A 144179-nucleotide genomic window follows, 5' to 3' on the forward strand; every position below is an offset into this window, starting at 1 on the left:
ATGGGGGTAGAAAAAGGGCTGAAAAGATTTGTACTGTAAACATTTTGTAAAGGAATGTTCCTGGAAACAAAATATGCCAAAATCAGCTGGATGTTTTTAAATGTGAACAGTTAATATTAGAACATTAAAATGATTAAAAAGACTATCAAAATATAATTCAGTGGACTCCTTCTCTCAGACAGGAAGAAAGTACTGGAGCACAGGAATCACAGAAGGCAACGCACTGCGTCTTCAAACGCACCAATAGGAGGAAGACGCAGTGCATTATTCTTTGCACATAAATACATTTTCCTTAAATGGATCTTGGGCTCCAGTATACTCTCTTTGGATCCTGTCTGAGAGAAGGAGTCCATTGAGGTATATTTTGAATGTCTAAAATCCATCTGAGAGCACAGACCTGTGGAGCTCAAAGAGCTTTCTCTCTAGTTTGATACATTTTTTTTTTTAAATGTTAACAGCTGTAAACGACTGTACAGTAAATGTGCAATTTCTAATAAGGCTGTGATAAGCTCTGAACTAGTAGTGAGTAAGGTCTTTTTACCTGCTCTTTTATAAAGTGTCTCCAGACAACATTTTTTATGAATTGGCACTATTACAAATACAGATGGATTGATTAATATACACCAGGGGTTACCAAACATTTCAGTTCAGGACCCCAAAATAAACTGTGCTAGAGACTGGGGACCCCCAGTGTCCCTGTTTTAGTAATTTATTGTAAGAAAGTCTAAAGGCAGAACACAAGTAATCTGCATGGATAAACTGGATTGTATTCTTGGGGAGCGACAGACACCTGCATTATTTCAGTACGTGCAAACTTCCATTTAAAATATTTATTTTACTTTTATTTCAGCATAAATCTTACTGAACGACTATAGCCATATTTTAAATTCAACTACTTTTTGTATGTAGTTTCACAATGATGGGTAAAATGTGCAATTTTTTCAAAATTGTAGTTTGTTATGGAAGGCATCTCCATTTATAGGCTTACAGAAGTTAAATGTAGCTCCTGTTTTGTTGTTGCAGAAATCAGCTGTTGCAGGGTGAGCATTCAAAGTGAACGAAAACAGTCAAGTTTGGGATCAGAAACTCAAAACAAGGAGGTTAAAGTTGTATCTTGTATCGGAAGGGAAGCACAGAGCCAACTGATAATTCTAAGTGGACTTGAGCTTGTAAAACACTTTTCTAGTCTTCTGATGACTCAAAGCACTTTTACACTGCAGGTCACACCTACACATTCACACACTGGTGGTAGAGGTTACTATGTAAAGTGTCCATCAGAAGTAACTTATCACATTCATAAGCAACTTGGGGTCTTATCTAAGGACACATCCCATGCATTTACTTTTCTCAGAAGGTCCAAACATAAAAAGACTGATGAGGCAAGGGGCTTGATACTGATGCTGTCACTATCAGACCTGTGCATGTCTGTGCTAAGTAACAGACATATCTGATAAAGGGGCTCAACTCACAAAACAAATTTAGTTTCTTTTGATAAAGTAATGAACTGGTAAATAATCAGATGTTGGGTTGGAGTGAGCTCATTAAAGCGACTGAGGGACTACTGAAGCGAGGCACATACAGCATATGTGGACAAATTATTTTCTGATCATGTTTTTAAAATGCCAAAGAAGTAATTGCGGATCATAAAATGTCATCTTACTTCCCTTTTAACAGTCAAACCTACGAATAACTCCCTGAGAGTCTGCTGTGAAAAATGTGCAACCTTGTAGGCAGATTCTCCCCGCCTCCTCTGGTGCCCACCAGGTGGCAGCAGTTAGCAGATATTACAAATGACTTTCTAGAAATAATCAGTTGTTGCTGGTGATCATGTTCTCTTTTGCCGGTCACATAGAGGCATCCGTGTTGATTTGACGAAACACAGGGAAGAAACTAACAGTGCAGCAGCTTTTTACTTCAGGATGTATAAAGAGAGACTGAACTGACCATCAGGGATGATGTGAGATCTGTTAAGGAGAAAGCTGGAGAAACTTCAGTAGCTCGATATTCTTATGTTTGGATAGTATGAGGCAATCAGAGAGGTCATGTTTCCCTTTGATGCCTTGCCTATGTTTACATGCGCATACATGCTGACTCATCGTCTGTGCATTACCAGTGGTAGAGCTAAGTGTGACATGCACACACACACACACACACTCAGACAAAGTGGCTCAGACAGACTCAGAGGGCAGAACAAACACCTAGCTGTGAGAGTGTCAACTACCTGGGGGAGGGGTTACTGCCCTTTGTGATGTCATGAAGAGAAGACAGTATTAGTGTTAAAGTGTATTTTGCATAATATGTTACCTTTAAATATTGTAGAGATGTCATATTCCTGTGTCTATTATATACTTTTCAATTAACAGTGAATGGCAAACTTCAGCTCAAACTAACAATTTAATGTAAAAGAAAATGTGTCACATTGAAATTCAAAGAAAGCTACCATCAGTCTGTAAAGGGTGGGGTGGGGTGGGGTGGGGGGGTGCAGATGAGGTCCTGTGAGCGTCATTAGTCAGAGCTTGCACTTAGTTCATTAAGTCCTTCTTAATAAGCCATGTACAACGGGGAGATAACATAACTGAGTGCTATTATTCAGCCCTGCAGAATAAATCAATAAAAACAAATCAACACTGTAATGAATATCACTTTTCTGTTCTCATCAGAGAGTAAGAGCAGGCTTTGTTGAGCTTTGTGTTTTAGTGAATGAAGATGAACGCACAGAAGTTAGAAATTACTGCCTACATTTAAGATTTGATTTCTTGTTTAAACACAGAAAAGTGAAGGAACATCACTTTGTCCCATGATGCAATGCACAGAGAAAATGAAGGACTTGGACACAGTTCAAACCAAAGTTGTGTCCAGTGGTTTAAAGTCTTCAGATAATAACAAATTTATCTAAAGACTTTACTGTATGTTGCATTCTTCCATGTTTTTACCTCTTTTTTTCACCTGCTGAAGTTTCGGGGTTGCAGTTTATTCGTTGACTGTGACCTCACTTCGTCCTAATTTAACAACAATCATTTCCAGTGAAAACCACATGCATGAAGGAGCATAGGGGCCGTACTGCTTTATAGTCAAATGAGCTGCTATTATATGAGTAATATCTTGTTTCTTGTGTGAAGAAAATCAAATTTCTGTGCTCCTTTCAGTAAGTCTCCTGACAGGTTGAGAGAACTCCAAACACACCAGGAGCCTTTCTCTTGTTCTACAATCAGAACCTAAAGAGATATCATAATTCATCCCGCCTAATCATTAGATAAGGACTTAATGAACCCTTATTTGTAATGACAGTTTCTGCCTCAAGGTGCTGCTATTGAGTCCATAAGTTAAAGAACTGAAGACACACTGCAGAGAGAAACTGAGCAAACCTTTCTGCCATATAAACTTGTCGAGTGCTCGTTATTCTCCACAACATATAAAACCTGAATTATGCTTTTCATTCATCCAACCCTCCCTCTCAGTCACAAAGTGAAAAACACTTAAGCTGGAGTATCACAGTGTTTATATGTGGCTGTTTTATGACGCCTGCGTTCACATCTGTATATGTGCTCTGTATGTGTGTCCCAGTGAGCTCCCTGCAGACACACCCAGTCTCAGTTAAACCCAGTATTAGGACTCCTTCTAAACCCTCCACATTTAACTCTACCCCTAACCACAAGCACACATTTCCCCCCTCTGGTGGATGGTGGGGAAGGGGGGGGGGGGGGGGGGGGGGGGGGGGGGGGGGGGAGAGACGACGACACCTTACCCTGTAACATAATTACCCAGAGGCCCTTGGGGTGTGCTTTAGTGTACTGGCAACATGCCCACTATCATGGCAGAGCACCCCCACTCACAGAGCTCGTACTGTACGCTTCCACATCAGCACATGTTAGGTGTGGTCTGTGCAGACTGCAGGCCGGACCCCTGTGACCACATAAAGCCAGGACAGGGGGCTGTGGAGATATGTCTGGATTTGTCTTTAACCCTAATTCAGACCATGCACCAGTTTTTAACACTTTGATGTTTTATGAATTAAAAAGACGAGTTACTGTCGGATAGGTGAAACGTTGTCCTTTTTTAATCAGGAGCGATCATTAGGGATATTAGGAAACTCAACCAGTGGGCAGAACAGGGTGAAATTTATATTTAATCTGTAAAACATTCTAATGGACTACACAGCAACAAATCACACTCAACCGGGCAATGACAAAAATATCTTAACAACGACCGACTTAATTTGACCTGTCTTCCCGTCACTCACTGTACTGTATTTATACCAGGAGCAACTTAAGAAACAATGTTATTGTGAGTTGTCAGGCATCAGTTTAATTTACTACCCTCTTAACTCACTGAGGACAAAAATGTCAAATATTGAATAATTATCAGGAATTTAACCCTTTAAATGCCAAAATCATGTAATCAAACTGGCATTTAAAGGGTTAAATTCCTAAAAATTGAATTGAATGTTTGATAGTTTTGAGGAGGGCTGAAGTTGTTTAAGAGATGTATGCAGAAAAAAGTAGAAAAAAATCAATGTTCTATTTTTCTAGCAGTTTTTTGGAAGTGGACATTTTTGTCCTTAGTGACTTAAGAGGGTAGTAAAAATGTTTCACAATGTTCTATTGATCTATTAAAAAAATTAAAATGAGCATTCCAAAATTTTTCAAGAGAGAGACTTTCTTACAAAAAAATGGTGCCATATGCACTAACACAGACAAAATGATGGCCAGATGAAGAGGAAACATTTGCCCAAATGGACAAAAATGTCCATAGTGATGCAAGAGGGTTTTAAGACAATTTGTAGCTTTTTGTTCGATATGTCAGTGATGCATGCAAACGTGGCTGGAATATCACTCTGACCGTGCACAGTGCATGGGAAAAAGTGATCAAATTGACAAAGCCCCAGACTTGTTCCTGAACAATTTCAACGTGATCATTCTGCTGCTCTGATTCTTGTGATGTAATGTGCTGTAAATGTGAGAATACTTACCGTCCACAGTGGAAACAAAGGAAATGCTGTATAGTCCTGGGAAAAGAATATGCTCCATACATCAGAGTCCTGTAACTTTCTGGTGTCTCTGCTGGATGCCCGGCAGGAAGTCTCAGCCAAGAATGAGTCCAGCACATTATAGCAGCCAGGAAGAAACTCCAAATCTGGATTTCTACTCATTATTCAAACAAGAAATACATGTTAATAAGAAAGTGCTAACAAATGAGCTGTTAGCAAGATGATTTTCTTTTTGTCTTACACCTAACAGCCACGTGAGCTGTTTCCCTGTACTTCAGGCAAAGTTTAACAAACAGTGCAGACCACAGGGGGTTCGATCCCCAGCTCCTGCAGCCACATGTCTAATGTGTTTTTGGGTAAGACTCTTAACCCCAAGATACTACTGCTGTTTTGCTAGGGGCATGTGAATGTGTATGAATGTATGAGTTAATACTGATGGACTCTTTACTCAGCAGCCTCTACCATCAGTGTGTGAATGTGTATGAATGTATGAATGTATGAGTTAATGCTGATGGACTCTTTACTCAGCAGCCTCTACCATCAGTGTGTGAATGTGTCTGAGTGGATGAGTTAATACTGATGGACTCTTTACTCAGCAGCCTCTACCATCAGTGTGTGAATGTGTAGGTGTGACCTGTAAAAGTGTTTTGAGTAGTCAGAAGGCTAGAAAAGCACTATACAAGCTCAAGTCCATTTACCACACTTACAATCAGCTTACCAGGAACATTTGGGACATTTTTTGGAGTTTTGTGTAATTATGAAGATACCAATAAAGGCAAATACTTGTCTCACCATTTTTTTAAAATCTTGCAGTAAATATCATTATTATCACACTATCACTAAAAGACCAGTAAGAATACTACCCCAGAAGTGGTAAAAAATAGAGATAGTCCTGCATAATATACAGTCACTAAGATGACTTAACTAATCACTAAAACAATTACCTTCAGAAACAGACTAGACTGAAGGATGACCTCTTGATTTGTACAAATTAAGGCCGATTTCGGTAAACTTGAGCGTGATAAGAGGACAGTCAAATGTGTTTATCAAGGTGCAGGACTGATCAGGTCACTACTGATCAATTGCAGTAGTAAAAAAAAAACCTCTGGTAACTGTGACTTAAGCTAATTTTAAGAAAATGTGATTCATGTCTCACTTGTTAAAGGTTACATATTTGTCTCCCTTTCAGCCAGTTTAAATAAGTCTCAGAGCTCACTAAAATGTGTGTGAAGTTTCTTGTTCTAAATCCACTCTGATTCTGTATTTGATCATGCCTATAAACCCCTCTATTTCAGCCCTGCTCAGAACAGGCTGTTTCTGTGTCTGTACCTTTAAATAAAAATCAACCAATCATTATCTATATAGTGCCAATTCATAACAAATGTTATCTCCAGATGCTTTACAAAGAGCAGTTAAAGACCTTACTCATTTTTATGTTACAAAATAAAATTGGTATAGGGGGACATGGGATAACCTGCAGGAAGGATTTCTTTGTTTTCCTTGCGTTTCTGTTGTCCACACTTCCTTGCCACTGAGTGGGAGGTCGGAGCAGGCCGTGCATGAATGAGGACGGCGGTGGTTGTAGGGGACGACACAGTCTGATGGTGGAGGCTGGGTGTCCGATGGTAGTAGTGCCCGTTCACCTCACTTGGGGGACCTCCGTCTGCTCGAGATCCCGGCTTCTGCTGCCGGGAAACAAGACCTCCTGGGCTTTGTGTCTGACCACGCCTCTGTCAGTAAGGGCTTGGGTGGCTTGTGTTTTCTTGCACCATTCCCTATTGTTTATGGTGGGAAGGCAGACTCAGAGGGCAGAACAAACACCTAGCTGTGGGAATGTCATCCACCTGGGGGAGGGGTCACTGCCCTTTGTGATGTCATGAAGGGAACATCTCCAATCGACCTGTTTGAGCACACATTTTCTGAAAAGTGGAGCAGGAAAAAGACAGAAAAAAATCGACTTTTCTCAGACAGACTAGACACATATTAGTGTTGACATTGTAAAGTGTATTATTATGCATAATATTTGATCTTTAAGTCTGACAGGTAGCATTAGCATCTTTTGCATACACATTGCTGTGAGTGAGTTGGAGCCAAAAGGGTCTGCTCCTGCAGCTTCACAGAACTATTCTTGTTCCTGCTGCAGGTCTGCTCTACCTGTGTGACCTCCCAGGCTGGCCCACATCCACAGACCTACTTAACAAGAGAAACTCAGGAGGCAGACACATGCATCCAGGACAGCGATCTGCGATGGATCGCTGTTTACAGCGATCCATCCCTTTTGGTAACTGTATCATGCATCAGAAGAAATCAAGAGTTGCTGAAACATCACACATCATTGACTGATTTTGAACCTCCTGTTTTGATTTTTACCTTGGTACCAAGCTGTTATACAACATATGCTTGGTGATGAATGGCCTGGAAATATGAATTAACATATTCAGCCAAAGGTTTGTTGAGATTGTGCAGTTTCTCCTGATGCAATAATACCAATCAGGTGGCTGCCCTGAGCATCCTGACAGCCTGCAGCGAGCAGGGGAATGCTGGGATACAACATCTTCATTGTATCATGATGATTTTTTTCTCTCACATGACTCAGTTTCAGTGGCTTACTGCTTACAAATGTATAATACCACACTTCATCTTGTAGCTGTGTACTGCTTCATGATGCTTAACTGCTTTTATTTTGTCCAACCTTTAGTATCAATCTGTGGCTGTTCACACTGACCACAGAGTTCAGCTATAATGACATTACATGTTAACTGTGAAGCTGAAACTTTAAGCCAACAAAAATCTCCAGTCCAACAGTTTGGGGGATTCTCTGCTGACAGTCGTTACAGACATTCAAAATAACTTTTAAAGAAACAATCAGTCCCTTTTAGTCTTTTTTGCTGTTGTATGTCATTAAGAGGAATCAGTATTAACTTGATTCTGTTTTATTACCAGATACAAACTCCTCACAGGAGCTTTAAAGCTTTCTGTTCATGGCCATACATACATCCCATTCCTGTGAACACAACGAAACAGGAAGTAACATGTTAGATTCCGGAGGTCAAAGATCAAGGTCAATGTGACCTCAGATCTGTCTCATCTCAACACCTGAAGGGACTTCCTCAAGATCTGCCACAAACTTTTACTTAAACTCAAGAACAAAATGATCCGGGGGTTAAAGGTCAAAATCACTGTGACCTCAGGTCTGATCAGTACACATGAACAGAATACGTTTTGTTTAATATTTGGCTAATTTCTTTATCTTCTATTTCCCCTTCTTCTGTACCTGTTGTGCTGCTGTGAGGACTGACATCAGGATTTATGAAGAAACAGAGAGACGAGGGAGATTGTGCTTGGGCACTGTACGGAGTGCTCTTAGAGTTCATCAAAGGAATGTTAAATATGCTTTGTGGGGTTTTCCTGTAAATAATTCAGAATCTAACTGAGTGAATCCACAAGGACTAATAAACATTTCCTTCCTCATTAAAAATGTGCATTGTTCATTTTCTTTTCAATCTTACATTGCTTACACAAGAGTGCATACTTGAATGTGTTTAGTACACAAAGACAATTTACACTAACCTTGGAGACAATTCACCCTTAATCAGCATGAATCAAAAAAATAAGAAGAGGCAGCAGGTATGAAAAAGATAGATTTATTTAATGACAAAGTAAAACATAAAGAGTCAAGGAGTTGAAGGGGAGCAGCGACATCACTGAGACTCCACATGAAGAGACAGGGAGAGATGATTGGCTTGACCTCCCTCCCTCCTCTGGAACAAAAAGAAAAAGAAAGAGACTTACCACACAAACATGAAGACAGAGAGACGAATAGATGAGGAGTAAACAATCCAACTGGGAGAAAAACAAACCTTCAGATGAACGACACAACTTGCTTTTTAACTACAAACACTTTAGTTTTAGCCACAAGTTACAGCCTTTTCATTTTTGTTTTTAAAAGTCATTACAAAAAATGATAATTATGATAATCTCCATTTAATAATAATAACAATAGCAACATTGTAACCATAGAAACTGTCCCTCATTCCTAGTTGGGCGATCAGTCTATCAGTGGTTGAGGCCGACACTGGCAGCAGACAGAGCGCGATGGAGGCAGAGAAGAAATGAAAGAAGAGAAAGGAGGAAGTGAGCAGGCTCTTTGCCACATGTCCATCTCACACACACGCTCACACACATTCATACACACACACAAACATCAGGAGATCTTCACTCTTCTCATACAAAAAACAACTAAAATAATTAAAAAGAAATAACATACTTAAGAAATAAACGCAAATGAAAATGGTGACTCAAACTGAAATGCAGTGTATTTTTTTCCTCGCTCTGAAAAACAAAAACAAAAGCTGAAACTTCTCTGACATACAGTTAATTAATCCTGTGTACACCTGAACACACCGCCTGTAATGCAAAGAACAGGTGTGTGTTTTAGTGTGCAAGACCTTCACCTCTGCTGTTTTATCCACTCCGTGAAAATGAAGATAAAAAAAAACACATCCGGGGCCGACGTCGCTGCGGTCCTTCTTAAATCTATTCAGTATGAGAGTCTGTCCAAAGAACTATCAAAGACAAGGGTCAACTATTTAAAGAGCGTCCGATGCACAATCTTTAGCCTTGAATGAACCGATGTGGACCAGATGTGGGCCGGAATGAATCCAGATGTACGGATGTTCAAAAAAATGTTCAGTTCATTCACCGTTCAGTCATCCTGGACATAACTGGGTGTCTGTGGTTATGTGGATGCTACAGCCGCCCATGCCCGTGGGAGGTGTTTCCATGGCGATCAATAGCCAACATCTGTCAGAGGTGGAGATAAATTTCCTAATCTGCCGATGAACTTCACCAGCTCTTGGTTCCAGTTTGAGCTAGCTAATACATGAAGACACCCACTGTGGAGAAACCAGGCCACAGCCACGTTATGGGGTAGCCCTGCAACTGTTGGCAGAGCGTGAACCTTTTCATTCCAGGAGGTCCGGAGAGGTGGATTACAAGCAGCAGGAATTATTCGGGGTGTGCGCTAGATAACTGGCTAGCTTCCCCCCTACTGACCTGGAGTCCATGTTGAAAAGTAGCTTGAGTGAGCAGCCTCTGTTTCTTTGAGAGAGGGCTGGCGAGCTGTTTGAAAGATTAAACGGCAACAGAGACACTGAAATAAGGAGGGCGGGGGGCAGGGGGGTTTGACCGTTTGTGTCTGTGTTTATGACCAAAAGACGGCGAGGCTGCATGTGCGTGCATGAGTCTCACATAGACGTTTGTGTGTGTTTAAAAGTCTACAGCCATCACTACACAGTAATGTCCTTGTTTATAATTATTCCTCCATTCATCCATCCATCCATTCATCCATCCATCCATCCCACCCCCTGGGTCTCCACGGCTGCCTGATCAGACAGTCCAGTTCCATGTCTCAAAGGGGTGAGGCAGAAAGGGGGGGCGCTGTGAGGTCACAACCAATTTGACCCCCTAAAAGTTGCCCCATGACACAATCAGTAACTCTTTGTCCCTCTTCTGTTGAAAAGTTCTTAGCACATGGATATGGTGACGTTGATGCCCAGGTTGCCGTTCTCTGCAAACAGCTGTGCGATGGACGTGTCGAACACCAGGCAGTCGCTGTTCATGATGGCTGTGGCGATGCCCTCGTGGATGGAGCGCGGCGTGGCCTCCCAGGTCAGGCGGCGCCGGTGCCCATTGAGCTCCAGCCGGTAGGCGAAGTTCTCGGCCTGCTTGCGAGTCCCGATGAGCTGCACGATGGCGAAGAACTGTTGGTGGCCGTCGTATTTCTCCTGCTTCTCTAACACCAGCATGAAGTGGAAGCCGAAGCAGGACTGCATCATCACCCAGTCCACTGCACCCGGCAGGTTGATGTCTGTGGCCAGGAACACGATGTCCTCCCCCTGCACAGAGACACACACACAACAGGTTTATTAAAAGGCTAAACCATCATGAGAAGTCATGAGAGAGTATTCTTTTGGAGCCAATGCAGACATCTACTTTCAGAGGGAAACCTAAATATAGCTTTTTCTCTTTACCAACAACACAACATTATTTAACTTGTAGCATCCACACAGATTTTAACAGCCGTCCATGTGATGATGTCATAGTGCTGCGTGTGAGTCTGATATAAAATACCAACTGTAGTGGTGTCTGGGGAGTCACATATTTATGCTGAACATGCTGAACATGCAGCAGGCAACAGTTGCCTCCTACAAACAGATGATAATATGCAGGAGTCTGTTAGCAACCGAGGCGTCATCATTTAAAGATATATACACTTCTAAAAAGACGAAGCAAATTTAAAACTGGAGATAGTCATTGTTATTTTTTAAAGGCTGGTGCTGTAATGAAACATTCAACTCATTTTTTCCTAAAGGAAGAATGAACGACTTTTTGATCCAGTAGATGTCGCCCTTGAGCACCAGTATGAAACCAAAACAAACTTTGTGGTGACACCTCCTCGATACTGAAGCCTCTGTTCTCCTCCAGAGCCACACCTCCAACCCCCCTCCACTCGAATTCACATGAAAAATGTATCAATTAGAACGCACTATAATTAAGCACCATTAAGCGCAAGCCGCGGATCAAGTTGTCCTTTGCTCGAGCTGCAATTCCCTCTGGCCTGAATTGTTGTTAGCAGCCTAATGTTAGCACACTTTGTTTAACTCGTAGCTTCATTTTGCACATAAATAAGCAGTGAGTAGAATATGTTATTCTTCTTTTCTCTAGTCCTCGACTAAAACAACTTTATTCTGGAGGCCGTCCCGTCAATTGTTAATACGGCGCGACAACAACACCGCCAGGGGGGACTCATGCTTCTCAGGGCACGGTCACACTGGCCATCCGTACCGTGCACGCTTCAATGCTAAAGTCCAGTTCGTTTGACCAGTGTGACCACTCCGTGCCACAATCGTGCTTGGGTACAGCATGGTACAGATGACCAGTGTGACTGTGCCCTCACTCATTGTCGACAGTCATGACTCAGAGAGATTTAAATAGGATATTTCTATGTGTAAAAATGTCGCAAATTCTTCCTCTAAAGAAATCTTTTTTTTCAAGAAGTTTCATAAACATAAAATCAAAACTTTGAATTCTGTGGTTAAACAATTTCTCTATGCTGAACTTAGAAATGTTATTGTAGTCACAAATTATTGATTGTGGGTTTAAGAGCTTCCACTTCCCTGACTTATTTAGCTTAAATTGCAAGATGGGGTAAAAATAAAGTCCCACTAACACTAAAGGTAAAAACAATTCATGGTTTACTCGTTACTTTGAGTAAAGTGAAGGTATCACACAGCAAATTTTCTATTTTAAAAAAATTACAGAAGAAATACAGCGAGCCTGAATGAGGACCAAATTTGGGCCTTGAAATTTTCCCTGATATAAACCCTTAATATTAAGTTTGTCAATTAACCTTTTTCCTCTCTGGTAGACATACTGGTAGCTTTAAGCCACTTAAGGCATGTTGTTAAATTTTAAGCAGTTAGCTGGTTTTACAGTGCTGATTGTTTTTGTTGGATGTGGTTTACCAAGTACGAGACATTGCTTTTTACTCGCTGAGTAAAAAGGTGAGGAGAAGAATTTGTGTCTGACCTGCAGCGTGGTGATGGACTTGTGTTGGTGCATCAGGTGGGGCATGACAGCATCCAGGGAGCCCTGCCACTTGCAGGAGGCTCCTGGGCAGGGGCAGGAGTACGGCCGGAACTCGCACAGCTCTTCGTGTTCCGTCTTGTCGGTGTGAGGCAGGGTGACTTCGCAGCCCGACGAGGCGTACTTGCAGGGGAAGAGGACTGAGTTGGCCACCTTCTCCATGGCCAGATTCCTGATGGAGCCCAGAGGGCCTCGGCAGGTGGGGCAGCAGGTGAGTTTGGGCCGACAGTTGGAGCATACCTGGTAATAAACACAACAATTAGTTTTAGCCCTATAGCGGCCCCAGGACAAACTTCTGAAAGTTTATCGAGCTAAATCAAAGTTTTAGCATTAACCCTTTAATGAATACTAGGGGTGTTCCTATAGCGGCTAATTTCAAATTTGGTTAAGTGCAAATTTAAAGTCTAAAGTAAGAAAACAGTCAAAACTAAGCACAATTTATTCAACACAGAAAAACACGAGCTATCAACATCAGCAGGCAAATTTAGCACCAGTGTTAGCACCGCCAGCCTTCGATCCACCTCGCAGGTTATATGTGGTTATGCACTGCATGGGTCGAGTGGTTATATGCCAGTTTAACCTGATACAGCCTATCAACACTATCTACATTTTTACACTCTGCTGACACCATGCTGCTCCTATGAGACACTATCCGTTCACTGTGCATGTTCACATCTGGGTCGTAGAGCATTACAGGCAGTAACAAATGACTGGAGCTACAGCCCTGGCTTGTGACAGCAGCTGCATTACAGTTTAGTGCTAGCATTTGACTGGCATTGTGGGCCCTGAATTGATCAATAAATATATAAATAATTCGTTTAGGCGACTAGAGATTGTGGTTCTGACTGGTAAGGGTGCTGAATCCGTTTAACTGGCTAATTGCACTCATCCCTAGAAAATACTTCAGGAGAGAAACAGAAATTACAACACTGGTTTCTGAAGGTAAGTAAGAAGTGTCAATGATTTCATCGATATTGCAATTCAGTGTCTGTTTCTTCTCATTAACCAACTGAAAAGGTGTGAAAAACCTCCTACAGCCTCATGTTATATGACTGTACCCTGACCTAGTAAAAAAAAAAGTTTCACAGTTGTTTCACAAAAAAAAAAAAAAAAACGGCAAATGAAACTAACTCATCTATACCAGCACTGCACTGATGAAAACGTCATCACGAACATGAAACCAGCTAAAACCGTCCAAAGGGAAATTATTTTGGAATGTAAAAACCATGCTGACACTTGCACAAAATAAATAACTCTGCTATTCCTGACTTTTTGTAGTTTTATGAATATTACACAAGCTCTGTAATAAAGGCTAGGTTTTTTTTTCAGCAGAGACATTTTGTTTCAGTCACTTCATTGGTTTCCCAAACTTAGGTCTGGGCTTTGAGGTTGTCAAAATAAAATGTTGACATATTAACAAATGTAGTGTGTGTGGGCCTATTCAGTTAGGAATTATCAATGAAATCTGTTATAATTGATAACTTGTTACTTTTGACAGCAATATCTCCCTTTTTCATGTAGATCTTAAGGATGCTCAGCTTTTCTTTGAGACAAGAAAAAAAGTTGGGAACCACTGAGTTAAAAATATATTTGCTTGCCGTATGTGGACATGATTTAGTGAACTTAACATAGAGAGCAATAGGGACCCTTGGTATGATATCTTAAAACACACTGAACACAACAGGCTGCAAGGTACATACCAGGTGTCCGGACTGGCACTGCAGGATGGGGGGTAGGACATAGTCGAAGCAGACAGGACACTCGAACAGGCTGGCCAGGTCGCTGTTGGAGGCTGTGGTGCCTGACAGGGTGGGCACGCGCTGAGAGGGGGGGCACTTGGAGGTTCCTGTGGGCAGCGCGGTGGCAGTCTGGCGACTCATTTCTGAAAGAAGGAGAGAGGTAAAGGGGGGAATGATGAAGCTTTCAGCACACTGTATAGCACTCTGTCAGGGACACAAAGTCTTATTGTTGAAGAGAATGTCCATTTTGTTCAGCTCACCTTGTTCTTACTGACTACACATTTACAGGTAAAAACCTTTCAAGTGTCTGAGTGAACTGCTTACTCCTCTACATCAAAGCTGATGGACACTTCACGACACAGAGAAGGATGATAGACACCCTGATTCTGTCTGGTTGTAACTAATATTTCTGGTCTCAACAATATTGTCTCACACTCAATAACGAACATTGTGAGGAAACTTTCATCATAATCATTTTCATGTAGCTTGTGCTGCTTGCCTGTTTCTCACATGCTCTCACAAGGTCATCTATGCAGTTCAAATGCAGCTATAATGTCTTGAAGACTAAGTAGAATCCTAATTCATTGTTTGTGAGGGTCATCATCAGCAACAACACACAAACACACATTTCAGATCACATCTGGTACCCACAGCCTTTTGGATTTCATGTGGAGCATACAGATATCTTTGTCTGGTCTGATCTGAGGGCTGAACAGCGATCATGTCAGTATTCCGTCTTTCACTGGCTGTCAGTGTCAGTCTGCTGCTCACCATGTTCAATTATCATCGCAGCAACAAATCAATGTGCACATTTTCTGTTTTAAGCATGTAAGAAAAGAATCAGCAGACAGGAAAGTGAACTCAGATGTGGTCGTGGGTCTGTGTATAATCTGTTTCCAATAGCGCTGCCTTGGTAACAGGTGTACGGTTAATTATGGGATGGCCTGTGGTGCGGAGAGAAGAGAGGAGTAAGCCTGACGTGCAGGACAAATGGTATGTGATGAGAAAGGGGGCCAAACAAGGAGGAAGGAAAGAGGAGATGATTCAAAAAAGGAAGGAGGGGAAGAGGGAGAGGAGGAACGAGGGAGCAAAGTTGAGAATTAAGCGGGGCAAATAGAGGAGAGAAAGAGCTGAAAAACTAAATGGGAAAATAGAAAATAAGGATGAGCACAGAGGACAACAGAGGAGGAAAGGAGGAACGAAAAAAAACATGCAACTAGGCAATGTGAGGACACAGCAGCGTGGGTGTAAGGATAAAAAAAGAAAGAAGGAAGGACTGGAGAATAAAGAGGATGTTTCTTATGTTGGGTCTTTTCTGGGTAGTAGAGGGTTGGGGTGGGATGACTGTGCATGCCCGTGTCCCCACACACTTTGCACCCAGGCATTTTTCATCCTTTATATAGCCCTTCCCACAAATGGATGCAGCACTGGGAGACCCAGAACAGAGAGGAGAAGAAGAGGATAGTATGTGTGGGAGGTGATGAGGAAGGGGGGGGGGGAAGTCAGGTGGTGAAACAGTGCAGCAGTATGTATACAGACAGAACAACAGCTGGGAAATGAGCACCCACAAGCAAAATGCTGCCAAAGTCAGCTTTAGTCATGGCTGCACAATTTACTTAACCCAGCAGCTAATTTTACATTTTAAAAAAGGTGTTTAGTAGAAAATACTGCTGGAGTCAGGGAATACCATATGTGGTCTGGAATTTTCCTTGGCTTTTTCACTGTAAATACAGGGTGCATCAGGATCTCTAAAGAGGCTTTATATGAACACTTGATGACATCTATCTATCTGATGAGACGTAACTATTTCCAAACGGCTTCAAAAGTTTAATAATTTTAATTATTTTCTAAACAGCACTAAATCAATACTTGATTCTCTGTTTGAACTGAGAAAACCACCAGACCTAATTTGATGATTTTTCCTACACCTTCACTTCTTCCATAAGCTTCCCTTTCACTTCTTGCGTGGTAGGTGGCAGCAGTGCATGCAGGCCGATCATTTCTGTTAGTGCATCTGTCGGAGTAAAGCTTCTCTGTGCGCACTTGATGCCAACTGCAGAGGCAAAAAAAAACTGGACCTAATGACAGTCAGTATTAGCTGGCTGCAACTGTGGCTGTCAGCTTGTAAACACATCTGCTGTGATGGAGATAATGCCTTTGCGGCTATTAATAGAACTTCTTAGCTGGATAGCATACAGGCGGCAGCAGCACTAACAGCAGAGGGCCAAAATTAGCTGCGGACATTCAGCTTGGCCAAGGCCAGGGTCACAGTCATCTGGCATGCAATGACTGTCAGAGGTTGTTCAGGCAGTCAGTGACTTGGCAGATACAGCTTAAAGACAATACTGGAGTCAGAGCTAGCAGCATAGAGTTTTAATGTAGACGGATAGCTTCATGAACAGTTTATTCAAGTGGTTCTAAGCTTCAAATCTTATTTTTAAATGGTGCATAAATACATCCAGACTGGAAACTTGCACCATGTTTTGTTTCCCAATACCACAAAGCTAAATGGCTAAATTAGATTCAGTGTTTTTGCTCAAATGTAGTACTCCTTTGTGTCATTCAAATTAAATGTTCACTCTGAGTAAGTTGAGGCCCTGTACATGCTGCAGTATGTGTCTGTCCGTGTCTTTGGCTAAGGCTTATACACACTTTTTCTAAACAGGTGAAACACTGCAGTCCCATCTTGTGATATGTACATATACTGCAAATATTAATGGCTGAAAGCCTGAGTGACTTCACTCATTTGTAACTGCAATAAAAAAAGTTACATCTAGCCTGCCTGTCAATCAGGTGAGCTTTAAGAAATCAATTCCCTGTCCATTCCCTGTACGGTGTGTGACGATCGAGACATGAACTAATCGGAGCAATTTTGTTTTTTGAAACAGGCTGTAAACATGTAAAAACCTTTTTTGAATGGTTGTGTATCTGACTTCAGGTGCTTCTGCAGCTAGTTTCAAGCGGATACCCAACTAACTACACCAGAGGTTTACGCTTGGATATGCAACTTCTCGGGATAAAAGTATAAAACCGTAATCTGGAACCATAATAACATCTGTAATGAAAACCATTACTTTACTTCTTTTTCAGTTAAAATTAGCATAGAAACCTCTCATGGCTTACAGTTGATACAACATGAGGAATACTGACTGCAGCTCAGTCAGCAGAATGACTGTATGGCTGCACATACTGTACTGAAATAGATCAACATTGGACCTCAACCAGGGGGCCCAGAAAAGGGGGCAGTTTTTGTAGTCTCAGAGTTGAGAAACTTTTCAGTTACCACACCCAATACCAGATATGTAAAGTATTGTTTCCAGTTGATTATTAGTGTTCAATCTAATTACAGAGAATGTAATAACTTGGACTTTACAATGGCTCATGGAGATATGTGAGAAGCCAGTTGGGTTGTGATGGATGTGATTAACACATTGCTTCTGAGTGGTTGAGTAATACAAACACACACACACACTGTACACACATACTGCCAACCAAAAATTAGGGATGGAATAACATTGCAAACACAACATTACATTTAGATTCACACAAACAAAAAAAGGAAATTTTTCATTGTTTTTTTTCAGTATTCCAAGTATTAAACGGAGTATTTAAAGCACTAATTGAATAATCTGATAAGAATTAATGTTTTAAGCTTGTGGTATACATTCAAAAACACAGCTAGGCTTGTTAATATGGACAGTGGGAAGCTCTCATCATAAAGCTCCCTATACAACAACTACTGAAGGTGTGAAAAATATACCATTTGTATTTGTTTGTAAGTCCTAAATATCAAATCAAGCCAGCTCATTGGACTGGCTCATAATGTGTGTAATTAAGTGTTGCCATACATCTGCTGACAATGCTCACTGTAATAAAACCTGACTGAACATAAGGCTGCTATCTAAAGTGACCATCAGATGTAACTAATCCCATTCATACACATTCATACACCAGAGAGGAAGCAGTGGGAGCAGTTTAAGGTTAAGTGTCTTACCAAAGACACATCGGACATGTAGCTGTAGGAGCTGGGGACCGAACCCTCGACCTTCCAGTTGAGAGACGACCGACTAACAATTGAGCCACAGCTGCCCCGTGTGTGCGTGACAGAAAAGCTCAAGCTATCAAAAATGAATTGCAGTATTTTCTATGGTTCTTATCTTGAGCAGAACTAGCTGGGACATTGATCTAAACCTGAAGGTCGGCTTATTGCTGCTGAGTTGCTATGAATGAGTGAGAGCTGCTGCTTAGTGATAGAAATGCTGAGGTACTGACATTGTATGCTAGTTCAGTGTTTCCCCTAGGTTTACAGCGTTGGGGGGGTGGGGACAAGCTGACATGCCGAAACGGCGACACAAACACTTGAAGGAATCTTGGTGTTCATGTGTTACTTTTAATGACAGCTGTCCTTTTCTATCAGAAAGGTATCTTTAAATGACTTCTTTCCCTGATTTCTGACTCTATCCACTATCCTATCTCTACAATAAAAGCACAAAAAGACCAAAAATAAATCTAAAAAAAAAAAATAATAATAATAATAATATATATTTTTTTTTTTACTTGACCTTCAGGAAAGCATAACTTGTTTATGTGGCACTTGTTATGGGGAGAGAAGTGGCACTACAAAGAACAGACGAGTAAGTCCCAGCTCCCTTTTGTTGTTATTAGCAGGTGGCCTAGCAAAGGCTTTTACAGCCTGCATTTACAGTTTACAAGGATTTTTATTAGGAATGATACTTTTCCAGAGTCCCTTCTGAACAAAATTAAGCATCCAACAAAGAGTGTGAGAACAGAAGGCGAAAAATGACGCACAGAGGGGCTTGGAGGAGAGTAAGAGTGAGTCAGCTAACTAGATAGAGAGAGGGCGATGAGCACATACTGCTCTCTGGCATGAAGGTGGAGGGGAGGAGGATAACAGAGAGAGGAACAGCAGACACAAGCAATGACTATGCACACAGTGTTTGACACTCAGAAGCTGCAACATTAAAGGCAAAGAAGAAAGGAGATGGGGTGTAAACTATTTCTTTCCAACAGAGTCCTGTATGAACAAACAATAGGGCTAAATGAAAAGCTAGCAGCAGACAGATGTTGTGTTTGCCTCTCTGTGTTGCAGAAAGAGTAGACGGAGCTTCAAATTCTTAAACATGAAACAAGTTAATCAACAGCTTGGACTACAAGGAAATTAAAAGCATGTACAGGGCAAGGTTTCAGTTAGCGACTTGGGGTTTTCAGGGCTACAATGGCGGTTCAGTTTTTCCCCAGGTACTTCACAGTGTGCACTGCAAATGGTGAGGGGGAGAGCATTGTGAGTGATGTTCATAATGCTTTTGTTTGTGATCCTACAACATCAGAGAGTGATTGAAGCACAAAGGCCAGGTTCTTGTTGTACTGCTGAACAATATGAGAGTGGCCTTACTTTTTGCTCTGAATTAGGCTCTGCAACATGGCAAAAAAATATCATCATCACCAGAGTTAACAAGCCAAGTCTAGCCGGTCGGAAGATCAAACTGGGCACTGTTTGGTTCCTGGAGAAGGCAGTATAAAATGACTTTAACCTGGACATGAGTGTGTTTGGTTTGCCGACATATATTGAGAGGCAAAAATAAATGGTTAGTGTTAGATCCACAGGAACAAGTTATCCTGCGGTAAGCTCATGTGAGTAATGTGCGGGGAATAATAGGGTTGTTTTGAAGGAGTTAAGACATATCCTGGATATGCTGAAGTCCCAAGAAAAGCAAGAAAATTTCCATACACATGCATTTATTATTTCAGCTGAAAAAAGGCTAGAGAATTTGTTATTAAAGCTTGTGTGAGGAATATTTGGTTTGTTGTGTTTTGGCGACCCTGTGGACAAAACAGTATCTCTTATCTCATTGCTAATTTTGTGTGAGTAGTGCCATCTTGTCTTCTTCTTGTCACTCAGCGTGAATCTGTGCCTCGTAAAATGTAAACAGAGGCTGTTTCTAAAGCATGTTGTCGATTTCCTCGACAACACCAACCCCGCTGCATTGTTTACAGACTTATAAATAACTGTATAGAAACAATACATCTAATTTTTTTTGCGTTTGTAGGTCACATGGACAGGCATTACTATTCATTTCATTCCGTTTCATGACCAGTTAAAAGCTCCTCGCAGGACCTTTAAGTGACTGTAGATGGACTGAGAGACAAATGAAGAAGGGGGAAAGAATGTTGACAGAAACAAAAAATACCAACCTTCGTCCATAAGATTTCCAAATAAGGCTTTCGTCTTCTCTTGAAATGTGGGGACCTCTGAAAGAGAAAAGAAGAAACAGAAGGTAAACATGCTTTTATTGAGTAGCACTGTTAGAAAATACTGTTTGGGAATAACATCAACCGATCACATCACAACAATAAAACAACAACAATGAAGTAACTGACAGCAAGTTATTTCGCAGCACTCTGTGGTACGCCAACATCTTTCACTGACCAGAGCTGTGGCTTGGTGCTCATTACAGAGGGTATTACACACACAGTTCCCCACATGAAATCTGGTTTACATGATAATACACACTCTCCTGCTCACAGCAGCCATCTCTGCTGTGCAAACGTCCAACCAAGAAGAGCACTACCTGAAGAGTGCACTACTACAGACCTGCTACTCTCTGATATTAAGAAGCTGTTTGGACAACTAAAATATCCAAACCTCTTATCATACAACTCTGAGGCAACAATTCAGTGCAAATACACAATCCACCCATAGGAAACTAACAAAGCAACTTAAAACACAGACGGTTAATTGTAAAATTTAAGGAAAAAGAACCTGGCACACTCTTTGGGAACCACTGCCACTGACTAAGCACTAATCATCTAATGCGTTTAAGCCACTTACTGTGCTGCTAATGGAATGTAGATTAGACTAGCAGTTCTGCAGTCATTGATTCCTGCTGCCTCCTCCTAGTTGTCTCCACACTGCTTTCCCAGCACTGTTTATTCATATTTCATAAAGCAGTTAAAGCATTATCAAGTCTGTGTAAGGAGGATCAGAAGGCCCTGGTGCATCAAACACTTTCCAGAAGTGACAGCCTGCTGGCTTAACTGATTACCAACACAGACGAACTCTGAAATTCTTAGCAGGACATAATTGATTTAAGTAGTTTTTTTAGCTAAGATATGCACCTTTACCACAAAGCTGACATTTCTCTAGAAAGATTTAAGCCTGACTTTGGTGTTTTGCAAATCTGCCACTGCGACTACAACTTCCAACAGCTGTGCCAAATTGCCATGCTGGAGCACACTGCCATGTCTTCTGGTGCTCTCTTAATACCAATCACAACTTTTGCAGCCAGTGCAACCTACACCTGCTGCAGACAAGTGGTCCCCCTACTGATGCTGCCACATCACACACTGCTGCAAACACATGGGCAGAACTATGAAAAGCAACACAATCATTGAATGTAATTATACATTTCAATTTAGAATCTGACACTGATAATAGGTGCATTGTGTTTTATAGTGATTAATCACTGAATTTCAATCATTCAGCCTGATTTATCACGCTTTTAATCCTATGTTGATTCAAAACAATGTTTTTAACTGTTTGGCTAAAAAATGATTTTATTTTAAAACAATATATGGGACTTCCGTTAGATTGAATGTTACAACCTTAACTTCTCCCCTGAAAAGGGAACTTGAAAAGTTATGGAAAAAATCATGGAATTTGACGATAAAAAAATTGAATAAACTGTAAAATATGGATTATTGTGGAGTTTGTGTTTAAAAAAAAAAATCTGTGCATAAAGCTCCTTTGCTGTCTGCATGTCGGAGTGTTGCGGGGGAGTTTTGACACACACAAAATACAAACAGGAAAAAATTCAAATGGATTTGAAAGGGACCCACAATATATTATGTGGAAGTGTTTGCAACACCAACATGAGACCACCAGGATCCTCTACACTTGCAACGTTTTTAAACACAACAGTGAAAGCAAACTCAGAAGATTTAACCTCATTTTATAACTTGTGTGTAACTTAAAGTTGTCTAAAATCACGTTGCTGTTAGAAACATTTACATTATTTGACATTCACTAGGACTGACACACAATAAAATATTTTTTAAAATCTTAAAGCATTTTGAAAATGTGAAAGACTAGACACGCATGACGACAAATCATGACAGATTAAAATTTCAGTTCTTTTAGTGTGATGTGTGACGAGACGACCAACCCAGCACACCACACACTAACCGATTCATTCACCAACAACCATAGTGTTGACTATCAAAATGTGTAATCTCACAGTCAAACGCAAATTAAGAGTAAACAAACATGAAGCTAAAAGTGGCTAGCTGTTAGCTTACATAACTTCCATTATGGTAAACTTTTTGGTCCAACTCCTTTCCTTGTCAGTTGGATTGTTGTTTCTTTAACAGGACACAGGCTGGTCCTGAATTTATGACATCCATCTAACTTCATGCTTTGCGTTTGGCTGTCGTTGCCATGATTATGTTAGTTGTGCTTCCTGCTTCAGTCAGCTTCCTGCCTTATTGGCTATTGTTCCGTTCCACATGAGTATTCACAGAGTCTGTGCTCGGCAGTCATCGGTGTTCTCCCCCACAACAGGATTTCTAACATTAAATATAATTGAACATGCTTAACATTTAAGATTTCAAATCGGGACGGCCCTGATTGTCTTCCGAGCAGATCTGAGAGGTTGAAATCACTCTTAACACACCTCACACAACAGGAGAATCTGGCAAGATAATCGGGCCTTTGCCGAGTTTTGTTGGAATGAGGCAATCGGGTCGATTATCTTATAGTGTGTACCCCACTTTAAGGACCACTGATCATCCTTCAAACAGCTACAGCTTCATTATTAAAATTAAAGCTTAAGGTTAACAACTGTGGTGTCTAAGTACACAAGTTGTTGAATCAATGATGGTGGTTATGAGAGAAAGGTGGAGCCTTTGTAAATATTACACTCTCATTAGGTAAAACAAGTATGCTCAGAGTATCAGCATCACAGAGACAGTTATTCTCTGCATTATGTAACACAGATGCCAAACCAACAACTTGCCAACACATATCTCTAAGTAACCTAAGTGCATATAAAACACAGCACTGTGGGCAAGTGACATTTCAAGTGTATTTTGGTGTGCGGATGCCTTTCATATTTTTGGATCTAGCACCCACTTAGGTGTGCGTGTCTTTTTCAATTTTTCGTCTCACTATATCATCAGACATTAAGGAAACTTGCTATGATAAGTGCTGCCCTCTCTGACAACAATGCAGCAACCAGTATGCCCTCCTCCTACATTTTGATTCTGGTCCTGATAGTCTGGATTTGTTTTGTCCAGAAGGTAGGCGGTTTTAAGGCACCCCCACATGACCATTTTGGAGGCTCCATGGATTAATGTGAGACCAGTTATGACTGCAAGCGAAAAAGAATACTGGTTCAGATGTACAGGAAACTAATTCTACCCAACCTAAAAAGCTTCAGCATTTTTCTAATAATCTCCATGAGCAGACACTTGGTGAAAAAACAGGATCAATATTGGAAATACTTTAGAAAAATGGAGAGAGGTTAAACGAAGAAAGGTTTACAGACTGATGCAGTCATGCAGAGCTGGTCAAACACTGAAGCTTCCTTGTCCACAACATGGCAATCCTGTGGGCATTGACTCTAGGGAGGAGGGGGCAAGGGGAGACAGCTCGCTCCAATGTTTTGAAATTAGACTGCAGCAACAACTTTAAACGCCAAGTGTCAGAGTAACACATTGCTCCTTGAACAGATGTTTATTATTTTGGAAGAGGAAATATGAAAATAATCAAAAATATATATTTTTTTATATGCTTTTGTAATTTACAGAAAATGTTCCAGCTCAAAGTGTATATGTTAAGGTTTGAGTCTATTCTAAACAAAACAGAGATCAAATATGCATTAATTTTAATGAAACACTAAATTCATCCTGAGCAAAGTCAATCTGTTGAAAGTACAAACTTGCCTCAGACCAAACATAAGCACATACATACAGACACTATGAGAAGACTGCACATAAAGATGTCTTTAGGACTCCAAACAAATGGAAAATGAATACAAGATGCAAATATTCAGAGAACCTGAGACACTGTAGTGCCAGAAGAAAAGTGAGAAAAGGAACACGGGGGGAAAAAAGACACAGGTAATAAACAATAACTGAGGGAGGGGATGAAGATGCAGAGGAGAGACTATAGACACGCAGGAGATGGAGAGGAGAGAGATGAACAGAGCACGAGTAAAGAGGGAGGCAGAAAACAAGCTCGGCTTGAACGCAAACATGTCATTCTTTGTTCTCAACTCATGGCCCACTCTTTTCCCAGTCACAAACACACATTGTACAGTGCTCGCTCGCACACTCTGCCACATAGATTTTAAAATGCACACAGGCACACTTCCTTAAAGCCTCCTCTGTCCTCACCCACACACAAACATTATTGAGCATGCATTCTGTCACAACATACACTTGAATACTTTTATTAGCCAAGCTCTCTTTACACAGAGTATCAACTGACCAACCTGACACACACACACTCAGCTGGACTGAGCACAGGAATTTATGACGTTCTACAACACATTGGCTGCAGCTGCATGTAACACAAAACAGAGGAGGAATAAGGTGTAAATGTGAATAGAGGCAAGTGTGTGTACATGCATTAGCCTTTAAAGCTCAATCACCTTCCGTCCTCTGAAAGTTCCTTGTGGTTACACACGAGAAGAGTCTGAACAAGGAGTTCCAGGGCGGAGCTTGCAGTGCTTCGCAAGCCGACTTGGATTTCACTTGGACCAGAGACATAGGGCTAGAGCATTCACGCAGCCCCTTGACTCCATTTTTTTTTGGCCTTTTCCATGGAAACCACACACTTCTACTGCTGCCCCAAACACGCCGCAAAACACAGGATCACATTTCTTGCACCTGGTACCCCCCTTAAGGGAGCATGAGCTCATGAGGGTCCAGAGAAAGATGTAATGAAAAAGAATGAGGCCTGTTTAGACTACAGGCAAAAATAAATCTTTCAACGCCTGTAAGAAATAATGCAAAACATAGGATACAATTGGACTTGGGAAAATAAAAAACAAGTAATTTTTGGATTCCCCAAGTGTGCCAAGTAAACCAGGTATCGATCTGACCTGCCTATGAGGCCAAACTAAAATGGAGCACTAGGCTGGTTGCTAGGCGCTAATGCTGCAGCTCAGAGAAACAGACAAATAATGACTACTTTCTGTAACACTGAAAGCAGCCAACAGTCTGTAAGCAGTCTGTCAGTGTGTGGTCAAGCTGCCACTCCCTTACTGCTCCCAATCAGCCAGTAGGAATGAAAAAGCAACATGAGGCAGTTAAGCAAAGTCCCTGTTGATTCACTCTCCAACACTAGTTATCCTTCAAGGAGGTCCACCTTTGTTTTTCCTGGAGTAAGATCCTCGGGGACTGGTTTTCCTGTACTACTGCAGCTTCAAACGGGTACCACAATCGTTTCCAAAATGTCTGGAACAAAGTACAACTTTCAGAGCAAAAGAATGGCTGGTTCTGAAGAGTAATCCTCCGCTGACTGTAGACAAAGTCCTCCTCTTCCCGGTGGAAGAGGAAACGGCCCAACTAAAGAAAAAAAAAAGGGAAAGCCCCAAACATGGATTATCTTCCTTTGCCTTTATCTCCTTTTTTTTCCACCCATGTTCTTTCTGTCCCCTGGAGTGTGGTAGGTGTCACCGCTGCAGGGTGTGTTTGTGTGTGAGACAGAGAGGGGAAAAGCCGGCATCCAATGTCAGTCCAAACAGAGCATGCTCACTCACACCCTTCCTCCCTCTCCCGCTCCCTACACAAACACACAACCCCTTCTTCTCCACAACACGTCATGGCTCTTTCACACACTCACACTTTATTCATGCAATTTTGCTCTGCTGCACTTCACCTTACTATCTCACCCATTTTCCTCTATTCACCAACACTGTGTTGCATGTTTGTACAGCTTCAAGCCTGTATATTTTTCCTCGATGGACATTCTTTCTCTCTCTCACTGCTTCTCTTGTGTTTCTCTCTGCCCCCTCCCTTCGCCATGCTCGCTCTGTGGTTGTGAAGGTCTCAGATTTCAGCCTTGTCTGGCTGCTGTACCAGCAGCTGCCCTCATTGACACCATACCTCACATTCCCACTGCCTTTTCTTTTCTCCCTCAAGTGACTTCCCCCCTCCCATTCAAAAGGAATCTGTATCACATTCATTAACCTGCTTTTTTAAATGTTTGTGAAAACTAGGGGAGTGTGCTGTACATTACAACTGAGTTCAGGCATTTGCAAAATTACAGATTTGCTCAAAAGCCACAAATTCCAGATCTGAAGAAAGTGATGAACAGTCTTTGATCGGGGCACAGCGTCCCTTGTGATCTTTCAAATGTTAACTTGTGACTTTCTTGAATAAGCCTTACTATGTAGGATGTTCCGCTGACCTTCTCTTTAGAGACACCCTCTTCTGCAAACACTGGTCCCTCTGCGGCCAGGAGAAGAAGCTCAAGTTGAACCAAAATATGAATGTGAGCAAGAATCCACCTCTCAGGAGCAGAGCATGTGATGAGATGAGATGAGATGAGATTCAACTTTATTGTCATTACACATATACAAGTATAGAGTAACGACATGAGGTTTGGCATCTCACCAGAAGTGCAAATAAGCAGAAAGTGCAAGAGTCTGTGCTATGTACAGTAATTACAAAATTTACAGATGTAGACAAAAAAAAGTGAATTATTAGGTATATCTGGATGGCTGGATTAATGGGATGCTATAAATATAAATAAATGCTATAAATAAGTAATGCTACAAAATAAGTGTATTCTTAGGATTATAATATACAGATTAAGGTGCAGTGAGCATGCTATACTAATAATATACAGATTAAGATGCAGTGAGCATGCTATACTAGTTTACAGATAATATAAAGAATATGAACATACTATAATACAATAATACAGATGGATGAGAGATGTGTGTGTGTGACCAGGAGGAGTGGTGGGGGGATGATGGGTGTGAGGTGATATGCAGGGGGCGGAGAGAGAGAGGGAGAGAGAGAGACAGAGTTCAGAGTTCGGGGGGTAGAGTTCAGTAGAGAAACAGCTCTGGGGAAAAAGCTGTTCCTCAGTCTGCTGGTTCTGGTCCGGAGGCTTCTGAAGCGCCTGCCGGAGGGCAGGAGGGTAAACAGTCTGTGGGCAGGGTGGGAGGAGTCTTTAAGGATGCCATGAGCTCGCCGCAGACAGCGTGTTCTTTGGACATCCTCAATGGCAGGAAGTGGACACCTTGTGATGCGCTGGGCGGTTTTTACCACCCGCTGTAGCGCCTTACGGTCTGCGACAGAGCAGTTTCCGTACCAGACTGAGACACTGCTGGTCAGGATGCTCTCGATCACACAGCGGTAGAAGTTCATCAGTACAGCTGAAGACAGGTGGTGTCTCTTCAGTGTCCTCAGGAAAAAAGAGGCGTTGATGAGCCTTCTTAACCAGACTGGAGGTGTTAGTGGACCAGGAGAGGTCCTCTGTGATGTGGGTCCCCAGGAACTTGAAGCTGGAGACATGTTCAACAGCCATCCCGTTGATGTGAATGGGGTTGTGCGTGCTTCCTCTTTCTCTCCTGAAGTCCACGATGATCTCCTTCGTCTTGCTGGTGTTGAGGAGCAGGTTGTTGTCAGCACACCAGGCGGCCAGATGCTGTACCTCCTCCCTGTAGGCCGTGTCATCGTTGTTGCTGATGAGGCCAATCACCGCTGTATCGTCCGCAAACTTGATGATGGTGTTGGATCCATGTACAGGTCTGCAGTCGTGGGTGAAGAGGGAGTAGAGGAATGGGCTCAGCACACAGCCCTGTGGTACGCCTGTGTTGAGTGTGATGGTGGTGGAGCAGGTGTGTCCTGACCTAACATACTGGGGTCTGTTGGTCAGAAAGTCCATTATCCAGTGACGGAGGGAGGTGTTGAAGCCCAGGTCTCCGAGTTTAGTGTTTAACTTGGAGGGGATGACAGAGTTGAATGCTGAGCTAAAATCAACAAACAGCATTCGTGCGTATGTGTTGTTATTGTCCAGATGTGTGAGCACAGAGTGCAGCGCAGTGGAGACTGCATCCTCTGTACTCCTATTGCTGCGGTAGGCAAACTGGAATGGGTCCAGTGTGGGTGGGAGGCAGTTTTTCAGGTGTGCTAGGACCAGTCGCTCAAAGCACTTCATTATGATGGGTGTGAGTGCTACAGGGCGGTAGTCGTTCAGGCCTGTCGGGCTGGAGTGTTTCGGCACTGGGACAATGGAGGTGGCTTTGATGCATCCTGGCACAGCTGCTTGGGCGAGGGACAGGTTGAAGATGTCCGTAAAAACCCCAGTGAGCTGCTCCGCACATGCTCTAAGCACGCGCCCGGGGGTGCCGTCTGGACCAGCAGCCTTTCGAGCGTTGATCCGGCTCAGTGCAGCGTGGACGTCTGTGGAGGTGAGTGAGAGGGGCTGGTTGTCTGCAGGAGGTCTGGTCGTGGTCTGCGTCTCTCTGTTGTCTCTATCGAAACGAGCATAAAAGTGATTTAGCTCGTTCAGGAAGGAGACATCTGTGGTTATCGGGGTGGAGTTTCTGGGTTTATAGTCACTGATGGACTGGATGCCCTGCCACATGCGTCTGGGGTCGGAGTTGGAGAAGTGTTCCTCTACCTTCAGCTTGTAGCAGTGCTTGGCCTTGATGATGCCCCTCCTCAGGTTTGCCCTGTATACGCTGTAGGCCATTGCATCATCTGATCTGAAGGCGGTGTTGCGGGCCTTCAGCAGGAGACGCACCTCCTTGTTCATCCATGGCTTCTGATTTGGGTACGTGGTGATCTGCTTCCATGTTGTAACACTGTCGATGGTGGTGTTGATATAATCCAGCACAGAAGTAGTGTAGGTGTCAATGTCTGTGTGAGAGCCCAAGGTAGCCTGAGAAGCAAACATACTCCAGTCTGTGTGATGGAACTTGTCCTGAAGTACAGAGTCTGTCCCCGCTGGCCACACTTTAATCGTTGTTACTGATGGCTTCACACGTTGGATGAGTGGGGAGTACTTGGGGATGAGGAACAAAGAAAGGTGGTCTGACTGTCCCAGGTGGGGGAGGGGGGTCGTGGTGTAGGCTCCTGCGATGTTTGTGTAAACATGGTCCAGAGTTTTGTTTCCTCTTGTATTGCAGGAAACATGCTGGTGAAATTTAGGGAGCATTGTCTTTAAGTTTGAGTGATTAAAATCACTCAAACTATAAATGCAGCCTCCGGGTGAGCAGTCTGTTGTTTACTGATAGCGGTGTAAAGTTCCTTCATAGCAGCTTTTGCATCGGCATCAGGGGGGATGTAGGCTGCAGTTACAATAGTGGAGCTGAGCTCCCTTGGCTGATAGAAAGGTCTACATTTAACAATGAGAAACTCTATGTTAGCTGAGCAGTGTCTCCCAATAATGACAGAGTCTGTGCACCAAGCTTTGTTAATATAAATGCACAGCCCTCCTCCTCTGGTCTTACCGGAGTCCTCTGCTGTTCTGTCTGCTCGGTGTGTGTGGCGACCGGCTAGCTTGATAGCATCGTCCGGTACTCCGTTGTTTAGCCATGTTTCCGTGAAGATCATGACATTACAGTCCATAAGTCTCTTGCTGTGGATGATGCGAAGTCGTAACTCCTCCATTTTGTTCACCAAAGACCGCACATTAGCGAGGAAAATGCAGGGGAACGGGAGACGGTGCGGTGTTAGCTTTAGCTTAGCCCTTATACCTCCGCGCTTCCCCCGCCTTTGTTTACGGTCTCGACGCCGCCTGCGAGCACTTCCGCCCGGCCGGGTAGAGTGCGTAGCCTCGGGTGGTTTGGCGATCTCAGGGATGAGTCGAAGATTGTTGATTAGATCATCAGGGAGGTGTATTCCAATATCCAAAAGTTCCTGTCGGGTGTAGGATGTTAAGGCGAGGCTGTTCCGTACGAACAGACCCAAAATTAACAATAAAATTACTGCAAAATTGCAAATCTGAGAGAGACGCTGGGCCTCGCGATGCGCTCGCGCCGCCATCTTGGCCATAATGGCCGACTTAGTTAACACAAAAAGCGTGACATTTACACATTTCAAACTTGAAACAAAATTGCTTCTTGAGTGATTCAATGACACACTTTTGTTGCTTAATTGTCTAGTAAAGGTGTGATATTTACTCGCATTATGCCGCCTCTGCTATGTGTCAGGCACAGAGGTGGAAAGGTCCGCGTTCTGCCCCTGATCTGCCATTAGAGGTATTAACTAGGAAACTTTGTTAGTTAAGAATGGTAATAAAAAACGAATCCCAATTCCCTTCTTTTAACAGTAAAGGATGCTTTCTACCTTTTTCTACTATTCTTCCAGGTCCTCACGTCTCTTACATCTGTAGCTGAATAGACATGACGTACAGACATGGCTTCAGCAGGGGTCGTTTTTGAAGTGGATGATGCACCGCCATCGTTTCCCCACACAGGCCCAGGTGGCCGGCTACAGTATATTTGCCAACCATTTTTCTATCACCTTTTGATAAACATGTGGATTAGATAACGTTAGAAAATGAGGTGTAGAGGATGTCAATGTATGGAGTTGGAGCGGGTAGAGCAGAACAGGGCTGTGCTTGTGGTTGATATTTATTTTAGGCCTAGTAATTAGACAAGATGAGATAATACTATACAAGTCCCACAACAGGGGGATTTGCATTGTTACAGCAGTAAAGGCAAAAATAAAGACAAAGTTAAAATAAGGTTCAATAAAAGACAATAATAAGTAAAAAAAAAACAACAAAACAAGTTGTCTTTCCAAAAGGGAAACTAAAGCACTAGCAAAGTTGTCCCGCACCATGTTTAAGCACTCACACTGCTCCAGGACTAACTGGGCCTGAGCACGGTTACCTCTTGTACATAAGTTTATAATACAACACATGCATGGCTTTAAGTAATTACGAAGCGTAACGAGTTTACAACTTGAGACAAAAAAAACAAGAAACAAGGGACGTGCTGTCGGGTCTGCGTCCGCACATCTATCGCCATAAATTACTTAATTTAAACGCACAGTACATAAATTTCACCTTCAGAGGGCTCTCATTCAAAACAATAACAAAAGATGATGTTGAGGCTGGCAGGGAATCCTGGGAGTGATTCTCTCTGCTACTCCAAACCCTGATGAAAACTAAATTCGAGTTAACCGTAGTCAAGACCAACGTGCAAAACCAACCTGAGGAATTGTTTACCGACGATGTATCAAAGTATAATTCACAAGATGTTTTTATCAAAGCAACACATAAAGCAACAATATGGCAGCTTTCAGTGTCAGTGCTTCCTTATGCATAATCTTGTATGAGCTTTGAGGTTTTTCAACATGCAACACACATACACATACCGTTCATTTAGCGGATGTGTGTGTGTCTGTGTACCTGAAGGATATGACATGTATGACACACCGCAAAGAACTTTGAGTGTGCATTTGGGAACAATATCGTCAGTTTTTGTATAGAACACAGCTCTCTGTTACAAAGTTTACAGCAACAGACTCCAGCTGGCTGTAACGTCACTAATGTGACGCTACTGATCGTTTCCACACGTTGCCATCAGCTGTTACCTTCACCAGACAGGCAGAGAGTAAGCGCAGAAAGGACGATGGAGCGCTTGAAATATTAAAGCTTTAAGACCCGTTTCTGTGTGGAAGTCAGAGAAAAATATATTTTAAAAGACGATCCGAATGAACCGCGGGTCAAGTGTGATCCTTTTCACTACTAACTAAACCAATTAAAGCAAGTGATTGAGAAAAGAAATATTTGGTGGCAATATTTCTTATCTGATAACTCGATTAATCACCAGATATCTGATAGATTACTAAAATAATTGATTTCTGCAGCCCATCAGTCAATCAACATTTTGATTCATCAATTTATCAGCACAGCCGTTTCACAGTCATTTTATCGTTATCCTCAGCATCAAACAATATCACAGTCTGCTTTTGAACAGGTATTAACATAAACAGTTTTCAGAGGAACTGATGGAAAGAGACTGGTTAAGCCCCTTCACTTTTGTTTGGCTTGAAGAGCAGATTTCAGACACACTGTACTCTCTCCCCTCCCCACCGTTTCACCACATCTGCTCACATTATCGCCGAACAATATAAACATAATGCAGTCAGAAATTCAGCAGCACAAAGAATATGGACACAAAGAGATCCTGCTGTTACACACATGCTCGTGGTGGGCTATAAAACAGCACTGGTGACACTGGCCAATGCCAAAAGTGTGTTATTAAAGGGGCAGGGCAGCAGATTCAACAATGAGCCATCTGGACCGGGTAGCAGTTCACCAACAGGGACCCAAACACTTCATCAGCCACAGCCAGGGGTTCACAAAGGGGAAGAGAGTGGGAGAGAGGGAGGAGGGGAAACACTGATGACTCCTCTTGAACAGCTTATTGAAAAAATTAGCAACAATCAAACACTGGTGAAGGATGAAAGTGGCAGATTTCAGATATACTGTTCAGTGGATTTGAACATGAACATTCATCCGTCAGTGTCTGCAAGATGTTCACATTTAAAAGAAATAATTTTGCACCCTGCTTGACATAGAGGTTGTCAAATACGACTTAAATACAAGCCCATATTTCCATATGAAATGCCTTCTGGCATTTCCATTTAGAGCAGCACTCTAACTAATCTAACGCGAGTCCCTAAGGGTGGTCTAAAACAAAGCACAGAAATATTACTTCATTAATGTTGTATGCTTTTGATTCAGTTACCTCTTTTTACTTTCATTTGACTTGAAGAGATGTTAATGCTTTGGTGATTTAATTATCACACACAGGATTTATCATGACAACACACAGCCTTTGGTTGGTTGTTGATCAGACTCTTGAGAGAAACATAACTCTGTTTGTGACACTGACCGGAGGCTTGGTGAACAAGATGCCGTCTCTCTAACCCCTGTTGCCCTTTGTACAAGCTCAATGAGTAGTGTTTGTGATATTCAGATTAAAAGCAAAAATGGTGGATTACTGGCCATGGATAGCGTCCCACACAAAAGTTTATATATTTGTGTAGCAGCCAGCCTTGGCCTCAAGTTTAATCCCTAAAGAAACAATGACAAGTAAACATGTCCTTTAGCGTGTAATGTAACTTATGCACTCAAACAGACACCAGCAGATTAGTACTCCGAGTTCACCTAACTCAACTCCACAAACCTTGTGGTTTAATATGCAGACATGGACGTGTAGCCTTTGATACACACGACACACACACAGACAGGCAGACACACAGACAGAGATTGATACAGCGAGCGGGGACTCCCTTTGGCATAAGTAACAGATCTAGAATTACCTCACTTTTACAGTCTGTGACTCACTTGCCGTCTCTCACTCACTCCCTGGCGCATGCTCACACTCACATACTCAGACTCCACTCCTACATCAGTTCAGCCGGACCAGCTGCCATTCTTGTGAGGAAGAGCTGAGCTATATTCACTTAACATGTGCTGCAGATATTTTGTCAACACAGTAATCAATCAATCATTCTTTATTTACACAGAACAAATGTTATCTTATTGATGTAAAGCACATTGTAACTTTGGCTCAGAAAGGTGCTAAACACATTTTACTATCATATCTTGAGGCACCTTTAAGAAAAGAGCAGATCTACCCTGTAAACAGGGTAGAGTCTTACTCTGTAAATGTTTACCTTATTTACAGAGGCCCAACATTAATCCACCATGAGCAAAGCACTTGGACACATTTAGCAAGTAACAGTGGCAAGACTCGTGTTGAACAGACATCTGCTGCGACTGTTGGGCTTGCAGAGAGAGAGATGGAACGAGACAAACGGAAACGGCAACAATAGAGCAGATCTATGGCTACAATGCCAGTAATAACAGTAGAAGTATGAGTGGTATTAGCAGTAACAACAGGATATGATAATCGACCGAACAGGCCAATATTAACATTGTTTTTTTTATTTATACTTTATTGATCCTCATCACAACACACTAAGTGTTGCAGGTAGTCATGTGACCGGGAGAGCAGACATACAGGCAGCCTAGACATGAAATTAAGATAAAAGTACGGTAAACCACGCTCTTTGTAGAGTGGAGGGGGTTGAGGAGATGAGCTCCATGATATAAAAAAGTGCCTTTAGTTCTCCAAACATGATTTGATGCGAAGAAAAGAGTTTCAGTAACTGTACGACACCAATTCAGATTCAAATATGACTGCAAGAACAAACTTTTGTCCTACCAGGATGTTTCAGGAGAGATAGCCCTTTTGGACAGTACCATTAAACCTGGAGTATGGGGCGCGCTGGTGGCACAATGGTTAGGGCGCGCGTCCCATGTGTTGAGACTCCCGTCTCGAGCGGTAGGCCCGGGTTCGCTTCCACCCGTGGCCCCTTTCCGCATGTCATTCCCCGCTCTCTCTCCCTGGTTTCCGGCTCTATCCACTGTCCTTTCTCTGCATTAAAAGGCAAGAAAAGCCCAAAAAATAAATCTTAAATAAAAAAAATAAAAAACCTGGAGTATAAGCCTGTTTTGGGAAAGGTTTAAAGTGTCTACCTGCGTAACCTTTTCCTATTATGTTCCGAATAGTCAACAACCTGCAGTTTATAAATGAAGCTAACAAACGAGAAATGGAAGCGACTCACAATGCACATTTGAAGAATGCCAGCCATGAAACCAAAACTGTGAAGCTCTGAGCCAAAAGATCCAACTGTTAAACTTAAATATTAAAAGAAAACTGGCTATTTTTATCTTGCATTTTACTAAGTACGGAGGATTTCGTGAGGGTGACTCGTTCCTCTCCATGACAAAAATCCCTGTCATCTTGGCATCTGTCAACATCAGTCCACATATGAAAACCACCCTGCTGGCTACATGACCAAACGACTTACTAAGCCTCTCTAAAAGCCTCGGAAAACCCTCGGGTCAAAACGAGTTCAGCGCTGTTGCTGCATTAGAGACAGACAGCATTGTACATGGGGGGGGGTCATCAGAAAAACACAAGAGGTCATTACTTGCTCAAGGTTTGCATTGGTGCATTTATGGCCGTTCTTGATTGATGAGCTCTCAAGATAGGCTTATGAGGAAGTTTGCAGATTGACGGTTAGACAACCCTGATTCACCTGTTAGATCTGTTGCACCTGTTAGAACCTGTGTTAACTTGACTCATAAGTTTACATACAAAATAGGGCTGCTTGATTATGGATCCTAATCACGATCACTTTGACTGATATTGAGATCACGATTATTACTCACTGATTTTACAACATCTGCATGGGGCGGCAGTAGCTCAGTCTGTAGGGACTTGGGTTGGAAACCGGAGGGTCACCGGTGCAGACCGTGCAGACCAAATATGGAAGTTGGTCTGGTAGATGGAGAGGTGCCAGATCACCTCCTGAGCACTGCCGAGATGCCCTTGAGCAAGGCACCAAACCCCCTCCCCACCACCAGCTCAGGACGCTGTGGGCCACTCCGTCACTCTCGCTTCTCTCCATTAGTGCATGTCCATAGGATCCTGTTTCTGCATGTGTGTGTTCATGACTTACAGAGTGTACAAGCTGAAATTTCCCCTTGCGGGGATCAATAAAAGTAAAGCTTAATCACATACATTTATCAAACACTTTAACATTCTCAACACTTTGAAAAACAAGCAGTCAGTAAAAAAAATAAGTGAGAATAATTAAATAAAAATAAACAAACTGTTTATTTCAGGCGGGTCCACCCAATCCACTTCCTCGTGACTCCAGCACAGCACAAAACTCTTGACATTTCTCGAAATTGTCGAGGTGAGCTGCAGATGTGAACATAGACAGCCAAATTTCTCACCCCAATTTTGGACTTTTTTCTGCCAGCCTCTTCGTCAAATGCCTAGTGAAGTTGGGGTGAGCCGAGCCAGGAAATATTCAGGAAAATTAACAGCGGATGAGGGCAATAACGCTTATATGACTTACGCAGCGTGATCTTCCTGCATGTAAAAAGCAACTTCATACTCTTTCCTGCTCACCAGTACATTCTTTTCCTCTCTTTTGTTGCTACTGTGATGAAGATCGAGTACATGAAGCAATGATATAAAGACAAAAGCAAGCACTGTAAGCACTTGTTGTAGTCAGAAGACTAGAAAAAAGGCAGTACGCTCAAGTTCATTTACTTGAGCGTACTGCCTACTAAAACCGTCTCTATTTATGCCATGTGGGAAACCCTGTCTGCTTGCCTCTGACAAACTGCTTTGTTGTAAGCACAGCACTGGTGTTGGAGTATTATGCTCAAAGTAAAGCTAACCCACATCATGTGTGTATTTTGCACTGATGAAATGCAAACTTAGTAAGGAAACCCCCCATCCTGATCATTCCCTTATGCCACAATAATAAGTTACATAACCTACCACATGTCTCTTAGTTACCAGCATAACCCAAACAGCATTGACACCTTCAACAGACTCAATTCATGCAAGTTAGCCAAGTATACGGACATCATTAATAAGAATATATGTGTTAAAAAATATGCATACTCACCCGCTTAGTTTAAAGGAAAGTCCTTAACTTGAGAATAATAAAATAATTGAAATTCTATATTCCTGAAGAATTGTCTCCTATCACCAGAGGGAGCAGACCAATGGCAAGAGATTTCAAATTGCCTAACTTATAGCCCTAATTTGTGTCTTACAGTATATACATTTAAAGTTACAGACATCTTAAGCACTGGAATTGATCATGATGCTCCTGCCACTCATTTGAATTGGCTCGAAGTTTGTTATTGCATGTTTTAGCACTGGTAACTATACTGTCATCTTGTTCCTTTGAGATGATTGGGTTTAGTGCTCTAACATTCACCCCAGCACACACCCATCCCCTCTCAACATGAGCAGAGACAAAATCAGCAGGGATGATAAGAAAGAAAAGAGATCATCAATAAGGCTCACTTATCCTATAGGTGACTTAATCATAAGGTCACACAGTGAAACCAACAGAGATGTGTTTCCGATAGCATAGTGTATAACACGTCGAGAGGTGTGAAAACTATGCAGCCGCTACGACAGCAATACAAACGATTTACGTGTGGTACAGGATATCAGAGCCACTCAATGAACAGCAACAAAAAAAGCTGACATTCACTTGTCCTCCCCTTAGAGACAGGTCAAACACAGTTGCACATAGTAACGATGACAGCAGCCACACTCGTTTCTTTGAGTAAACATTAGTCATCACTTCCTTTAGAGCCGTCACCAAACCCGGTTGCGCTAGTTAGGACTCCCACACAAAACAATGCCATGATGGGTTTCTGTTGACCCGAACTAACCTGCTTTGATAGGCAAACGGCCTTGGCTGACAAGGCAGACAACGGCATAGCCTGGCTAGCATCCACTGTTAAAGACACACAGGGCCTTGTCTTGCCGTAAAGCAGTAACCCGTACCATACTAGCTAGCTGAAGCGGGTACTTGTTAGCATTGCAAGTGTGTGAACAAGCCGAGACTCAGATACCGTGACATTTTACGAACATTTCGACTCGCATTGAATGGTAATCGACTGCACACAATAGACAAGCTTGCATTTTAAATCGTCAACATAGGAAACAAGCTGCCGACAACAGTAGCCAGCTTTCTGCCAAGCACAGCTAGCTAACGGGCAGCATTAGCCCCGCGCTAATGAAGGAAGCTAACGTCTGCTACAGCAGTGCTGTTGTTTTTCCAGACACACACACACACACACACTCACACTACGCTCGAAAAGCCGATGTTTCACTCGCCACGGCACACCCGCTTACCTCGGACGAAATATCCTTCAGCTCACTGCAGTTATGTGGGTGTGTGTATGGCGATGTGGTGGTATTTCCTTCGTTAGCTCGGTGTACACATTCGCACTTCTTCTGTAGCAGAGACGAGACGCCAGGCGTTAAGTACCAGCCGCTCGGGAGCGCGCACAGTTGTTGAAGTTTAGCCGCGGGAGCGCGCTCTGCACGAATCCAGAATGAATCTATAGTAGGCTATATAAAATGTGAAGAGAGTTAGACAATTATGCAATAATTGTTGCATACAGCTTATTTGTTGTTTCTATAAAGTTAGAAAATAGTTTATTCCCATGAAATGTTTGGCTACTTAATAAATATTCCTAACCTTCACTAGATTGGCAAAAAAACAGGGCTGTTTAGTTTCAATGGTCTTTTGCTTTCCCTCTTATAATTAATATGATTACTATAGGTGAATTTTCCCATGCCTCTTTGCTGTATTTGAACTAAACTTATGCAGCATTTTGGGGAAAATTAAAAAGCTTTCTAAAACAACTCTGGTTCCATTTATAGTTGTACCTTTGCATATCCTGTGACATCATGTAAAAAAAACTTATCAAAATTTGATGAGCAAAGAAAACGTTCTGAAAATTGGACATCAATACCTTGTCCCATAATGACCCATACTCGTAGAATAAGTTTGTAAACAGCATACCCCAATAAGGTGACAAGTGCAGAGCTGTTTAAAACTATCATGTGATACTCTTTTTTTTTTTTTTTTTTTTACATAAAAGCAGTGGCTCAGGATTGAGAATGAAGACATGTCATTCAGTCTTGATATAGTGAGCATAATGTAACTGGGTGAGATTAAGATTAAGAGGTCATGACACTTCTTCCATAGTAATCTGGATGTAAGGGAGTCCCCTCCACCACCACCACCAGCAGAAGGTCACAGATTGGAGGAGACACAGAGGAGAGACAGACGGGATGGTGGTGGCGGTGGTTGGGAAGGGAGGGGCCACACAGGCTGGGATTACAGAGAGGGATTGGTTATGTAAGTGCATTGTCCCGGCAGGCTAGCCGCCGCCTGAGTGCATGGGAGGGCGAGAGAGCCTCAGACAGCAAGAAAAGTGAGAGAAAGAACAGACTTTTTGTAAATGTAATCCTATTGTCCTGTCCTTAACAATGGCTTAGCCGCTGTAAGTATGCTTTTGAAATAATCACACGGAGAGGAACTGTATTTCTCGCTCCCACTCTACTTGTTACTTAAACCCCATGTAAAGCATGCCATTCACTAATCCTAAATATTTAGTGAGGCTTCAGGGAATGCAGAGTCAGTATGTCTACCACATTGGTCAAGAAATATTTCAACAACTGTCAAAAGGATTTCTATTAAATTTATGTTCACACATTCTTTGTATCCAGGGGATATGATGTAATGCCTTACTGGGTTATTCTTTGGCTTACTATTGAAGACACTATAATGTTTTATGGTAATGTATTGGCAGCTGTTGGAAGTCTACAATTTTAGTGCACAGAAGATTAGTTCTGGTCACTTTGATTCCTCCGACTTTTCCTCCAGTGCCATCATCAAGTCAAAGTTTTTATCTGTTCTGTGATGTTGCTCAACATGTACAGAATGGACCAGCCAAACAGCAGATACAGGTTTTCATTTTCCTTTAAAGCTCCTGTGAGGTTTGTTTGTGAACTGTTTGTTATTGTTGATTTTTGCGCCCCCTGTGGACAAACGTTACGTCTTAAGGCCCTGACACACCAAGGAGATTGTCGGCCGTCTGTCCTAGTTGGACGTTTTGTCAGGGCCTCTGTTTGGTGGTTTCATTTCTCTCCAGCTCTCCTCTCAGGTTCAGGAAAGCTCCTTGAACATGTCACTGTAGTATCCATGCTTTCACCCATTAGTGCGGTTTCTCCTTTTTTGTCTCCTCCGCCTCTTCTTTTCTTTTTCCACTAAAAGACCAAGGGCTGACAACGCCAGCGCCATTTTCACCTTTTTATCAGACATTATTCCCCATTAGTAAACTACATATAATACGAGTGGTTACCGACAGCGATGTGAAAATGGTCTTCTGGTGTCATAACATTGGACTACCGCCGCCTGCTGGAATTTCCTCTCACATATGAGCAGAACGTACGTGGTGGTTGGCCGTCGGCTGTAGTCTTCGGTGTGTTCTAATTCAACTTTTTGGCCAAGACAAACAACGACATGAGGCGTTACAACAGTCAGCCTTCGTCGCCACTAGTTCTTTCTCTTTGCCGTCTGCTTGGTGTGTCAGGGCCTTTAACTCGTTGGAGATTCTGTCCTGTGCATGCAAAAGTTATATTTTCTGATGATAAATCTCCTCCTTCTGTCTTGAACAGTCAACTGTATAACTCAATACTCAGTCTTAGCCTCGAAAAAATGTAAACAAAGGCTCTTTTTTCTGCAATCGCCTTACCCTAGGCTTACCCCATGGCAGCTTTTACAGGGGTTAAAAATAACTATAAAAAAGAATCAATTTAGTAATGGATGCTCTTGCATGCTTTTTTAGGCCATCAGTATTACTGTATTGGTCTGAATACAAGACCACCCTTTTTATAGGACCCCCCCCACACACACACACACACACACACCTTTCCAAGACATATTTCTTTTAGAAAAATACTTTTAAAAAGAAATCGATTTTATTTGAACAATTTGAAATAGCTGTCTTTCCTGTCTGTCAGAAACAGCCCCTGTTTTTAAAAGGTTCACTCACAATTCTGTTGAGCAATTTTCCTTAATGAGAGACTTAATGCAACACACGCCTCTGTCTGATTACCCTCTCCTGCAGAGCATGTGTCCGTATATATATTGTGTTTAAAGGGGACAGTAGGGCCTTATTCTGGATAAAATTTCAGTCTGTTTTATAACCAGCAGACAGACCAAAATTTCCATCTCACTTTGCAGATCTTCTGACTGTTCCCATACAACTAGTAGGAGATCAGTATTTTTAGTCTGAATATAATTTCTATTGTATTAAATTATTCTTGAAATCAAAACATATCAAAGGACTGCAAGAGAGAATTAGAAATGTGTAAATAGATACTATAGAATATTTCCAATCCTTGCATTTTGTCATGCTACGTAGCAACGTTTTAGGGCAGGACCTGCACCTCTTCGAGCATTCTCAAAGCAAAAGCTCTCCTCCTCTTTCTTCTTTTGTCTCTCGTTGTCTTCCTGTCTGTAGGGCCCTGAGGTGGTTCATCATGCCCAGACACTATGTCAGATTCCCAAAGGAGCTGCCCCAATACGACAGCAACACGTTAAAAAACAAAAAGTCCGGAATAATCAGCCCGCATATAATGCATAAATATTTGTTTCAAATTGTTTCCTGTTAATGGTGGAACATGCATTACATCAAGGAAGCACAATGCACATGTTTACCAGGAGAATGATGCGTACAAAGCAGGTTTTTTTACAGTGCAAAATTCTTGATGTCCGAGCAGACCGCTATAATTCTACCAGTATGCCCCATATAAAGGATGTGAGTGTTTTTGTTATTCAGCCAGATAATATTCCTACAGTGGGGAAAACAAAGAAGGAATAAAACTTCAGAGGGAGCAGCGATGAGAAAGTGGGAGAGGGGTTGGGGGAAGGACAGGGGAGGAAGTGAGAGATCCAATCACAAGGGACTGTTAAGCTCTGCTGGTATGCTGTTGGAATTTGAATGTTTGGTTGGATCTAACAGCATAGATATTATGTTACTTTTGTTCTTTTACGGGTAGAACGGGTGAGGACAAAACGCTGAGAGTAGAAAACTTGGAAGTAAACTTGGATGGAGTTTGAGGAGGAGAAGGGGAGGGGAGGCTGGGAGAGGAGTAGGAGAGAAAGGGAGGAAGGAAGTGAAGAGACAGTGGTTATGGGAGTAAGGAAGAGGGGGAAAGTAGTAGAGAGTGTGGGTGGGCCTGGGAGGACAAGTTACAGGAAGAAGAGAGTGAGGGAGAGGAAGGTGACTTGCTAAACTCGCCTGCTAAACTGCACATCAGCAAATTCCAGACATCCTGGAACTAATGCAAATTCTTAACTGTGGGTTTCTCAGACTCTTCACTGAGAGTTGTTTATAGATGAGATTCTTGTGGAAAATTCTGATGGGCCCAAACTGGATTGAACCCCTGTCCTTTAAACTTCAGCTGATGCTGGCTGAGTGTGACAGAGAGAGGTGAAAAGTAGTAAATAGCACAGAATGAGGCAGGCAGCTGGGTGGACTGGGAGGATTCATGGTGGTTTTCCTGAGCAATACTTGATAGAGTTTTCTGCTGCAGCCATAGGCGCACAACAGAAGGGTGATGAGGGTGCTGCAGAACCCCCCTTAAATGAAGTTGGCTTATTAAGGGTTAAAACATGTGTTTACCAGTTTTTGTGTGATATGTAGATGAAGTTCATTGATAAGTGTCATAGTTACTTTTGGTCCGTTTCCTATAGCAGTCTGTATGTTGTTTATGGGACAAAGATGTGTGATCATCCTGTCAGACACAAGAGCAGTTCAGTTCAGATCTTTCTTGTCCCTGGAAGGGAAATTTGATTTGCAGCAGTGGACACAAAAACACAACAGATAAACAGACAAAGGACAGTGCAACACAACCTGATGAGATACAACCAAGAAATATAAAATATAAAAACTCACTGTTCGTTAAGGAATTTCACTCAGATGGTATAAATAAATAAATATAAAGTGCAATAGCTCTGCTTGAACTATGTTTTTCTAGAATTTTGAGTTTGATTTGATCATTCTTTTAGAGAGGACATATTATACCCTTTTTCTACCTTTTCAAACAGTCCCCTGTGGTCTAAATGAAACATCTGTGCTGTGCTTTGGTCAAAATATAACATGAATCAAGCACCAGAGGAGGTTTGTGACCCTGTATAAACCAGCTCTCTCAGAATGCTCCGTTTTGGTGTGTGTGTCTTTTTAAATGTAATGACCCCCCCAAGTTTTCCCCGTAGACATCACTCCTCTGTAGCGAGAATAGAAATGGCTGACCTGAGCAAAATTGTTGTTTTAGGCTGGGGGTGGAGTCATCAGGGGAGGGGAGGTTTTTTTTTTTTTAAACCAGAATCCCACTGTGACATTACAAGGAGAGCACATTTGAAACGAAGCATTTTTCTCTGTGTTGTGAGACTTATGCAGACCACAAACAATAATACTCTAACTATGATTAATCCTGAACATAACATATGAATTTGCATAAAATACAGTATGATGTCATCATACTGAATGACATCTCTAAGCATCCCCAACTATTAGGGCTTTCACACTTCCTGAAAAACTCTGGATATTTCCAGGAAGAGTTCGATGTGTGAACGCAAACAGTCCAAAAACTAAGACCCCTAGTATTTTTTCCAAGTCTGTGAGCTGATGTGAGAATGCAGCAGGATATTCGACCAGTGAATTTAGGACCCAGATGCAGGACACAAACAGAGGGTTGATTGGTAATGAGGCTTATTGTGGCAAATGGAAATGAAGATGGGTTGAAGAATCTGGAGGTTGGCAGAGTGAAGGGGATGATGGCTGACCAGAGCAGAGTTGGGGTGAGAGTGTGGCTGAGCAGTCTTGAGTCCAGAGAGCAGGTTGAGGCAGATGGCTGAGCAGGAAGGTAGGTGGGTGAATGGTGATCCTGAAGCAAAGGAAAAAACAGGATGAAACTCAAAAACAAAACTCGAAATCTTAATTAGCCTGCGATGTAGTCAACCACAGTAATGGACACAACGATCTGGCCATGAGTGGATGGAGAGCCGGGGTATATATACTGCTGAGGTGATGAGGAGATGGAGAGCTGTTGTGCAGGTTTGAGCAGGTGAAAGGAATGAACCTCAATCAGGAGGGAGCCACAGAGTGAGAGAGCCATGACATAGAGCCAATGGGAGCCAACAGTGAGTCAGTGCATTGACTGTCTGACTGACTGAATGCACATAATTAAACGCATACTTAATGTTTTCTGTTTGTCAGTATGTTGTTCTCCGCTCTTTAGTTGACATTGTAATTCTGCTGAACCACACGAAGCATTGATATAAAGTCAAATATTCTCATTGTAGCATCATATAGTGGACTCTGTGGCTCTGTCCGCTACTTCTGCGTCTTTTTTTAACGTGATGTCTTACCTTGGGAGACCCCCGCCCCTCCCCTCTGACAGGGATAGAGCATAATGTGAACAATCAGGTCAGGAGAATCTCCGGAGCAGACCTCCTGAAATTATCTAGATATTTTCAGTCGTGCATAATGTGAAAATGCATTATGACTGACTGCACTCATAATGACTGACTGCATCATGCACAACACTCCTGGTTGCTTCCCCATAATAAAGGCTTCATCATTTGTTTGTTACAAGAGTGCTGGCGAAGACAGCTGCAGGAAAAGTTCCACTCAGTAAGCAGACACGTTCAACAATCGATCAATTAGCAGCTTAATGATCCGTAATCATTAAGTCAGGTGACCCTGAAGCTCAGAGACCAGGATCAGGGGGCAAAAAACATTAAAAGCACCTTAAGCAGAAACAGAGCGAGTTTAAGGAATTACACATGATGGGTCCAATGCGAGATGTGAGATCCATTATGTTCTTTTCAGCAAAGGGGTAGCATGCATATAAAGAACATTGACTTTAACAGCCAAAACTGTTAGAAATGTTTGCTTTTTTTGAGTTTCTTCCTTGCAATTAAAGAAAAACAGCTTTAATATGTTTTAATATTCCATTGATTTTAGTTTAGAGGACATATTATACAACTTTTCTACCTTTGAAAACAGTCCCCTGTGGTCTACATGAAACATGAAACTAAATGTCCCCTTGATCAAAAGACTGATTGTCTTCTCAGAGAAAACCCAGGAAAGAGTACGTTTGGGACACATTTAATCACCCTTTTAGTTGAAGTTATTGTAATTCAATTCAAGAGTAAATGTAGCTGCTCAGCGAGCTTTAGAGGTGCTTGTATGGAGGTTGTTCTTTTTTGGTCAGAGCCAGGCCAGCTGATTTCTCCTGTTTCTCTTTCTCTTTAAGCTAAGCTTGGTCCATGTAGCTGCTGCTCGCTTCATATTAATCACACAGAATCGAGAGCATATCACTTTTATTATCTAAGTCCAAGCAGGTACATTTCCTCAAAAGTTATACTTTTACTTTTGCCTCTGACGGTCTTGAGGCTGCGCTATTGAAACAGCATGCACCAAAGTCTAAAATGGTCACATGAAGTTCCATGTGGGTTCAAGCATGAAGAGCGAAGGATTATGACACACATGAAGATGTTGAAACGTATGAAGATACTCTGTTTCTGTTACATAATGTTTTTTTATCCTCTCACCAGCTCAGCTACAGTCGTCTGGTCACCATAAAACTTTACTCTGGATATGCGTAATTATGTGATTATGCTTTCGGGCTATTAAACTCTGCTCTATAGACAATGATCAAAGCAAAAGAGGAGCAAAACCAGCATTGTTGATGTCTTTATAACCTTAACTGCAGGGTTGTTTATGACACACACAGGACCACAGAGAAACAAGAAAGCAGATTAAGGACACAGTATGACTCAGAAAACTCAGGGAAACAGTGGCACAGACTGGATTTTGGATTTGAGTCGCCTCATTAATTGTGGAAAAAACACAAGTCTTTAACGGACATGCAGCATTTCCTCATTTTCTCATCAAGAAACAGTCAAAGGAGCAACAGCCAAATGTAGTTCCCACAGGCCTGGATGACTCCTGTTTTATCGGACAGATCGCAAGTTTGGCTATAACGTAAAATAGAAAATAGAAAATGCGAACAGAACTCAAACATGATTGTGATGTGTGTGTGTGTGTGTGTGTGTGTGTGTGTGTGTGTGTGTGTGTGTGTGTGTGTGTGTGTGTGTGTGTGTGTGTGTGTGTTATTGCCACCTCATGATGCACTGTTGCTCTGTTAAGTGATTTTAATTATTCAAATGCATTTATCATGTAAGAAAGCACCACTTAACATTAATCAAAGCTTTATCATCATTAGCTTTGATTGTAAGTTTATGAACTAATAAGACCTTGTTTATTATTATTTTAATGATTATAAAGGACTTAAAAATAATTATAAAGGAACTCTGAGCCTAAAAGTAAATGTATAACAGATCCTGTCAATGATTCAACGATGAACTGTTTAGTTTGTCCCAAGATATGAAACCTATTGTTCATCACAAAACCACTCCTAAGCCTCAATTTAAAGCTCCTGTCTCAAGTTTTTAACTGGTTATGAAACAGACTGAACACTGTTGCCTCTTCATGATCTACAAAAGCAAACGAGACCTTCAACGACAAGATTATTCTTTTCTACACTGTCATTACTAATGTTTGAATCTGCTGCCACCGGGTAGGTGTCAGACCAGTCGACAAACAGCACACTGACAAAACAGTCTCTTGAACATTTTCCACAGCAAAGATTCACATTGAGTGATATATTGAACTGTTGAAAAAAAGCTGGGTTGGATATTTCATCACACAACATGTTGAACAGGATAAGCTCAGCAAGGATAAGACGTACAGTTCTTCTTTGTCCAGAGGGGGCACCCAAAATCGACTCAAACCCACAGGAGCTTGTCATAATTCATTTGAAATATTAGCTTGTACTTGTTGGGCTTCCTATTTCAAAAAGAGGAAAGCTAATCTGTCCTAATTTAGTCCACATAGCCTGTAGGGACTTTTCCTTAAGCTATTGTTTTGGCCGAAGTCGGTCTGCTTATGAGAAGTTTAAATATTTACCTGCAGTCGAGGAATAACCAGTGGGAATAACCAGTGGAGACATGCACACTGTCTGTGCTGGAAGTCACTTTGCCTGAATCCTGAGCTACAATCATTTGCATAATGAGAGCCAGGTTGCATGACGCGTGCTGCTTATGTAATGTTGCACCTGATATGTTAGCACACAGGTGTTTGTTGTGTCCCCAGGGCCTGGAAATAATCAAATGAGGGATTAATATGATACTGTGTTACGTTCCCCGGTTTGCTATAGGGATGCGGGGACAACAGCTAATAATGAACCCGGATTGAAAAAGTTGAGGCCAGAATTTTTAACCAAAAAGTGTAAGGATTTAATAACAAAAAGAACACAAACAAGCTCCTCTAAATGCATAACCTGAATACAACAGAAGGCCGTAGGGTACTTGCTAAATATAGGCACAAAGTGTAGAAAAACAAACAACTAACTCTCTACATCATTTCACTTCCAACCCTTTCACTAGAGGAGAAGATTTCACTCCTGCAGCCTGAAGGTCCAGCACATGAGTGAACCCCCCACCCCCACAAACACTGGCCACACTGCATTTATTTCATCCTGCTGCATGCAGGACTTGGTTGCCAAACCAGGCGAGCCAGGTGAGCAAATTTTGCCACTCTACCGGAGGGATGGGCGGAGCACCAAGCTGTAGGCCACACGTGGAAAAGAGAGGGAGGGGAGAGATAACACAAAACAACACCAACCACAGCCCATAACATACACTCATGTAGAAGTCTTTTAGCCACACTGGCCTGATTCTATTTCCTTTTCGGGGATTTGTCTTTTCTTTATCACAGGGCTTTGGAGCTTTACTGTCAGATCTGGAGCCAAAAATGTGACAGAAGTATATGTGCTGCAGTGCAGATATCATCAAAACGAGCAAAATGATGTAAAATGATGCTTTACAGGGCTCAGGCTGAATCTGATCTGCCTGAAACAGACCAAACAGGAACACACATTTGCATGAAGGCAAAGTGAGTGAAGGATTGTTGTGTTCCTTACATAAGCATTTACCTCACTCACGAGTGATCCTCACACCTACCGGGCCTCCCTCTTCAAATCCTCCGATTTCCCCTCACAGGAAGTACGATATTAAGTTTCAGGTTGGCTAGATTGATTTCCTTTTGGCATCTACCTTGTCAACACAGACATAGCATCTGACCCCAGGACTCTGAGCAGACCACACAGTTATAATCAGATGCTGTTTTTCTTTTTTTAATAAACAACTTTAAAAAGGTGTTATATGTTTAAATAGACTCTTCAATATCTTTAAGAATCTTTTGTAAAAACAGCTGGATGCTTTACTTTCACTTTTGTATGACAAAGAGCAAAAAAGGCAGCGGGAGGATTGAAGGGGAGTGCAAGTGTGTCAAATTCCTTACACAACAAAACAGATGTTTTTTCGGTTACCCCGCCTCATTAGACCTCTGCTCAGGTTGAAGTTGGGTGGAGCCGAGAGTTTACTGAGGTCACAAACTAGAAGTGTTAAAAACAAAGGGAAAGATCAAATGGAGGTTGACTGGCCCTGACAGGCGCTACAAACCTAACAGGAGATCCAGGGACATTGTCAAGTACAGCGAAAGCAGAGAAAAGGTTTAGTCAGGAGAAGAGAGTGTTTAATAAATGTGTATGAGCTTTAAAAGATCACGTAGAAAGGGACAAATGTGGACAGAAAGAGCATGAATGAAAGGGTGGATGAATGGGTGGATGAAATAATAAGAAGTTGTTTCTTCCCTCTGCTGGCCAAACTGACTGTTTCAAACTCCAGGATACATTAAAGCCGTGAGGACACATTTGGGACATAAATGAAAAAAAATAAAGCATATGCCAAGGGGAGCAACACAAACCACCCAGTGTCATATTTCACTGACTGTGATACTTTTGAATGGCTAGATTTGGTCAGGATAAGTGATTGTTGATATTATCATTTGGTCTTTGTTGGAGATCCATCAGACAGAAATGTTGTATGATCAAATATATGAACAAAATTATCCCTTTGATGATGTTTTTGAAAAATGAGGTCAGATATGGTTTAAAAACTCTTCCATTACTATAATAAAGTATGTACACTTTCCAGACCCATGGAGGCCCATTCTCTCATAGAGCTCCTGTAGAAAGATTTTAGTTGGTAATGGTAATCAAACATACTTGAATGAAACTGGACTTGCACATGATTGTAAATGATGAATAAGACACATATTGAAGTGCCCTATAAGGACTGTTAGTGCACATAAGAAGGAATGATTTCATGGTTTACAGGTCATATGGGCAGTGATGTAGTGCAGGGTCTACGCAGGTATACCCACTTATTTTTCAGTCTCCATAGAGTACACCCACTTCTCAATCTCCTCTGATTCACACCATTGATTGATTGACAATATTCAGTAATATGCTGCAATTCTTTTCCCCTGATGGTGAAGGGATGACCCTCCTTACTCCGTCTCTAATTGGTTAGTACACACAATCTAAATATGTAGGAGGAGTCTTACATGTCACTGTTTATAACAGAGGCCGTTTATCCTGGACGGGCCACGTGAAAAAAAAAAACATTTTGGGGAAAAAATTAGAGTATACCCAATTCTTGAGGCACCACTACACCTCTGATTGTATTTGATTTAAATGTTCTGCTACTGTTTCTTAAATATCAATGACGGACAAATTGTGAAGCAGGCAACAAGAGGACTGCAGGGTGATATTCTACAATTCATTTAGCAGATGATTTTGTACAAAGCATTGACATTAGAGAGTAAGTACAACACAAGCAAGGATCTAGAGAGGAGGAAACCGTTTAAGTAAGTGCAAATGAACAGCTTAAAGTTAGATCAGACACACAGGTGCTGACAGGCAGTACAAGTTCATATACCATCATCAACAACACAATTGAATGCTGCTCTTGAGAGTTCCAATCAGCATCAAAACCCTCCTAGATATCGTTATCATCAATATCATTAAGTGTGTTCATGAAAGAGCTGGGTCTTTAGCTTTTTCTTAAAGGTGCGGAGGGACTCTGCAGATTGAATGGCGTTTGGTAAGTAGTTCCACCAACAGGGGGCGACAGAGGAGAAGAGTCTAGCTAGAGATTTAGCGCCCTGTTGAGAAGGTTGGATCAGACGCCTGCTATAGGCAGAGAGTAGTGGGTGGGAGGGAGTGTAGACCTGGATTATAAAGTTAAGGTGTTTTGTAAGCAATCAGCAGGGTTTTAAAACTTTATGCGAGCACTTTTTCTGTTTGGGGAAGGTTGAAGACCAGTCACGCTGCAGCATTTTGGATCATCTGCAGACATTTCATCGTGCATGCAGGACGACCTGCCAGGAAGGAGTTGTAAGGAGTAGCTGTGTAGCATGTTCACACAGGTAGGGTTTGATCTTCCTGATGTTTCTCAGGGCAAATCAACATAACGGTGCAATCAAGGCCATCAATCAATTAATCAATTTTTATTTGTATAGCGTCAACTCATAACAAGTGTTATCTCGAGACACTTTACAAAAAGCAGGTAAAATACCTTACTCTTACTACCGATGCAGATCTGGCAAATCACGGAAGCTTCAGTGTCCACTTCATGGCTACACGCATGAGCATCAGCTTTAGGGAGGAGGGGGCTGACAGGTCTAGCAGCAATAGAACAGAGGACTGACCGGCAGCTCTAGCCAAACAGTAGAGCAGTCTCAGGGGAATGGATCAGTATGGAGCCTTAAATATTCATACTTGTGTTCATTTTCTATGTTGAATTGTTAAATAGTAAAAAAAAAAGATGTAGATGTGTCACTTTAAAATCCCTGCTGGGATACGATGGCAGTAGTGACTTCACTTGCTGATGCATTATCTCTCTTGAGCCTCCACAATCTGCTGGATATGTTGTCACAGATGGTATATGACATGTGGTGAAGTCAGAAGACGTAAAGGGAATCAACAAAAACAAAAAAAGTAATCCCTATGCTTTACTTATAATTCCCTCAGGTGGCTGTCTCCTAATGCACACTGACTCCTAGTGAATAATGTGCAGAAGTGTTTCAGACCTGCTTTGGCTTCAAAGCATCTATACACTGTTTTCTCAGGGTGATTACAAATGGGATGCTGAGGCGGTGTGAACAGAAATTAGACAAATAAAGAGCCTTAATGTCAAAAAAAGCCAAAATACAAAAGATGCTTTGAGATGTGAAGGATCATTATGTGTTGAAGGGATGTTAAATTGGTGCTCAGAGACTGACAGGAAGCTATAAACCCACAATGTCATGAAATAAAATAAAATACCGCCTTTATAACAATAACCTTCATATTCATCAATAAAAGTTAAACCCTGAGAGAATCAAACTTCAATCAAACAATCTTTATTTGTATAGCGCCAATTCATAACAAATGTTATTTCCAGACGCTTTGGAAAAAGAGGTAAAAGTTGTTGTGTTACAAAGACCCAACATTAACCCATCAGGAGCACAGCAGTTAGCAACATTTAGCAAAGTTACAGTGGCAAGAAAAGACTTTCTTTTTAATGGCAGAAATCTTGGGCAAAACCAGCCTCATGATGAAGAGCTAAAAAAAAATGGAGACGGGAAAGAGGGAGATGGGATAAGATGGAGAAATAGCTCATGGTAAATGGACTTGAATTTGTAAAGTGCTTTTAGTCTTATGACTTCTCAAAGCGCTTTGACGCCACATGTCACACTTACACATTCACACACTGAGAGGCTGCTAAAGTGACCATCAGAAGTAACTAATCCCATTCATACACATACGCTGCAGACGAAGCAACGGGAGCAATTCAGGGTTAAGAGTCTTGCCCAAGGACACATGGGACATGTTGCTGCAGGAACTGGGGATCAAACCCTCGATCTTTGCAACATTTGAACATTTAATGGCACTGCTGTGATTTAAGGTTTGTAAGCCCTTGGGGGCCCAATACTGACCTGGGGCCCCAAGCAGTTGCCTGCTTTGCAGCTCCTTAATTTGCCAAAACGAGGACTGGATTAGCTACCATTTTCTGATATGCATAAAACAGTTCTGCTATCAGATAAACCTGCAAAAAGATTTGAACCTCAGATAAAAGCACACAAGTCTTCTTTTGGAAACAAACATGGGGACACACGTCACAGAAGTGTTTTCTACTTAGACTTGAACACTGGCCAACGAGCACCTGGAGGCCAAAAAAAAGCATCTTCAGGATCTTCATTAAACTACTTCACATTAAAAGACATTCCTCAGTTTAACAGAAACACACGTGGAAAGAGTTTCCATGAAAGAGCCAAAAGGCTGCAATGCTTCAGCATTAGGATGGACTGTCACTGTGATTTGTCACGAGCACAGGTGCTAACATCAGAAGTACAAATGTTATTATATCTTGTGAGCATTGTGTTTGCAGTTTTTATTTATTTGCTTTGTGAATACAAACAGAAAAAAAAAATCAAAGCAAAATGTGTTGTTAAATTTGAAACACATTTATGAAATCCGTTAAAAATAAAAGCAAACAAAAGTACAGAAGAAACACGAAGAAGATTGGACAGAGTGTACGATTTAAAAACACTAAAAAACAATCTGACAAAAACAACAACTCACATCTGGGAAGCATTTGTCATGACGTTTTATTTCCCTCATGTGTTCTGAAAAATAATTACAATAAAAATATCCATGTGTGTGTGTTTTTTTTCAATGACAAAAATGTACAATCACACGCACACACACACACACACACACACACACACACACGAAGTGATTCAGTTACACGTTTCAGGGAAAGATGAGAGGGCGCCATCTTGTGTAAAGTATTGGAAATGCGTGGAAATGAAGAATGTCATAAATTATCATAATATACAATAACTCCTCTTAATAAATCTTTAGGGGGAACATTCGTTGGATGTTTTTACTAAATCTGTCATGTATAAAAAAAGAACAACATTTTGAACTAAATCAGCTTTCACACATCATCTCTGCAGACAATGTGTTAAAATAATCATTTGCAGGGTTGTAAAATAGAAAAATAGATAACTTTTTTTTTCAGTGTTAATGATGAGTCCATCAAACAATCACAACACATCTTACACCTTTTAAACACTGAGGCCAGGTGCACGTCGTTGTGCAATCAATAGCTTCACCTTCACCTGGGCAGCACAGGAGACAATGGGAGGGGAGAAGGGACAAACAGCACATGAACAACATACATCTGTAGCATGACTTGTGCACACATGTGGATGTAATGGTTTACCTGATGAGGGTTTAGTACTGAAACTGTGAAAATAAATGTTTGTTTGTAAGTTAGACAGTGTGTGGGAGTTTACCTTTAAGTTTCTGATGGACACATTGCTCTCTCCTACGCACCTGTCTTATGAAATTAAGATTTACTTTATTGATTCTGTTTTTACACTCTGTAAATCATGAAAATCACACACATAGGCTGAAATATATACACATGCAGAAACAGGATCCTATGGACATGCACTAATGGAGAGATGTCAGAGTGACGGAGCGGCCCACAGCGGGTGGTGGGGAGGGGGGTTGGTGCCTTGCTCAAGGGCACCTCGGCAGTGTTCAGGAAGTGATCTGGCACCTCTCCAGCTATCAGACCAACTTCCAGATTTGGTCCGCACCGGGACTTGAACCGGCCACCCTCCGGTTCCCAACCCAAGTCCTTACAGACTGCCGCCCTAAATGGATGTGTGAAGGTTTTTTCTATTCTGATAAAATATTAATTTAGTTTTTCTTTTAGAGCAGTGTATACAGCTGTTAGCTTTTTAGAATAAATTCAAGGGAAACATGAGCTAACTTACCTTATTTATGGGTGCATTCACCCTTTGATGCATAAGAGGGTCAAAAATGACCCGGCGAGGTTGTTTTCTTGCAATGTCTGTAATTATAGGGTGCTATCATTTCATATTCCAGGTATTCCTAAAATAAACAAACACTTTTCTGATATTATCTCATTTACATTTTTAACTTTTCTGACCCTAACCCACTTTTCATTTTTGACTCACTTATGGTAGAGTGTAGGGTTCAATCACTTGAAATTAGTAAATAAATGGTAAATAGTAAATGGACTTGAGTTTGTATATTTATTTTCTAGTCTTCTGACTACTCAAAGCTCTTTAACACCGAAGGTCACACATCCACATTCATACACTGATGGTAGAGGTTTGTATGTAAAGAGACCATCAGAAGTAACTAATCTCATTAATACTCATTCATACGCCACCGTTGAAGCAGTGGGAGCAACTTTGGGTTAAGTGTCCTGCCCGAGACACATCAGACATGTATCTGCAGGAGCTGGGGATCGAACCCCTCGATCTTTCAGTTAGGAGACGACCAACTGAGCCACAGCCGCTCGTGTATTGAAGCCAACTGATAATTGATTTTTAGAGTGCTTTACTTTTGTATAAGTCTATATTTCATTTTTCTGGAAGATGCTACCTTTAACATTGGTAAGATGCTTCAATAAAACAAAACAAGTGTGTTTTATTGAAGCATCTTGTTTATTTTATTTAATAAACAACCAACCAAACCTTCACAGACGTAACGAGAAGTTGTTTTTTTTCTGGAGACTGCTGCTTTTATTTTGTTTTTCACATACATAAAACCATATGTGCGCTGTAGCCAAAGATGCTCGTATATACAAAAAAAAAAAAAAACAATATTCACAAAATAATTATAATACAACAAAAGAGAAAAAAAATATATCCTTCAGTAATCCTTACAACGATAACAAAGCAAATCGAAACTAAAGCTAGGTTTGGACACCTCGTAAAGTTTTGTGCAGATGTTTGTTTATTACAAGGAAATAAAGTGTTTGTATTTTACAAAGCTCAGATGCACATCAAATATGCAAGCTGTGGCCCACATCCTCTCCGAGTGTAAACAAAAACAAAAGACACAAGAAGCTTCATCAATGAAACCTTGTTTTAGCCACTGAGTCACTCCTTAGCTTCAGTTCAATGGTCTATTTTACAAGAATGGCAAATGTAACTAATGTAAACCTGTTGATATGGTGATGTTGAAGAAGAGTGTGTCACTTTATAAACAGAGGATATCTTTTAGACTCTTGTAGTGTTTTTGTCCACAAAAAAAGACGGACTAAAATGCATATTGTTTACAGATGGAGGTGTCAAACTCACAACTCATGGCAGAACAAAACGCTGATGACGGCATCCACCTGAAGACACGTGTTGAAAAGTGTTTCTAACTGGAACTGATGAACTAATGTGTGGAACTGACTCAGTAACAGATCTGATCTTTCATCTCAGTTTCAGCAGTTTCAAAGTGATTCCACAGATCTTCCGAGATTGTTGTTAACGAGAAGACTGAGAGGCAACAAAGAACAAAGTGAGGACGTCGATGATAACAGAGAACGTGTTGAAGCGCTCGGACGACCTGATCACATCGGATTATGAAAAACCATTTCTGACCTAACCTTAAAATTCCTTAAAAGTAAAGTTTTTTTTCAATGGTTAAACTATACAAACGGAAAATTTGATCCAAAAAAAAAGAAGAGAAAAATAGATGTTGTAAAACACATCTTAAGTTTGTTTTTTTATAAACTTGAAAAAGAACCGGTGGTGTTTAAAGGCTTCATCTGAATTCAGGCGGGAAATCATTTGGAGCACTGACGGTGAAAAACAGGAAACATATTGAAGGATTAGAGTTGAGCGGTGACAGTTGAAAAAGGGGTTACTAAGGGAGATTCATTTAGTTGGTATATATCGACGCAGAGAGTTTCATCTGAATAATGAGAAAACTTTACTATTCCTGTCACTCCAAACGCAGGCTGCCAAAATGTCCCATACTTTGATCTATTTTAAAAATGATACAATCGATCATTAAAAATCAGAGACTGCATCAAAAAGTACCAAAGTTAAAAAAAATACATTTAAATCTTTAGTCGTATTTTTAACCCAAAGTTTCTGCGAATGAGATGGAGTGGTGGACCCTTTAATTCACAGGTCAACAAACACTCAAGTTTCTTTTTGGAGAAGGATATGTTGACGCGTCTTACAAATACGTTGCTGATGTTTCCTTCTAACTTGTTAGAAAGTTTGGACTGTGTGCAGGAGTTCATTTTGGGTAAATAAAAACAGGAAAATACAAAATATTGGGTTGCTAGGACTTATATTTTTGTTGCCGTGGTTTCAGAACAGGTATCATCGTTTGATTTTCACAAGTATCTTGTTGAAGTTTAAAACTCTGGTATCATCATATCTGCACTCTAAACAGCCTCGGAATATTTTTTGATATATTGAATATAATTTGATTTGATCTTTAGCTGCGATTTAAAATGTGTCTAAGATTCATAAAAGGCGTTTTAGAAGTTCTGTTACTGATAATGAAACTAAAGGTTGAGATCTTATCCTTGTGTGAGATATTTAAACTCTTTGTTGATGTCGAATGACTCCAAACTGCTGAAACTGCTACCTGATATCCGGTTCAATAACAGCGACTTCACTCTGTTCCTGTTCATAAAAACTGTATAACGCTTGTGTTGAAAAAATATCAAACATGCAGAACGGTCAATGTTCCCGACTGTACCCAGAGAAAGCTCAGAGTTTGTGTGTTCAGAGAAGAAACCCGCTGTGTGACCAGTTCACGGCTCTTGGTCTGAAAACATTTTCTCCTGTTGATTGGAGGACCTCTGGACTGCAGGCTCTTATTACCCGCTGGTTAATACAAATGATGCTGCTTGGCAAATGTTGTGTGTTGTTTGCATGTGACACCAGTGTTGTTCACCTTCACCAATTTGAGAGCACAAGAAGAACAAAAAAATATCTATTAAAAAATATCTTCTTTTTTGCCAAAAGCAGCGAGTTTGACGATCAGTCTTTGTGTTAAATAATATCGAAGGACACACGCTCGACTCCTCAAGGCTGGACAACAAGGTAAAATAAATTATCTTTCTGCTGTGTATGTATATCCTTGCACGGTGTGTTCTTTATTTTCTGTGCATCGACCATCTTTTATCCCAGCAGCAGCCCTGACAGGGCGTTCAGGTCTCTCATGTACGGGTTGTCGCTGAGGATCCGGTCGATCCGCTGCTTCTGGTCAGGAAAGATGTCGTACAGCTTCCTCTTCAGCTCCGACGTCTCCCCCGGGGATCGCTGTGGAGGGGGCGAGGGCGAGGGGGAAGGGGAGCGACGAGGCGGGTGCCATTCAGGCGGACCGGAGTGGGGCCAGTGTGTGGTGGGGTGTGGCGTCAGGGAGGGAGGAGGCCGGGGCGTGGAGGCTTGGGACCGGGGAGCAGAGTGGACAGCCTGGACGTAAACCGGCTGCTGATGCTGGGAGGAGGGACGCAGGTCTGGAGGTCTCAGAGGGGGAGGAGTGATGGGAGCCGTCCTGACATGAAGAAACAGAAAATCAATCAGTAACCACAACACCCGCCCAAACAAAAACTCTAACCTCTATTAAACCATCTTAACTTGAAATACTCATATTTTCATGTCATTACGTCAATAAGAAACAGATTTCAGAGGTACAAACCTTAGAACTAACATTAAACTCACCTGCTTTCTTTGAGCAGAAAGAAGTCGAGGTGAGGTCCGTTCTTCCCCAGAGGATCATCAGGGATCATGAAGTGATCCTCCACAAAAGTAAACTGAAGCAGCCTGTGAAGGAAAATGTAATAAAGTCATTAAATATGAAGTAAACAAAGATGGCTCTTCTTTTCCTAAACACTTTTAACAATGACTTTGGTCATAAGGAATAGGATTTATGACATTTGATGTATCTCCTATTCTCAACTATTGACCTTCTGCAAACATATTAGTGTCAACATACTTTCACTTACTGGTTACCACCCTACTGTTAATAATACATTTAATTAAATCCCTAAAGAATGAATGCAAAATATAAATGTAACCGAGTCATCTTTGTCTCGGGTGTTTGTATGGTGGTGCAGGCAGAGTATGTGATAGTAAATCAAAATGTGGTTTTATTACTTTATCAATATTAATCCCCCTCATGATGTAGTTTCAGCAAGCACAGGATTTCTTCCCGGGGCAGTCTGTCCTGACTCTTGTGTAACAGCATGTGTTAAAACAGCTCTACAATCACCTCTCCTGAATGATCCTGCGCCACGTGTCCGAGGTGTTGACAAAGTCCCTCAGGTTGTCATTGGTTACAATGATCCCCTCTGTTTTTTCTGCCAGGTGGAGCAGGAACCTGATAGGCCGAGAGAGAGAAAGAAAGAGTGGATTACATACTCAGGAGTTTCCCTGGGTTCAAAGGTCTGCAAACATTTCCAGCAGGGAATCCAACAATAGAGGAGTGCCATGCGTGCTGATCCAGAGTGAGCTTTGACTTGTTATTTTTCAGTAAAACAAAGTAACTTATAAACTGGAGATGTACCGATGTTTATCAGCTCCACCACAATAAGAAAACACAACAGTTAAAGCTTAATCGTGCAAAGTCATAGTTCACCACTTTTTTTACAAGATGGAAGTTGGATCTGTTGTTTTTTAGTGTGAGTGTACTCATCTCTAATAAAGAGGGGCACACAGTGATACTACATGGGAGGAGATGAGTTCATAATGGAACCAAACAATCCCCTAAAATATTTGTTCTTATGTATCAAGGACTAAGAAGACGCGTGTGTGTGTGTGTGTGTGTGTGTGTGTGTGTGTGTGTGTGTGTGTGTGTGTGTGTGTGTGTGTGTGTGTGTGTGTGTGTGTATACCTGTCGTCATGTGAGGATATCCTCTGTCCACAGACCTCTCGGGATGGAGTGAAGGAGAGCAGTCTCAGGTCTTCGAGCTGGTTTAAAAAATGTTGCTCTGTAATTAAAAAAACAACTGTTTTACTGATAATACAATGGAGAACCAGATCCTGCATGGTCAAATGTGCACACAAAAACATTAGTTAATAGGTTGGTTCAATGGATTAACAATGTCACTTTTTATTGTTAAGGGCGCACTGACACTAGGCCCAATTGCCGCGTATCCTGCTGAAGCATGATTGGACCATTTTGGAGCACTCACACTAGTCAAACAAACTGGACTCTGAGGGTGAAGCATACTTGAACAGGTTACAGATTCCTTAGTGTGAGTGCGCCCTAAGAGAGCTGTAATAAAAACTGTAGAAAACAGTTTGTTTTTGGTTCCATATCTGAGGTTGTAGTCAGTTTGACTAGTAACATATGGTGCTAAGACTTTAATCCATGACAAAAATATCAATGACAACAACTTGAAGACTGTCCTGTTTACACCTGAACACATACCTGTCGTGAGGCGGTCTCTCTTCTGACGCCACTGAGGAACAAATACTGTAATCTCCCTGTGGCCCCGCCTCCAAAATGTCTCCACAGCCAGAGCGATTCCTCGACAGGAGAAGAACCGATTAAGGCCATGACTGCAGAAAAGGGTAAGAGGGAGAAGGAGGAACAACATAAAGAAAATTCAGAAATAAGTTTGTGAAAGTTTTGAATATCTAAACCTAAATTACTGAGCCTGTCTCTGGGCCTGTACTGATTCTATACATAATAGTTTAAGCAGTGGTGGACACGAAATGTCAACAAAACAAACAAAACAGAGCTCATATCATCATCAGCTGACTCAGATGGTCTGTGCTGACGTGTGGGGTCTGCACACACTCGTCACACAAATGTGAAACGACAAAATGGTAGCTGGGGCAGAAAACCCACAAAAGTAAACAAACACCAACAGAGGTGAGAAACTCCCTGAGAGCAGCCAGCCTAAGCGAGCAGGAAGCTGGCTGCCGCTGCACGCCGCACACACAAAACACCAGGAAATCCTGTGCAAGGATTGGTTTTCATTTTTTTTTTTTTTTAAAGTATGGCTTTTTCAAATTTGTGCAATCTGGTACTTTGTTTAATGGCCTCGGGTTTGTTTGAAAGGAAATCCTGCATCATAAGCGTTGCTCATTATCCTCCCATTGATAGTCCCATCTATCATCGGATTGAAAGGAGAGACCCGGTTCCCTATGTGACGTTAACAAAGTGGACATTTCTAAATATCATGATTCATGTGGGAGTGTCCTTCAGTCAGAATTTTCTGGGTGCAGATTGCAGACCGACTTTCTTACATACTTGGTTTGAAGATTCTCCACAAGTTATGTAACTGAAGGATAATTCAGGGCCGAACCTTAAATCACCACAGCAAAGAAAGATCACACTCTAACAGAAATAAAACTCCAGGTGCACGGCTGCAAAAAAAACTACATGAAAACAGAAAAATCAGCACACTCAATGTCTTTTAAAGGTATGTATGATCTGAGTAGAGCGGACGCATACAGATCAACAATGGACGCGTTTCAGCACAAAGCTTTCATCAGTGCTGATCACTGACTTTTCTGTTTTTTCTTAAAACCCTATTCGCACCCAAAGACTGCTGTGGTCAATGACATGCATCCAAACAAATGTTAGTTTGTTACTTTGCAGCAACCACATACTCCCTTTCCATACATCCATAGATGACATCTTTAATAGAAGATTGTATCACAGAGCTCGCTGTGTTGAGAATAAACCAAACAGGCCAGGTAATGATTGAAAAAAGGATTGGAAGCACTCAACACTGCCAGAGCCATAATATAAATAGTATTTTTCTTTCATTCCTTACTTCTCGTATTATTTAAGATTTATATTTATTTTTTCCTGACCTCCCGTTCATTAGTATAATGAACTAAGCTCCTGCAACCACATGTCCGATGTGTCTTTGGGCAAGACAACTAACCCTGAGTTGATCCAGCTGCTTTGTCTGTGGTGTGTGACTTAGTGTGAACAGTATTAAGCCGTTTTCACATATGCACTCTGGATAATATCTAGATATTTACAGGAGGACTTCTCCGGAGATTCTCCCGACCTAGACATTCACATATGCTCCTCACAGCGGGGGACTTTCCCTGTCAGAGGGGAGGGGGGGGGGGGGATTTCCTGAGGTAAGACGTGACGTAAAAAAACGCGGAAGTAGCGGCCGTAGCAACAGAGTCCGCTACACAACATTATAATGAGAATATTTGACTTTCTATCAATGCTATGTGTAATCCAATGGAATGACAACATCCACAAAAGAGAGGAGAACAACATACTGATGAACAGAAAACATAATGCAACCGTTTAATTAGAGCACGGAGATCTCGCGTGCAGACACTTTAGCCGGTCACTGTATAAACGTCACTCAGGTCCCATTGGCTCGAATTGAAAATCTCCGGAGTATATTCGGCCGCATTCAGACGTCAGCTCACTCGGATATTCTGTGGATAAAATACTAGGGGTCTGGAGGAGAAACTCCGGGTAAAATCCGCACGAAAAATGCGTCTGTTTGCGTTCACACATAGCCTAAAGAACCTCTGGGTAGCCAAATCTCCGGAGTTATTCAGGAGATTTCTGTATTGTGAAAAGGGTTTTAGTTACTTCTGATGGTCTCTTTACTCAGCAGCCTCTACCATCAGTGTGTGAATGTGTAGGTGTAACCTGCAGGGTGAAAGCGCTTTGAGTAGTGAGAAGACTAGAAAAGCTCTATAAAAGCTCAAGTCCATTTACTATTTACCATGTGGGTGTTAACTATTGGATCTACTGGATGATTCATGCCTACAACCCTTGTCAGAAATAAATAAAAGTTGGTCACAAAAAAGGAAGGCGTTAATACTCAAACAAGTTCACTGCTAAATGATCCAAACAGTTAGAAAAAAAAATCACCTGTTGAGACTTATCAATTAACCCTTGCAGCTCTAATATGGATGAGTTATAAAAACTGGACAGAAACAATATTGGTCTTATTAAAGTATCATGTTCTTTCATGATGATAACCAAACATGAGAGGGATAACAGAATCATTCTCTCTAATACGAGGAAAGTATTCTGTGAGAGTTGTTTCATGTCTTTAACGCTTGAGAGTGTGACCTGAACTGACCTTCTAATGGCAGCAGAACAGACAGATGTATTTGCATTCACTTTCTCAGTACACATACCTGATTACAAACTTGGGATATTACAAGCACCAGATAATGTGCTCGTGCTCATTTGTTTCTATGTACAGACACAGAAACACACGATCTGCACAACCAGATCATTGTCTGCTTGTGTTTGAGCTGCAATTCAAAGTCAAGGGGAAGTTCCACAAAGTGTTGAAAGAGAAAGTGCTGAATGACACCACAGAGCAGGAAGAGATTACACAATCAGTGAAATCACCATGGTAAGCTGGACGTAGACTGCCAGGGAAAAATACGTCTCTGAGCTCATTTGAATAACTTTACATAACTAGGTAGCCTTTTCTTGACGATCACGTGACATGTCCTGATTCTCTAACCGGCACTAAGGATAATATCATCACCAAACAACAAAACACTATAATTATCCATTTGAATAAAAGACACAAACTAACATGTTCTGTACAATTGTTGTCTTTGCTCTATTCTTACTGAATAGAAAAGGTAAGACAACATGAAGACAACAGTAGGGCTAATGTCTTTCAGTCAGTTGATGGTCCCACCAAAATCTCATTGGTCAGACAATCGCACGTGCTACTTTTATTGGAGCGATGAGTTTAATCCATCGGGCCTATTTGCAGGGTTGGGAGGGTGTTATGGCCCTAGCTACACTCCCTCTCCTGTGTTTGTGACTGACCTCTGTTTTGGAGCGTGTGTGTGTGTGTGTGTGTGTGTGTGTGTGTGTGTGTGTGTGTGTGTGTGTGTGTGTGTGTGTGTGTGTGTGTGTGTGTGTGTGTGTGTGTGTGTGTGTGTGTGTGTGTGTGTGTTGGTGAGTTCATCCTCCAGGCCTGATTTCATCCACCTGTGCTGCTGCTGAAGCTAAACTGGTGCACAGGAGCAATCACACTGAGCTCGCCACAGTGCCTCTTCTGTCATCTTTGTCTATGTTTGTAAAATGTTCTTTAAAGAACTTGTTGTCTTGTGTCTTCTGTGTTCTAAGGCTCTCGTTTTGTAGGTTTTGTCTTTGTTTAGAAGCACTAGGTTTAGGGGTGCTGTTGATTTGGTGAGTTAGTGTAGTCGGTAAGGGTTTTAGAGTCCTCCTGTTTTACCATGTTATTGATTGGAGCAGCACTTTGTCCCTTTCAATTTGCCTCACTTTTTGTGATGTATCACAACTTTGCTTCTTTTGTAATACCTAACTTTCATTTAACCAACAACATCTGGTTTTTATGTTGCTTCCCTTTCCCCAACACGAGCCGGGTCGCAACAGAGGGAGACCTGACGTATTTTATTTTAGAGTGATAATGTTTTAGAAAAACCAACGTTGTCTATGAATATATCTATTTAACTTTGGACTTTTCCATTGTAGAAGAGGCTGAAGACCCATAGGCACAGATAGCATAGTACGCCATGCAGCTGATGGAAACCTTGATGCACCTGTGTTTCCCACACATAGACGATACTTGGGCCCAGGTATGTTAACAGCCGCCCAACAGACTGACAAAATTGACAAAGTTAACCCGTACTTCTCTGTTTTGACACATTTCTGGTAAGGCGTGAGGGAGGTTAAAGAGTGGGAGTGACACAGAGCATAAAAAGGATGTGGCTGCAAAAGTGAGAAGTCAAGACAAGGTCATCTGGGACAAAGGCTGAGTCGACACATCAGCCGAGAGTATCGTCAGAATCATCTTTTTGCACAATTTCTGGATAAATCTGAAACTACAAACATTGTTGTCGTTTTTTTACTAGAAAATGACTACCTTCTCAAAAACGCCTCCGCAGTACACTGCACACCCACTCATTACTATCAAGTTGTTACACATGCCTTTTCGATCTGCCCATGACAACCGCAAGAAGGTGCTGAGTGACAACACAACCTGAATGTGTAGGATTAGTTTTGGTACACCTACACAAAAAAAGCTAGAAGCACACAGCAGATGTTTGAGTGTATGACTGAGAGTGTGTGACCTTCACTAACGATGATGGAGGTGTTTCCTGGAAGGACGAGAGCTTCATATGAAAAAGTAAAGCCTTGGTGCATGTGCTAGTGTGTGACAAAACTCCTAGTCAACGCTGTGACCTTCTGATTTATCTACATTGTACATTGTAAAATAATACCGTTGTTGACACTGGTCTTCTTGTAAGCTTTTAACTGCAGAGATGCTAAAACTGTCAATACATTATCAAAAGCCGTTTTCAGCTATGCATTCCTGAAAATATCGAGATGATTTCAGGAGAACTGCTCCGGAGAGTCTGCTGACCTGGCTGTTTACATATCACCTCACAGCTGGAGACTATCCCTGTCAGACGGGAGGGGGGGCGGGGGTCTCCTGAGGTAAAACGTGACATAAAAAAACAATGCGGAAATAGCCCTCCCAGTGGCTCGAGGTGAATTCTACGGAGAACATCCTGCTGCATTCTCACATCAGCTCACTTGTACTTGCTGCAGAAAAAAGACTAGGGGTCTGGCAGGAGAATCTCCAGGTGAAGTCTGAGCGAAAAACTCAGCTGTTTGCTTTCAAATATACAGCTCCTCTGGGAAATATCCAGAGTTTTTCAGGAGAATTCTGCAAGTATGAAAGCCCTATATGTTTACATGCAGCTAGAAAAAGTTGTTGCCGTTTGCAAACTAAATAGCTTTAAACTTCTGGGGTGTGTTGTGTGTGTATGCATATGAGACTCACGCCATGGCCACGTTGCTGCCATCTATGATGATGTGTCTGAGCTCCTGATGTCCGGGCTCGTTTGGCAGCTTCAGAGAGTAGGGAGTCCTCAGTGATTGATGGAAACGAGCTAAACCAGTCACGGGGGGTGCCGGGGGGTCGTTTGTGGGAGGAGTCCTTGCTCCGAACCCGTGAAACCCCATGTGGCCGATTGTTTGATACGCAGAGGCAGAGGGTCTGCTGATTGGCTGAGCTGCCTGAAGAGGAAAACAAGAAAACACTTTGTTAAATAAATAATAAGAAAAAGAAAGTGGTTTATTTAACCAATCAGAACATCATCCTTTCACATGTTCAATTCATTAAGACAATGACATCCATACATTTGAGGCTTTTTGACTTCATGACATATATTTACAGCTGTTCAGAGTACCCTCCATGTATTTGGATGTTTTATGTTTGTCTCAAAAAGGGAAACATGTTTTATGGTAACAAGTTACAATCTTCTGCACACAAGTGTGATAACTTAGTCATCCAAATTAACTTTACAGCACATTAATGAGTGGAGTCGGACTGGAAGGTGATACTCACACTGGGGGTTGAAGCTAAAGAGGTGCTGGTGGCAGTCAGCCACTGAGGCGTGCTCCGCAGCGCTGTCACACTCTCTACTTTCACCGATCCTCCCAAAGTCTGAGTCCCGCCCCTCGCCAGGAAGTCCCTTTGTGAGATGCTGCCTCCTCCCCGCGCCAAGTAGTCGTTTCTGGATCCCGACTGGATGTCAAGATGAGGCGCCGTCATCATGCGGGATGTCCTGCTATCTGCTGTTTTGGTATTTATTGTGACGACGTCATCATCGTCAATGGTAATAATCTCGTAGTGTCCGGCTCCTCCCTGAGCACTCAAGCTCCTCTTTACAATAAATCATAATAAATACAGGTTCAGTCATTTTAAAAGAAATGCTTATCATACTTTATAACACCCTGCATTTGGTAACACACATCTGTCATCAATATGAACGCAGTGATTTATAATTCATATTAATTGATGTTTTCCAGCAGTAGCTGAGATCATTCACTGATGTGCTTGAGGCTGTCTGGATGAGCTGATATGAAGTGAGGTGACTATTTAAAATGAGAACAATAGCAACATGTAAGATCCATATCTATGAATCATAACTTATAAGGACATTTATTGGAAATGACCTGAGTAAGATGAAGAGATATGTGTGTGGAGTCAAAGATAAAATGAGGAGAAGGCTGCTTTAAAAACTCCCATGATGCATCAAACTGTACTGTCACAGTCAAGATAAGAGAGATGTTCATGGTGTGATGGATTAAATGTTTGATGTTCTAACAGGTGAGATGAAGGAGAACGATGAACAGTAAAGTTCTCTGTGTGTCATGATCTGAAAGGTATCACAAACAAAGCAGTCTACATCTCTGAACTATGATGTTGTCAGATATCAAACCTTCAAAAGCCTCACTGACGGCCCGACGGGATTCATTAACTATCGGTGTTTATCAAAAGAGAAGAGGAACACATTGGGTTGAACTGAGGGGACACAATCTTTCAGTAAAGAGGTGTACCTTATGAGTTCTGGTCTCCTTGCATCGGGTGACTGTAGACGAGGAGGACGATGATAAGGCAGAGGAGGTGGAGGAGGGAGTGTCTGGGGAGCGTATAGAGTTCAATCTTCTTTCTTTTTCACCTTCCTTTGACCCCTCCTTTTCACATCGCTTCGTTTCCTCAACGATTTTTTCCAGAACGAGGAATGTATCTTCTGTCTGTCCCGTCTCCTTGACGACACGCTCCACCACTTCCTGCTGGTAACCCATGGTTCTGAAGGACATAAGTTTACAAAAGTTTCATTTGTCTCTCGGAGAGGTGTTTATGGAATACAGGATATGATTTTGACATTTCTTTAGGGTTGTCATAAAAACAATACTTCCCTTCCCAAATGTGAAAAGACGATGTTATTGGTGATAAACAACTAAATCAATCATCCTACATGTAGTATCTTATAGCCTCTGTTTAATACCTGAAAAAATTGACCAAGCAGCGTAAGTTGGTTTCAGGGCTCACCGCCTCTCCGTCATCTGAGACTCCTTCACTGGAGTCCAGCGTTATTGGACCGACTGTGTTTGCTTTTGTTGAAGAGGAGAGGGACGAGGACGCAGAGGGAGTTTTGGATCTACAGCTGCTGCTGCTCCCTCGTCCGTCTCTGTCCCTCTGCCTTTCCCTCTCTCTCGCTCTCTCCGGCGACTCATCTCGTCGTTCCAACGAGTACTGTCTCTTTGTGTCTCGAGTCTCGCTCTCAGATGAGCGCCGCTTGTGTGAGGGCCGAGTGCCGTTCAGCAGGGCGGTTTCAGAAGCCGAGCCCAGTGCGCCCCCTGCTTTTCCTCCACCACCCAAGGACGTGGCTCCGGCCCCTCTGTCCTCAAAGCTGGTGTCCAGGATGCGGTTAGAGAGCTCTGTCACTGGAGTGCTGCTCTTTGAGCGGTCCTGGTCGACCTCTGCCACGCTGGGATGAAGTGTCTTGTTGAGCTGAGAGAGGAAATAACAGAAATCACATAAATAAAGGAAGTAAAGTCGAAGGGTCCCTCAATCTTGAACCCTTGTTTTGGTCAAGATTCATACCATATTTCCCGACATGACAAGGCACAGATTTGTGTCTTTTACTAACTACACAACTTCCAGATTGTGTGACATGTTCTTAAACTTTGCTGCTGTTTCATAGGTTGTTCTTTATAAGACAGGCTGCACACTGCCTGAAGAGACTCTTGGAAAGACACTTTAATGAATTTGTTGCATTTGATCAGGTAACGATTTAGAATCTGAATTTGAATCTGACCAAATGATAGCTACGAATGTAAGCACAACAAAAAGCGCATGATCACATCACTTGTTTCCGTTACAGGGAGATGTGTCACTGAAAGTGTTTTACCGTGTGATCACAAAGATTTGAAGACAAACAGAATCAGTCTTCTATGTCAGAACCTTGGAGGGGCCATACTTTATGTTCATTGACCCTGAGATGAAGCTAAAACATTGTAAAACAATGTCAGGAGTAAGATACTACAGGTGTCCAGCTTTGTTTAGTCCCAGAAATGTTGAGTTCTTAGAGTTGTTTGTTTTCTGTGTTCTATCATATGAACAATAAAACGCTGCCTTGTTGTGACTAACAGAGAGTTTCCTGCAGCCAAGGACAAACAGGCCTTCACAGCATCATCAGTGTAGGCAGCAAAAAGGATTGGACAGTATAAAACTACAGAGTATACATTCATCTTTCTATTATTATATCTCTGTATTATTAACCTTCTATAGACATAATGATAATAATAATAAACATTCAGCTTTTCAAAATCTAAGGTGAAAAAAAATTATATGCAGGCTTAGAAATGTGTAAAAGTAGAGAAACAGAGACCAAAGCAACAAAGGCAAAGGAAAAACCAGCCAGACTTAAACTAATTAAAAAACCACTCCATCAATTGTAGTATTCTTTTTTCACGTCCTTACAAACAGGAGAAGATGAAGGGAACATTTATTTTCATAAATACGACAACCAAAAGCTCTAGGTCAGTGGTTACCAAACCTTTATTTGCTCTTGATCTTAAGACTTCACAAAACTCTGGCGACCCCAAACCTCCAAAACACATCCAGCTCTGTGCTCAAATGAATTGGTTTTCAATCATGTCATCGTTTTTCTACTGCGTCGAAAGTAAACAGTCATTTAAGACCACATTTAGACTTTCTCATGTATCTCATTGTGGACAGAGGAAGAAAGGCTGGGATGACATCTCTGCACAGAGGATGACAGACAGATGGAAACTCTGCTGGTTTCTTCTTTTCGCTATAGCCCTCAGTAGCCTGTGTTCAATATATTTTAATATACAATATATTTTTTATTGATCAATGACTAAACATTTCAGGCTACTCCAGGATGGGAAAGCTCGAGTGCATCTTAAGTAAGAACATTGGTCATTATGAATGTCCAGTACTGAAAAGTATTGTCATAAAACAGCCATGACCGGTGTAAAAGAAGCGTTTTATGTTACAGTGAGTGACTTGCGGGCAGACATACCAGCTGACAGCAGACCCGCAGGCTGTGTTAAATAAGTATAATGTATATAATGTAATAAGTAAAATGTGCTTAATGTTCTGTTGAGTTCTGGTTATTGAAGAGCAGTGATTTGTTTCATACCTAATTGTTGTAGAAAACAGAATCTACAAGGTGAAAGGTGATATTTAAAAACAACACAAGCACAGGGATGGGAAAAAGCAATGACATCCCACTTAGTCATATTGTTCACCACCAAGGTCCTTTGTGAGACTCAGCGTTTCAGTGCCAGTGATTTGTGAGTAGGTCTGACACAAATCCAGTTTGACAAAAAAGGTCTGAATTGAAAAAAGAGCTGTCGCTATTGTTAAAGTGGATATACCAATATCTTAGTCTGAATCTGCTGCGTAGGAGCGTCAGTCCCATTTTGATTGAAACATCCTTTTCTAAAAGTACAGCAGGATGTCGTAGCTCAGACTGTAGGGACTTCAACCCGGTGCCGATCAAGTCTGGAAGTTGGTCTGGTAGCTGGAGAGGTGCCAGTTCGAGCCCTCGAGCAAGGCCCCGAAACCCCAAACTTCTCAGGCGCTCTTTTATGTGCTGCCCCTTACTCTAACATCTCACCATTAGGATCCTGTTTGTGCACGTGTGTATTTCAGCCTATTTGTGTAGCATGTCCCAATAACAGAATGTAAAAGTAACTTCCCCTCATGGGATAAATCAAGGATATCGTCTTCTTCTTAATTATCTCCAAATCCAATCCAGCAGCATTAGCAATTTACCAGCTGATCCAGAGTTTACTCTTAATTTGTTCAGTTGGGATTTAAATGTAAAATATGTGTGCAAATGAAGGCATTGAGATTTGCTTATAATTTAAATATCATGCAGCCCTGTTTTTTATCCTGCTGGAGCTAATGGCTCAAACATATAGAAACAATTCCATAACCAGTTATATATGCTCAGTTCCTTTCATTAAGATATGAAACAAACAAAAACATCTCTATCAACAGACTCATGTTGTTTGTATTTTTCATCTTTGGAGAAAGTTATTCTAGTCACTTTCCAAATGCAATCGTCATCTCAGTGTGAGCGCCTCTGGAATATCCCCCTGGGCTGCATCTTACAGTTCTCTGGAAAAGCAACGTGATGACTTGGCTTGGGAAATATGATACCAGTACAGGTTGGGTGAGTGTTTTAATCAAGAGTTCACAAATGTATTCTTAATCTCTAGAGTCGGAGGTTCATGTTGTAAAGCTGAGATTGCAGGAGTTATCGTCTGTTTGTGGCTGACAAATCTGCACTTCCTTCCCCTTTTCATTAAGCGTAATTTATGCTGTAAAGCTTGTGAATCTTGACACCTCAAGGCCATAAACAAGAGAAAGAGCACACAATCTTGGTGGACTCTGAAGCTCCTTCAGTGAGCCACTAGTGATGCCTCAATGTTCCACTGAACCACTCAGGAGCTCCTTTGTTCCTGCTGCGTGGCTGTAAATTATGACCCAAATGGTTTCAGTGGTGTTTGTTATTTATTTACTTGTTGTGTACTGTGATTGCACTGTCCATAATGTTTGTTGTGTTTATGAATTGACCAGGTGGCAAATGACTTTTCTTCTGGGTATCAATAAAGTTTTCTAATCTAATCTTGAGTAAAAACTCAGAAAGTTTAAGTTTAAGCAGCACACATTGGTTTAACTGTAATAAAAAAAGAATATTACTAAAAGTTTACACTGACCAAGGGGGATGTGTTGGTTGTAGTGGGGCTATGAGCCAGTCCCAGTAACTCCTCCTTCAGGGCACTGGGCAGCAGGAGAAGCTCCATAGTGTACTTATCATCCCGTTCCTCCACAAAGGCCTTGAATGCTCGTTTAACTGCCGGCTCTCTGTCGGTCGGTAGACTTCGCTTCTCCTGGATACAACAAGAACACACATACTAAGATGTGCTATACTTCACAATGTCATACTTTAATGTGTATTCTCCCATTTCATAAACAGGGTAACACTTGATTTGATTTATTTAGAGTTGATTACACTCTGGACTGATTTGACTCTTGAGTGATGACTGGTTTGGTTTTTAACATCAGAAATCATAAAAAGTTGTTCATCAAATATGAATTCTCCCAATGCCTGATGGGAAGTCTCCAAAGCAGAGGTTGCATTTACCGATTTGTATCCGTCTGATGTTATTTTTTTTAACAATGACGAAAAAATCTGAAGGCTGTCCATCATTTTGACAGATTAAAATACTGAGGGGTCTGGCACTACATTAATCATGCAAGAAAATCCTTCACAAAATTGCAAAAATGTTTACAATGCAACTGTATGACACTGAGCAGACATTTGCATCATTGTTTACAGAACAGACTGACCCGAGAAGTCACATCAGTCCAGATCTCTTGCACAACAGCTCGCTCTCTCCCTCTCCCAAAAACAAATGTTTCTGGGCAGGTGTGCAGAGAATAGGGGAAACGACACACATACCACCTTCAAAGGTTTAGTAAAACTCAGGATTTAAGTGTTTGTCTGTGCACTGAACTTTCAGTCATAGTTCAGGAAAATACTACTATCTTAACCTTTTCAGTCTCAGCTGCTCAGTGACTGTATGGAGATGTCAGCATGAGCTAACCTCGTGTGTAAATCATCAAGTTAACCATGGTGGGTCCTTGCACTGGCATACTAGCGCTTACATGACAACGTAAGCTTAATTATTCATGTAGCTTCACAATGACGAGTGCTGTGAGCTTTTGTCAGGCGCTCGCTTCTTGAAAAGTGTTCAGTTTGACTCTTACAAACACAGACAGGGGGGCTCCATAGGAGACATTACTTCATTGTTTGTTAACAGATTCATAAAGTGATAGCCATAGACTGTATCGCATTATCACAAGAAAAATAAAATGACAGGTGTTAACACATTATGTTGAAACTTTTTCGACCCTTTCTGTCTAAATTATGGACAGTGAGGAAGTGTAATGCAACCTCTGCTTCAAAGAATCATTTCATCACACCAATAGTCCAAAACCTTAAGGTGTAACATGAAAAACTATATACTATGTAAAAATACATTCTGAAGTTGACCCCATAATGTTGCTGTTGAGTGCCTATACAATTAATCAAATCCTTGTTCCATGCTTGTTTTTTAAGGATTCCACTGTTCACTGAGATGAAGAATACTGCTGTAAACCTCCCTTACCGGCTTCCTCAGTGGTGACCATGTGGTACATCTATGAAGATAAGTGATGACTAAAGGCAAGTGAACGACAATCTTTAGTCACTAAAGCCCTCCATGTTCACACCCATCCATCTTTTACACCAAACTGTATAATAGAAGTGTGCGATCATTGATGCCCTCACCTGGAATAGTGCTACAAATTGCTGAACTCTGCTCTGGGCCATCACTACAGGTTCGGCTCGGCCCAACAACCTCAGGTGGCCCGGCTCAGGCACCAAAACCTCAGCGCTTGTGTCCCGTATGAGCCTGTCCAGGAAGAGGCCCCAAGCACCAGCAAATATGCAGTGCATGTCCACTGGGTACCGCTCTTCCTTCTGCAGTTCAGGGTCACAGAGTCCTCGGACAAATTCCTGCATGGCAAGGAGAAGAAATACTGTCACGGCATGTCACTGACCAACATCATCATCATTAATATATAGATTTTTTAAAACAGCCTAGAAGGTGCAGATAGCCTTGCAGTTAAGTTGCATCCCATGTACAGAGGCTATAGTCCTCAAAGTGGGTGGCACAAGTTCAAGTGCGACCCGCGTCTCCTTTCCAGCATGTCTTCCCTACTCTCTCTCCCCTATTACCTACTCTATCAGACTGAACAGTTTCTATCCACAGGCAGTAAAAAGCACAGTGGTAGTGCACCAGTTGAAGGATCTCAATGTCATCAACTCACCCATTTGCTCAGTGAATTTCCCTTCATTTTTCCTGAAAAGTTCTCACATTGCCTCACCCCGACTTTACATGGTAAATTTACTAGGGGCAGGAAAAATTGCAGGTAAAGTTGGGGTGAAACATTCACCTGTTTGGATTCACACATGCAGCTATGCCCGAAAAAAAACAGGACAGTTTTATGAGTTTTGAGAAAGCACTCAACAAGAATCATTTCTTTAAATAAGAAACATGTTTTCTCCAGCAGCTTGACAAAAAAACTCTTGAAATTATAAAATACTGTAGGGTGAGAAAGCAGTAAAAACAGATATTTTGCCAGGATGGTTTAGCTCAGTCAAATCAATAGGAGTTGAACAGAGGCTACGCTCCCAGTCACAGGTTCGACTCTTAGTCCAGACGCTGTTTGAAGCATGTCATCCCCCATTCCCCCCCCCCCCCCATCCTGTCTCTCTATATCTGTCTGTCTTACCAAACAACTGCAAAAAGCCCCCCCAAAAATAAAAAAATAAAAAAGGTGTTGCCAACTAAAAAGCATTAAAAAAGCAGACAATAACAGAAAAAATATTTTTAAACCTGCAGGGGTTTGCTCCCGACAGTTCTGAAGTGCATCAGTTTTAATGATAAAAGTAGAAATGCACTGATTGCTATTTCTCCGCTACATTCCGATATCTGATCTTTTACCTGATTTAACCTGCCCATTACGATTTTTGTTTTATACCAATTTCCTTTCTTTAAAGCACTGTCACAACAAACACAGGTACTTTTGGGATATTTTTAGTTTAATTTCATGTTAATAATAAAACACTGACATTTGAGTAATTGTTTATTAGAACAATCTTAAAGGCCGCAGTAGGTTACATGACAATCTCTCGTTCTCACTCACATTAATCTCCACTAAAACATTTTGAGTGTCAAACTCTTTACTACCTGTTTCCCATATCCCCGTTAGTTTCTATAAAAATATATATAAAGTAAAACAAAAGAAAAAACGTATTAAAATCTCTTTTAAAGTAAAACATGAATTGCAGACCCTGCATTAAATGTTCACATCCTAGAAAGATTCAAACAGCCATTATTAAAACTCTTTAGTCAAAGGCTTTTAAGGTACTGTTAGTATGTATTTTCACGGATTTATTCATCTTGATTATTTTGTGGATATATCTTTAAATTGTGTCAACCATCTCAGAGTAATTCTTCTTTTAGGTTTGTGAAGCTGTAATACATGTGTAAGAGACCTCATAGCACCAGAGTTATATTTGGATTGAAGTGTCTGTTGTGAGCAGAGAAGGAAATGTGACTCTGAGACTGAAGAAATGTATATATCTGATATTTAAGAGTCAAGGTGATGTCTTCTTTCTAGCCTTTTAGAGATGAACCGAAGCAGCCAGGAATTTGTGGGCTGTACCTTTCTAGCAGAATATAAGCAACACTGTGAAGATGAAGACTTTGCCACTTTGTCAATGATTGTGAGATCTTGGTCAGCGATGGTCTGCACTTTGTCAGCCATGTGTGTTGTGTTTCTATGTTGTCTGACCATGGCTGAATAAATCTAAGATGATCCACAGTCTGTTTCACAATTTCATAATTCTCCATTTAATACAGAAACAACCCCCACCTAACAGGTACTAATAAATAACTTAACTTATATTGCAAAGTGATTCTCACATCAGGTCCAACTTTGTAATATGCGCTCATACACTAATGTTTGATCATTTAGGTGTCCTGCCGTAACCAAATTATATCATGGGAATATTAGACAGTGCAAATTTACATACTGGCAGTGCAGACGCACGGATATGCCCTGGGCAATGAAGACACAAGAGAAGGGATATATATATATATATATATATATATATATATATATATATATATATGTTACATAATAAGTAACAATTCTTTTTTTTATTGAATGCCAACATGTTCACTTGTGTGTCCTTCAGTTAGTGTTTGCGTAGCTGTGTGTACGGCATGAAACGGCTCGTGTCTGAGATCTGAACAAAATCAGCTTTACTTGCTGGCCATAAGTCACGACCGAGCAGGCTGAAAATCGGCAGATTCCGGCCGCCTGACGATCTATCAGTGTACCTTCAGGCAAAAGCTTAGAAAAAAATCTATCTGTGAATGCTAATCACATTAAGGTAATAAAATATAATACATATATGTATCTTAAAGAGCCAGTGACTAAATGGCTTGTATCTCAGTTCAGAGACGTGTTTGCTGAAGAGCAGTAAACCTGACACATGCTGAAACTAAACACTTGTCATTGATTCAGGGAATCTCCTGGCTATGGGAAATGTCCGGATGAATCAGCTGCAGGTGGGTGTGGTATCTTCCTCGTAGACACTGAGACACATTCTTCAGGTGTTAGTGTGTGAAATGAGAGGTGGGTCAGTACTGAGAATTCTAAATGACTCAATCATGATGCAGAGAGAGGAAAAGAAAAGGATGTCATACTCGAAAGACAACCAGATCTCAAATATTTGGGAGTGGCTTCTAAAATTAGACAACCAATTAAATGAGGTTCGAACAGATGATGTAGTTTCTTTCACAGTCATATACAGTAAACGAGAATCTGTATTGCCGCTTACGTCAAGCAAGTAGTTTCACATTGTTCTTGCTGATGGTGTGAGAAGCTGTTACAATCTTGGACAGACTGTGATGATGGCTAGGACTACTTTAATCATGAGCAGCGTTTTCTCCTTGACAAACAGAATGGGAAGTATGGCAGTGATTTCCCAAACTAGAGGAAGCAAAAGACAAAACTTGATCATAATGTGACCACAAGATGAACAGGTTGACAGAGAAATTTCCATTTCATCATCACCTTCTCTATTGACTGGCAGAGCACGGAACAGCTGGTTTCTGGGGGAGCGACTACGCACAGACGAGAGACACCCAGAACACAAGAAGCAGAAGTGTGAAAACATTCTTGTGCGGGAATTTAGTGGGGTATTAAAATGCTGACTGCTATTTTGCATGTGTTAACTTAGTGAATGATATCTTTACGCACCTCTGAAGTCGACTGCTTTTCACATGGATGTCTGTGTTTCCAGCTGAGATTTGTTTTAGATTTTGAGATTCAATCACATAAAGCGCTTTTTATACAGAAGTGCTGACACAGACCCATTATGTGTTATCCAGCAGGGACCCTGCAAGAGCCATGAAAGTGATTTGAGATGATCTTCAGGAAAATATACAGTTAAGGATGTTATGTCTGTGTGGGTATTACTGTCATGTTGGCTGGTGGAGGGGAGGGGGGTGGAGAGAGGGGTGAGGGGTGGAGAGAGGGGTGAGGGGTGGAGGGGTATAGCTGGTTTTAACACAATATTTGTTAGGCTTTTGTGCTGCCTGTAACTTGATGGTGTTTCAATAAAAAAAAAAAAAGATAAAAAAAGGAAAATATACAGTGAATTGGTTTAAGAGTGATGTGAATTTAAATATATTTGGTGTTTTATACAAAAATCCAAAATAATTCTATTTGATTACATGACAGATGAATCCTGTAATCAGAGGCTCCAGCTGGATCTAAAATCCACTAATTAAAACAGCAAGCAAAGAAAAAATCCAGACCACAAAACTTTATTGTTATAAGATGGTAGTTTGCTGCCACAAATATTTGTTTGGTCTGGGAGGGTTGCGTAACTGAGACCGGCGCAATAAATTGTCCTTGATATTCATGTCCTCACACACTCAGAGAAGTATGTGAATGTAGAAACAAAGAAACTACAAAATGTTGTAACATCTAGTATGCACAATATCCTGGAACATAAAATGCATTTCAACGAACTGAGAAGTTTATGCAATAGAGACTAACCAAAAACACAACAACATTTAAACCTACACACAAGATGTAGAGTTTGAACCCTGATCACCACAAGATGTAAGCATAAGCCTATTAACCTATATTTAAATGCACAACATGCATTAACTAGTCATTTTGAAACTGAAACAAACAAGCCAATAATGTACTCATGACGTCTTTTGGTAGCACAAGTACCAACTCTCAGCCAATGACAGCTCTAACGCAGATAATAAACAGACGACATCAAATGTCATTACTTTCTCAACAGCGTCAATAGCGTGGTTATATTATCCGAGCTTTCACATAAGTGTTACCCTCATATATGATATTTGATTCATGTTATGAGTGTATTATAAATCTCTTTTTAGTACTGCAGATGTGGTGGCTTAAATTGAACAGACTTTCATTATTCAGCTGTGTCTTTCATACAACAACAACAACAACAACAACAACAACAACAACAACAACAACAACAACAACAACAACAACAACAACGTCAAACAAAGTTTTTACTTTGTTAGAGTGTAGGGAAATATTCTAGACTATAAACAGCATTGGTTGAAAATCATCGCAGCACTGACATTTTATTATTTGGATGTGCTTTTGAGATGTGATATAAAACAGCAGACCCTGCCACACCTGTTCATCAGCCACATTCAGACACTGACTGCGCGGTAATGTTACTGACGTGGTTGGATTGTAGTCCTCTATTGTATGAAGACAACACTGTGTCACAGTAGCCTGCAAGTTGACCTACAAAAATGCAAGTGAAACATCATAACAGAAGCACAACAGAAGCTCACCTTTGCCTTGGATACGTCCTCTCTGTTTCCTCTGAGCTGCAGCCATATCTGCCGTGATGTTTTGCCACAGTGCGGCTGTCCCGTGTGGTCTAACAATCCAATGATGGTGAACGTCACTTTAAAAACCTGCTCAACTCGAGGTTTGGCGCATTTCAGCTCCTCTTCCTTATCCTCTAGCACGGTAAACTCGTCCACTGTGGGGGTCTCTGGCTGCTGCCTCACGGCTGACGCAGGGAGCCTGCTGGTCGGCTGCTCCGGGCACGTTAGCTCGGTGACTCGTCTCATTCCGAGGAGGGGCCGCGTTGTTGACATTCCGCCTCTCGCTTCGACCGTCGCTTCTGGCAACAACGTCTCAATATTCAAGTGTTTTGGTGCAGTAAAGAGCCACAGCCGTTTTCATGGTCTCTTTCGGTGTGTATCCAACGCGGCTAGGCGACGTTTAGAGAGTCTTAACGACATCAACACTGAGGTACAGCTAGCTTAATAACTCGGAAGCCCCGAGTGACGTATCCGGAAAGTCCCAGCGATTACGTCATCAAAACACGACAGTGCAGCGTGCTGCTCCCGGCGAGTACAAGATATTTATCTGTTAAGGTGTTGTGAAAACAAACACAGCGTGACCTACATTCATACGACATTAAAACCGTAATTGTAGATTCCGTGAGATTAGAATGACAATCTTGTATCCCACCAATCAGTGTGAAGACAGTGCGTGTGTGAGAATTTAGCAGAGTCAGTACATATTTAAACACATTTATTTTATTAATGGTTTATGGTTCATTTGTGACAGATACAATATATATATAGACAAACTGAAAAAAGTAATACAATGCAAGTATACTAATGTTTATAGCAGATGTTAATCTGAAACTACTATCCATAGGAGGGCTTTTGTTTGGATAAACGATTAAAAAAACAGTAGAAAAGGAAAAAAGAGGGTAACCTGGGTGCCTACATAAAAGATAAAATGAGACTCACATTTAGATGTGACATAGCTTCAAAAAATGAACATGAGTACAAATCTGTAACTGTCCATAACCAAGATTTTGTGGCTCTCTTAAAAGTGGTAAAGTTTGCAGTAAGTTTCAAGTGATCAGGTAACCAGTTCCAGGATTTACTCCTTTTTAGGAAAAAAAAAAGAGCAAAGATGTTTTTCAGAGTGAATCTTTACAATTGGCTTATCTGCTAAAACCCTGTAGTCTCTTTATGTATTTTCACATAGCATGTGGATAGATATATAAAGGTTGGTGACGTTTAATCCGTATTATTCTATTTTGTTTATAAACAACAGTAAAACATGAGGAACAGAAATGATTGAGTTGTGTTTAATTGCATCTTAATTTCACTGAATGGTATGGTATAATGTGTGGTATTTCAAAATGTGCTAATAATTTGTAAAACAGATGCCTAAAATTGTCATATGGTGTGACATAAACCTTTTTTGTTAATACAATACTTATCTTAATAATTATTTTTGTCATTCACCATTTATCATCACTTTAGTTGTGGGTGGCAGTAGGGACTTGGGTTGGGAACCAGAGGGTCGCCGGTTCAAGTCCCGGTGCGGACCAAATATGGAAGTTGGTGTGGTAGCTGGAGAGGTGCCACCACTCTGTTTCTACATGTGTGTGTATTCCATATATTCAAAGTTTTATTCCATATATTCAAGGTTTCATTCCATATATTCAAAGTTCATTCAATATATTCAAGGTTTCATTCAATATATTCAAGGTTTCATTCCATATATTCAAAGTTCATTCAATATATTCAAGGTTTCATTCAATATATTCAAGGTTTCATTCCATATATTCAAAGTTTTGTTCAATATATTCAAAGTTTCATTCAATATATTAATTTCCTGAACGGCTTGCCATAACTATATATTGTTATGTATATATGCTAACGTATTTATGTAGATGATAGATAGAATCAGCAGCACCCTCTTGTGGTTGTGCTTAGTAATTACAGGCTACAGTAATAAGCTGGTCTATGATACTTACATGTGTGTAGTTTGATTTTAACTGATATGTCAGAGATTGCTCTGAACCACAGAATTCCTACATCAGCAATAGGATTGTATTTTGTAGATTGTCACTCTTCTGTCTGGTTTCAAAACGCAGTGTATCACCTGATGCTGTAGGAACATGCTAAAGGTTCAAAAACACAGAAGGAGAAAGAGCACGGAGTTTGAAGACACCCAAAAGTTAAATAAAAGGTTAATCATATTTAGTTTATTTCAGCTTTACTTTAAGTATGTCACAGAAAATTATTCATCTTAAAGCTCTTAAGTTCATTCTGTTATAAGGACTAAAGCCTCAATGCAGTGCCGTAGTTTTTTACTTTCACCTGCAGTTTTGCTGGCAGGACCTCAATTGATGACTTTTGTGATGTGTTGTATTCCAGTGTTAATAGATAGATTTCAGGAGAAAGGACGAGGATGAATTGTCAAAAGACCTTGGTTTTCATCCAGTGTTGCATTGCTTTATTGTGAAAAAAGGAAGAACACCTGTACATTGTTAAGTGTGATGTTTAGTGCATAATGTTATAAGTCCATTTTAAAAATCATGTTTTAAAGAGATCATATTTTCAACCCATGTGAGTATGTAAACCTCTATTTTTGTAAATGGTAAATTGACTTTAGTTTATATAGCTTTTATAGCTAATATGTTATAATTATATATTATTGAGCTTATATAGCTTATATAGCTTTTCTAGTCTTCCATCTACTCAAAGCGCTTTAACACTGTCTTTTACACTTTGTGTGGTTGATGACTTAGAGACATGAAATTATTTGAGATATTCACAGTTACGCGTGTCATGTATGTTTCTGATTGAACTTTTTTCGATGATGATGATAAAAACAAACTCACTCTGAAGCACAGTGCAGGCAGTTTAGGTGGAAGTATCCCTTTAACTGGGCCACAGCCAGGATTAATTTGGTTCTTTTTGATTATAGTAATGTAGCATTTTGCAGCTCTTACTTCCTCTGAGTTATTCAATATTTGTTTGAAAATAAAGGATGATAAGCCATTTTTGTTATTCAGGTCCTTCAAGCGGCCCAGGTTCAAGTCCGGCCTGTAGTTCCTTTCCTGCATGTCATTCCCCTCTCTCTCTCTCTCTCTCTCTCTCTGATTTCTGACTCTATCCACTTTCCTATCTCTGTAATAAAGGCAAGAAATCAAAAAAAAAAAATAATCTAAAAAACCATTATACCTTTAATATAAAGAAACCATCAGTGTCCATCCATCCATTATCTATACTGCTCTTCCTGTTCGGGGTCGTGGGGGGCTGGAACAGATCCCGGTTATAAAGCTGAGGGACGGGGTCCACCCTGGTCTGTTCACCAGTCAAGCACAGAGCTGACAGATAGAGACAGAAAACCAGACACTCTCACATTCACATCTAAGGACAATTTAGAGTCACCAGTTAACCTGTCAAGCAAATCTTTGGACTGTGGGAGGAAGCCGGAGTACCCGGAGAGAACCCACAAATGCCCGGGGAGCAGGGGTGCTTTTAGGGTCTGTTGGGGCCCTTGGCAAACATTCATTGAGGGCCCCTCCAACCAGCATCCATTATTATTTTCCAGCAATAAAGCATGTGACACGTAGCAGGGCATTAAGAGTGAATGCTGTCAGATGGGGCCCCATTAGGGAGGTTTCCTACTGTCACTGCAAAATTTGCAAGGGAGGAACTAGAGAAATAAAGAATAACATACTGTATTAACTGCTTATTTGAATGTTTAGTAAGCGTTTTTATATCGTGGTTATTCTGTGTAAATGTACATGCAATGTGAAGCTAAGAGCAAACTAAAAAGGGCTACCATTAGCCGCTAACACAACAAAGCAGTTTGAGACAAGGACAATTTGTCCGCGACTTGCGCTAAGCTCTTTGCTTAATTATGGTGCGTTCCAATTGGATAACTCCTTTGTGCATACGTGAGGGGAGAGGGGTGTAGGAGAGCGGAGGATTAAGTTTGTTGGAGGTGTCTCCAAACAGCGGTTTGTTTTGGTGTCATGCTGGTGCTTAAGGGCGACATCTACTGGATCAAAGAGTCAAGTTCTTCCTTTTCCTGTTTTTGTCCTTGAAGTCTCAGATGTCTAGCCCGATGGAGCAAACAGTTACAGTGACAATATCAGGTGGACATGCTTTGTGTGTCATTGTGTGGGCAGGACTTGGGCAGAGTGATACGTGGTGGGGTGAGAGGTGGAAGGTTTTTTTTTAATTGAACTGCTCATGTTTCTTACTGCCACAAAATCACACATTTTCCCAAAGTCCCTAACCATTACTTTCATATGTGAGTGATATTCAAGCAGGTGTTGAAAAATGAAGTAGAATGTCCACCTGAGGCTCACTGCAGAGGCACCAGAAGTCAGATACACACCCCTTTTTTAAAAAAGAAGCGTTTTTTACAGCATGTTTTACAGCCTCAAAGTTCAAAAAACAAAATTGCTCTGATTAGCTCATGTCTCGATCATCACACAATATACGGGGTGATTTTTTTGATAACTCATCTGTTTTGATTTCATGAAGGATAAGCATTAATCACAATGAGGCACATAGCTGACCTGATTGACAGGTGGGCGCGGTGTACAGTAGCTCCTGATCAAGAGGCTTAAAACCCGCCTCAGCTCCAGCTCTCAGCCTGTTGTTAGGTTGACTGAAAGTTAGGCTGCAACAGGATTTCCAGCATGGAGACCTTCATTGATGGGACTCCAAAGACCCCTGCTAGAACAGATGGATGACGTCACTTAGGCTTCATCCTGTTATATTCACAGTTTATGTTGGTATTCAATATATCCTCTAATGTGCATTCCTGAAGTTAATAATCTTAATAATGTTATGATGCATTTGGCCTAAATCTCACCAAACATGAATCCACTATGAACAGTTGTAATTGTTATAGCAAGAATTGCATTTATTAACTAAAAAACATAATTTTGAAGGGCTGGAACCTTGAGCATGTTGAACAGCCATCTAGCAGAGAAAGTGGGACAGAGGGAGAGGCCACAACAGCACAGTAATAAAAGCTACACCACTAGTATGCCTTTGTGACATTTACATTGATGACAAGGGGTAACAAGGGGTCTATGAGCATCAACAGGAGAGGCAGTTGACGCGTGTCACACCCTCTGTTGATTGCAAGCTGAAAATCTGGGGTGGGATTTTCACGAAAATCAGAGCTTAAAAGAGTCTGAATCCGAAACTGCAGCAGAACAAGCTCTGATCTGAAAACTAGGAAGGTCTTGTCAGCTAGGTGGGTGAATTGAAACTTACTTTGAGTAGATATTGATAGTGGGTCGTTGTCAGGCTTTGTTTGGGCTGAGCACTTAAGTTTCATTCTCTGAGCATCAACAGGAGAGGCAGTTGACGTGTGTCACACCCTCTGTTGATTGCAAACTGAAAATCTGGGGCGGGATTTTCATGAAAATCCAAGCTTAAAAGAGTCTGAATCCGAAACTGCAGCAGAACAAGCTCTGATCTGAAAACTAGGAAGCGTCTGACGCTTTAGTGTGGCCACAGAGCCCGGGCATCCACGACTACTGCTTTGCCTGTTTTCTCTGGTTATCTGCTATACGCAACATGTGCTACAAAGAAATCTCTGTCATTCATGGGAACAGGAAAAGACACATCTGTCATAGACAATGAAATCTTAACAACTTGTCTCTGCTTAAGAAAGCCTCTTCTACCCACCCTTCATTTACTTTTGGCCTCTGGAACTGTCAAGCTGCTGTGAATAAAACTGAATTCATCCAAGCACTTGCAAAAATGTCAGACATTCAGGCACTTGCCCTTACTAAAACCTGGATCTGCCCAGAAAACACAGTCACACCAGCTGCTCTTTCTGTTGACACAGTGTTCTCACACACCCCCCGCTCTGTTGGACGTGGAGATGATACAGGTATCCTCATTTCTAATTCCTGGAAATTCAATAAACTCTTCCCACTGAGCAACAACTCCTCATTTGAATATCACACAATCTTGGTTACTGCTCCTATTAAAATGTACATTGCTATCATTTACCGCCCACCAGGGTGTAATCTGAATGATTTTGTTGTGGAACTGGACATGCTACTCTCAGAAATCCCTGATGATGGAACACCACTGATTGTAATGGGAGACATGAATATACACACTGATAAAGCCCAGGCAACAGACTTCCTTGCTCTCCTATCCTCATTTGACCTCACGCAGGTCCCAACTCCTCCTACCCACAAAGCTGGCAACACTCTTGATTTAATCCTGACTCGGAACTGCTCGACAGCAAACCTGACTGTCACTCTCTGCATCTATCAGACCACTTCTTTATTCAATTCACAATCTCCTTGCCGGAACTCCCTCAGGCACAGCCACAGATGGTGTCATACCACCAAAACATGCGATCGCTCAAGCCAGCTCAGCTGTCTAACGAGGTAATGGCTGCCATGCCGGCCCAAAAGGTCTTTACCGCACTCTCTACAGACGAGGCTACAGACACACTCTGCTCCACACTAGCCTCATCTCTGAACAAGCTCTGCCCTCTGGTGTCCAAACCCGCTCGCAAAACCCACCCTAGCCCATGGCTCACGGAAGTCATAAGAGAGCAAAGAGCAGGGCTGAGGTCAACAGAGAGAAAATGGCAAAAATCCAAACAGTCCGCTGACCTCAATGACTATAAGCAAAGACTTGTCTCATTCTCCTCCAGCCTGAAAACGGCCAAGACAACATATTATCAGAACAAGATATGCAATGCCACAGATACAAGAAAAATGTTTTCTGCTTTTAACTCACTGCTTCAACCACCTCCTCCTCCACCCTCCGATCTGGTCACACCAGACATGTTTGCCTCATATTTTACTGAAAAGGTTGCAACCATCAGTAACCAGTTTTCTGAGCCTGACCAACTCAGCCCAAAGGCACCAACCAAAAGTGCCTCATTCGACTCATTCTCCTCTCTGACTGAGGATGAAGTCTCTAAGCTTGTGCTAGACTCTCGGCCCACCACCTGTCCTCTGGACACAATACCATCAAGCCTCCTGCAGACCATTTCCTCTCCGCTTAATGCTGCACTTAAGCGTATCATCAACTCCTTTTTGTCAACAGGTGTGTTCCCCACCGCATTCAAGCAAGCTCGGGTCACCCCTCTGCTCAAAAAACACACACTAAACCCAGCCCAGGCCGTCAACCAACGATCTTGAGGAGCCTAAGAGAGCTCAAGAGCTCTCAGGAAAGTAGGTGGTTAGTGACTGAGATTTACAGATAGATACATGCAGTAATATGATGTACTGTAACAGTAATCGCTATGAGCTGCCAGAGCTGCGGGTCAGTCCTCAGTTCTATTACTGCTAGACCTGTCTGCTACCTTTGACACAGTCAACCATCAAATCCTCCTATCCACACTCTCTGAACATGGCATCTCAGGATTTTCCCTCTGCTGGTTCGTGTCCTACCTCTCTGGGCGATCCTTTAGAGTGTTGTGGAAGGGAGAAGTGTCCAAAGCGCACAACTTACCCACAGGGGTACCTCAAGGGTCAGTGCTTGGTCCCCTTCTCTTCTCCATATACACAAACTCACTTGGTTCAATAATCCGCTCTCATGGCTTCTCAATCAGACTCAAAGCTGATCATTTGCTCTTACTGACATTGTATACTTTTTTCTAGATCCTTGCTTGTGTTGTACTTACTCTCTGATGTACGTCACTTTGGATAAAAGTGTCTGCTAAGTGAATTGTAGAAATTGTTGCCAAAGTATTTGATTAAGATCAGACAGTGTCTCCTCCTCTGCTCTCTGTTTGTAAGAGACATAAATGTAGCCTCGCTTTAGCCTCTTAATGAGACGCCAGAAGGACTTACAATAGTAACCTTTATTTGAATGGACCGCTGCTGCTCTCTCTCTTTTTCTTGCTGCTGCTTTGGGTTAAACATATGACAGAAGAGCTGTAGTTTAATAAAGCTTCAGTCGTTTTTGATACAATTAATCACTAAAACAGCAGAGCTAAACAGTTTTAAAACATAGGAATGAAAAGTATCAAAGTATTGAAATAAAAAACCTAACTACAAGATTAAAAACCAGATCAAAATGAAATGGTCTTCAATTCATTTTGAGAACATATTAATAGTATTGCTGTGTCAGACATTGACCCACTCCTGCTGCAAACCCTGTTTTCATGGCCAGCAGCCACTAGATGGTGCTGTAAGCTTCAGAATGGATTCATGACACTGAGCACTCTGCTGTCCCTGATGAGACAGAGTAATATCGACTTAAAGATGTTTCAAATCAATATTTTTCATTATTTGAGGTCCAGACGCACACAGCAAAGGAATATTGTCTTTATTAAAGTTCATTGTGTTGTTTTTAGTGTTGGGAGGAGAGAGATGCAGAGACACAGGTGACAGCAATATCAAGAGTTAGACTTTTATTCAGGCAGTGTAGATGTTGCTGTACTCTTGCAGTTGGCTTTATACAGTATTTATGTTGCACTTATCAGACTTTTCTGGACAAGTAGGCAAAGTGTTGGTAGGAAAGTGCATGAAATCATTTGAAAAGATCAGAATTCAGTCTTTCAGGACAGCACAGAAAACACTGTCAAACTATTGTTAATGAACATTTTAAAAAGTCTAAATGTGAAAACCCAGCCAGCAGTGAAATACAGTGAAAACTCAGCCAGTGCTTCAACAGGAGGGGGGGCTCCATACGGCAGTTAGAGACAATGTGTGTGCGTGTGTGTGTGTGTGTGTGTGTTTTTGTGTGTGAACAGCTGTGACTGCCACCTGCGAGGTGGAAGAGAGGCTGACCTGTGACACATGCTCCTCTTTAGTTCCACATGACTCTGTGTGTGTGTGTGTGTGTGTGTGTGTGTGTGTGTGTGTGTGTGTGTGTGTGTGTGTGTGTGTGTGTGTGTGTGTGCGTTTGTGTGTGTGTCTGTGTGTGTGTGTGTGCGTGTGTGTGTGTGTGTGTGTGTGTGTGTGTGTGTGTGTGTGTGTGTGGTGCAGACAGAGACAGACTACAGTATCTTTGGGACCACTTAGTAAAAAATGGCTGCACCACATGAAATGAAAACAGAGCAGAATCCGTACCAGCAGATTTTCTTCCTTCAAATAAATCAATAAAATAAGAGGAAGCTGCACGGTATCAAGTCCTCACATCTTTAGCAATTATTACACAAATTCTAGTTCTACAAGATATCTTAAATAAAGCAAGACGAAGAACATAAAACAAAGCACAGGGGAAGATTATTTGTTGTGCAGTTTCCTGAAAAGAACACAAAGCAACCTTAACCAATCAGTTACTGAGTTGCCTTCTCTCTCATATGTAGATTTATTTTCTGTGTCCATGGGAAGCCTTTCAGAAGAAGGAGTGTCCATGTGTCCGCTGTTGATTTGTAGACATTTTGTTCATCTTACAGACATTAAGAAAAGCTCATTTAAAACTGTTTTTGTTTACAGGTATCACCTCGCTGTACTTCTGTGTTTACATCGATAGCGTGGCGAGAGAGAGAGAGAGAGAGAGAGAGAGAGAGAGAGAGAGAGAGAGAGAGAGAGAGAGAGAGAGTGGCACACTGCGCTTCTTGTTCATGAGCGTGTCTCAGGAGAAACAGTCTGAATGAAGACGATGTAGAGACAATCAGACTGGGAACATTCAGCACTACCTCCTTTTCCTCTAAGTTGTTTTCCATGGGGTCAGGGCCCTCAAGGCCCACCGCATTACACTGCACCAATCAATGAAAACCTCAAAGATCTTGGAGGCTTAAATAAAAGTTTTCAATGAGTGGATGTCTCCCGTTCTCTTAAACTAATACACAGAACCACAGATACCACAATACCAGCCACACATTTACTGTTGTGTTTAGATTTGAGTGATCTTGCTGATGGGGCCAATTATCCTTCAAATCCACAGTCACAACAAAACTCTGTAACATCATCACCATCAACAACAAGACTGGAGTTCAACACATCTGAAGCCTTCAGTTTCAGAGAAAGGATGGAAACAGAACAGAAGGCTGTAATGAAAGATTATGAAGGTCAGGGACGGGTTATACATTTATCATGCTCACACTTACATCATGAAGCCTTGAAATGGCTGGAGGGACAGAGAGAATCAGTAGACAGAAACACAGCAGGAGAGACAAAAAGGGGGAATAATGAACAGAAGATGCATATGTGAGGAGGATAAAAGAGAATGTGTTCTGCAGGACAACATCATGCGTGTGGTTTCAGGGCCTCATGGTGGAAGAATCGACGGTCACGCGCAAATACTCAGCCACACCCGCCCACTTAACAAATGTATTTATGTACAGCTCAGCTAAAGCTTCCCACCCCCTCCCAACACAGGTGCACACTTTCTCTCTTTCTCTTCCCCCTCCTCCCTCTCTCTGGAGCAGGTCATCGGAGATAGGAAAGAGATAAATATCGCAGGCAATAAAGGGCCCGCATCATGAATAATAAAACAGCTGTAATCCCGACCAATGATTTATACATCTACAGGCCATGATGGCTGCACACACATATATACATGCGCAAAAACACAGCAGCGAGTCACACATCGAGCACGGCTAAATTGAGATGAATGGTGGTGCAGAAGGTGGGACTGGCGTTGGACACACACCCAGTCTTGAACACACACACACACACACACACACGCACACACACGCACACACACGCGCACACACACACACACACACACACACACACGCACGCACGCACACACACACACACACACACACACACACACACACACACACACACACACACACACACACACACACACACACACACACACACACACACACACACAGAGACACACACTCAGACGGACACCCGCCCACACGCGCTAAAGAAGAGCACAAGAGATTCATGCTGAAAATATGGAGACGTGAAAAAACAAAGACTCGCACTGGTTTAGCGATGGGTGAGAAGACAGAAGGAAGAAAGAAGAAAAAATACATTTACAAGTATATTTCTGTTAAATGAACAACAACAAAAAAAAGTGCTGCTGACGAAAACCAGAGAAAAAAAATGAGGACGCCTACCTGTGTGGAGTATTCAGCTGATGATCAGGTCATTAGAACTGTCCACATTAGTTTTCAGATAAAAATCTAATTGTTGTCTGGTACAGGTGCTGAAAATGTTGAAAGGGGGAAGACCAGCCTTCAGGGTAGAGGAACTGCAGTTCTTGAAATAGCCACTAGAGGGCATCTGTAAAAGTGAGTCAATTCACATTAGGTTCCATAATAAAACCACCGGCGCCACAGCAGAACTAAACATGTTTGCCGCCTGGTGTTAGGCTTTTTCTTTTACCTTTTAAGCTTATTTCTACAAAGCCCCTGAAATCCCAAGAAAGTGTTTGAATTTTTTGCGCACAAGAGAATTGTTGTGGTAAAAATGTATCATCTTGTGTGCACAGAATGATATTTTGTTTTACCTCTTGGGACTTCAGTAGCTCTTTATTTTTCTCTTTTGGTAATAACTATGGAGGGTGAATATTTATACATTCATCTGTTCTAATGATAAAGGCTTTACATCTATGAATAAAAAGGGGTGTGGCCAATATGAGCGACAGGTAGGAGCTATTATCTGTCTCTTCTGTGTTACAGTGGCTAATTGAGTCATGAGAAACGACCTATTAGATTTAAAACACTCGAACTGAACGGCCACTTGGGGGCAGCAGAAACAAACTGTTAACACAACACTGTCATTTCATCACTTTTGAAGTTGATGCAAACTTGTAAGCAAAGCAAACATTTGCATATTCATGCGTACACCAGACATGGAGAACCATTAACATTCACTTGGAGTCCACCTGATGATGGTAAATCCAATATTCACTCTCCTCTTTGGCTACCTGTTCTTCTCTTTGAATCCTGAGGGAAATATCTGGCTCTTCAGCTGTGTTCACCACTAAAGTTATCTGCTTTGTCTGCCTCCATTTAATGATGAGCAGGTAGTGTACAGTGGGCTTTGAGACTTTTTTCTTCTTCTCAAAAAACAGCTGAATAGTGCAGGTGAAACCGTTAAGAGTGAACCAAAGTGGTGAAGCTGGGCCAGAAAACAAAGAAATGAGCAAAAAAAAGAGAGCCCTAAGGCGATGTAGAAAGAAAACAGGATCTTCAGAGTTGGGTTATGAATCTCTGAGGATTCTTCTTTTGCAGCAAAAACTTATTCAAACAGGAAGTCAGTATTTAAATGGAAATACTGATAACAGCAGCTTTCAAGAACACATTGATATGTTTTTGCAGCCATTTACAGACATGTGTTAAGAGATCAAACATGCAGATCTCCTCCAGTATTCTGTTAATAATGTCTAAAATGTCAAACCTGCATCCAGGCTATACGATTTCCTGTTTTTACTAAATGTACTAAATGTAGTCTTTGTTTACTTTTATAATAAGATGAGCCAGGTCAGGACGGTGAGGTCTCAGCTGTGTGTGTGACTCTCCTCCACCATCCGGCCTGTCAACTCAGTGCATGCTGCTGCAGCTGTAAAGGCACATCATGACCTCTCTCATGTCAAATAATGTCTGATTTGTGTTTGATTTTCCCGACTTGTGTGTTCACGTTTACAGACAGAGATCTGTCAGTCAAACAAAGACCCCAACATCGGGGCGCTGGTGGGGCAGTGGTTACTCCCTGTAGGAAGGCTGTAGTCCTTCAAGCGGGATCCAACCTGTGGCTCCTTTCCCTGCATGTCATTCCCCACTCTCTCTCTCTCCCTGATTCCCAACTCTATCCACTGTCCTATCTCTCACACTTTATTTTTTGTATCACTTGTTCCTATTGGTCAATTTAAAACTACGAGTATTCTATAATCTGCCTGAAATGTGCTGAGGGATATTCTTTGTGTTTTCCTGTTTCTACATATGTTTGTGTTTTTGTTGTGTTCTCGACATCATCAAAAATAAAGGCATGCCCTCAAGGGTTCTTTGATATTTAAATAAAGGTTGAATGAATGAACTTTAAAAAAAAAGGCTGTGATGTTTATAAATGGTTAATCTTTAAATATATTTTCTTTCAATTGTACGGAGCCCCTGAAGTCCCAAAAAGTAAAATAATAATAATAATAATCCTATGTGCACAATATTTGTATTTTGTGCTCACAAGACTAATTTTTTTTTTTTTACTTTTTGGGACTTCAGGGGCTCCGTACAATTTTCATGACAGCAGACCCAACAAAATTGTTCATGAATGCCCCCGAGAAGCAACACATGTAAAATGCTTTTTAAATGGCCTTGTCTTATTTCTACTTTTTTTCCACACATTAATAAACGCTTTAATTCAAACTTTCAGTCTTTATTTTACTATTAGAGAAAGTCAGAGCGGTTAATGATTCATTTATGGATTACACACTGGAACAGAAGCTTTAATAAGATTTTAATGGATGAAATTCTATTTAATTTTTTTCAATAAACCTCAAATCTGCATCCAAATCTTATTTGATATACTTTATTAATCCCTGAGGGGAAATTCTGGTTTACATGCTGTTATTTTAGAGACATGCTTCTCACACACACAGAGGTCTGAATCACACACATGCACAAACAGGAGCTGTGGAAATGCATTAATGGAGAGATGTCAGAGTGGGGCTGCTACAAGCTGCTGCGGTTGGGTGTTCTGTGCCTTGCTCAGGGGTCCTAGCAGCTCTTAAGCTACCAGACCAACTTCCATATTATGGTCCACACCAGGACTTGAACCGGTGAACCTCTGGTTCACAACCCAGGTCCCTATGGACCTGGGTTAATGAAGTGTTAGTGTACCTCTCATTATCGTTCACTAATGATTCAAACATGAAGTCTTTCCACATCAATGTGATGTGAAGCTCGTTGTGTTTACTCTTTAAGCAGCACATCAGTTTCATACTTTGTATTGAAATTATGTTAATTGTCCCTATTAAAATAAATAAATCCAATTTAATTCAATTTAATGAACGACTAAAACAGACTAAATCTGTTGAGTCAGGACGACCACTTAACTTCTGCTTGAGAGAATCTTTCTGAGTCATGAGCAGGTACTTTTTTTCCAAAGATGATTAAAGATAGAAATCATTTTTAAATGTGCTGATCTTTGATTTAACGTTTCACTTTCTCAGGGTGCTGGTATTTTTGATATTGCTTTTTTTTTGTTTCAGGGGAACTGAAATAGAATAAGAAATTGTATCTGGTATTAGGCTCAGTGAGATAATTTCTTAAGCCGTGTAGGAAACGACAGCTCCTTTTCATTGTCACCCACTCCGGGCTTTTTATTCTGCCTGCTTTTCCTTCACCTTCTCCTCCTCCTCCTCATCTTATCCTTTTTTTCTCCCCATCAGCTGAAGAGACGAAAAAGGCGGAATTATAGCAGAGAAAAAAACACAGTAAGGGGTGAGCACATGACAGAAAACACACAGAGAAATTAATAATGTGAACGAGTGGGATGAGAGGAAAAAAAAGATACTGGACGCTGGGGAGTTTGTTAACATCATGATGTTTACATAAATTCATTCACACCTGCATCTTATGTGTTTAAATCCATTAAGAAATGAGTCTACTTAACAAAACGTTTGACGCATGTCTTTGTGTTTGTTTTCTTCTTCTCTCGTTGAATTCTCTGCAGACGTGGTTTCTTTCTCTCTTCTTCTGATCCTTTTTCCTGCTTTTGTCTCTTCTATTTTCTTCCATTTTTATCTTGCACTTACCTTCCCCGATTTGATCCTGTTGCTTTTCACTCTTTTCCTCTTCACCATCTTTCACTTTTTTCCTCTCTCATTCTCTCTCACTCTCTCTCCTCATCCTCTTCTTCCTTCCCACTGGGCGATCCATTGCAGACATGCCTTTTCAGTGTTACAACCCATTTAGGGCCCTGCTTCCGTGGCCACCAGGTAATTGTAGCTGGAGTCAGGACTGGCACACAGAACGTGGGACAGGGGGGTCGTGTGTGTGTGTGTGTGTGTGTGTGTGTCTGTGTGTGTGTGTGTGTGTCAGTCTGTTGGTGCAGGAAGAGAAGAAAAAGAAACACACAGTGGGAGGGAGAGAGAAAACGATCGAAGAGAAACAAAGGTAGCGACACACACGTGGTTAACGTGTGTATCGGAGCATGTCAAGGCTGCCAACGCTGCGGCGACATGTTTTCCAAACCCACCACAGAGTTCAAGAGAAGGACGGTAAATGAAAAGAGTCAGGAGGAGTCACACAGTCAGCTGCTACAGACACGAAAAAACATCACAACAAAAAGACAGTGAACACACACACGCACACATGCACACGCACGCACTTTGCACTGCACTTTGTGCATATATCTTATGATGATTATTCTTACTTTCACTTGGTAGCCTACTTGTTGCTTATTTTATTATTTCTATTTCTATTTTATATTGTACAATTATTTCTATATTTCTAACATTTTCTAATATTTTGTGTTTAAGAGCAACTGTAGAACCCAATTTCCCCCTGTGGATTGATCAAGTATTTCTGATTCTGAATATTATAAATGTGACCATAATTATCGATATTGTATTAATATAATTCAATATTCAATATTCAATTCATAATTGAGTATGAACTAACGTAATATAATCTGAATGAATTCATGTTCAATATCTGATGTAAATCCTTAAATTGTGAAATAACAGTTTAATAAAGTGTCTTCATCCTGCTCTGTTGTTGCTGCCTCAAAGGCAGGTATTTCAAACTCATTTAAATATTTTCAGCCCTAGAGCAGTTGTTTGGTCTAAAGAAGCAACTGATTTATAGTTTATATGACTCTGTATTGTGATTCTTGAATTAAATCTGTTAATTTGTCTGTATTCATTAAAGGTTGGTATTTTGTTTGGTCATTTCCTCCAGATACACTTTTTAAGATTTTGGTGTAAATTGTCTTTAGGTCCTGACTGAAATTGATAACTCATGTTCTCTGAAAAAGGAACGATGAAAATCCGTCACCTGTAGCAGTTTGTAATCCCGTAAAAACTTCGACCAATGTCTGCCATGAGGTACCAATCTGATGAACCAATCACATGCCTCCCTGTCTCCCTGCTCGCTCTCTACCACTAGCCCACACTCAAAGCGTGACAGATGACAGAGTTTAAACTGAGAGTTTGTCATTAGATGTAGTGAGTAGTAAAATAGTCAGGTTTTTTTTACATGTATTATGACAAAGTTTCGTGTTAACTTATTGCTGAATGAGACGTCATAGTTTCTACACAATGCAAGTATTGAGCTGAGGTCCACATCTGGAGCAACGGTGCTAAGTGAGGGGCGGGGCTTTTAAGGGAGCACAGAGGGGAGGGAGTGCTACTTTTAAAATCATGCTAGTTTTAGAAAATAAACAACCCTGTCTTTGACAGTTCTTTGAAAATCTTGGTAAAGACGATGTGTATAAAAGAAGCCATCCTTAGCTGTCAACTCATTGAGATTATTAAGTAACATACTAGTATCGTTTTATAATCATGAGTAGATCTATCTGTTATCTGCAGATCACAAGCACATCTTCAAGTTATAACCACATATACCATTTGTTTTTCATGATAAATATATTATAAAGCAACAAAAAAAACATCTTAAAGAAACAGAAACACAAAAGCTCAAAGGAAGAATATGCAACTTTTTAATCCAGTAGATGTCGCCCTTGAGCACCAGCAAAACAAACTGCTGTTTTAAGGCACACTGTAGTTAAGCCTCCTCAGTGTCTCTCTGTAGTCTCAGTGATGGAAGAGAAAGACACTGCTGCATCTTTGAATGTCTCATTTCACTTTAACAAAACTCTCAGACGAATCCAAAGTATCCATCTTATGGCATCAAACATTTCACTTTCATCACTTTTTTACTGTTCCTTTGAGCTGTTTTCATTTCTTTTTTGATCCTTTCTTTTATTGGTGGTTAAGATTATGCCCGAACATGCTGATAAACAGACCCCACACGCATCTGGTGGAATTTGACCATTAGAAAACATTGAGTGCAAGCAGCGGACAAAATTGTCCTTTGCTCGAGCTGCAATCGCCTGTGTCCTGCATGTTGAGTTAGCAGGCTAATGTTAGCACACTTTAGTTAGCTCATAGCTTCATATTGCACGTTAATGCACACGGAATGACTGTAACACATACGTGATATGCAAATAAGCAGTGAGTAGGCTGTGTTATTCTTCTTTCCCAGTCCGTGACTAAAAAGGGTTAGGGTTAACCCTAAACTCGATGTAAACATGATGTAAACGCGATGTAAACGCGATGTAAACACGACGTAAACACGACGTAAATGATGTAAACACGATGTAAACACGATGCAAACACGATGTAAACACGATGTAAACACAATGTAATCATGATGTCAACACGACGTAAACACGACGTAAACACGACGTAAACACGATGTAAATATGATGTAAACACGATGTAAACACAATGTAAACACGATGTAAATGATGTAAACACGATGTAAACACGATGTAAACACGATGTAAACATGATGTAAACATGATGCAAACACGATGTAAACATGATGTAAACACGATGAAAACATGATGTAAACACGATGTAAATGATGTAAACACGATATAAGCATGATGTAAACACGATGTAAACACGATGTAAATGATGTAAACACGATGTAAACATGATGTAAACATGATGTAAACATGATGTCAACATGATGTAAACATGATGTCAACATGATGTAAACACAATGTAAACACGATGTAAACACAATGTAAACATGATGTAAACACGGCCCTACAACAACACAGCTGGTGGGACTCGTGCTCCTCACTCATTGTAGACAGTCACAGTCTGTGACACACAGAGACATTTACAGAGGACATACTGGTTTTTGCTATATTAATGTGTAAAATGTTGCACATTCTACTTATTGTAGGTTACATTTGAGAGTTTATTTGTGATACAATTCCATTTTTTTCTTTTTCTTGTAAGGATCATGTTCACAGTAAACACGTCACCCTAAGTACTGCTCTTATTGTTTCTCAGGTTTCACTTCAACACAACTCAAATAAAGTTTGACTTATTGCACATGGGAAACGAAACGTGTTAGCTTCACACTTATGTTAAATGTTTTATGACAGACACGAGCTCAGAGGAGTGGGAAGGACTCTGTTACAACACATTTTGATTAAAAGACACCTTAGCTGGACACAGTCTGTTTTTCATATTTGTTGTGCTGATAAATAAAGTGCTGTTGCAAAGACACAGTAACCCTGTCACACTGCAGCCAGTTGAGGGTAATTGATGGAAAGACTAAGCGACAAAGTGTCAGAGCTTAACAGTGGCTGACTTACAGCGAGAACTCTCCAGAAATCACTCACATAAACTTGAGTTAAAATGTTCTTAAGTTAAAAGACTGAACTGTCACCGAGCTGAGACATTAAACTCTCTCTCTCTATTCTCTGCTTAAAGAGGAGCAGCGACCGTTAAGATACAATAAGAGCCAATAAGATACAGGAATCAGAGTTGCTTTTGGAGAACATTTTGTCATTTGTGTTGGAAATGGCAGTCCAAAGGTTGATATAAATTGTCATTGTATGTACATTCATTGATATTAGAAGACTTAGACACTTGCCTGTTATATTGGTGTAAAATCAGAGCAGTGTATTTAAAACTCAGTAATGCCAGAGGTGAAATTGCAGTTTCCTTCCCCAACAATTACAGGCGCTCTAGTACACGATGTTCTTCCCTTTCAGATCCAGATTCATGTGAGAAGTTCAATTTAGCGGTGAAAAAAACCAATCCTTTTAAGCTTAACAATAACACATCATAAAGACAAACAAATATATAAAGACAGAGATAACTCATCAAGACACGTCACCTCTCTCCTCCACACTTTGTCCCCCTCCTTCCCTTTTCCTCAGCCAGCTCTCCCTCCCTCCCTCTCTCCCTCCTTCACTCCTTTGCTCTCCTCCTCCCTCATCTCCTCTCTAATGCGTCCATCTTTCTCTCCCTATTCAGCGCAGCAGGGGAGAGCTGCGTTTGAAGCTCATTAAGTAAAGACCTACAGTGCACTGTTGGTGTGTGTGTGTGGTGTGTGTGTGTGTGTGTGTGTGTGTGTGTGTGTGTGTGTGTGTGTGTGTGTGTGTGTGTGTGTGTGTGTGTGTGTGTGTGTGACTGTCTGGTTTCTCTTTGCACATTAACAATTTATGACATGTAACACTTTCTTTATGTGTCTCCTGCAGGACTTGAAAAGTGATAAACAATCAAATGAAGAATCTATTTATCTAGTATTTATCTAGTATTTTTAAATAGTCAGTTTTTGATTCATTGATAATTCTAAATGGATAAATCGTACAGTTTTACTTCAAGGTAGGGTTGGTAATTTAATCCAGCATACACTTCTTGCCTTTACAACCTGACAGCCACCAATATAGTGTGTGCTCCAAAAAAGAACAGAAAATAGCCGATAACGCCTGCTGCTTTAATCCTGGAAAAACTCCGACCTGACCTACTGATCTTAAAATCATAAAACAAGAATCTTTGATGACTGAATGAAGTCAAAGGAGAAAATGACACCTCTTTGAACGTTTACATCCTAAAGAGATTGTCCTCACCAAAATATTTGACAATAAAGATTATAAAGTATGTTTTCATATTCAGTGCTGACCTCTAGTGGCTGCACTAAGTATTACAAGAGACAAGGTCAGGTGACAGCATAAAGACATTTATAATGGAGGTCTTATAAAAGGAACTTTCCTTTCCTTTTAGGGGACATTGTGTTGGCATAAAACTTCTTGATGAAGGGCATGATTGATCACACTGGAAAATAGATTTCAAGTGTTTGCTCATCTATTTTGAGGGCTCCATTTTAGCCATTGTGTTTGATGATGTAAAGTTTTCATTTAGCTGCTTTGACATTGAAAATAAAAAAAAGTATTAAATAAGGTTCCTGCTGCACAGATTCACAAAACGATATGAGCTAAGAGTGCTATTTTTGTTCTGAACATGAACTGAGAATGTATTTACCACTGAAGCAAAATGTCTGCAGATGCTTAACTGAGACAGAGAGACAGTCCAATTCAAATTCAAAGAGTTCAAATACAGCAAGTATCTCTGTGATAAGATTTTGTTTATTTAAATCAGCCATAAAGCACACACCTGGTCCAAAATAAACCTTTTCTCTGCATTGAACCAAACATCCACTTCACAAAAACCAATGCAAACAGCCTTGCAGAGTCTGCCTATAAGGGGTCCCACACTCGTTAGGGTTAGGGTTCCACTTGTTGTTTCAATGAATGAGTCTGTGCTGTGACAGGTGTATTTCTCTGTGGCCATCATTGTTCCTGTGTGTGTGTGTGTGTGTGTGTGTGTGTGTGTGTGTGTGTGTGTGTGTGTGTGTGTGTGTGTGTGTGTGTGTGTGTGTGTGTGTGTGTGTGTGTGTGTGTGTGTGTGTGTGTGTGTGTGTGTGAGTGAGTGTCAGGTGAGAAGCTAAGCTGACAGAGAGGAACCATTTCATATACCTCAGACGACAGTTTCAGCGATAATGATGTTACGCACATCCAGAGGAAAAGTCGCACTATCACACACACACACAGACACACAAGACAAATATCTACACACGTCAATCCATATTAACATCTGTTATTAATAACTTAAAGCGACATTGCAGGTGGATTTCTGCTGTAATCACACCTTCATTATCACATTGGAGCATCAGCGTACCTTCGGCTTCCAGCTGTGCATACTAGAGTAAAACAGAGAGGCGGGGACGAAGAAGGATGAAGCATAGCTTAACACTTTGTATGCTAATGTGTTGGCAGGATGTACTTGAATCATACACAGGCTGTAACCTTAAGGTGCAGGGTGCGAAGCACATCATTGGGTTGCAGCTGGAGAGCTCTTGTTCCCGGGGTGCAGCGGGTGTCTGTTGGTATGGTCCTTCATAATGCAAATCAAATCAGCTGCTCTCATGTAATTGAAAAAAGTGCTCCTCCACCATAACTTCTATGACCTCCTGCAAGCGTGCTTGAGAGAGGAGTAACATCATATTTAATCAGTTTTTTGTTATTGCCAAAAATGAACATTTTAATTGAATTCATGAGCTTTTACAGTTTTTCAATAATTGTATAAACACAGTTTCTTAAACAAGGGTCCTGATTGTCAAAAGTCCACACACAAAAACAAAAAACAGTATTGAATCATGTGTCTTAGCCTTAGTCCACATGTAGGCGAGTATTTTTGAAAACAGTTTTATTCTGTGCGTTTATGTGTAGACAAGGAATACTGAGTATTGGTAATGTTACACTATGTGTAGGTTTCTCCTCCGTTTGATATGTTCTACGCTGTCACTTTCTGTTTACATGAGCTTAATGCAATAGATGTTACCAAACTGGTGCTGGTGTGAACAATGCTAACTGGACATGTTTACACATACATACTGTAGGCCTGCACAGTATGACGAGCAGGGGCGCCTGAGTGGACTACAGAGGTCGCTGCTGCTCTAACACTCAAACAAACCACGCCGCCAATGTCTGCGATTTTGGACGAGATCCGGTCGAAAACTTTGAAAATGAAATGGTAATTGCAGAGAAATGGGGAGAAAATGTTTGCATGTTAAAGACGACGTTGTTGACTTGGCATGTTTATGGTAACAGAGCTTGTGGACGAGGATGTTTTTTAGAGAACTGAGAATTTGTGGGAGGGATTAATTTTTTTTAATGGCGGAGGAAAACCTCTGTTTAAAAAAAATACCCGCCTACGTGTGGACTAGGCCTAAATCAATCCCCAACTGCATTATAGGAGTGTTAGTCCAACATTGAGAATTTTGACTCTTGCCTTTGAAGGCACAGAACTCCTAAGAGATTTCTGAAATGTTTAGGGTGAGCTGAATTAGTGATCAGACAGCTGTTTCTTTGACTTTGCCCGGACTTTTTTTGTGCACATGTGAACAGGCAACTCCAGAAGCCTGTCCTGAAACTTTGTAGAAATTTGCCAAAAGATGAACACAGCTCACAATCAGAACAGGAAGTGCGTCTGCTTTAAAGGCAGACAGACTTCCTGTTAAAGTTGGAGGTGAAGAGAACAGCACTGTTACCTTCTTTCCCTCTGACCCTGTGAGTATAGAGGCGGCTTCTCTCCTCCTCTCTCCAGCTCTGTTACACCCGGTCTCACTCTTCCCTCAGCTCCCTGCTTCATCTCACCATTTCCCTCCTCGCCCTTATCCGCTTTGATCTGCTCCCATTCCCCCTTTTCTTTCATCCCTCACAATGTTCTCACGTTCAGCTCCTGTTATTACTTTCTCTGTTTGTTTAACACCCCCCCACCACCACCACTCACTTCCACCTCTTTCTTTCCTGCCTCCTCGTTCCACTCTTTACATGAACCAATCAATGTGTTCAGAGACCTCCTTCTCTTTCTATTCTTTTCTCCTCCTCCTCCTGCTTCTCCATTGCCATTTCCCCCTCTTCCTCACGGATCTGATATTTTCAAAGTCAAATAGCAGTCACAGGCATCCCAAATAGGACCTGAAACGCAGGCGGGTCGTGTCTCACAGGTTGCCATCTCACATCAAATAAAAAAAGAAGAAATAAAAACTCAGCCTGAGATGCAAACAAGAGAGAGATAGACAATACAAACAGGATATCAAATTGATCTTTCTCTCCCTGTACCTGTCTCCCTCTCTCCTCTCTGCAGAGCGGAGACCAGGTGCTGGAGCAAGGAGTTACTTTAATTGTGCTGAGAAGAGAGATGAGAGGGGAATATGAGCAGGGTGGGTGTGTTTTTGTGTGCGATTGTATGCTTGTGCTTGCAAGGGTGTGTGTGTGTGTGTGTGTGTGTTTGTGTGGTTTTTGAGAGAAGCAGCAGCAGCAGCAGCAGATAATTGGAGAGGCACACCTGGACACTGGTCACCTCTCAACCTTGCCCCTCTGCCCTTCAAACCAGCACTATTCACTCTGGATGCATGCTGTGTGTGTGTGTGTGTGTGTGTGTGTGTGTGTGTGTGTGTGTGTGTGTGTGTGTGTGTGTGTGTGTGTGTGTGTGTAGGGTAGTGTGTGTGTGTGTGTGTGTGTGTGTGTGTGTGTGTGGTCAGAGTGTGTGTGTGGTGAACTATCATTGCCATCCAGCCAGGTATTGCATTTGTGTGGGGGTAATAGGAGGCTTCTCTGTGTGTATGCCCATCTGACTGCCCACCTCCAGTCCATGTATGGCCAAGTGTGTGTGTGTGTGTGTGTGTGTGTGTGTGTGTGTGTGTGTGCGTGTGTGTGTGTGTGAGAGAGAGAGAGAGAGAGAGAGAGAGAGAGAGAGAGAGAGAGAGAGAGAGAGAGAGAGAGAGAGAGGAGAGAGAGAGAGAGAGAGAGAGAGAGATGTGCTGTGTGCCCCAGATCATTCAGCCATGCTATAAAAGACTCAGGACCAACCCATGACCTAGGCAAAGCAAAAAGCTCTCACTTTTTTTTTTCTTTGTGAGACTTTTTGTTTTGTTTAACCTTTGCATGGACAAAGATGCACATCAACAATTCTCTTTCTCCTTCTGCGTCCCATGTCTAAAAAAAAAAAAAAAAAAAAAAAAGCATCAGTGCAGTGCTCAAAGCTGTCTTGAATTGTAGATGGCTGGACAATTTGCCCCCCCCCCCCCAAAAATGTGAAATGATTCTGTAACAATTGAGGGACAGATGAGTTTGGGTGTGAGAGTCCCATTTTATACCTTCAAGCTTTTTTTTACCATCCATGCTGATTAGCCCATGATTACATAGATATGGTCCCATGCAGAAAAAGTGAGAGATATTTCCACCTTGTTAAACAGATAACAGAGAGATAACCTGTTAGCTAACCTGTCGTGTGTATTATAGCCGTGTGATGTAGTTTGTGCAGAAATCATCTGTTTCCTGTCTACAGCATGAAATTTAAACTTCACTCTCCTTCTCTGAATATAAACCGGAGGTTGTGCGGGATGTGTGTGTATAAAGACAGTCATTAAAACTACAATTGCTTCATCTCCATCTTCGCTGCCTCCCCGCCTGTGTGTCTTTTAATCCTGCAGTGTTTGCCCCTAGCTTTAACCTTATTACCCTGCACGCCCGGGGGACATGTAATGAAACAGTTCCCTCATTCAGGAGGTCAATTTGCTCGCTTTCCTTTATGAAGTCTAAAGTCTCCTTTATCCCACCGACATACCTGCCTGTCTGATTCTCTTCCTCTCTGGCTTTTCTTTAATTAGCAGGTGTGCTTTCACTGTGTTTGTAGGAGAATAATAGAGAGAGAATTCCTGTCTTGCTTTGACTTCATTGATTGTAGGTTTGATCTATCAGAATCACTATTCCCACTCATTCATCTAAAAAAAAAAAAAAACCTCGCCTTGATGGTTTGACTGTTTGCCTGTGCACAGACAGATTGCTGCTTTGGTTTTTATGTCTATGAAACAGGAAAAAATCAAGCGTTACCAATTTCACAAGACACACACAGAGCATTGCGGGCCCCGAGCTGTCATCAGATTCAATCCAACTGTCAAGGAATCAAAACAGATCAAATGCAGCAACACAAAGAAATGGGGGGGGGGGGGGGCTGGTTCACTTGGCAACAAGAAACTATTTGTTCCTCGGCAGCGCTCTATGAAATCATGATTTCAGTCTGTTACATCACAATCAACACGTGTTCCCTTCAGGTCATTTATCGGCCAATCAGTGGTTAAATAAATGATATACTGAGTATTCTCACAGGTTGTTATCTGAAATGTCATCTGAAGATGTTCACAGATGAATGAATGTGTCCATCGTTAACGGTATAACACCTGTCTGTAAATCATGTATAATTCATCTACTTACAGAGAAAGGGTTTTATTCCTGGAAGGTTAAAACAGGTGAGAGCTCGGAATTTGAAAAACACATTTTCCATGGGAGAGCTTTAACACAAGAAAGCAAAAACAGATGCGTTAATGCACCGTGATGGTCTGGATACCACGCCACAGGCTCTGCACGTCTCTGCTGTCCTTGAAGTGTCCGGTTATTTTTAGTGTGTAGCTGCGTTTGGCTTCCCTGATGCCACGGGACAGGTTGGCCCTCACTGTTCTCAGGCAGGCTGCGTCCCTAGCTCTGAAGGCGGTGTTCCTGGCCCTCAGTAGCCCGCGTACCTCTCTTGTCAGCCATGGCTTCTGGTTAGCCCGGGTGGTGATGGTTCTGGTGGTGGTGACATCAGCGATGCATTTGCTAATGTAGGAGGTAACAGTGTCAGAATACTCCTCAATGTCTGTGTGGTTGTTGTAGGTGGCTGCCTGCTTAAACATCTCCCAGTCTGTGGTATCAAAGCAGTCTTGTAGTGCAGCAGAGGCCCCCTCTGGCCACACACATACCTGCTTCAAAACTGGTTTGGTGACTTTAACCCTGGGTCTCTAAGCTGGCATTAGCATTACACTGATATGGTCAGAGTGGCCAATGTGGGGGAGGGGTGAAGCTTTGTAAGCACCTTTAACTGATGTGTAAAACATGTCCAGAAAGGTCACGTGTTGGTGGAAGTGGGGTAAAACCGTCTTGAGATTTGCATGGTTACTGCAAATCTCGGTGGTTGCTGTTACTGTTGCTCACTGATGGCGTTGTAAAGTTCCCAAAGTGCGTCAATTCTATCAGTGTTGTTGGTGGTGGGGGGAATATACACAGCGACCAGCAAGGTGTTATCTCTCTCGGTTGATAGAAAGGACGGCACTTTATGATCATAAACTCCTCCAGCGGTGAACAGTGTTTACATACCCCAGCAACCTCCCGACACCAAGCATCACTGATGTAAACACAGAGTCCACCACCTTTCTTCTTTCCTCCTTTAATAAGGATTCTGTCCGAACGGTAGCATGTGAATTGTTCAAGCTGAGCGGCGGAGTCTGGGATGCGTTCGTTCAGCCATGTCTCTGTGAAAATGTACGCACAGCCGTCCCTCACGTTGCGGTGCGCAGCTCTCAGTAGCTCTATCTGGTCCATTTTATTGTCCAGAGATCTCACAAGCAGACGTGGAGTTGATCTGCTTTCTGTTGGACATGCAGGTGACAAACATCAGTGGTTAGCTTGTGCTAACGTGCAGTAGCTTGCAGTGTTGCCGCAAGCGGTAAACGAATACCCTTACCAAGGTCGACCTCCCAGAGTCTACTAATTTCTTGAAGTGAGTCAGGAACAATATCGCATATAGTGTTATAAAGTATAGAAATAAGACACATTCGAGAAGGGGATAATAACAGAATATCATCAATTGTATTTTTTGCAGGAAGATCTGGAAATGAAGTATTACTTTTCTGGACAAAGTGTCTAATCTGGAGATATCTAAAGAAGTGGGAGTTAGGTAAATTGAATAACTGGGAAAGTCGAGCAAACGATCCAAACTTACCATCAACATACAGGTTATAGATGGATTTAATACCCTCAGTGTGCCACATAGAAAAGGTGTTGTCAATAAGGGAGGGTGGGAAATTATAATTATTTTTTAGAGAGGAGAGTATAGAAGTGGACCGTAAGTTTAAATGTTTTCTAAATTGAGACCAAATTTCTGATAGAATGGCACACCACTGGGTTAGAGCAAAACCAGTTTTGAGGAGGGAGAGTTGGAGCACACAGCACAGATCTTAGATCAACTGAACTACAGGCGTTCTCTATTTGAACCCATGTCTCAGAGTTATCTGTTAAGTCTTCATCAACCCAGTGTAACATTGACTTTATATTACATGTCCAGTAATAATTCATGAAGTTGGGTAAAGCCAAACCAGCAAGCTTTCTAGGTCTTTGAAGGGCACTCTTCTTAATTTTGTGTGACTTACCATTCCAAAGAAATTCTCCATTACCATGTAGAATTAAGCCTGGAAGAAAATAGGAGGAAGGGATCAACATGATGATTGCTTGAGCTAAAACCATGGACTTTGCACTAAAAGTAAAGTGTGCCAAATGTTCAGATCTGTAAAGTTAACCACGTTTTCACTGTATGACAGACAACCTGTTTGTCTGTCTGGATGTGATGAAATAGGTCAACTGGAAGAAGGCCACATGGAACTAGATGAAAGGAGACATGTTGCTACTACTACTGTCTACTGTAGCAGACCCGGACATGCTTCTTTAAATATATCCGTTCCCCCCTCTGCAAGTATACTGGGACAGGGACAGTTGTCCAAAAGATAGATATATAGATAATAGATAGATAATACTTTATTGTCAGACATAGTCTGAAATTTGCCTTGCGTCACAGCGGCTCCGTTTGCGGCACAACAATTAAGACAGGAAACAAAGATACAAACATTTGACACAACACTCAAACACAACATAACACTCAAGATATAAACATTTGAAACAACACTCAAACACCAAACAAATTCCCAGAGGCCCTAAACGTGCTTTGGTCGAGGATTCAGCTCCACATTCAATTTTAGGATTGATTGGTGAACAAAAGAGTGTTTCAGTCTGACCTTATTAAAACGTGGGACCCTGTATCACCGGGTTTGATGGTAATAGTTCATACTCTGTGTTCAGGGCGTGGTCAGGGTCAGAAGCGATGCAGTTAGCCAATCTTAAAATGCTTTTGTTGTAGGAGTCAAGAGTCAAAACGGCCTTATTGAGCTGTAATCTTGGCTCGACTCAGCTGTGCATGCAAACATACTCATTGTTTCTTTGTGTTTGATATTTGGAAACCCTTTTCCTGTAAACGTGAAGTGAGATTTAAAACTAATTAATGAAACATAATGGTTTTCTAATTATCACCTTCTTTTTCTTTTGACGGACAAATTAACAGAAGCACAAGAAGCAACTTAAACTTCAAGAGCCTAATTGCGTTCCCTCTTTCTCAAAGGACCCAACTCATTCTACAGAAAAATAAAAAAATGCACAATGCATGATGGCTCGGGGTATGTATGCGTGTGTATGTGTGGATTAACTTGGTGACACACGAGGGATTTCATGTGTGGTTTCCTTCTAAAAAAAGTGTTGATTGGCAGGTCAGTAGGCCAACAAATGACAATCATCGGCTTAATCACCGCAGCATCATTGAGACATGTAATCAATGCAGAGGGGGAGGGGGGGGGTTTGGGAAAAGAACAAACGAGCTTTTAATGATGCTGCGGACCCCTCAGAGAGGGAGAGACTGAGAGAGGAAATTACAATAATCAAACACCTGATTCTGTTGTTACCATACGCCCACCTGTTTCAACCTGCTCCTCTTTTCATTAAGCCTTTCTTAAGTTCTTCCTCCCTCCCCTGCTTGGGGTCAGTGTGATATTTGGGTGTGATATTTCCATCACTGGCCTAAATGTCTGGTGTCAACCAATTTATTACCCTGCACCGAGACGCAGACTGCGCGAAAAAGGCTACAAAGAAGGATGGCTCTAAAGGTGGAGGATAAAAGAGGGGAGAAAAGGGTAAAGATATATTACATTTTTCAAAAGTTACATGTTATGAAACCTGCAGGAAAAAAAAATGACTTCCTCCTTGTAATTGGTGCTTCACTTGTCAAGCCTTACATTTCCAAAACACAATATTTTAAAATTTTAACAAAAGGAAACAATACTTTTTTTCTACATGCTTTTTTTTTTCCTGTTTGAACATTTCAGTTAAGATATAAGTGTCCCATTGTGTGTCATATTAAATACATCCTGAAACAAGTTTCTTGCTGTTTTTATTAAATCTTAGACTCATTCATTTCAGTGGGACAGTTTTAAAGAACACAAAACATGGCTGGTCTCTATACTTCTATATTTAATTGTCCTCATAGTTTAACCCAATGTAGATGAAGTCAGCTTTCCTTAGTGGTGGTTACACTGTAGTCTACATTATGTGAAACCTCCTGTGCCAGCATGAATTCATGAAGCCGTGTCAAACAGAAAGGACTCTAAAAATGGAAAGTCTCACATTGCTCGTTAAGATCTACCTGCTGTTGTTCTGCAGCACATCATTTATGCCTCATAAGTTATATGAAATGTGTTGATTGACAGCACCTTGTTGTTGTATACCATTATATGACTTTTGAAAATGGTGGTTCTTTGTATTTTGCTAGGTTGTGTGCTTTACCTGTTACCTGTTTATACACCTCACAACAGCCATCCTTTTTCTTCTGTTTAAAGACTTTCCTGACTCTTATTGCAGCTGCAGAAAATCAGATCTCTGAGCTCCTGTGGACCAGCCCTTCTGCACATGAGAGAGAGAGACAGCGAGAGCGAGAGAGTGAGAGACAGAGAGAGAGAGAGAGTGAGTGCAGAGAGAGAGACAGAGAGAGCGAGAGAGAGAGAGAGAGTGCAGCGAGTGAGAGAGAGAGTGAGAGAGAGAGAGAGTGAGTGCAGAGAGACAGGTAAGTACGATTTCATTAGATGACACAGTGGTGGCAAAATAATCACATTGATCTACTGGAAGGAACATGGAGTACACTTAACCTTTTTTTATATATAGACACTGTAGTGATATTCTCAATTTGAAAAATAAGCACATGTATTGTTTCCTTTGTTCTTACACACTGCATCCATAACGGCGTAGGTAACATTGTTGTCCCAGTGTATGAATTCACATTGAATTCACATAGCACACAGCGGAAGCTCCACATACACACACACACACACACACTCAGGCATGCTCACACACACGTACCGTTGTTCTGCCTTGCCGGCTCTGACTAACATGCTAACTCTACACATTGCAACAGAGGCTGTGGTTCACAGGCACATGTCTGATGTACCCTGGGGCAAGACACTTAACCCCAAGTTGCTCCCTCTGCTTCGTTGGCAGATTATATGTGTATGAATGGTATCAGGTAAAACTGATGGACATCAGTGTGTGAATGGGTGTGATGGGTAGGTCTGACCTGTGGTGAAAAGCGCTTTAAGTAAGAGGACTATAGAAAGTGTGTATACATATAAAGTGTTATAAAAGTCCATTTATCATTTACATTGCAAGCTTTCCCCCATTATGCCTCTGTCACTACCTTGGATGGCAGATCAGAGGAGGAACTACTTTGCCCCACCGTTCTACCTCCTTGCATTACACATTGCAGTCCAAGCGTAATAGATACTAAGTTGCACCTTCTAATGGGAGTCTTCAAGCACTATGTGTTTGACATGAAAAGACTGACTCCATGACACAGCGTGTCTTTCCTGCTGTCCTCACATCTGATCCAAATGTACACGCTGTACTTTGAGCTGTTTACTTAGGTAAACTTCACAGGTACAGTTTATCCAGTCCCAGTATGACATGTAAATCCCAGTGGTGGGTGGCAGACTGAGAGGCAGCAGGGGGGGGGGGGGTATTACAGAAAAAACAGAGAGGCAATGAGAGGGAGAGAAGTTGTCATGCATTTTCCTCATCTGTTTTTAATAAAAAAACCTTTCATCTGTAGGGATTCACTGCACCAGTAAACACCGTCCCTCATTCTTCTGCATTTTTCTCTCAACTTTTACACTACTTTGACTTTACACAATCTGAACTGTGAACATATGTAGCATGAATGACTTTAACAAGCACAGACAATGTGCACACAGTGAACATCAGGAGGTTTATGATGACATTTTTTCATGGCAGAAACATATCTTTCTTAAATCTCTGTTGTCTGTTAAAGTCACCAAGCTGTGACAAAGATACTTTTTTACTCATTTGACTTTTGACAAAATGCTGTAAGGAGTTTCTGAGTGGTTATGAAACTGTTTGTGTCATTGATGCTTAGTTATCACAGGGATGAACATGTAAAAGGACAGGGACAAGTTAGGGCGCACTCTCACTAGGCAATTCGTACGGAGCCTAAGCAAAGTCCACTTCCTTTGACTAGTGTGAGTGCTCCGATTCATGCTCAAGCACGGTACACTTCCTTGGTTCTGGCACTTGGAAGAGGTGTGCTTGGGCACGGTGAAGTTTATGTACGAGTGCAAGCAAGGGTACAAAACGGCAATCGTGCATAAGTATGGTACTGGACAACTTGGCCTAATGTAAGTGCGCCCTTAGATGCTATCAGTGTCTTTGCTAATGACTTGAATGAGTTACATCAAAGGACATGCTGCAGACGTGGAGATCAACAAAGATTCCCAAAGTGTTTGAAGTTGATGTTCACTGTCAGGTGTAAAGGAGGAAAGCAACCTGCACAAAGACCCAGAGGCTGTGGTCAAAGAGATAACATTTTTCATGAAATATTATGTATACCAGTGACATTTAAAGCAGTCATGTAGTGGTCGTTTTACCTTTATGGTAAACAGGACCTTAATTTTACATCAACCTTTAATCTACTATATTTTCTTGAGTGGTTCTCAGCCACTCATAGCCACATATTATAGAAGCCCTAATCCATATACAATACATTAAAACATTAAAACATTCTTGCACCCTATACTCCTGAAATTATTTTGAATTAAACTGTATGTTGGTTACATTAAAAGATCAATTCCAGTGCTCTGTATTTAACTTCTACCAAGCAGAAAGTTGCATTGAATGAATGAGGGTGTATGAGCTGTACACTCCATTGTTGAGATTTGGGATTTTTTTGTCTCACCCTTTTCAGCAGCTAAGCCACAACCCACAAACAGTGGCGCCGCCAGCCCTAATCTTGTACACACTGTGCGTGCATTTTATTACCGGTATGGTTTGTCCTCTACAATTTTAAAATTCATTTAGCAGATGCTTTTATCCCAAAGCGGCATACATCGGAGAGTAAGTACAACAGAAGCAAGGATCTAGAGAAGAGGAAACAAAGACATGTAAGTGCATACGAACAGCTTTAAGTCCGATCAGACACATGGGTGCTGACAGGCAAATCACAACATCGACAGCTGACCTATGAAAATAAGACAATGGCAGATCCTGTGTTTAACCCATTTTCTTTTCTTTCCTCTGTTCTGTTCTTTACCTGCAGTCTTTGGCGTCATGACTAACATCATGATTTTTTGGAAGCTCGTTCCAAAATGAGTGTGAACCAGAACACAGAATTAGTCAGCATTGTTTTGTTCAGGCAGATGAAAAACTATGGCGTTTAGATTGTGCTAGCATGCTAAATATCGTCTCTATAACAACAAATGTAGTTTTCTCAGTAGCTTATAGTGTTAGTACATGCACGTCTTGTGGCAATGAGCTTAGGAGGAGGGGTCCAATTTAAATGTTGTGTTTACAAACTGAAATGGACATTGCGACAGACTCTACTTTCAAGTTGAATACAGATCAGAGCTATACTGTATAGACAAGTAGTAAATATCGAAGACTGTGTATAGGCTCCAGTTTTGATTGATAATACTTATTGTCAAACATGTTTGGTGCTAACTGCTGCACATCCACCTTTTCTCTTTTTGGTTTCCTCCTCTCCCTCCGCCGTCCTCTCTGTCGCTTTCTTCAGCTCGCTCTCTGTCTCTCCTGTGGTATGAAAACTTTATTGGATGCTGGCGGATTCCTTGAGGGGAAACACTTTAAATGTCTCGGCAATTATACTTCTAATAATGGCTTTACTCCCATACACAGGTGCACACTGATACACACACCCGGCTCGGGGGCTGACAGTGACACAAAGGAAGTGGAAGTTACTCTGTCAGTCAGTAAGGCTATTAATCTCTGTCACCTGAAGCTGTGTGTGCAAATGTGTGCGGACGAGTGGCAACAGTTTGCATGGAACAGCTGTGTGTGTGTGTGTGTGTGTGTGTGTGTGTGTGTGTGTGTGTGTGTGTGTGTGTGTGTGTGTGTGTGTGTGTGTGTGTGTGTGTGTGTCCTGACCTAACCTAGATGACCAGAGGCTGGACAACAGCAGCAAAAAATTCTGTCTGACACCAAATAAAATGTGTATGGGAAGCTCATAATATACATGTATCAGAATGCTATCCATATGGGCAAAGAGAATTTAAACGTTTTTAAATTGTTGATACCACCACTTGATATTTTTGGTGCTGTGCTTATGTAAAACCATTGATAAGTTCAGGAGGGATTTCCACTCAATGACTCAATGAGATCAGCGTCAGCACAAACATCAGTAACAGGGTGTGATTGGTTAATGGTAAATTGACTTGAGCTCACTCTGTATAGCGCTTTTGTACTTCTACTGCTGCTTTTAACACTGCAGGTCACACCCATTCACACACTGATGGTAGAGGCTGCTATGTTAAGAGTACATCGGTATTAACTAACCAATTAATTCACATTCATATGCTGCCGACTAAGCAGCAGGAGCAACTACCGGTTGAGATCCCCGCACCCGAGGCCGTGTGGCCCCTCGGTGCTGGCGGCGGATCGTCACTCAGAAAAAGTCTCCCTCTTATGTCAAGTGTTTTACCAAGGGACACATCGGACATGTAGCTGCAGGAGCTGGGGATCCAACCCCGAACATTTTTGTCTTGAGAGATGACTGACTATACCACTGAGCCACTGCAGCAACTATTGATTGCTTAGTGGAATGGTTTAAACACAGCTGCTGATTGGTCAACATGGCATCAGATAGTGCTTGATTGGATGGCTAACAGAAATCAAGAAGTTGCATCTCTGGTTTGCACAGTGTTCTCTTTATTCCTGCTTCATCTTGTAGTTCACCTGTGTTCTTGTGAACCTGCGAGTCCAGGCTCTAATGGGCTTCCACAGGACACGGATCCTGTGGAAACCGACAGTTAGGGAAAGGTGGGAGAGGAGGGGAAGCAGTGCGCTGAAGGGAGAGCTTTGTTTTGGTCTGAGACACTGCTGCTATAGTGCACATCTACTCTGAAAGTCACATATGGTATGTTTAAAAAACTTAACAAGGTGAAGATCATAGAAGAGAGTTTGTTAACTAATATGATGACGCACACAGGGAACTAGTAGGTTTGCTCAAAATTGCTGAAAAGCTGCGCTGATCTATTGGACCAAATTGCAAGGTCACCAAAATGCGTAGGGATTGGCCATCCGTCCATCCATCCGTGTCTCTTTCTAACTCGTGAATGGAGTGTTATTAAGAGAATTCAGTCAGCACAGACTAAGGTCAAGGTGTTCCTGTCTTGTGTCTTCAGCAGCAGTTTTCAGAGTAATTCAGCTTGCCTCATCATCTCATCGCTGATTCCCTCTGCAGTGGGCTGTTTACAGTCACTAGGCGCCATAATCACATCCTTATGTACAGGGAGAGTAAGGTCGATTCTAAAAACGAACGTCTTTGAAGCAGCTCTAATGAATGTCCTCTCCCACACTTAAGGTGCAAAAATAAACTTGCTGCATCGTGAGAAAGCGATGAACAACTCTGACCAAAGGTTGAAACTGTTGTGCTTATACACCCTCAAATTCACGTGTGTTTATGTGGGAAATAACCCTTAACCCTAACCCTCTACAAAACAAGAGAAAATAATAACTCTTCTATTTGTGGTTGACAGGCGAGTGGAAAGGATGGACGACTAGGATGCTGATTTCTCGTTTGAAATAAGTACATTAAGGCCTGCCAAGTATTCAGTACATTATCAAATGTCCAATGATTATGCACCATTCATTACATCCAGACATTTATCATTTACAACATGCAGTCTTTGTTACTTTCACCTTAAACAAGAATTGAAACGCTTAACCTTTACTGTCCGCAGACGAAGCCAGAAGACAAAGTGTTTTTTTTTTTTTTTAAGATTTTCTATTACTATTACATCAGTGAATTCACTTCTGGGTGTTTTATGTTGGAGATTATAAATATTTTAAGTTTTACAAAAATTAACTTCAAATTTATTTCATATCAGTGCTTCCTGTAGTTCAACACAATCACAATATCTATTGGTTAATAACATAACAGCACACAGAAAACATAATGAACAGTTTCATTACGTGCATGGAAATGCAGAGGTCATGTGCATACAGTCTATAGTCGTATTTCAGTCACAAGATATTAATGCCGCAAACCCCTCCCTCTGAATTCCCTGAATCTGTCCAGCTGCGTTTGTAACAAAACCACAGGTAACTGAACTCAAATGCACGACTCAAAACACAGTCTTTGGTTGGGGGGGAAAAAAACAGTCTTCACTTTTTACAAGCAGACAGAATCCAAAAAAGTGATCCAAGAGGAAACAAAAGGCTTGTACACTTCACACAGAGGTCAAAGACGAACTGGCACAGAAGGAAGGGAAGCCACAGACAAAATACTAAGATGAGGGGGAAGACAACGAGACGAAGCTGGGAACAATCAAGGCAGACAATCACACAGGTGGGAAACACATGAGGGCAGGAAGTGAAGGATCTGAAATGAGAGGAGAGGTTAGTGACCCAGAAACAGGAAATAATACATACATACGTACGTATAAGTAGAAATTAAAACATAACCTAAGACACAGAGCTGGACATGACAGCGTTCTCACATCAGCTCAGCTCAACTTCACATGAAAATGTACTTGTACTGAAGTTGCTGACAGGAAAAAGTGATTGAAGTCAGAGGGAAAAACCGGCCACTACACCCTCTCGCTACCCACTACCCCCCCGTTGTCATGGATGAAGCAATCTGTGAGTTCAAGTGTCTATAAACACTGCTCCAACTACGATAGACATTTAATATCCTCATACAGACGTTAACAACTTCAAATGTGTACTGAGGATCAAATGTATGTTTATTTATTGTAAAGTGTTTTATATTTACAGGGACTGTTGCAAAAACAAAAGAATATTAAATCATGTTGCAGACAACTTTTCGCTGTTCATATTTATTTCTTATTTTTCTACTTTTGATGTTTTTGTGAAATCTCAATTCAACAACAAAAAATACACTTTTTTGCTGCTCTGATGTTCAACAATAGTCTCTTTGTCTTTGCATTAATTTAGGACACCCTGTTCTAAAAGTTACAATAAATGAACTTAAATGATAAATTACAATAAACAATGTAGGCTCAATCTAATAGTTTTGTTATAAGTCTACACTAATATAACTAAAGAAGAAGAATAATCTGGGCTACATAAATATTTTTACAGAATGCATTAGCTACAAGAAAAAAGCCAAATCCCGTATGCTGAGATTTAGACTTAGACTTAGACTTTCTTTATTGTCATTCAAACTTGTACTTTACAGTGCAGATAAGAACAAAATTTCGTTGCATTTGGCTCGTTGTAGTGCAGGATAAAAACAGCAGCATGTATTTACATGTAAAAATAAAAATAAGGTGCAGATATAAATAGATATAAAAAGAAAAGCTATGAGTAAAATTACTATACAGATAAATATATTGCACGTTATATTGTATTTTACAGTCCAGTGAGGTAGTCCTGTGTGGGGGTTTGAGGGGGAATGGAGGGATTATTTTTTCGTGTTCAAAAGTCTTATGGCCTGTGGGAAGAAGCTGTTACAGAACCTGGAAGTTCTGCTTCGGAGGCTGCGGAACCTCTTTTCAGAGTCCAGCAGCGAAAACAGTCCTTGGTGGGGGTGGGAGGTGTCTCTGCTGATTTTCTGAGCCCTGGTCAGACAGCGGATCTTTGCGATCTCCTGGATGGGAGGAAGTGGAGTCTTAATGATCTTTTCTGCCGTCCTCACCACTCTCTGCAGGGACTTCCAGTCGGTGGCACTGCAGGCTCCGGACCAGACAGAGATGCAGTTTGTTATGATGCTCTCTATAGTGCCTCTGTAGAAGGTGGTGAGAATAGGAGGCTGCTGCGCTTTTTTCACAAGAGCGCCGGTGTGAAGGGACCAGGTCAGAGTGTCTGTTATTTGCACCCCCAGGAACTTTGTGCTGCTAACTCTCTCCACTGCTGTGCCGTTGATGAGGAGTGGTGTGTGGCTGGGCTGGCGCCTCCTGAAGTCGACGATGATCTCTTTGGTTTTATCGACGTTCAGGGCCAGGTTGTTGGTTCTGCACCAGTCAACCAGATGTTTCACCTCCTCTCTGTAGTCCATGTCGTTGTTATCACGGATGAGGCCCACTACTGTTGTGTTGTCTGCAAACTTCACGATGTGGTTAGTAGTGGTCCTGGCGCAGCAGTCATGGGTCATCAGGGTGAACAGCAGTGGACTCAGGACGCAGCCCTGAGGGGAGCCGGTGCTCAGGGAGATGACACTGGAGGTGTTGTTGCCCACCCGCACAGACTGGGGTCTGTTTGTGAGGAAGTCGAGCAGCCAGTTACATAGGGGGGTGCTGAAACCAAGGGGGGCCAGTTTGCTCACCAGATGCTGCAGGATGATTGTATTGAACGCTGAGCTGAAGTCCAGAAACAACATCTGCACGTGTGTGTCCTTCTCTTCCAGATGTTGAAAGCCCAGGTGGAGTGCAGAGGAGATGGCATCCTCTGTGGAGCGGTTTGGGCGGTAAGCAAACTGGTACGGGTCGAATGTTGGGGGAAGTCTGGAGACAATGTGGTCCTTTACCAGCCTCTCAAAGCACTTCATCATGATGGGGGTTAGTGCTACAGGGCGGTAATCATTGAGCGAGGAGATTGTGGATTTTTTAGGCACTGGTATAATTGTAGCAGTCTTTAAACATGATGGTACCACAGCCTGGATCAGCGAGGTGTTGAAGATGTCTGTGAGAACCCCAGCCAGCTGGTCGGCACATTCCTTAAGCACCTGTCCCGGTATGTCGTCAGGGCCCGCTGCTTTCCGGGTGTTCACTCTCCTCAGGGTTCTCTGGACATCAGCTGTGTCCAGGCTGATTGGCTACTCATTGGAGTGAGGAATAGATTTCCTCACTGGAGTGGTGTGGAGTGCCTCAAACCTTGCAAAGTAGTTGTTGAGGTCGTTGAGATAGTTGATGTTGTTGTCACAGGGGGGAGGAGTTGCTTTATAGTCTGTGAGTGATGACTTGTATGCCCTGCCACATTCGTCTGGTGTTCGTGGGGTCCTCGAAGAAGTCCTGCACTTTCTGACTGTGAGTACGCTTTGCAACCTTTATGGCACGGTTCAGGTTGGCTCTGGCTGTTTTTAGTGCCACCATGTCGCCAGATTTAAAAGCGTCGTTCCGGGCTTTCAGCATTGCACGTACCTCACTAGTCATCCAGGGTTTCTCGTTGGCCCGTGTGGAGATGTTCTTGATCACACTAACATCCTCCATGCAATTCTGAATGTATGCAGACACAGACTCAGCATACTCCTCCACACACGTCTGGTGATTGTCCGTCGCAGCCGCCTTGAACATGTCCCAGTCCGTGCATTCAAAGCAGTCCTGTAATGCTTCCATAGCTCCCTCAGGCCAGGCCCTCACCTGCTTCACTGTGGGTTTTTTCCTGATCAGCAGGGGCTTGTATGCTGGAATTAGCATCACAGAGAGATGGTCTGAGGAGCCAAGGTGGGGGCGGGGTGCAGCCTTGAATGCCTTCTTGATGTTGCCTTCTTGAGTAACCATGGTAACATACAGTTCCCGTTTCCACCTGAGAGAGGGAAGTTTTTCCCAAAGCCTGCCGCTGTATTTCTACCCTACACCTTGATGAAGGGGACTTCATTCAGCTGTGAGTGTGACTTCTAACGGAGTGCACTTCGTCACGGAGGGGGAGGGTGTAGGGTTTGGTTTGAAAAAGGGAGTAATCATTAACAACTTGGAAGGATACATTTACATTGGCTTTATTTTTCACTGGAGGTTGCCAGTGCCGCTTAGCAAGAATACAAATCTGAATATTTCCCTAAATAGTCTGCATGTTGAAAACTTCAATTCAAACTTTCCCGTATTAATGCTTTTGTATCTTGTCTTTGCATACTCTTTGAATGCCTGTTTCCTCTTTTTGAGAAAGATACTAGACTTCTCCTACCTCTGGATCCTCTCTTATCAGCACCTGCTGCCATATTTCTCTTTCATTCTTTTTCCTTCCCATTTTTCTCTATTCCTACATCCTTCTTCTTCCTTCTTCCCTTGCTACTTGTCCTCCGTCTTTGTTATTTTGTCTTTTTTCTGATCATTATTAAGCTCCATCCATCTCTCTTTACCTCTTTTACATTGACCTTCTGCCTCCCCCTCTTCCCTCCATCTCGCCCATGTTTGATGAGAGGACTGAGAGGAAAGAAAGAGATTGCACCCTGATGCGAAAGATGCCAAATGTCTGGGTCACTCACACACTGAGAGCTCACCGCTGTGTGTGTGTGTGTGTGTGTGTGTGTGTGTGTGTGTGTGTGTGTGTGTGTGTGTGTGTGTGTGTGTGTGTGTGTGTGTGTGTGTGTGAATGTGGATGTGAATGTGAGTGACAGTGGAACAGTAGGGAACCTGAATGAGGGAGTGGAAGTGTTTTTGTTAATCCGCCAAATGCACACACAAACACACACACGCACACACCTGCGCACACAGTGTTGTATCGCTGTATGACAGAGGGCCACTCTCCTGCTGGGTAAATGGAGGGTTCTGTGAGATGTGATCTTTCATGAGTCTCTGTCTCACTTCAGCTTACAGAAAGCACTTCATTCATAAATCCTGAAATGATTCCACATGATGACTTTTGCTGCTTGGCACCAACAGGATCTCACACAAAACACAAACACAAAGATCTTAGAGAGATACTTCCACATTCTGGTATATTGTTGGTCGATGTGAAATAGTGCAGTCCACAAACCCAATGAAATGCTCCTGTTCCTACAATGATTTCATACTAAGTTGAAACATATTTGTAAGCTAATTGATTCACTAAAATCTGACATTTCATGATTAACCCACTAAAGGGTGACCATATTTTCCAACCTCCAGATCGGGACACTTCAATTTGACTGCAAACCTTCATGTATCGATCCACATCAGTGACCTGCACTGATCACTCAAGTAGCAGACACAGGGGCCCTCCTTGATTTTTTTTGACAATATACTGTAACAATAAGCTTCAATAAATAACTCGGGCATTATTTACTTCAGTCTATGAAATGAGCCTCCCTTATTTGGAACAGGCGTCAAAACGAGACCAGATTTAATTTCTTTCAATCCTTTATGGAAAAGACTATGAAACTATAAATGTTCACCAGAGAAAAAACATTTAACTGTGTACAAAGTTAGGATATCAGTAAACAAGATTAACTAAATCTCTACATTTATGCTTCTTAGGACAGCATGCAAATCTCTTTCATGGCATGTATATGAGCCACAGACAGCGCCAGGATTTTTTTTCTCATGGTGCTGAGGGGGATTTTTGTTTTGGAAAATCTTTATTGTCCAATTATTACTTTATTGAGGGCCAATTTGGTCTGTTGCAAACCAAATTGGTGACCAATTGTCTGGGTGCTATGAATAGTCGATTTAAATGAATTCATAGTTACTTTTTTAAGTTATTAAGAAGTTATTATTAGGTATTTTCTTAACAAATAAAAGCATACATATGTAAGGGGGCTTAGTCGGGGCTTGACAGATTTGTGATGGGGCTATGGTGGCAACTAGCCTTGGTGTAGCGCTGTGCTTGATATGAGCATAATCCTGTCTTTGTGGGACAGATGTTGTAGTTCATCTTTATTTTAGTTCATGGTATACAGACCTAACAATTATTAATAAATAACCTAATGTAACCCCCTGGCCCCACCCCCAGCAATGCGCGTTAATGTTAAGGACTTAAATGATTATTGTGGTTTTCAGATAATAATAATAATAAATCACAGCTTTTGCACTGTGCATTATGTTTTTCATTGCTTTATAAACTATAACTACTATATTGTTTTAGGGAAAGAAAGGGGCGTTTTTGAATGTGGATATTGCAGTTAGCATTTAAATAAAACTATTGTAGGTAAATATTTTTGCAATCCCCCCAGCATTGATCTGGGGTCTTAAAAAAAAAAAAGGCCAGCTCTTACAAGAAACACTGGTCTGATTCATTCATGTTACAAACATAGCGGTGAAATCATCCAGAAGGCATTGTTTCAATCTTGCTTTAACTCATGCGACTTCAAGGACTTGTGTTATTATCTGCAGCACTCAGTGAGTGATGGCCTTGCAGCCGAGGGTCTGTGGAGGACCTGAAGCTGTTTCAACCGAAACAATAATTACACTTACAATGATGACGGGTCGATGGTACGGGAGGAAGTGCAACATGGTCCGTTCATTGTCCAAGTTTAGAGACAGAAACAGGGAAGACACAAATTTCAGTTTGCTTTACTTGCTGTTTTCCTAACAACATACACACTCACACACACACGGGGCTGAGCTGATGGTGAGGACAAAGACATAAAGCGAGCTACACCCTGTGGTTCTGCTGGTTGGTGTCCTTGCATACTAAAGGGAAGAGGGTTGTAGATAAATGTTGTTCTCCACACAGCCCGCTTCTCTCATATATCTCTGTTAGTCCACAGGCAGCCATGACAAGGCCAAGCACTCTGTGTGTGTGTGTGTGTGTGTGTGTGTGTGTGTGTGTGTGCGTGTGTGTGTGGGGGGGGTGTCTGTGAGTCTGTATGAAATGTTAGTAAACATGCAGAAACAACGGTTTTTAAAGTACTCGCCCTTCACACTCAGATCTTCTCAGATTCGGCAGAAGTGCTGCTAAAGCTGCAAAATCTGATAATAAAGTGGCAATGTTTATTTATAGTGTTATTAATCCTCTTATCAAAGATGGATGCTTTTGTTTTTCTGTTGATGCTCATTTTAAGTTTCTGGAAGACTGGGATGTCGACTGTGTGTTGAAGTGTAACTAAACAAATTTGAATGACTTTTGATTTCTTGCTTTTACAACAACCACATAGTGTATCTAATATTAAGTCATATTTCATCAGTGTGCATGTTGTACCCTTACATAGGGGGAAATAATAGAGGAATTAAAAAAAAAAAAACGTCTGTTGCCTCCACTCGTCTGTAATGAGCTGATATTAGAATGCAAACTGTAATGAACACTTGTAAATATTTCTTTGTTAGCATATTCAGTAATATGGGGCGTAGTAGCTCAGTCTGTAAGGGCTTGGGTTGGGAAGCTGAGAATTGCCAGTTCAAGTCTTGGTGCGGACTAATTCTGGAAATTGGGCTAAAAGCTGGAGAGGAGTCAGATCAATTCCTGAGCCCTCCCAACCAACACCCTCCCTTTGAGTATAAGGGCACACTCACTCTAGGCAACGTGTACCATGCCCAAGCAAGATCTGAATGCTCCGATCAGTGCTCAAACACGGCACAGTTCATGCACGAGCACAAGCACAGTGAACAACTTGGACTCAAAGTATAATCGATCTCTGCCTCTATTATCGTGAAATCTCGGGGTGTTACAGCTGTATCTGACTCAAAATAAGCCACATGGTCAGTAAAACAGCTGTCATATTCTCTGTGTTGTTCTCCGATGTGCGCCCCTTTTCTTTAGCCTATCTTGTAAATTTAAGCATGGTTCTTGATCAAGTAAAGCCATGCACATGTTGTATTACCACATTATATACAAGTGGTAACCATGCTCAGGCCCAGTTTGTCCTGGAGCAGTGTGAGTGCAGGCCAGCTAGCGGGGGGGGGGGGGGGGGGGGGGGGGGAGGGGGAGGGGGGGGGGGGGGAGGGGGAGGGGGAGGGGGGATTTCTGCTTAAGCACGGTATGGGAAACTTGGCAAGCTTGAGTGCGCCAGAAGTCATCATGGACTGATGGTCCATGGTCTTAAGAACTAAAAAATACTGACATTGCAAAAAGCAGATGTTTTTGTATTTTATACCGGTTGAGGTGAACGTTAACGAAAACAATATCTTCAGGTAATTATTTAATGGAATTATATGATTAGCTGCTATCAAAGTGAATGTCTTTATTTAACAGATGAACATTCAGCACAGTCACATTTCTGATTAACTGTGCACACCTCTGCTCACAGCCTTTCATTTATTAGGTATAAATTTGTGTCCATTATAGTGCAGACACTCGTAGTTATCAGGGATTATAGCATGTTTCTGGAGTAAATGCAAAGCGCAAATATGTGTGTGTGTGTGTGTGTGTGTGTGTGTGTGTGTGTGTGTGTGTCCTCCTGCAGCCACCTATTTAATTTAAACACCGCTTTTATGATGGGCTTTGTAAAAACAGCACACAGGCAGGGCCACAATTTACCCTTCCACTTAACACTCTAGCACGCTATCCCTGTATTTCCCCGCACTTATCCCTCTCTCCTCGTAAATCTATCCCTCGTTCTCTCCACTCAAAAGTCCATTACAGCTTCCTGCCTGCAGCTTTCTCTGTTGGTTATCTGTCCCACTCACATTATCTCCGCCTCTCCCTTTGACTCTCCCCTCTCTCTTCATTATATCACTAAAATCAGACCTGATGTTCTTTCTGCATCAATATTTCTTGGTCCTTCTCATCTGTTTTTGGTCTCTCTGCTTCCTCCCTCAGTCCAGCCACATGTACTATTTTTGTAAATGCAGATCGTCTGCATTCTTGATGATTTTAAACTATCGTAATACATTCATTTTTATTTCTACTACCTATAACCTTGTTCCCCCTTTCCTTTTCTTCCCCTGTGCCCCCCACCCCCTCCTCCCTCTTCTCTGGTTCTCCTTGCTGCATGCACTTTATCACTTTTGGCAGCACCAACTTAAAAAAGAGGCGAATTTATGCAAATGCAAGGCTGAAAAATGAGTTTTCACCTTGGTTGCAATGTATAGAGGAAAGTAGCGGAGAGCCTCATTACAATATTTTGTCTTTGTTGTGTATCCGCAGGATAATAATTAAGAATGATTTGTGATGCTGGAAACGAAGCTGAGCCTCTTCTTCCTCCCTGGGAAATTCATCTAATACTTTAGTAACTGTACATGTAGACAGACGTGCAGATAGAGTCATAACCAGCAATCTGATTATGAAGACATTTGACAGTCAGTCAAGGACCGACTGGTTGCAGCACAATGAGTGTTGTCAGTGACTCCAGTTTTTCTTTTTTTGTTTTGTCTGCATAGTGAACATGAAACTGAAGAAGAGAACATCACAGACAAAGAGAAGCATACATTATGAGTATCCTCATTGAATGAATGTAACAGGGTCAAAAATGTTGGTGCATATTTCACTGTTTGTTTTAATAATTACACAAAAAATACCTGGCAGTTGTCTTATTTTTTAGCCCACAGCCCCTTCTTCCTTTGTTTTTTTCTTCTTTGGTTATTATTACATATTCGTTTTGCCGCCTCCCCTCTGCCCTTTTGTACAATTCCCTGTGGGAGAGGATCTGGAGCGGACTGGGACTGGAACCGAGTTTTGTCTGTGTTTCCCCCTTTTTGCCAGAATTAAAAAAGAGACGAGTAAAAATCCCGGTGTCACAGCATCATTTGACCACAAAACACAACGCAGAAATCCACCAGTTACATAAACACACATTTGTTGAACTGAACACTAAACTTATCGACTGGTTTGATACCGGTCTGTAAAAACCTTGTCCCTGCTTCTCCCCCTCCCCTCTCTGGGTTTGCTGTCACCACTCTGTTTGTTTTTTTGGGACTTTTGCAACAATGCTGAGGCCAAATATCAAATCGTCAAGGGTTAAAGGTTGTCTTCTCTTCAGGCACAAATACTTGCTGCATATTTTCCTCCAACCAACTGTGACCGATGTAAGGACACTCCAGAATAAACATGAGAATTATAAATCATATAGATTCTTCTCAAACTCAACAAACATCTTAGACAGTGGCCCGACACTTAACAATACAATACTTTATTGTCTCCCAGGGGGAAATTTGTTGTCACAGCTTTGCAAAGTTGGTACACAGTTATACATATATGATAGCATGGCACATGAAGAAAACATATAAACAAACAGAAAGAGACACACAGCTTATTTAGAGATTTGACAGCTGAGGAAACAAAGCTCTTCCTAAAGCGTGCCCTCTTCCAGGTCAGAGTCCTGTATCTCTGAACTGATGGCATGTAGGGTGACCCTCTTGTGTGAGCAGCACCTGAGCAGTGAGCAGCACCTGAGCAGTGAGCTACGTACTACGGGTGAGCGTATTGCATCATTTTCTGTTCTGTTCTCCTCTGTACTGTGTTACTGTGTACCTACTCTTAGCTTAGCTTAGCAGTTAGCTTTACAATGGCTTCATTTTCTGTCTCTCCCTCTCCTGCTCTCTCCTGCTCTACGTGTCAAATGTTAAGTTACTCCTCGTCCTCCTTTAGTGATAATGATACATGTAAGAAATGTAGTTAGCTTTGGAGGCTAGGGTGTCTGAGTTAGAGAGACGGCTCCGCACCATTGAGTCAGAGTCATCGTATGCAGCAGTAGTTAGCCAGCCACCTGTAGCCGGTGTGGGCCGACATAGCTTGGCTTCTCCCCCGGTAGCTCCCGAGCAGCCGGGAGGCAGTGGCTGGGTTACTGTCCTAGGAAAGCATAGTCGAAAATCGAAGCACACGGTTCCCCACCAACCACTTCACGTTTCAAACAAATTTTCCCCACTCAGCGACACACCCGCTGAGAATAAAACTCTGATTATTGGAGACTCCATAGTCCGAAATGTGAAGCTAGCGAAGTCAGCGGGCAAAGTTATGTGTATACCCGGGGCCAGAGCGGGCGACATCGCATCTTATTTAAAGTTGCTGACAAAGACTAAAGGTAGATTTGATACAATCGTAATTCATGTCGGCACTAATGACTCCCGACTACGCCAGTCAAAAGTCACGAAGGTTAATGTGGAGTCGGTGTGTACTTTTGCTAAGACGATGTCGGACTCCGTAGTGTTCTCTGGACCCCCCCCAAATCAGACCAGTGATGACATGTATAGCCGCATGTCATCACTCAACCGCTGGTTGTCGAGGTGGTGTCCAGCACATGATGTGGGCTTCGTAGATAACTGGCAGTCTTTTTGGGGAAAACCTGGTCTGCTAGCTAGAGACGGCATCCATCCCACTTTGGACGGTGCAGCTCTATTATCTAGAAACATAGCAGAGGTTATTATTCCAAAACCTTGACAACAACTCAGAGTTCAGACCAGGAGGCAGAGCTGCAGTCTTACACACTTCTCTGTGCCTCCCTTACATCTGTCTCCCAGTCACTATAGCTGTAATTCTGAATCGAACTGTAGTTATACTATAGGTATAGGTACTATAGGTATAACTCATTAGAATCGAAACTACGGATACGATTTTGCTCAGAATTTTTATCAGATTTAGTCCTTAGCAGTGATAGAATAATTGTTGTAGGTGACTTCAATATCCATGTGGATGTTGATAATGATAGCCTTAGCACAGCTTTCATGTCACTATTAGACTCTATTGGTTTCACCCAGGGTGTAAACGAACCTACTCATCATTTTAACCACACCCTGGATCTTGTTTTAGCTTATGGAATTGAAATCCAAAACCTTAGTTTTCCTAGAAAATCCTCTTCTATCAGACCATTTCCTTATTACTTTCGACTTTGTCCTGCCAGAATTATCTCTGCTTAATAAAAATGTGCTCTCTAGAAGTTTGTCTGATAGTGCTGTAGCTAGATTTAGGGAAGCTACTTCAGCTGCTTTTGATTCAGTACCGTGTTTCAACCCAGTTGGAAACTCTTATGATAGCTTTAGTCCCTCTCAGCTCGATCAGTTTGTTGATAGTGCAGTGGATTCGCTGAGAGCTACTCTTGATTCCATTGCGCCCCTAAAACAGAAGGTTATCAAACGGCAGAGAATAGCTCCATGGTTCAACTCAGAAACCCGTACTCTAAAACAATCGTCGCAAAATTTTGAAAGAATATGGCGCTCGACCAAAACGGTAGAATCTTTGTTTATTCTGGCAGGATAGTCATAGAAAATATATGAAGACTCTACGTCACGCTCGAGCTGCCTACTACTCCTCTCTAATCGAAGAAAACAAAGGCAATCCTAGATACCTTTTCAGCACTGTAGCCAGGTTGACAGAGTCATAGCTCCATTGAGCCTTGTATTCCTTTAGCCCCCAGCAGTAATGACTTCCTGAGCTTTTTCAACAACAAAATTCTAGACATCAGAGACAAAATTACTAACCTCCTGCCCTTACCTGGTGCAGATCCGTCTGATACGGCAGAGACAGTTCCAGGACCAAATATTAGTCTAGACTGTTTTTCTCCAATCAACCTTTCAGAGCTAAATTCCATTATTTCTGCATCGCAACTGTCAACCTGTCTTTTAGACCCAATCCCAACCAAGCTGTCTAAGGAAGTCTTTCCCTTAGTTAGCAACTCTATATTAGATATGATCAATTTGTCTTTACTGGCAGGCTATGTACCACAGTCATTTAAAGTAGCGGTAATCAAACCTCTACTTAAAAAGCCTACTCTAGATTCAGGAACTCTATCTAACTATAGGCCTATATCCAACCTTCCTTTTATCTCAAAGATCCTGGAGAAAATGGTAGACAATCAGCTGTGTGACTTTCTCCATGACAACAGTTTATTTGAGGAGTTTCAGTCAGGATTTAGAGTCCACCATAGCACTGAGACTGCACTAGTTAAAGTTACAAACGATCTACTTCTAGCTTCAGACAGGAGACTTCTCTCTGTGCTCTTCTTGTTAGATCTTAGTGCTGCTTTTGACACCATTGACCATCAGATCCTATTATACAGACTAGAACATTTACTTGGAATTACAGGGACTGCTTTAAGTTGGTTTGAATCCTACTTATTAGACCGATCTCAGTTTGTTCATGTTAATGATGAGTCCTCTATGCACACCAAAGTTTGCCATGGAGTCCCACAAGGTTCAGTGCTTGGATCAATTCTCTTTACATTATATATGCTTCCTCTGGGAAATATTAAAGATAAAGATAAAGATAAAGATAAACTTTATTGATCCCCTGTGGGGGAAATTTGTGCATTACAGCAGCTCCAGAAAACAGGGGATGGGAATATACTTATTAAAAATAAAAATAGAAGTTAAAATCAAGTCAAACATATTTACATCATTTAAATAAAAAAAATACAATGATGTAAAATTACACAGTAACTAAGGGATTGTTCTTAAAAAAACACACACAGTGTGTAGCATGAAGTGGTGATGTTGTTAAAGAGTCCGATTAAACAGTCTGACGGCAGATGGGATGAACGACCTGCGGTAGCGCTCTGTCTTGCAGGGTGGGTGTCTGAGTCTGCTGCTGAAGGCTGCTCAGGGCCCCCACAGTGTCATGCAGGGGGTGAGAGGGGTTGTCCATGATGGATGTCAGCTTCACTAACATCCTCCTCTCACCCACCTCCTCTACAGAGTCCAGAGGACAGTCCAAGACAGAACTGGCCCTCCTGACCAGTCTGTTCAGTCTCTTTCTGTCTCTCTCCGTGCTCCCTCCTCCCAGCAGACCACTGCATAGAAAAGTGCAGACATCACCACAGTGTCATAAAAAGTCCGTAGCAGAGTCCTGCACACTCCAAAGGACCTCAGTCGTCTCAGCAGGTGAAGTCGACATTAGCCCTTCTTGTACAGGACGTCGGTGTTGTGTGACCAGTCCAGTTTATTGTTGAGGTGAACACCCAGGTATTTGTATGTCTCCACCCTCTCGATGTCCAAGCCCTGGATGTTCACCGGTGCAGTCTGGGGTGACTTCCTGTGGAAGTCAATCACCATCTCCTTTGTCTTGCTGGCGTTGAGCTGAAGGTGGTTGAGCTCACTACAGTCGACAAAGTCCATGATGACCTGCCTGTACTCCTGTTCGCTCCCCTTAGACACACACCCCACGATGGCTGTGTCATCGGAGAACTTCTGCAGGTGGCAGCTCCCAGAGTTGTAACAGAAGTCCGAGGTATACAGGGTGAAGAGAAAAGGGAAGAGAACTGTCCCCTGCGGGGCCCCTGTACTGCAGACCACCATGTCAGACTCACAGTCCTGAAGCCTCACGTACTGTGGTCTGTTGGTGAAGTAGTCCGTTGTCCATGCAGCCAGGTGACAGTCCACTCCCGCCCTCTCTAGCTTCCCCCTGAGCAGTGCAGGCTGGATGGTGTTGAAGGCACTGGAGAAGTCAAAGAACATGACCCTCACAGTGCTGCCGGTGTTCTCCAGGTGAGTCCAGGATCTCTGCAGCAGGTAGATGACGGCGTCATCCACCCCCATGTTCGGCTGGTAGGTGAACTGCAGAGGATCCAGATTTGAAGTCACCAGGGGGCGGAGGTTGTTGAGGATGATCCTCTCCAGGGTCTTCATCAGGTGAGAGGTGAGGGCCACAGGTCTGAAGTGGTTAGGCTCCCTGGGGTGAGATTTCTTTGAGACTGGCACCACACAGGAAGTCTTCCACAGAGTCGGTACCCTCTCCAGTCTCCGGCTCAGATTGAAGATATGCAGAAGTACCTCACAGAGCTGGTCTGCACAGTCCTTCAGGAGTCTGGAGCTGATGCTGTCGGGACCTGTGGCCTTCCTCGCCTTGATCTTCCTCAGCAGGCTTCTCACCTGATCAGCTGTTATGGAGAGGCCGTCGGAGGAGGAGGAAGAAGAGGAGGGGGTTGTTGGGGGGTCATCTGAGGAGGAGGAGGAGGAGGAGAAGGAGAGGGCTGTGGCAGGGTACTCAGGGTACTCAGGGTACTCAGGGTACTCAGATGGAGTGTCTGAGAAGCGGGCTGGTCTGCGCTCTGGTGGGTGGGGGTGGGGTTGGGAGCAGAATCAAATCTATTGAAGAACAGATTCAGTTAATTTGCCCACTCGCTGTCTCCTGCTTCAGGGCACCTCCCACGCCTTCTGCTGTGACCTGAGGCCCCTCCAGACTTCTCTTGCATTTTTATGTTGTAAATGCTCCTCCATCTTTTCCCGGTAGCTGGCTTTCCCCTCCTTGATTTTTATCTTGAGCTCCTTCTGCACCCTCCTCAGCTCCTCTCTATCTCCAGATCTAAAAACCCTTCTCTTTTCATTGAGCAGGTTTTTCAGCTCAGGGGTCACCCAGGGTTTGTTGTTGGAGAAACACTATTTTTTTGGTGGGTACAGTGTTCTCAACACAGAAGTTTATGTAATGTGTGATGCAGTGAGTTAAACCGTCGATGTCCTCCCCATGTGGGCTGCACAGCACCTCCCAGTCAGTGGTGTCGAAGCAGTCCTGCAGCGCCTCAGTGGCCTCCTTAGACCACTTCTTCACATACCTGGTTGTGGGGGGTTGTTTTTTCACCATAGTTATGTAAATGGGCTGCAGTCTCACCAGGTTGTGGTCTGAGCGGCCCAGAGGGGGGAGGGGTGATGATCTGTATGCATCCTTGGTGTTTGCATAGAGTAAGTCCAAAGTTTTATTGTCCCTGGTATGGCAGTCAACATACTGAGTGAAAGTAGGGAGAGTGGCAGACAGAGAAACGTGATTAAAGTCTCCTGAGATGAGAATAAGAGACTGGGGGTGTGATGTATGTAGCTGAGACACTACACTGTGGATGAGTTCACAGGCTGCAGCAGCGTCTGCCGAGGGGGGGATGTAAACAGTCACCGCGATGACGTGTGAAAACTCCCTCGGCAGATAATATGGCCGGATGCTTACAGCCAGCAGCTCCACATCCTTAGTGCAGTGCTGTTCTTTAACGGTGATGTGCCCAGAGTTACACCACCTCTCATTCACATACATCGCTATTCCCCCGCCTTTCTTCTTACCACTCTCCCTCGCGCTCCGGTCCGCTCTGACGAGGTGGAAGCCGTCCAAAGTTACGAGCGTGTCCGGAGTGAGTTCATTTAGCCATGTCTCTGTGAACTGCATGATGCTACACTCTCGGTACTCCCTCTGAAGCCGGGTGAGCGCCGTCAGCTCCTCCATCTTATTTGGGAGAGAGCTTACATTCCCCATAATTAAAGATGGATGGTTTGTACCGTCTTTTCTTTTCCCGACACTTCACTCCGGCTCTGCATCCCCTTCTCTTCCTCCGTAGTTCTGCGGGGATGTCCGGTCTTTCGGCTGGATGTAACCGAGGCTGGCACAGCGCAACCAGCTGTTCACGGGTGTAAACAATGCAGCTGTGACTGAATGGGTCTCCCGAGGACGTTTTAAAGAGTCCACAGAGAGAGAAAAACATCACCAATACTCCAAAAAGAAGAATATCCATGTTTGCAGTTTGGAGTTGGAGTTACTCACGAAGTTACAGCAACAAAAAGTAAATATTAACTAAATAAACTAAAAAACAATAACGTGGGGGGTCGGAGCTGCCGTAACAGGCGACCACCCAGAGCGGCGCCGGAAACACTCCATACAGTTTCATTATTATGCAGATGATACTCAGCTTTATGTATCAATGAAGCCCGATAGCACCAGTCAGTTATGTAAGCTAGAAACATGCCTTAAGGACGTTAGGACCTGGATGACCAGAAATGTTTTGCTACTTAACTCAGACAAGACTGAAGTTATTGTGCTAGGCCCTAAAAACCTCAGCTAGACTTTTTCTAGTGATTTGACTGTCCTCAATGACATCAGCCTGGCATCTAACACCACTGTTAGGAATCTAGGAGTTCTTTTTGATCAAGATATGTCCTTTAGCTCTCACATCAGGCAAATTTCAAGAACAGCCTATTTTCACCTTCGTAATATATCCAAGATCAGGAATATCCTGTCACAAAATGATGCAGAAAAACTAGTTCATGCATTTGTTACCTCCAGATTGGATTATTGTAACTCTCTTTTGTCAGGGTGCTCTGGTAAGTCTCTAAAGACTCCTCAACTAGTCCAGAACGCTGCAGCTCATGTACTGACTAGAACTAGGAAAAGGGACCACATTACTCCTGTGTTGGCTTCTCTGCACTGGCTCCCTTTACAGTCTAGAATAGAATTCAAGATCCTTCTTCTCACTTACAAAGCTCTAAATGGCCAGGCACCATCTTATCTTAAGGAGCTGCTAGTGCCGTACTGCCCCTCGAGAACATTACGGTCCCAGAATGCAGGCCTACTAGTGGTACCTACAGTCTCTAAGTGTACTATGGGGGGTAAAGCCTTCAGTTATCGGGCTCCTCTCCTCTGGAACCGCCTTCCAGCCGGGGTCCAGGAGGCAGACACAGTCTGTATTTTTAAGAATAGACTTAAAACTTTCCTTTTTAAAAATGTTATGCCCCATAAAATGTCATATTTAAGGACATCTTTTCTGTTGTTGTGTTACAGTGCCACCTTGTGGTGTTTGCTTGTATTTATCTACCTTTCTATCATAGAAACTTAAAGCAAAATAGTAGACCATGAGCCAGTGAGTTGGCTGCAGCACTTTTGATTTCGATTTGATTTTTTGATTTGATTTTTTGATTTTTGCAACATTTCGTGGAGTTTTATTGGGGACTGTTTAGCTGGTTGGATAGTTAGCTTCAGCAGCTAGCGAGGCCTACACAATAAATCTTATAGTTAGGGCTGGTGCTGGTGTAGACCAGCTCTTAGTTATGCTGCTATAGGCTTAGACTACCGGGGGAACTGGCACCTTGAGCTCCTCTCTCTCTCTCTCTCTCTCTCTCTCTCTCTCTCTCTCTCTCTCTCTCTCTCTCTCTCTCTCTCTCTCTCTCTATGCATATACAGTACATCATATTACTGCATGTATCTATCTGTAAATCTCAGTCACTAACCACCTACTTTCCTGGGAGCTCTTGAGCTCTCTTAGGCTCCTCAAGATCGTTGGTTGACGGCCTGCCAGAACAACCCCGCGCTCCCCTCCCCACCGGATTGTTGGTTGACGGCCTGCCAGAACAACCCACCCCCTCCCCACCGGATTGTTGATGGACGGCTTGCCTCCCCCCACCCCCTTGCTCCCTATCCCTCTTCCTGCACCTTATCCCATCTCTCCCCCTATCCCTTTCCAAGCCCGGTGCAGTCTAGGCCTGTGAAGGCTGTTTCGTCATGAGCCGGGGGTCCAGCCGAAGATTTCTGCCTTTTAATAAGGTAGTTTTTTCTTACCACTGTAACTTTTGCTGCTTTGCTCAGTGCTCATGATGGATAGGCCAGATCTTTGCAACATAGCAATAAGTAAGGTCTTTTACCTGTTTTTTTGTAACATAACAATGAGTAAGGTCTTTTTACCTGCTCTTTTGTAATGTTAACAGACAAAGAGTAAGGTATTTTACCTGCTTTTAGTAAAGTATCTTGAGATAACACTTGTTATGAGTTGACGCTATACAAATAAAAATTGATTGATTGATTGATTGTACACCAGGAGGTTATGTTTCATTTTTAACACACACACACTTTTCATTCCACCCCTAACATTACATTTTGATTCAAAATGGAGCCGTTGAGTCAGATAATTTGGTCAATGTCACCAAGATGAAAAGTTGTTCTGTCATCCGTGCATAGCTACTTTATTCTGTATCATCATGAAACTGAGAATCAACCTATCACGTTCAATACGAATAAAAAACATGTGCAAGTTACTCAAATGCGCACTCATTTCATTAGAGACACTACTGTAAGCGACTAAAACAAGCAGGCTATTTATAAAATGGATGCGTGAAATATCAGAAACATAATCAGCTTCATTGGCCAGGTGTGCTTACACACACAAGGAATTTTTACTTTGGCAAACTGTGCTCTCTTTGTACAAAGGTATAACATTAAATATCACAACAAACACAAAATAAGCAAAGACTAATACTAAGACTAAGAATAAATAAGATAATAGTGCAGTGGTGAGTATGTGAAGCGCATGTGCCTAAAAAAACAAAAAAACATATCCATGTCACCACCCGGGTTATTTTTGTCAAACTTCTTCTGCTTGCAATGTTAGTCTCTTGTAAATATTCATTCGAAGCTGCATTTTAATATCTAACCTGACTTTGCTAATGTATTTTTAGCGAGCCCTGCACATGTAAAACTGATGATAGACGAGATTGTGGGTTGTCATTTCATGAAGTGCATTCTGATCAGGCCTCTGCAGGCCTCTGATCTAACTGCCTTATTTGAAGAATGTGGATTGTTGTCAATACAGAACAGGACTTACTCAATATGAATATAAACAAATTGCTTTATCCATATCTCTGCCTTAGAAACACCTTAAGGAGATTTTGGAGAGAAGAGGCTGCGGTTATGAAATGTAGTAAAACACTTCTTTTTAACAACTAGCACTAAAGCTGCTCTGGAGCCTGAAGCTGGGCCACACTCATGTCCTAGGTGATCTGTTGACCTCACTTTCACTGCAACAAGCTGTCAAATTACATTTGTCTTTATAAGAACTGGAGTAAGACTGAGTTCTGGTAAAACAGAGGATCAAACACCACCACTGAACAGTATGTGTTTTTTGGCAGATGCAGTAAACAGTGGCCGAAGAGGGCAACTGACCTGCAGCAGTCCTAACCATTAATGAGCTGCCATTCCTGAAAGGTTGCAAACTTAAAAACACATGAAAAGACACCAAAACTAATGCAACAACTTAAAGGAGTCTCCTCTTTGTCAGTATATTTTCCTTTTTTCTCTCCAGGTTTAATTAAGTTGTATCCCGCACACACACACACACACACACACACACACACACACACACACACACACACACGCACACACAAAGTCAGAGAAAACATAAAACATCACCCTCTGACAAACACATGATGCCGTCTCCCCTCTGGGCCAATCACTAAACAAATATGTCAACTTGATCCACCTGTGATTGCTCCACCACCAAACGAGCCAATCAGTGTGAGGCTGCTACAATAAAGTGTTTTATTTGATCAAAGAGTATAGTACCCGTGGACTCATAGACCTACAATGGTGCAGCAACAAAATACATTAGCTGTTTGCAGAACACTGCATGCCTACATCACATGTAGCTTTTTCTGCCATGATGAAATAAACAGATGTCTGGATGGACGAGCCAACAAACAGACTGATCCCTTTATAAAACATTCACAGATTAAAGTATTTTACAGATTTCAAACTCCCTTTTTCCACCACTGTAAAGCTGCATTTGATTTGTCCTTCTCTGGTGGCTGCCTGTAGACTCACTCTGATTAAGATGTAAAGTTTGTGTCTACAAACAGTAACACATACATGTACAGACAGTACAGGTGTGTGAGTGTGTGTGACAGGCTGCCTGTTTCATTAATAAAGGGAATAAGGGGGATAAGGGGGAGCGGTAGAGACGAGCAGACATTACAGGGCGGCACAGACTGGAAGGGAAAATAATAGCCAATTTAGCCTTGTCATCGTAAAGCTACACCTTGGCATTTTAAGATTTGCCTGGTTATTTTCCCTCACCAGACACTTGTCACATATTGAAGAGAAAGAAGTTTCACTTCCCCTAAAAAAGGCTTGTTAGCATCAGTGGAATGCCACATTGAAACTAAAGGGGCAGAATAAGCGATCCCTTAAAATCCTGAAGAAAAGACAAACAGAAGGAAGATGGGGAAAACAGAAGGAGGAGGAGAAGAGAGAGAGAGAGAGAGAGAGAGAGAGAGAGAGAGAGGAGGGTCACTAGTGTGTCCTCACTCTGTTTTTTTTTTCTTATTCCGTCACTGCTCGATGTCTGCTGTGTGGCAGATGAGAATAATGAGGAGAAAGTGAGGGGAGTATTCGAGGGTTTAGGAGGAAGAGAGAGTAAGGTGGAAAAACATGAAATTAAAGGAAGGAAAAGAGAGTATAAATTGAATCTAGATCTGGATTTCATAGAGTAGAGTGGACAAAGTGCATGTTATGAAAATATGAGTATTTCAAATGTATTTCAATATGAGGCTTGTGGAAATGAACACAGTCAGTTGCATTTTCCTGACATTACTGATAATGTCTGGAAGCTATGTGTCACATCTGCAAGGTTCATCTAAGTGTCATTACTTGTATTGAATATGTGCAAACTGAATCTCTATTGCATGCTTTTTGCATGTTGGAATACATTTGTGTGTGTGTGTGTGTGTGTGTGTGTGTGTGTGTGTGTGTGTGTGTGTGTGTGTGTGTCCTTCTGTACAACGCCACATTTCAATTAAAGGCTGAAAGACGGCCTTTGTTCGGCATGCTGTGGAGGAGAGGACAGAAGTAAGAATGAAGGATATTTCTCTATTCAAACATTCAGCGCTGAAGAAAGAGAACGGTTCAGTTTTGTCCCCGTCTGCTTCGCATGAAGGACAAACTCTTTTCATTGCTGTGTCGAGGACACACGACACCTACTTACACCTTTTCAAGCACATATCCACATTAACACAACCTTTTCACCCACGTGAGAGCTCTAGTCTTGAACATCTAGTCAGTAAAGACACAGTAGGCGGTCTGAATGCAAACTTCACTGCCTCTGCTTAGTGATGAATGTGAAGCAGGGACAGACAAACTCCTCCAATTAAAGACGTTTTGAAGAATACTTTGCATAAATACATTATCCCTATATGAAAATGCAACATTAATATATGAACATCTCTCAGTCAGGTGAAACATTGATCCTTAAAAACCTGTCAGGACACTGCTGAAATTCAGCTCATGGAGCAGCAGTGTGAGAAAAATGATGCCACTTCTCTTTAAAAAACTTAGAATTTCTCAAATGATCAGGGCTGATCCCATCAGAAGTAGATATCCATTATCTTTGGGACTTGTGTGAGGACAAACTGGAGCTAGAATCAGAAAACAATAAGGCAAGTAAGGGTATACACAACTTTAGATTTGAGAGCTTTAAGCATTTATTTCTCAAACTAGTCCTCATCTGGCCCCTGAGCATCTCTCCACATATGTTCAAAGACAAGACGGAAACAGGATAACAAGAAGCACTGTGAATGGAAACTGTAGCATACAACACTGTAGATCTACATTTGGACGATCAGCTTTCTCAATCAAAGGTTGTAAACTCTGGAACACATCACCACCTGAAATATAATTGATCTCAGACTTAACATATTTTACAAAAAAGGGGAAATGCTGGCTGAAAGCAAAGCAGAGCTTTACCCACTTTTAAATTGGATCTTAAATCTGTGATTTAAACTGGTTTATAGCATTTGTATTGTCATGTTGTTGTACATGTATTTTAATATATCCTCATCTCATGGTATTATGTGATTGAATGTTGTACATTTTTACTCAGTTTGTTTACCCAAAGGCCCAACTAGGGACACGAGTTGGAAATTAGCAATAGTTATATACTCTTTATGCAGCACATCAGTGTCATGTTTTGTATTGGAACTATGTTAAATTGCATATCCCTGATCTCTGGAAATTTTGCTTTAGATATCCCTCATGATTACTGCGGTGCAGTTACCACCAACTCAGACAGTATTTTTCATCGTAGATTAACGTGGCTATTAGCATTGCCGTTTGTGAAATGTAATTTTTTGCAGTGATGTTGACTTTTATTGAAATTAGAAATTTTTTCTCCAAATCTTCAGGGGCAATGAAGATGAAGACGAAAAAACCACAGTGGCGCTGAGATATAGCAATCTGGAACTAGAGTCTGCGTAGAAGAGATCGGCTGGAAGAGTCACAGTGTTAATGTCACCACACATTTAACTTTAAACATCCTGAGGTCACAACAGTCCGGTGAACAACGAAGTCCTGTGTCGGTTTGAAGCAAACACGTATGGTTATGGAATTTCAATGACTTTTGTGTCAGTATTTGTTATGTTTCCTATCGTCATTTCTGCTGTACTCTGTTAATCTGATGCACAAGAGCTGCATTTGTCAATACCTCTTGAGGTGAGGTATCACGCTGTCCAATCTTTATACTGTCTATGCTCTAAACTCCTAACAGTTTGTTGCTTATATTTCTTATTAATTTAAGCTAAAAACATAGTTTAAGTTTGAGAAAACAAAACACTAAACAAATTAGAATAATTTAACATTACAGCTGCTGACACACCAGAACGGGGAGTGACAACCTTTGAGGTTTTAGTGATCAGTTTGGGGCAAGAGGAGCAGATCCTCCTGACATCTGTCTGGGTTTATTACCTCAAATCAAACAGATACAGTTCTCTGATTGAAACCCTGTCACTCCAGTAACTTTATAAGTCTGCTTGTGTTTACTCCCATCCATCTGTGCGACCTAGAGGTGTCAGTTGTACTCCTTGTCTTAATTTACTCTGTCTTGCTTTTCTTGCATTCATAATGCGGTGGGTGTAGATACGTCTTCTGAGTCAGTTGGTCAAGTGGGACCCAAAGTGATTCAGTCACCCATGTCAGAATTCTGAATGCAGCCTTTGAGGAGCTAATATAGCGGCATAAAGTTGCAAAAGCTTGAGATATAGTGTTAACTCAAATGTCATGGCAGCCTTTTTGTCTGTATGAATGGGCTATACTGTTTATTATGTTCTGTTATAATTTCTGAAGTATCAGACCATGAACACATCTTGAGTACATTGCCAATGTTTATTTAGTTAAGAGCTGAGCTTTGAGATAGTAACAAGGTCAGAGTTTGCTTTAGTATCCATGGAAACCAGAGTGATTTGAAATCTTGTCCCAGGCTTGTCCTTGAATTTAAGAAGAGACTTTTCAACACTTTTCTTCTTGCAAGTAAAGTGGCTGAAAAACCACCACTTGTTGATTTGGAGGAGTGTTATTTGTTCAACAAAGTGCTGTTTGTTACTCTGAGGGACCAGCGTGTTGGGATGGTGGTTAAGAATGACCATGAGTGAAGTCATTATTTGAACACCACAGAAGCAAGCTGGTATGATGAATGCCAAAAGACGAATTAAGACTGACACAAATTTGGATTGGAAAAAAATGTATTCTTCAGGCCTTCATAGTTTGTCATAAATATCTAAATAGAAGTCTAGACACTGCAAGATGGTGTAAAATTTAAACCATTCACCATTCTATTGTTTATAAAATAAAACAAACCAGATATAAACATAAAATGTGACAACACCTTTTGTGTGCGTCACACCAGCATTAGCATGCTAACACAACAATGCAGCGCAAGTTGTTTTGGTTTCATGCTGGTGCTCAAGGGCGACATCTGCTGGATCAAAAAAATTGCATATAAAGCCTTTAATAGCTATAAATTCACAATTTTGGGGTGCAGTTGGCCTACAGGTTAGTGACTTCGTGTGAAAACTATGACTACTTGCACATACTGTAGGACTGAACAATTCACAGAAAGCAGTATAGCAACAAAGCTGGAGTCAAATGTATAATTCTAAGCTTGTGCAGTGTAGTAATGTGATCTGTGAATAGAACATCACATTCTGAACACTGAAATCTTGCTAGTGTGCCCAGAGTCCTTTTAAAAATCGGCAAAAAGTATTTTTCTATGTTGTGCACAGCAGTATATGGGGTTGGAATATCCTGCAGCACAACATCCATCTGCAGACATTGCTACAATATAAGTAACTGCATTTAGCATTCCAGTGGACCAGCTCAATAAAACCTTGAACACTGTGCAACCAAAGCTCCTGCAGAAGACAGGAGATTGCACAGGTGAGGAATTCAATGGAAATCTCGAGTCTCGTCTCATCAGCCAGAACGATAATGAGGAGAAATAAATGTGAGATCATTTTGATTGGCACAGAGGGTAGAAACATCTCACCAAGCAGGCATAAAATACGTTTCTGACAATATCTGACCTCAGAACTGTAGTTGAGTAATACATTTCAAACCACGCACCATTTTTAAAGTCTTCGAGGTCACATATGATCCTTCTTTTCTAAAGTCTAAATAAGTCTCAGAGCTCCCCAAAATATGTCTCTGAAGTTTCTTGTTCTAAATCCACTCTGATCCTGTATTTGATCATGCCTATAAACCCCTCTATTTCAGCCCTGCTCAGAACAGGCTGTTTCTGTGTCTGTACCTTTAAATGCAGGTTAGCTGTGTATGACCACGCCCCTATGGAAGAGGATTTCTCGCTCCATGTCCTATTGTTTACGATGAGAAGGCAGACTCAGAGGGCAGAACAAACACCTAGTTGTGGGAGTGTCACCCACCTGGGGGAGGGGTTACTGCCCTTTGTGATGTCACAAAGGGAAAATTTCCAAACGGCCTGTTTGACCATACATTTTCTAAAAAAGAGTGGTCAGACAACCTGGAATAAAACAGTACATTATGATAACATTTGAGCTTCCCACCCTGAGCATAATGTCAGAGGAACAAGGCAGCCATGAAAAATATGAACTATTGTGATAAAGGGAAGAGGATGTGTCAGATTTTGCGTTAACTTCAGTCACTTACTTACAATCAGGTCTGTGCTGTCGTGGAACAATGTACCAAAACCATATAAATCTTTAGAAACATGTTTTTCTGTCACATTTTCAGTGAACTGAGAAAGTGGTTATTGCAAGCTTCATGTAAATATTTTCACACTTTGAGATCAGTGTGAACATAGGAGGTGAAAACGTGCATAACAGGGGAGGAGCGGAAATATTAATAGTAGAGAGTTGTACAAAGACAAAAGAGAACACGTGAAAAAAAGTTAAGAGTATAAAAAGGACAAAAAAGAAAACTGATATTGCTCACAATACACTGGATCTTAAAGCACAAACACTAAATATACATTGTCTGACCAATCCAGCAAAAGTAAACCCTCCTCCTGAGAGAGGAAGATACATTTCACAAGTGTGCAACGTATTAGTTTAACACTGAACATCACTCTAAAAATCAAGACACAAATTCTCAGTATTTTGAACACAGTGCAGGAGAATGTTTTGGAGCACAGAAAGCAGAGTCTCTGCTGGCTGGTCAGCTAATTAAATGACTGCTTGGCCTGAGCGGCAGTTAATGCTGTTCAATTATGAATGAGAGAGAAGGGTGAAGAGGGCAGTGCGATCAATGGGGGGGGGGGGGGGGGGGGGGGGGGGGGGGGGCGGACAGAGGAAAGGCACAAAGGCGAAATAACAGGGATGAAAGCGAGGCATGAGTAGGGAAGGGGTTGAAAGGGAGAAGCAGTTAAAGGATTAAAGGTAAGATGAAAACCAAATAGGAGAGGGGAAGCTAGAAATCAGAGACCAGAAGAGATGGAAATAAAAGACAGGATGAAACCACTCCCTTTAAACAGAGGGGCGATTAACACTTGATGATGTCCCATTTTTTTGCTGCTTTGAACTAGACAGTAGAGGATCTAATTCAGAGAATATACATCTAATTGTGGTCTAATCCAGAGGCACATCTCTTTACCTGAATGGTCAAAGTGATGGCGGCTGTGGCTGAGTGCAGAGTCTGTTGTCTCTCTACCGGAAGGTTTGGGGATTGATCCCCAGATCCTGCAGTTAGATGTGTCCCTGGGCAATACATTTAACCCCAAGAGAACACAAACAAATATCTATAAAGGAGGAAACAACATCAGTAAGTGCAAACAAACAGCTTAAAGTCCGATCGGACACAGTTGCTGACAGTCAATGCACAGAAGCTAAGCATTTTTTTTAAAAGTAATATCGTCATCAACAACATCAACAGTTCTTGAGGGTTCAAATCACCATCAAAACCATCCTACATATCGTCATCATCAATATCATTAAGTGCGTAGGTGTTCATGAAATAGCTGGGTCTTTAGCTTTTTCATGCGCAAAGGGTCGCCTTTTAATGGCACAAGCCTTGTAAGCTTGTAAGTTTTGTAAGCGATCAGCAGGGTTTTGATGTGGACAGTAACTGGAGTCTATGGAGGGAGATGAACAACAGAGTGCCATGTGCTCTTCTGTGTTGGTTGAAAACCAGTCGCGCTGCTGTGTTTTGGATAATCTGCAGGTGTTTGATAGTGCATGTAGGAAAACCGGCAAGAAGGGAGTTGCAATAGTCAGCTGTGTAGTATGCTCTAACAGGTACAGTAAGGTCTGATGCAGCACGGCCTTAAGAAGACCACTTGAACCTTAAAAGTTAGTTGGTCATCAATCATGGCACCAATGTTTCGGGCAGACTTTGTGGGCATGACTTTGGTTGCACATAGCTGGATATTGTTCTGTGGTTGCATAGAGGGACTAGCTGGGAGGACGAGGAGCTCAGTCTTTGAGAGGTTTAGTTGAAGGTGACGTTTATTCATCCAATTAGAGACATCAGCGAGGCATGAGAAGCCATGAGAACGGATTATTGCACCAAGTGATTGTGTATTTGGAGAAGAGAAGGGGACCAAGCACTGACCCTTGAGGAACCCCTGTGGATTTTATGAAGAATAAGAGTTATTCATAACAAAGGGGCGTGACTCATCTTTCTGACAGGCAGGCTTGTTATAGCTGTTTGTCAGGAGGCTTAAAGCCCGCCTCAGCTCCAGTTCTTTGCCTGTTACTACATGTCGACCAAAAGTTAGTCTGAGACAGTATGTTTTTTAAATGGTGACCACCATCAATGAACTTTAGGAGTCTGGTTCAGAAATAAAAGGGTGATGTTTCTGAGACATCATCCATGTTTATACTGTCCACACTTAATATTTTATTTAGATAATTAAGTATTTAATTTTTTGTTTTTCTGTTCAAATGACCTCTTAAATCTGGCATCAATGTGATTCCCATGGGAAATACCAACACTCCTGAGCTTACCCTCATTTAAAAAAAAACGGATAAGACGCCACATGCAGCAACCCCTCAAGTTTTGCTTGTAAAAGTGTACCCCAAAACACTTTAAGGTTTTAAACTAAGCTAACGCATTTGCTTGATGGCTACCTCTTGTCCCCTTTGTCTTGTTGGCACGTCGGTTGTCCTCAAAATCTTGCATCCGATATAAAAAAAGAAAAAATCAGATCTGAGTCACATGAGCAAGTCAACAACATTTTGGCCACCTTTGCCTACAGTGTAAATGTTGTTTAAAAGTGTCTCCCAAATCAAAGGTTTGACAGACTTATCTTGGTTTATAGTCGTTTACATGTAATTGCTGTTTGAAGTATAGCTTTTGTAAGCTGTCAATTATTGCAGTACAGAGACTGCTGCATTCCTCCTCTCTTGCCATATCCTCCTGGGCATATTTCTTTTCACACTTTAATAAAGAACTTTTTACATTATATAAATGTGACGTAAATTATGTTTATGAAAAAAAACAAAAAACAAGATGTAGTTGTGATGTTTTATCAGCATGAAAAACTCAGTCTCCCTTTTTCCAGCTGACAAAATCAATCTTTTCCTACACCCACGTTATAATATAAATAGAATAAAGTGAAGAACATAACACAGCTACTGATTAACAGTTACAGTTTGTCACCTGCTTCCACTGTTTTTCTCTGCAGGACACAGAGTTAAATACACAATGCTGTATGTATAAGAACATACTGTAGGTACGGACACACACACACACACACACACACACACACACACACACACACACACACACACACACACACACACACACACACACACACACACACTCTCTCTCTCTCTCTCGCTCTCTCTCTCTCACTCTCTCACATACACAGAAAATTAAATCAATGTAAGGTTTGGCACTTGTGCCTCCCTGGCCCCCAACCTGCTGGCTGATTCAATTTTCTGGGCAGATTTGCAGACAGTGACCGCCAACACTCACCTTTAGAGAGAGGGGGGGGGGAGAGATAGATAGACAGAGAGAGGGGGGGGGAGAGAGAGATAGAGAGAGAGATAGTCTAGTGGCCAGCAGGTTCGGAGGAGCAACGAGTCAGAGAAAGAGAAAGGTGACAGTAACTCTGTACTTTTAGAGTCAGACAGGGTGTGTGACAAAGGTGAATGCCAATACTATTCCTTCAGGGAAGAGGATGGGGAGGAGAGTCTGCCAATCCTCAACTTCCTCTGGAGAGAGTTTGAGGAAGAGAGAGACATAGACTACAGCTTGGTTCAATACTTATGTGTGGCTTTGAGGGACAGGTGAATCAAGATACACATCTCTTAGAAATAGTGCTTACTTTGTTGATGGTGAATTATTTTTGGAAAAGCAAATGAAAACAGCGCAAGACAATGATAAAAAAAAAGGGAAATTTAAGTTTTTCTTAAATGAAAAGAAGGGATTCATAGGCCATTCAGAGTGATTTACATCCCTCTGGATGCAATTAGAGGGTGGCTGTGGCTCAGTTGGTAGCGTTGTCATCTCTCATCCAGAAGGTTAGGGGTTCAATACCCAGCTGGTCCAATGTGTCCTTGGGCAAGATACTTAACCCCAAATTGCTCCCACTACTCTGGTGGCAGTGCATGAATGGCATTAGTTACTTCTGATAGATGATACTACATAGCAACCACTACCATCAGTGTGTGAATGGGTGGGTGTGACATGTGGTGTAAAAAGCAGTTTGAGTAGTCAGAAGACTAGAAAAGCACTATATAAGCTCAAGTCCATTTACCATTTACACTATGGTGGATTAATAACAGTCAGCTGAAAAGGACAAAATGACATATTTTGAAGAACCCATTTCTATTTAATTTTCCTCTCTGAGTGTATTAATTTACAAAAAAGGATTTAAAATGTTGAATCTTTTGAGTTTAACCTAGTTTACACTAACATGTATAACATTAAGTCAAAAATGTGTTTGGTGACATTTCACATCACATTTATATTTACCAGCATCCACTATATAAAGTAGCGAAAAATGTGATGCCAAAGAGCATGTACACATAAAGTTTAAATTAATAAACCTAAAACAACACCACCAATTCTGGGACTGTGTGTGTTACATCTTTTGTTATTATTCTTCACTTTATGAGCCAACTGAAAATCTGCACACACCCAAGCATTCACAAACACTTACACACAATATTCAGCTCGTTCTAGTCTCTCTCTCTTCTTCAGAGCCTTTTCTGTTTGCATTAAAACTCCATCATTAAAAGTGATCTGTGACTGAAGCTGCAAAGAAAGCAGTATTGCTAAAGCGCTGTGGGAGTGGACAGGCAGGAACGTGATCAGAGATGAGGAGAGGAAGAGACAGATGCAGGGATAGTAGAAGGGATGGGACAAAGGGAAAAAGAGAGGAGGAGAGGGCAGGGCTGTGCTCGGATTCATTAAAGGCTTTCTGGAAAAATGACCTGAATGCTGCAATTATATTCCATTAGTGCGGCTTCATTTACAGACACTTCATGCACACAGAGCCACACATACACTGGCTTAAGTAACAACATAATATCTTACATCCACAGATTGTCAAATACACATTTCTCGGAGAATCATGTTTTCTCTATATCTGTAAGCCACGGATGTCTTGGTCATGATTTTTAATTGTTTTCAGTAGGTGAAATAAAACATGTTATATAAGCAGATGCCTTTCTTTCTAATGGACAACATGGTTAGACTTCTGTATCAAACTCTTCTTAAAAGCCCTAAAAGCTTATTTTTTTGCAGCACTCATTGGCTGTACATATATTAAGCATAGTGCCCAGATGAGAGCCCATGGGTGTGTTGTTCCTAAAGTGAGGTGTGGTCAGGCCCAGAGCTGTTTACGTCTTATCTTTGGATGCAGAAAGCGTCCACACATTGGTCAGATGGGCATAGAGTTCACAATGCACTTCCACTCCGCTTGTTACCATAGACTGTAAATATTTATGGATGAAGCCTGAGAGCCTGTTCCTGCAGGGGGCTCTGGAGGCTCATCAGCAGCAGCCGCCATCCTGGAAATCTCATCTTAACTTTCAGTCATTTTAACGACAGGCTGAGAGTCGGGTTTTAAACCTCTTGACAAACAGCTACACTGTTAATCTTTGCTGTAATTTCTACAGTTAAATACTGCAAAATGCACGGTAAAAGAATCATAAAACACATTAGCAGTTAGTTACTGTAAAAATACAATAAAATGTCTAACAGCGTACACCTGGCCCACCGGTCAATCATATCAGCTATGTGCCTAACTATGGATAAACTGTTTAGTTCATAAATTCAAAACGGATGTGTGATAAAATAATTTACCCCCCAACCCATACAGTATGTGCCCATTTGGACAAAAACTAATCAGACCTATTTAGTTTTTTGGACCTGTAAACATGTTCATTTCGACTGTAAAAAGTGACTTTTTTCACCTGTTGTGTGTATGTGACTTCTGGGGCTCCTGCAGTCACTCTCAAGGGGACACTTGACGAACAGCAGGATTATTTCACTTCCACATTGGCTTTATTTGTCAACATCAAAGTTAGCTGCTTGCTTGTTAAACACACAGAGAAGAAAAGCTGCATCAGTGATTTTAATAATAAATCTCAAGTACGTTGTTTATTGGGTCGGGGGTCTCGGACACGCTAAGCTTTTGTTCTCCATCATGCACTAACTAATGCTTGTTCTCTGTCACACACAGAAAGAAACACACAAAACACACACTTACGTTCCTCAACTAGAGTGCCACTGACAATGGAGCCCCTGAATATGCTGATAACACCGCCTGTCCAGTGTTCTCTACACATGCAATAGGGAATATATATATAGGCTTGGATTCCAGCAGTAAATATGAGTAAATAAATGTTTACAGCCTTCCTATGTCTTTGATGATGAGCACATGGAAAGATAGTCATTTGAAGATCACTCCGAGTGTAGGGAGATTTAAACAATTTATGAAGTCACGCTTTTGTGCCTTGTGCAAAAAATGTATTTACAGCCTTGTCTCTTTATTTTGAAAGGCACTGATCTTTTCAGATGCAAGTCCATTTCAGGACTTGCTTTGCTTTCTAATTACACTCCAACTTTTGCAAAAGTATACCACAGTTGTTTCATGAAGATGGACAATGTGTGGTGCATATGGCAAGAAAAGGTAAAATGTATCAAAGCTGGCTTGCAGTGGGATTGAAAGAGAAGCGGGAGGCTGTGAGAGACAGACAGAATGACTGAGAGGCAGACAGAGAGGAAAGCGCTGAAACAGAGGAGGTCACATATGCTCACTTCCATAGACATAAGCCCTGATTAAATTGAGTGTGTAGTAGCTGGCTGCTCTTCAGCTGCATGTGTGTGTGTGTGTGTGTGTGTGTGTGTGTGTGTGTGTGTGTGTGTGTGTGTGTGTGTGTGTGTGTGTGTGTGTGTGTGTGTGTGTGTGTGTGAGTGTGTGTGTGTGAATGAGTGCATGCGGGCCGGAGTGTGAGTCCTGTAATATTGTCTGCAGTCCCATGGGCTGTAGCTGAGCAAACTCAATCAACTCCCACTCACCTCTGTGCCCCCCCCACTCTCCCCTACACTGTCAGGGCAGGAGCAGACACTGGCCCAGCGTCTCCTCTGGCCTGTGAGAGAAAGAGAGAGAGATGGAGAGATGCTGTATCAGTGTGTGGGCTAAGAGAGAGAGACTGTAGGAGATGCACTGTGTATATCAGTATGCATTTTGTGTGTGTGTGTGTGTGAGAGAGAGAGAAAGGAAGGAAGAGGGAGAGAGTGTGAGTGTGTGGGCACATATTCAGGTATGCCCTTGAAAGAATCAAAAGCCTCTGCAGATTGGCTGCATCAGTACGAAAGGATGTTTTCACGTGTGTTAAGCTTGTATTTGAATGTGTGTGTGTGTGTGTATGAGTGAGTGTGTACTGATAGGTTTATACTGTATCTGTTTTTTTTTACCTTTTTCTTCAGAACATGTGCATATACTACGACAGCAGCGTAAACATAAAATACACATATTTTCTATGGATGGGTATTTCACACAAACCCATGATATGAAACCTGTCGCGTCACTAAAAATGAATGTCCTCAGAGATAGAAGTAAATTAAAGTATTCTGTTTATAGTCCAAGGGATACTGTATTATCTCAAATACAGTAATAAATACGCTGTACAGGCCCAAGTCTTTACAAATAAAGCATGAAAGTGTTTTTGTCAACTTCTGAGCCCGTTTAGAAGTCGAGGGACATTTTGACTTTAAAGTGTCATTCAGTGCTGGTTGGGACAGCACACCCTGGCCCTGTGTAAAGTGTTGCCAAGTCTGCTTGTTACAAGTGACTTTGGGCTTGTTTTTCTGTAAAGTCGCTTGCAAATATCGTCAGTCGCGGGTTGCAGGTTTTTGGGCTTGTTTTCCAAAGTGTAGTTGCTTATTTGGGCTTGCTTTGCTCCCTGTATGTTTTACAGTC

General features: G+C 41.7%; 2 protein-coding genes and 1 pseudogene across 8 annotated transcripts; 1 reads left to right on the top strand and 2 right to left on the bottom strand.

The window, feature by feature from the left end:
• Nucleotides 1-8615: 8615 nt before the first annotated feature.
• On the bottom strand, nt 8616-38280 carry siah1 (siah E3 ubiquitin protein ligase 1). 7 transcript variants are annotated; one of them, XM_065956616.1, is made up of 6 exons: nt 35615-36457; nt 34640-34814; nt 20587-20643; nt 14335-14516; nt 12578-12874; nt 8616-10884 (listed from the first exon to the last, which is right to left on the bottom strand). In XM_065956616.1, the coding sequence occupies exons 3-6, from the start codon at nt 20594-20596 to the stop codon at nt 10513-10515; spliced, it is 861 nt and encodes a 286-aa protein (XP_065812688.1). In that variant the 5' UTR covers nt 20597-20643; nt 34640-34814; nt 35615-36457; the 3' UTR covers nt 8616-10512. The 7 variants fall into 7 exon arrangements, 6 of the variants coding, with proteins under 6 accessions (XP_065812688.1, XP_065812687.1, XP_020508732.1 ...); XM_065956615.1 differs by having other exon boundaries at nt 34602-34814; XM_020653076.3 differs by lacking the exons at nt 34640-34814; nt 35615-36457 and adding an exon at nt 38121-38280.
• A 16264-nt stretch (nt 38281-54544) lies between these two features.
• On the bottom strand, nt 54545-77413 carry n4bp1 (nedd4 binding protein 1). Its single transcript, XM_020653081.3, has 12 exons — nt 76893-77413; nt 71750-71977; nt 70134-70307; nt 66383-66888; nt 65931-66183; nt 64936-65253; nt 64369-64604; nt 59019-59149; nt 58479-58575; nt 57858-57965; nt 57308-57409; nt 54545-57140 (listed from the first exon to the last, which is right to left on the bottom strand). The coding sequence occupies exons 1-12, from the start codon at nt 77202-77204 to the stop codon at nt 56765-56767; spliced, it is 2841 nt and encodes a 946-aa protein (XP_020508737.1). The 5' UTR covers nt 77205-77413; the 3' UTR covers nt 54545-56764.
• Nucleotides 77414-127553: 50140 nt separating this feature from the next.
• On the top strand, nt 127554-128910 carry LOC136179654 (uncharacterized; annotated as a pseudogene).
• The last annotated feature ends 15269 nt before the right edge of the window (nt 128911-144179 follow it).

This window comes from Labrus bergylta, chromosome 7, assembly GCF_963930695.1.
Source record: "Labrus bergylta chromosome 7, fLabBer1.1, whole genome shotgun sequence".
In the NCBI taxonomy this organism is placed as follows: Eukaryota; Metazoa; Chordata; class Actinopteri; order Labriformes; family Labridae; genus Labrus; species Labrus bergylta.

Coding starts and splice junctions, on each gene's coding strand:
- siah1 (XM_065956614.1), bottom strand. CDS start 25,161: ATGTCTCTGGTCCAAGTGAAATCCAAGTCGGCTTGCGAAGCACTGCAA. Junction 20,644..25,043: donor GAACTTTCAGAGGACGGAAG/GTGATTGAGCTT, acceptor TTTCTCTTTCAG/AGGTCCCCACATTTCAAGAG. Junction 14,517..20,586: donor TGGAAATCTTATGGACGAAG/GTTGGTATTTTT, acceptor TCCTTCTTTCAG/AAATGAGTCGCCAGACTGCC.
- n4bp1 (XM_020653081.3), bottom strand. CDS start 77,204: ATGTCAACAACGCGGCCCCTCCTCGGAATGAGACGAGTCACCGAGCTA. Junction 70,308..71,749: donor AATTTGTAGCACTATTCCAG/GTGAGGGCATCA, acceptor TGTTGTATCCAG/GAGAAGCGAAGTCTACCGAC. Junction 57,966..58,478: donor ATATCCTCACATGACGACAG/GTATACACACAC, acceptor TCGGCCTATCAG/GTTCCTGCTCCACCTGGCAG.